This window comes from Phaseolus vulgaris, chromosome 1 (genome assembly GCF_000499845.2).
Source record: "Phaseolus vulgaris cultivar G19833 chromosome 1, P. vulgaris v2.0, whole genome shotgun sequence".
Taxonomy (NCBI): Eukaryota; Viridiplantae; Streptophyta; class Magnoliopsida; order Fabales; family Fabaceae; genus Phaseolus; species Phaseolus vulgaris.
The window spans coordinates 37,251,390-37,395,568 of record NC_023759.2 but is presented as its reverse complement, the minus strand read 5'-3'; the positions used below and the strand labels follow the sequence as shown (position 1 = coordinate 37,395,568).

Genomic DNA, 144,179 nt, shown 5'->3' with positions numbered 1-144,179 from the left:
CAAAAAGGGTAGAATTAGCCACACATGATGACTATTACAAGCAAGGAGAGCAAGAAAAGAATATCCAAGACGTTTTTCCTTGATGACCGCTTCTCTAATGTTTCTCACACCTTATATTCTTCCAATTGGGTTACAATTCACTTAATGGTGTTTCCCCCTCAATCTTGCACACTAGGATTGTGCCTCAAGGCCCCTATTTAACCTAAATTGTTTGGGCTTAAGTATATTCTCGCCTAAGCGAGATTGAGCTCGCTTGAGCGAGTAAAACGTCGAAATTGAGCAATGCTGCTGAAGCATTATCGCTCAAGCGAGAAAGGACTCGCTTAAGCGAGATGCTCAGTTGGGATTTTGTGATCTTGTGCGTACCGGGGCCTTCCAACTTTCCCTTCTTAGCTTATATTATTTTCCTTTTGCCCAATCATCTCCATTCTCCCATAAAATCCAGAAATTAACACAAAATTTGGGAATAAATCGTTCTTATTCAAATAAAAATAACAAAATATGTAAAAAGATATAAATTCATAAATTAGGGGTTATTTTATACTTATTTTAGCAATTAATATTAACAAATATATATTTTAATATGAAATATTACTGAAATTTGACACTTATCACCTTGCTAACATGCTTTGGATCCAATTTCTATTGCATGAGCTTCAGATCACTCTTCCTATGCCAAGACTGTATTATGATAATCTGAGTGTTGTTCAACTTGCTCAAATCTCATCATGCACTCTTGCTCTAAACATTTTGAATTGGACTTACACTTTTTTAGGGACCATATTCTTGCCAAGAGTCTGCTTCTCATTCACTTACCGTCTCAATTTCAGGTTGCATACGTCTTAACCAAGCCTATCTCTGGCTCATATTTTTTTCTTTAAAATGTAAACTTAGGGTGTTTGATAAACCTTCCCACCTAAGTTTAAGGGGGGTTGTTAACGAAAAGCATACTATGCCTGTTACATAGTGAATGCCTTTTTCTTTACCTGTGTCTGTATGTGCCAATTGATATAGAAATAATATTTCTCTTTCCTTTTCTGCATATTACCTTTCTTTTTCTCTCTGATTGTTCTGTTACTCTTTCAGATTCGTTCATCAGAATGTTGATTTCTTAATCATTAGCTATTTATTCTCAGGGTACATATTTTAGTGGCAATTCACTTTTAATCTTTCACACACTAATTTTTGTTTTCAATATATCTAAATGTTTATGCATCTTGATTTGTAATTCTCAAATTTTTAAATTCTCATTTATAGTGTTTGAGGTTTTGAATCATTTATTGTGTTTGAGGTTTGAGATTTGAACAATTTTTATTTTTTTTTTAAATTTAGGAACATTTTTATAGATATGGATACCATGTTTCTTGCTACTATTCTTCATTTGGTAGAAAGCTTCAAAAACATCATATTGTTAAAAAACCCTACATTTACATTCTAGATTAACAAGTGTTAATGTAAGTTATATCATGTTTTATATTAACTCTTAATACAAATAATGTAAAATATGAGACATTCATATTGATTATAATTTAGAGCTTATGTACAAATGAATTTTTTACATTAGTTATTAATGGAAGTAAAATATTTAAAATTATACGTGTAAAAAGTTTATTTATATTAGAACAATGTGAAAATAATAAAAACAAACTTATCTATAAAATGTTTGTCGACATAAATTAACACAAACAAATATACAATAATAGTGTGCATATATACATCCTCTCACGCGGTCTCTCTATACATAATTTTAAATTTAATTCAATTTTGATATGGGTAATACATTATTTTTAATCTCAATATAAAGATGATAATTATTTATGAAAAGAGGTATTCTCAAGTGTTATATATATATATTATTTCTATTTTTAAAATTATTCTTATTTAAAACGTCTCTTATATTTTATTATTTGACAATTATTTGACTTTCTAATTATACTTAAAGTTTTATGAGAGTTGGATGATTTAAGTAAAAACGGACTGAATAAGAATCTATTCAGAAGTCTGACTTTAAAATGTTTTAAAAAAAGCAAAGTAATTTTGATAAACCTAAATAAATTATATAAATATATTAAAGAAATTGACATAGAGAAGTGAGTGGATATGGCGGCAGCATTGAAAGGAGTCATGTTTATGCTCCGCCAGAATTGAATGACCGGCACAGGTGGCAGGATATAACAGGTTAAGCGTGTTTTATTTTGTTCGAAGAAAATAAATAAATTTAAACTTTTTAGGTAAGAGTGACTGATTGGATGAAGCTTTACACTTGTGCACCCAGTGGCACTCTCGTTATTTCACCAGATTGAAGAGGACAGTCAAGGCAACTCTCACTCATAATTATGACTCACTCCTCCAATAACAAAAAAATAAAAATAAAAATGTAAACTGGAGTCACCTTCCCCCATGTAGAGGGAGAGAGAGACATAGAAAATAAAATAAAATAAAATAAAAAAATAAAAAAAAGAATAATAAAGAAAATGAAAAGGGAGACGAAGTCTCTGCGAAAGAAGTTTGACCCTCTCCAAGTTAAGTTCCATCCCCTTTCCTCCTATGATGCTGCCAAACACGCGCTAAATTCATCACCATCATCGCCTTCTTCATTTCTTCATTCATCAAATTCGCAAAACCCTTTTCATAAATCACCCTCCTACCTTCTCTCTCTCTCTCAACCTAATTCCATTTCACTCAACCACGTTTTTTAATCTTTTTTGTTAATTCTCCTTTTCCTAAGCCTCCATTTGATTTCTTGTTTGGGAAGAAGGTTTGGTCTTCAGATCTGAGGAACCTCGTGGCCCCCGAAGATGGGTATCTGCTGCGCGAAGCCGTCCACGCAGGAAACGGAGAACAAGAAGGGAAAAAAGGGGAAAAAGGAGAACCCCTTCGCTATCGATTACGGGTTTAACAACACTGCCAACGCCAACGGCTCCAAGCTCACCGTTTTGAAGTCTCCCACAGGCCGTGAGATCGAGGCCCGTTACGAGCTGGGCCGCGAGCTGGGCCGGGGCGAGTTCGGCGTCACGTACCTCTGCACGGACAAGGAGAGCGGCGAGGAACTTGCCTGCAAGTCCATTTCCAAGAAGAAGCTGAGGACCGCCATCGACATCGAGGATGTCAGGAGAGAGGTTGAGATCATGCGCCACTTGCCGCAGCATCCCAACATCGTCACCTTAAAGGACACCTACGAGGACGACAATGCCGTTCATCTCGTTATGGAGCTTTGCGAAGGCGGAGAACTCTTTGATCGCATCGTCGCGCGTGGCCACTACACCGAACGCGCCGCCGCTGCCGTCACCAAAACTATCGTCGAAGTCGTTCAGGTTCGATCTGCTGCCTTGATCTGTTTTTTTTACTCTCAATTTTGACTTTTTGTTGGTAGGTTTGGGTTTGTGTTTTGTCGTGTGAAACGGAGAATTGAAATCTGGCCGTGGTAAAAAAAAGTTGGAATGGCTTTGGGTTTAGCGGGTGTCTCGAGATTGAGTTTGGTACTTGCTAAGCTACAACCGAGGGAGTGTTCGATTTACGTGGAAATTGATATGGTTATGATAGAAAACAAGTTGGAATTTTCCTGGTTAAGTTGGGGTTTTGAATTCGAGTTCTGGATTTACTACTTAGAACACGAACTTTGTTTCTTGTAATTGTTCTGGAAGATATGCGTGGTGTTGGAAAAGAAATGGAGCAAGATTATCTCTCAGAAGATACTAGAGTTTTTTTACCAAAAATTTAAGATGGAATTTCATAAATGGGGAGTGCTTTGTCGTGTTTGGGTTTGTGAGCTATTTTGTGAAGGTTGGGTGGTTGCTTTTTTTGCCAATAAATGGTTGTGTTATGAGCTAGGAATCGGGAACCTGGCAGTTGAAGTAATTTGTTTCGTTGTGCATTGTTGTTTTTCAGTTTGTGTGCTGTGGGGAGCCTTTACTCTTCTTTTTGTGCTTATGTGGAGGTTTGTTTGATGTTATGTTTCAGATGTGCCACAAGCATGGTGTGATGCATCGGGATCTTAAGCCGGAAAACTTTTTATTTGCAAATAAGAAGGAAACTGCAGCTCTGAAGACTATAGATTTTGGGTTGTCAGTGTTCTTTAAACCAGGTAATGCTTTTAGTTTGTGCATGAATTGCTTAATAATATTGACTTATTTTCTTTGTATTGCTGCAATGTTGCTTTTATTGATCTATCGTGCGCTGAAAATTTGCCATTTTTTGCCAGGGGAAAGATTTAATGAGATAGTTGGAAGTCCATATTACATGGCTCCTGAGGTATTGAAGCGGAATTATGGGCCAGAAGTAGATATCTGGAGTGCTGGAGTAATTCTATACATCTTACTTTGTGGTGTTCCACCATTTTGGGCAGGTTAGCTTTGTCTCGGTTTTTCAGAGACTGAGTTATTAAATTTTCCACTTTTAAGTTACTAAGAAGTTCATGCAACCAATGCTTATCGTGTACTATGCTATCTTCATACTTTTATAATAAAGAGAAATTGGTGGAAGAAAAATAAGTGGATGTTAAACATTATTATTGATTCATTTGCATGATTTTTCATGCAAGTATGAATGAGATGCATAGATGGCTAATTGCATTGATGGAAGGGGTATTATTCCCAGGAATTCATGGGCAACTTTCTCTGTTCTGGTGTGAATAAGGATGGTTCATTTGTATATAGTGTCTTTTTTACGTTTTATAATCTTCTCTGTATTTTATTTTTATGTTTGACATTAGAAGAGAGAGGATTTAAGAAACTTAATTGTTCATTCATTTCCCCCTTCACTTCGGTGCTATTTCTTTTCGTTATAATTTGTTGCCTTCTGTATCTGATTAGTTTGACTTTCTAAATTTTGTCTCTCTTCCTCTTTTTGTAAAATGAAGAAACTGAGCAAGGAGTTGCACAAGCAATCATACGATCTATTGTTGATTTCAAAAGGGACCCATGGCCTAAAGTTTCTGATAATGCGAAAGACCTTGTGAGGAAGATGCTAGATCCTGATCCAAGGCGGCGGCTAACTGCACAGGAAGTGATAGGTAACATGCAATTTATATAAATTCTTGAGAGATGAAGAAAAGTGTACACTGTTCATAAAATTTTCTGCTCAGCATAATGGATTATTTTTTTCCCTTTAAATTTTACAAAATTGTAATACGAGGATTATAACATTTCTTGTTCACTAAGTGCAGATCATCCGTGGTTACAAAATGCAAAGAAAGCTCCTAATGTTTCTTTAGGCGAAACTGTTAGAGCAAGGCTCAAGCAATTTTCTGTAATGAACAAGCTTAAGAAAAGGGCTTTAAGGGTAATGTTCTCACCAATATTTCAATACTTCTTTGGCAATCATCCCTGAATCGTTAATCTATATGACCTTTCTAATTCAGGATTACTCATTTTTCTCTTAATGGGTGATATTTTTCGCTAACAGGTGATCGCAGAGCACTTGACAGTAGAAGAAGCTGCTGGGCTAAAAGAGGGGTTCAAGCTTATGGATACAAATAACAGAGGCAAAATTAACATTGATGAACTACGAGTAGGGTTGCATAAATTAGGCCATCAAGTTCCTGATTCAGATGTCCAAATTCTTATGGAAGCTGTGAGTACTAATTTTTACTATATCGCCCTATATCTGGAACCTTTTCTCCAGAACTGATATTTAAAAAAGTACCTACTTTTTATAAGATCGAGGTCTTTTTTTGCGTATTTTCTTTTTAATATGCCAAACTAAATTGCAAACATCAATAGGTTATTGATTCTTTAACATGGTATGCTTTAGAATAATTCAGCCACAAGCAGGCATTCTTAATTCTTCCCAAGTGCCATATCCTTTCCTCCTAGAAAGAAACTTCGTAATTAAAAGTGCTACATCGTTGTTTAGTGTCTGTTAAATCATATTATAAAATACATGCCCTCAGAAGGTTGTCTTGTTCACTCCTAACATATGGGACTGTTTTTACAGGGTGATGTAGACAAGGATGGACACCTAGATTATGGAGAGTTTGTAGCTATCTCTGTTCATCTGAGAAAGATGGGAAATGATGAGCATCTTCGTAAAGCCTTCCAATTTTTTGATGAAAACCAAAGTGGGTATATTGAGATTGAAGAACTGCGTAACGCGTTATCTGATGAGGTTGAAACAAACAGTGAAGAAGTTACCAATGCAATTATGCATGATGTAGACACAGACAAGGTCAGTCCATTTTCACTTAGTAGATAAAATTTCTTTTTGGTTGATTTTTGTCTGGTTATAATTAAAAGGTCGAGCCTATTGACTTCACCTACATGGTGCTTTATTTAGAGTGTGATCTTAATAAAAAAATGTTATAATTAAAGTGCTTTATTTGGAACCTCCCATTGATGTTTTGGTGATGAAATTGCAGGATGGAAGGATAAGTTACGATGAATTTGCCACAATGATGAAGGCTGGGACAGATTGGAGAAAAGCATCAAGGCAGTACTCGCGAGAGAGGTTTGCGAGTCTGAGCCTGACTTTGATGAGGGACGGGTCATTGCATTTAAACAATGAAAAAAATGAGGGTAGATGACCACTTTAGAAATGCCAATTTTACTTTGGAAAGGAAAAGTGATAAAGAAGTCTTTTATTTTTATTTTTTTAATTTTAACTTCTCTTGATTGTAATTCTTTTCTCTGATACCCCATTTTTTGGGTGAAAAAAAGTTAGGATATTGGATCCAGTAGTGTTTGTGATTTGAATTACTTTGGTTTGTTGAGGTTGTGGTAGGAGACAGGAGAGGGGAGTGGAGTGGAGGTGAACATTGGACAATTTTTCATTTGTGGCTGTAAATATTTTAAAATTATCATGCTTTATATTTTATCTGCTAATTTTTACGCATACCCTGCCCCGTGAGGAATTATAAATTCATCACCAAATTCAATTATTCATAGATATTGAGGCTAATAATATCTATGAAATAAACATGTATTTTTTTTTTAAATCACTGAATAATCATTCGTGCGCATGTTTCAGTACCAATTCTGTCCATGTCACCATACGAAGTCAGTGAGAAAATTCATAGTTATAGAATTTGGCAAACAAAACCAGTCTGTGCATATTTAGATCTGAGCATGCAACCAATCAACCAATTTATGAGTCTTTCGTCAGAGTAACAGTTAAATTTGTGATGAATTTTTACATTATATGGGCAATGTAATGTAGAAAAGGGATTTGGATCATACATTATAACATAACTAATGTCGTATTAGACAGATACAGATGAAATCAATGATTCCATATATAAATAATTGTGAATCATACCGTGATTAGTTACACACTCAGTCTGTAATTGAAGTGTTCTTTCTTCTTGAGTTATGCTTAAGTTTAGGATACCTTTGGATAAAAAAGTTAAAGAAAAAATAAATTTATCCACAAATTAAAACTAACTTATTTAACAATAGCTATTGAAAATATTAATACGAAAAATCATCTCATATATAAGTTAATCTTAGTTTTATTTTTCTTCTAAAACTGAGAAGATTAGAACTAGGGCTTATCCTCGTATGTCTTTTATCCGTTCTTAGATCTAATGAAAGACGTGACATCTATTTTCTTAACAGGAATAAACATTTTCAATAAATAATAACTAAATAACTAAATGATTATATGAGCCTTATTTAGATCAACATTCACTGCAACATTTTCTATCTATAGTTACATTTATTTAAAATGTTACAATATATCAATTTTAATTACTATAGTAACATTTTTTTTACATAAATATCACTATTAATAAAATAAACATAGATTTTAATTACTATAGTAACAATTTTTATATAAATATCACTATAGACTAAATAAATAGTAACATTTTATAAATAAATATTATAATTAGTAAATTTAAACTAGAATTATTTAAAAAAAAATTAACTTAATCAAATTTTTAAATATTATACATAACTGTAATTCATAAAAATTATTTTCTCAATTTCAACTCTCTCACACTTGTTTTCCTTTGTCAATTTTAATCTTATTTTTTCTATGTCATTCTCGCTGATTCACTCTCAATATCAATCTCTCACGTTCCTCTTCCTCACTCAGTGCCATTCCTCTTCCTCACTCTCATAGTGTCTTTCCTCTTCCTCACGTTTCACTCTCTTCTACATGCTCCGTCTCCATCTTGCTTGTTCGCTCGGTCATATAGCTACTGCTGTGTGTGATTGTCATTGTCATTGCTATTTCTATGTGCGTTTCACTGTCTTGTTCTCTCGCTCAAACGGAGGTAAGATTTTTTCATTCTCTCATGTTCAACTTCAATTTGTTCTTGTTTTCATTCTCACTTTGCTTTTATTTTTTACATTTGAGTGTTCTTTTTAGTAGGTGACTATTGTTGTCTCATTTATTATGATTAATTTGTGTTTGATTTCCGTATTAAAATGCTGATAATTTTTGTTTAGGGTGATTCTCTCATTGATTTGATACAAAATGTGTTGATTCTGATTTGGTAGTGTTATGATAATATTAATTATTTTTATTTGATAGATCTACTTGTTCAACTTCACATCCTGTCCCACCACAAAGTGTAAATAAAACATATGTAGTTATTTAGTTTTTATTAGTTTCTTTTCTTCTAGTAATAATTGGAGATTTAAAATATTTTTCTTATTTGCATTATATAGATTTCTTGATGCAGTTAATCTCCAACTCCAACTCTTACTCAAGTGATAACCGTGGATCTCTATTTAGGATTATAACTGAAGGTATGTCTCAGAACATCATTGTTCCAACTGAGATGCATAACTTCTTCTCCATGTTTTTCCTATCTTTTTTAATGATTTTCAATATTAGGATATCTTTGTGGAAAACTAGAAATAACGTTGTTCATGAAAGATTATATGTAACATATAAGGATTGCATAGCCAAATATGAGAGTTATGTATGTGGAATATGAGAGTATGCCAAATATTAGCTTTATAAATATCTCTATTAATATGTAAAAATGTTAGTAAAAATCTTTAGAAATATTGACTATTCATTACATTGGATAAAATGTAAGGATGACAAAGTGGGGCGGGCCGACCCGCTGGTAAAAAACGCGGGGCGGGCTGACCTTTTCAACCCGTTAACCCGCATTAGCCCACGGCCCGCGCGGGCTAGCAGCGGGGCGGGCTGGCCCGCTAACCCGCAAGAAAAATAAAATTTCACTTAGCAGTAGCAGGGCAACATAATTACGTTTATGTTTGAAAAAGTGCATGACAGTTCTTCTAAGACGGCATCCAATGTTATTGAAATGGAAGAATGTCAATAATGTTTATGTTTAATGTTTTTGAATTAATGTTTATGTTTAATGTTTTGGAATTAGGTATTTTTAATGTTTTGGAAGTGGAAGAATAGTGATATTTGATATTTATCTTAATATTTAATGTTTTGATGCTTAACTATGTTTGAAAAGGAAGAAAAAAAAAATTTAAGTTTGATAGTAACAAATATATAGGTTTAATTTGACAATTTTTTAACAATTTTTTAAGAACAAAATATAAAAAAAAATTAATTAATTAAAATAAAAAAGAACGCGGGCCAACTCTTATGCGGGATGGTCAAGAATTCTAGCCCGCAATAACTTTGCGGGACGGACCAACCCAACCCGCATTTTTGCGGGTCAAGCGGGGCGGGGTAGCCCGCTTTGCCACCCCTAATAAAATGTTACTAAATCATATTAGTAACATTTTCTTTGATTTAGTAATTTTTTTTAAAGTTACTAATTATCATATATATATATATATAAATAATAGTGATTGTGTAGTATAATTTTGTAATTTTGTTAAAGCTTAGTTGATTCAACATTTGGAACAGCTTAAATAAAAAGAAATGGACTTGGTTAAATAAAAGAAAAGGTTTCCAATTTAGGATTTTCAGAAAGTATAAACTTCTCACTTAACATCCCATAAGTTAAAGTTTTCAATTCAAGGCTAACCATAAAATTGCTCTTTATGATTTCAGCATTATCAGTAAGGCTATATTATTTATTTCAATCTGAAAGTACCTGTACCTTAATAGTTATTTCAAATATTTATTTATCTTATTTCTTGGAAAAAGAATAGTGCAATAGTACTACTTTGTTTCTTTTTTAATATTGATTTCAGAAAAAAAATGTCATTTAAATTTTTTAAAAATATACTAAATATTATTGTTAATTATATCCTTAATCTTAAATAATTATATTTGTTTAATATATTTATCATGATAATTGTACGTTTGAGGTTCTGAATAACTAAGTCAAATGATGTGATATGATTGAATCGTTCTTTAGACGACTTACATGTAAAATTATTTTCTTATTGTTTAATGGGAGTTATGCCTCAATTCCAGATGAATAATGTGTGAATTAAGTTAATAAATTCCAATGAGACTTGGTAGTGTGGAAAGACACCTAAAAGACTCATTGATTGGTATGGATCGACTCATAAAAGATTGACCATGAAAGACTTAATAGTTCATCTTTTTGAAGACTTGGTGGTGCGGATCAATCCTGAAAGATTGACCCTTAGGAGATCGACCCTTAAGAGATCGATCTATGAAAAATCTCACTTAATTTCAACTATATTCGTGAAATAACAATCTACTAGAACCGAGATTCTGCCTAACAACACAACTCACTCCCAAAAATATAGCTAATCCATTTCGCCTGTTATATGGGATGTGATGATAGTTCCATTATTTAATGTCTGAATCGTCTATAAAAGCAACATTTAAAGTAAAATAGACATTGAATTTTTTATAATCATTTGTGTCTGGTTCACATATACATACACAAATATCATACACAAATATCATAGTACTCAGGATAAGTATCCAAAAGCACATTTGAACCAGAACAATAGTAAAGAAGGAAAATAAAGAATAAAATGAAGAGATAAATTAATCAATAAAATAGGTAAAAAGAAAAAAGAAAATCACATAACAATTTCAATAACAATTCCAAATTTTAATTTACAGGTTATAACCTTAAAAAGCACTTAGAAAAAAAATGGAGGTAACTTTACGAACGTTATAAGTAGTTCTTTTGTTTTTTTCAGGAAAAACGTCATTGCTTTCTATTCGCACCATAAATTTTCACTAAATACCCACTTTAATTCTTAAAGGATTGGTATTAATAAGTTTCTTCATATTTTTTTATGCAAATAATATTTTGAATAACTGTTTAAATGCGAGGTTATTGACTATTTGATGAAAATAAAGTTTACAATTTTAGATTTTATATCACCTTGTTTGATTTATGCTAATATGATAGAATTGTATGTAATGAAATTATGAAATAAATTATTTGGGCTTAATTTTTTTTAAAATATAAAATAATAAATTATTCAAAGACTCATTTGTATTTATCCAGTCTCATTTGAATACATACAATACTTTTAAAGTCACATAAAAATGAAAAAAATAAAATGACACCATGACATTTAAGTAATGAAGTGAGTTTTTTTAAGTAATGTCACAAAATTGTACTAAGAATAAGAGTTTGAGCCCATTACACATCTAGGCTTCGCTTGTCTTAAGTTGGACTCTTTCTTCCTGTACCTCCATAGGTTCTTCTGCCACCCCATACATAATGTGAAAATACCTTTTTAACCTTCTTGTGTCACCCCATAAAGTAGTTTTCGGATTATGTAATCCGGATACGCATTTGAAAAAAAATTTCCAGATTATATAATCTGAAAACTAATCATGCATCTGAAAAAAGGGTTCCGGATTATGTAATTCGGAAGCTAATTACGAATTTGAAAAAAGACTTCTGAATTACATAATCCGAAATATTATAGAGGGGTATTTTTGGAAATATAAAAATGTATGGAGGTGGAAGAAGAATATATGGAGGTGCAGGAAGAAACAGCCCTTAAGTTGACGTATGTGGCAAGAATCAACCTATTAATTACAGACACGCATATGCACGTTCCATAATACCTGGTAATCTTTATGATATTCTTTGCCAAACACTTTCAATTAGTTTTTAATCATTTTCATTAGTAAAAAATCTTGTCTAAATTAGTTAGTAATGTTTGTTAAACAAGTTTTCAAATAGTTTATAAATCTTTTTAAAAAAAAATGCTATTTTAAATAAGATTACGAAATGTATCAGTTTTTACCTTTTTAATATATTTAATTTTTATCCTTTATTAAATTCATTAATATTTTTACATAACATAGAGTTTTATTTCTTGTATTTCTATTTTTTTACATTATTTATTTTAACTATAGCTAGTAGAAAATTATTAGATAGAAACCATTTTTAGAGACAAAAAATAATTGATTACTATATTTACTAAATTATATATTATTTTATAGACTAAAAAATTATTGATATTTAAATTAATTTTTATATTTATAAACTAGTTTCTAAATTGATATATAATTAGTTAATTGGTATCTAATTAGATATCAATGTTTTAGCTATCAATTTTAGAAACTAAAGTAGTTGATAGTTAAAACCTTAGTATCTAATTAGATATCAATTTAAAAACAAATTTATAAATTTTATTAATAATAAAAATTATTTTAGATATCAATCATTTTTGTAGTCTGTAAAATATATATAATTTAGTCAATATAATGATTAATTAATTTTTATCTCTAAAATTAGTTTTTATTTAATAATTTTCTTTTACTGTATATACCACTTACATTAGTTATTATATTATGTTAACATTATATTTTGATATATTTTAATTATTACATTAATCAACATGAAATTTCCTTAAATATATGTTAATTTATTTATTTTAATTTGATTAAAAAAATAATTTAAAATATAATATGATTAATGATATAAATAAGATAATTGATATAAAAATTAAAAGATTTTGTGACTTTATAATTAATTTAAAAACTAAGACCTTAATTACCTTAAAGTATATTTTATAAACTAAATTAAAAACTATATAAAAGTCAAATTTACATTTACATTCATCATTTTATTTATTTATCAAATAATTGTAACAATTTCTGCTATTACAAGAGTTAAGTAACCTCGTACAAGATTAGGTTGTCATTTTCTTGTGGGTTCGTATGTATTCTTACAGTAGGTCAGAATATGTTTTCTTGTAGGTTCAAATGTCATTTTTTTGTACACTTTAAAGTGGATAGGAGAGTGTCAATGAAAAAAACTTTCATTCAAGTTAGATGAGATAATAATGTAATAATGAATAATACATACTTTGAAAATTTTACATATTTATATTATTTTAATGGGCTTTTACATGTATTGACCTTCATTGGGTACCAAATACAAGGTTAACCTTTGGTTAAGGGGTAACCCTATAATTATTTTGTTGAGTGTGTTGTCGTGGTATAAGATCAAGATTTACTTGGTTACTCAAGATTTTAAGAGTGTCTCTTAGTATAGAAAATCTTAGTTTATATACTTTATACTAACTCTCTAGACCGAAGGGTTTGGTAGATGAAGAGTCTAAGAAAAATTATTTTCATTTTTTTTATCAAGATCCTTTTGAACTTATCTGTAAATTAGTCCCTCAACCTTAAGAAATGTTAAGTGATAAAGAGTCTTGAAGTTGTAGGAAGGAAAATATACATTTCTTTGACCAAGATCCTCTCAACTTTATTTCTACACTAACCCTTTGATTCAAGAACTGACAAGTGATGAAGAGTCTTGAAGTGGTAGGAAAGAAAATTCTTATTTCTTTGACTAAGATTCTTTTGATCTCTCTGTAAATTGCTCCAATCTGTAGGAGTGATGAGTGGTGAAGAGTCATGGCGTTTAAGATTGTGTCTCTTAATATGGAAGTTCAAGTAATTATGACATTTTAGATTTAAGAAGTTGCTCATAGTATGAAAGGTTGCACAAATAGGCATTGAATTTGAATGTTTTGAAAGTTGAGGATAATTTTGACTTTTGGGATGATAAAAGATAAAAGTATATAAAAATGGGATGGGGTCGTGGTGGGTTCCTTTACTGTTTAAGAAGAGATTATGGTCATTCCTATTGCAAATGTGTCATTTATAATGTAATTATTTCTGGTGTTTTCTAAAAGTAGTGTTAAATGATCTTCAGGTAGGAAGTTGTGGTCAAACAAAGTAAGGTTGAGTTATTATGTGAGTATTTTGGCTAAAGATGTCAAGGTTAATTTTTCAAATTCTCATGCACTGTTGTCATCGAATAAATATAAGAACAAATTGCATTTAGGTAACCATAATATGAATGTCAAGATAATTAAAAAAAGAGGAAAAAAAAAGTAATTTACCACTTCGAAGTGACTATGACCGGGTATATTTGATTATTGGAAGATATGATTACATCCTAAACTAAAGAAAACCTATACCTATTTTCAAGTTACAATAAGAATACAAGAGAGGGAAAATAAAGATTAAAAACTTAACAAACACTAGCAAGAATATGCAAAAGAAGGTTGGCACAAGGAAGTCATAAAAGGTTAGAAGAGAATATTTGAAAATATTTCTCTAAATATTTTCTCAAATCTATTTGTAAATAAAAATGTAGAAAAGATATTTATTTGTGCTATCCTTGTTGGTATAGTTATATGTCTCTTTTAGTTTTCTTTTCTCTTAATCTTAGTTATTTGACATAATTTTGATTTTTTTTTTAAGAATACTTTCAAACAAGAATTGATCATTATTTTTCAAACACAAAAATTAAGTGTTCAAACTTTTATAAAGATAGTGTATAACCTTATCATGATATAAGAGATCTCAATTTATACAATTTACAATTTCCAAATATCAATTTTTTGCCATCAATTAACTTTTTTAACATCTTTAAGTAATTTCTAACTTTTGGTTACTTTTGACAATTGAAAGGTTACTTTTCCTTACAAACATAGAGGACCTCGAAAGCATAGAGTTAAAATTTAAAAGTGATAGCAATATTTAGAAGAATTTAGAAAAGGATGAACAACATGTTTAATAATTTTAAAGATATTTATATCAATTATATTGCTTTAATTGAAAGCTATGGTGTGGCTTTTGGTCGGTTTCTTCCTTCTTTTATCCTCTTTCCTAATTGAAGGACGGAGAAATTCACTAGATTTATACAAAAATTTATTTGTGTTTATTTTTTCAAAAAAAAATCCATTTCTAATAACATAAAATAAGAATATTTTTTTAACTCTTTCTTTAATCTGTTTCTTAAATAAGTTTTATATTTTTATTTTATAAATAATTATTTTAAATAAACTAGTATGTTATTACTTTTCAAGATTCGATCTTGATACAACGTGTTCTTTCTTTCTTAATTAGTCATTTTATGTCACATGCAAAATATTCCTTAGTGAATGTTGCAACTTGGTGCATGACTGTGCATAACTTACATTCATTGGCCATATTGATTGGTACATAGGGAGGTTATTTTTAGGCAAGGTCATGGTGTTTTAGTCAAAGCTTGAGGATGCAGTTGCTTCTAGTTCAGAAGAACGAGATAAAAATTCAACTTTCGATGATGTATTTTCCCAAGTCTTTGGAAAAGAGCGACATGAATATGTACAAACCTATGGAAAAGGGGTTGTGCCTTCATACTTGTGGGGATCAAAATCTCAAATTGAGATACAAAAATTAGTTGATGAAGTTCAAAAAAATGCCCAAGTTGAGCTTCAAAGGATAAAAGAAAAAATGCAAGAGGAGATGGAAGCCAAGCTAAAACAGCAAGTAGAAGCAATGAAAATTGATCTTTTAAACAACATCAAATCTGCTTTCACTCAATTGCAAAGTTGTATTCCAGGAGTAATGACCCAAGATCTACAAGAAGAAATTGTTGTTGAGGTATATAATTTAAATTTTACATTAAACTTATTATTGAATTAGATATTACACATTACATTTTGTTTACTTTAATGTAGAAACAAAGTCAGGCCACTCCTAGAAGCAAAAAGAGAAAAACAGAGAAAACTAACACGAAATTAGCTAAGGGGTGAACTTGTATAACATTTTTTCTTTATTTTGTTTTTATATTATTTATTAATTAATTTTGTTAATCTTGTTTTGGAATACATTCTACTATTTTATTATCCAGGAAATCAGAAGACCTTACAGTTGGAGTTGTCACACTTGAAAAAGATCTTAAGACACTCCAACATCCATCCATTGCCATTGAACTCTTCATGTAAATATAGTCATCTAAAATATGTTTCTAATTTTGTACTTTTGATTTATTGGTTACTAACAACCATTATTACAGGGAGGAATTTGAAAATAATTATAAAGAAATAAATGTTGATTCAGAGAATGTTAAAAGAGTAAGTGAAATTAAAAAAAATTGATATTTTAATTATTTGAAGTCATTGGTAATTAACATTTCTTTTGAAAAAATAGGTTCATAAAAAGGCTTTTAAAGCATGGAAGTGTATGACAAATGAAGTAAGTCTAAGTCTTTTTATTTTATTTTAAGTAATTTAATATTGATTGACTTAATTATGATATTTGAATCAGGAAAAAGAACTTTATTTCAATAGAGCAACCAGACTAAGAGGAAAACTACATTTCAGTACAGTAGAAGAAAAGTTATTATTGTAATTTATTATAAGATCATAGTTTTATATGTTTATTTTGTTTCATTATTGTTTTGTTAATGAACTCCATCTAACACAAGTATTGAAATCAGTGGTGTTCAAAAGAAACAGATTGGAAAAAGAGAACGTAAACCAAAGCTTCATTTTGATGGGACGAATTAAAGTTCATGATTAGGTAATCAGATTTTTTTTATATTCTTTATTATAGTTGATGATGGTTCCATCTATTTGTTTTCATAGTTTCTTCTTTCAATTTGATTTCTTCTTTACAATTGCTTTATTGGAATCAAACACCTCGAACAAATAGTTTTAGCATTTGATTGAGTGTGACATCATTGTATTTCATATGATTTTGAAAATATGAACAAACATGTGGCCACCTATAGCCTCCTGGAGTCACATTGCCCTTCCATGTGGAGGAAGTTACTGCAGCCACGGTTTGCTTGCCTCAGAAATATAACATTGTTGCTTCATTTACATTAATCATTCATTTAAGTGACAAATTAAAAGCATTGACAGGAATGACAAAACTTCCCTTTTTCTTGTTAGAACCTTTTTATGGTGCCATGCCTGCCTACTCACTCCTATTCACAGAATTTTCTTTAATTCAAGATTTGGTTATCATCATCATTCACACCATAGTTAAATAAGTAGAGAAAAAACAAAGATACATTCACTAAACTGTATACCAAATGTGTGCATTAAAGGATAGCAGAAATTATTAAAATGAAATTGGGATTCTAATTTGAAAATAACAGGAAAAAAATAATGTACAAGTTTTGGTTATAAGTTGAATGTAGTTAATATTTGGTATTATAATGTTTCTTATATTTTTGTAAGAAGGGTACATCTCTCACTTCTGTGTTGTGCAACTATTTGATTGATCACAGAGCACTATTTGATTAATTCCTGCCATGTCTTTAATACTGTGTGCATTTCTCAATCTATAATGTTTCTTATATTTTTGTAAGAAGGGTACATCTCTCACTTCTGTGTTGTGCAACTATTTGATTGATCACAGAGCACTATTTGATTGATTCATGCCATGTCTTTGATACTGTGTGCATTTCTCAATCTATGACCAGTGAAGGCCAATGAGGCATTCTTTGTTGTTCTTTTTTCTTAGTTTTTTGTTAGTATGACATTAAGAAAGACAGTGTACTTGTCAAGAACAGGAAGTGAGGATTCTCCTAATGCTCAAAACAAGCAACACAGTAAAAACAAATTACCCCTTTATTCTGCAAAAAAAAAAAAAAAACTACCGTCCACCTATACTCCCCCTATTAGTTGTTTTGACTATCAACACTTCATTTGTCTTTCTTAGGATTTGAGATGAGATAAACTGTTGACTAGTCACAAGCTATATTTGAAGTGTGTAATTTTAGATTTTTTGTCATTGTTTCTTTCTTGAATATCTAAATAACTTATAGTAAATGTCTGCACATGTATGTTATGAGTTTAGTTGGTTCAGAACTATTCTTGGTATTTATCCTGTATTGCATTGAATTCAGTTGATATTTTAATTTACCTCTGTTTTTCTTTCAAATTAGATATCTGCTGAATAATGTCACAAATCCAGTGTCACCAAATTTGATCCCATTGGTGAATGACTGTCATTGTCATTCCTATGAACTGATTGTGTGATTGTGAGACTCTAGTCTACATACTAGAAAGTTTATGTGTGCTAGATGATAAACAAAAGTGACATGTATTGACAAGATATTTCTAAATTCATTTTCAACGATTGAAAATCCATTGAAATTATTGGCGTTTGTGTTGATAGATTTTTATTACTAGCTTGTTTATAAAATAAAAACATCTAAACATAATTGACATCTTACAATCTAAATCTAAATTTAAGTAATTTGTATAATTTTCTAATAAAAAAATTTACTAAAGATTTTTATAATGTTACTTTTTTATTAAAAAAATATTACAAAAAAACATTTTTTAAATGTTACATCTTTATTAAAAAAAAGTTACTAAAAATTTTTAGTAATATTTTTATAATGTTATTTTTTTAAAAAAAATATATAACTAAAAAGATTTAGTAACATTTTTAAAATGTTACTTATTTATTAAAAAAAGTTACTAAAAATTTTTAGTAATATTTTTATAATGTTGCTGTTGTATTAAAAAACATTACTAAAAAGATTTAGTAACATTTTTAAAATGTCATCTTTTTAACAAAAAAATTTACTAAAAATAGTTAGAAACATTTTTATAATGTTACTTTCTTAAAAAAAATATTACTAAAATATTTAGCAACATTTTTAAAATATCACCTTTATATTAGAAAAAGTTACTAAAAACTTGTAGTAACATTTTTATAATGTTACTTTTTATTAAATAAATATTACTAAAAAGATTTAGTAATATTTTAAAAATGTTACCTTTTTATTAAATAAATGTTACTAAAAATATTTAGTGACATGTTTGTAAATGTATTTATTGAAATGTAAAAATGTTACTAAAAGTCTTTAGTTACATAGAATATTCGCTACATTTGATAAAATGTTACTAAATCTTATTAGTAACATTTTCTTTGATTTAGTAACATTTTTTTTATGTTACTAATTATTATATATGTAGTAGTGACATAACATAATCAGATTTTCTATATTGGATAGAAATATTGAACAAAGCGCAACTATAAAGAATGTCACAAATGTAGCTTGGTACGTGTCTTTGAGACACATGTTCTTTCAAAGGATTTTCATATTAGTACATTATTGTATAACATTCCTTTCTCCCTGGTTGATAGAATGCACTTCTTAAAGAAAATATGAAATACGAAAAATGATCTCCTTTTGAGAATCTTTTTTTCAAGTATTCTCAATGACTTTTAGCAACATCCACATTGACAACACTTTCATCAATTTGAGGTGTTATAATCCGTCTAATCCATGGAAGAACCTTATTAAACTACAAGAAAAACATAAAATAGAAACCAATTTTAGAGATAAAAAATAGTTAGTTGCTATAGTAACTAAATTAGAGACTATTTTAGAAACTAAAAAGAAATTGGTTTCTAATTAGTTTCTATTATTGTTAAATGGTTTCTAAATTGGTATCTAATTAGCTACCAAGGTTTTAACTACCAATTATTTAGTTTCTAAATTTGATAGCAAAAACCTTGGTTGCTAATTATATACCAATTTAGAAACCATTTAAAAATAATATAAATTAATTTAGAAACCAAAATTTTTTTAATCTCTAAAATGGTCTCTAATTTAGTCACTATAACAACTAATTATATTTTGTCTCTAAAAATTGATTTTTATTTCATAATTTTCTTGTAGTGTTATTACATATTTCTCAAGCTTGAAAAGAAGAATCATTATTACCTAGTTTAGAAAAAAATTCATCAATAAAGTTTAGTTTGTTTTGGAGAGAAAAATTCAAATTCATATTTAAGCTCTAAGTGTGGTAGTTTATTTCATTTGGGGATGGAGAAATAAGATTTAGTCCTAGATTCTCTATAATTGTAGGAACTAGGCATTGTTTAATTGTAGAAAATTCTAGAAATTGTTTCTGACAATAATGACTCCATTGATTTTTGAAAAAGATAACCGAGAAGGAATAAAGAACATGAATAGTTGTAGCAAAAGCAAAACATGTTTTAACCTGCATATCTTCTTGAAAATGATAACCCATTAAAAGTTAGAGTCTCACAATAAGAAGAAGTGTCTAGTAACGAAAGAAAGAAAGAACTCCAACAAAAAATTATGAAAAAAGGAAATGTAACCCAGATAAGAGAACGATTTTAACTTTTTGTTATTTAAAAAGGTAAAACATGATATCATTTCAAAATATTTCAACGCAGGCGATTATTGGCTCAATTCCCTATCTAGTACCATTTACATCTTTATTTCCCTATCTAGCACCCTTTTCTTTTTATTTCCCTATCTAGCACTCTTTTCTTTTTATTTTCCTATCTAGCACTCTTTTATTTTTTATTTCCCTATCTAGCACCATTTTAAAAATAAATAAATAAATAATAAATTATTATTTTTTTTAATAATTTTAATTTTGAATCATTAAAAAATAAATATTTTTAATGTTTAAAATAATTAGAAATATAATTAATGAATAAATAAATGAGTTTTTACAAAATAAAAAAAAAGTAATAAATTAAAAATGTTTAGTTTAAAATTATTTTTTTTAAAATGAAGAAAATAAAAAATTAAACTTTAAAACAACATAAAAGTTGAATCTATAAACATAAATTACTATTTATTTTGATTATTATTGATGATGTAATCATGTTAATTTCAAGTAAAAAATACAGGACATATTTATAAAAAAACCAAAGTCAATTAGTATTAATTAATAGTGGACACATAAATAATATTGAAGTGTTTACCTAAATGCAAAATTCTAAAAAAAACTAATACAAATATTACACTTAATGCTTAAAAATGAGAAGAAAAAAATACAAAAATAAATAAGTCTAGAAAATAAAAACAACAACAATAAAATAAGTGTAACATTTGTAAAAAAAAATAATTTTAAACTAAATATTTTTAATTTATTAATTTTTTATTTTTATTTTGTAAAAACTCATTTATTTATTCATTAATTATATTTATAATTATTTTAAACATTAAAAATATTTATTTTTTAATGCATTCAAAATTAAAATTATTAAAAAAATAATAATTTATTATTTATTTATTTATTTTTAAAATGGTGCTAGATAGGAAAATAAAAAATAAAAGAGTGCAAGATAGGAAAATAAAAAGAAAAGGGTGCTAGATAGGAAAATAAAAACAAAAGGGTGCTAGATAGGGAAATAAAGATGTAAATGGTGCTAGATAGGGAATTGAGCCGGCGATTATTACAGTGACTTATTTTAAATATTTTAAATTTGTCGAATGAATTTGATTGTATAATAATTTATTCTTTTTCTAGTAATTATTGAGTCATTGTCGATTTGTACAACTGTTAGTCACATTACCCAAAAGACAGTCACCACACAACACCCTTCCAAAGCATACCTTCCACCATTTTTTTATCTTTTAATTATCCTAATTGAAGAAGAAAAGGTTATACACGTATACTAAAAATTGTACCATATGGTATTAATTAAATTGGGCTTTATCATTACTTGCTAGGCAAACACAAGTCAAAGTAGCCAAGGATAGGGACCAAGCTAAATAGGTCAACCCAATTAACCCTCATACGTCGGATTAAGGAAATAAAATAATCTAAATATAGATTGTGATTTCGATCCCTTTTTGTCAATATATGAACAACCATCAATAATTGCAACTGATGTTACATCAATTATGGAATAGGTTAACGTCAAGGAAATTAATTAGTCGACAACAAAAGCATATGTGGAACTTGTTTTTGTTTTTCACGATAATAAAAGATTTTGATAAAAAAAAATAAAACAAAAACGTTGCGTAGTTTTGATGTGAAGGAATTTTAGAAGAATAAAAAATTAAGGGCTAATGTGATGTTTTGTATATAGGTGTTTAATTAATATGTTTCAAGTAGGTTTTCAGACTACTTAAGCTGAGTTGAGGTAACGATGGATAAATATATTTGTAATTAAAGACATTAGTTTTTAATTACCAAAGTAAAATTAGTTAATGACCTAATACGTTAGAGAAATTCTATGGAAGAAAAAAATAAATATTATAAATTTGAAATCAACATTATTTTTATACAGAGTAATAATTAATACTAAATATTTAATTAATATTGTCATGTTGATTGATATTATAGAATGTTTAATAGATAGGATAACTTGAGAGGTTTTAAGGTTTCTAAATAAAGAGTTTTCATTTCTTCAAGAATAAAACAATATTAGGTTTTACTTCAAATGCAAAGTAGATTAGGGAAATGTGGTTGAACTTTTCATGTTCTTGTGATATTTGCCATTTGTCCACTAGATCTCCAACTTATCTACGTAACTAACATTCACACATAACAAAATGACAAGTGCTACGAGTTGACGTTGCACTTTTTGAACCATGCAAACTAGATCTAGGGTTGTTGGCCAAGTTGCCATTTTTGTGCATTATGAAGGCTCAAATATTTAAAAAAATAAATTTATTTTTTAATTATAATATATTTTGAATATAAAAAAAATAAAATTAGTTTTAATGTTAATTTTCATCGCTAATATAGACAATGACTCATTAACATTATAATATAATTTTTTATATTGAAAGTCTTTTATCACAAAAAAAAATTAACTTATATTATCAAAGATTTATTTCATTGTATAAAATTTAAAATTTTAATTATAAACGAAAATCAATTTTACTTAAAAATATAAGAAAAAAACATATTTAATTTTATCTTTTTATAATATTAATTATCAGAACAAATAATGCATCATATAATATGTATATATTTTTAATAATATTTAGTTAGAAAACCAAGCCCCATTTATATCTTAGCATGATCAATTCCACTTAGAGATAAAATTGTTTATTACCGGACAAAATCATTATTAGACTTAATTAGACTTAATTACAGGAATATAATCACTATTAATGAGTCTATAATTAGACTTAATTATAGGAATATATTCACTATTAATGGGTCTATAATTAGTCTTAATTACAGATGTTATGTTAGAAAAAGAATCCGTACGGTTCTAATGCTATGGTTATATATATATATATATATGTATCATTGCTATAGATGAGAGACAGATTGGAATAAAACAGAAAATATTCTTTCATGGTATCAGAGCACAAAACTTTGATACCCGACAAACACAAAGCAAAGGCAACGGTGCACAACCATGGCAGATGCACCAGAAAAGAATAATGCCAACAAAGCAGAGCACGAAGGAGGAGGTGCTAAGAAGACCTACTCGCCATATGATCTCAACGCGAGTGACAATCCCGGAAACATAATCACGCAAGTCCAATTGCGCAGAGAAAATTACGACGAATGGGCAAGAGCAGTAAAGATCTCGCTTCGTGCCCGGAGAAAATGGGGCTTCATTGATGAAACACATATCCAACCAGAGGATGAGGCACCGACCTTGAAGATTGGTGGACCGTGCAGTCCATGATTGTCTCTTGGATTCTAAACACCATTGAACCAAGCTTACGATCCACAGTAGCATATGCTGAGACTGCACATAACTTGTGGAAGACATTAAAGAAAGATTCTCGGTCGTGAATGGACCTAGAATTCAACAACTAAGGTCGGACTTGTCAAGATGCAAGCAGGAGGGAATGGTGGTGACAACTTACTTTGGAAAATTGAAGGTCCTTTGGGATGAGCTTGCTAACAGTGACAAAATTCCATCTTGTACGTGTGGTGGATGCAAGTGTGGGATTGGTGCTCAGTTGGAAAAACGAAGGGAGGAGGAGAAGGTTCATCAACCCCTTATGGGGTTGGATGACGCAAGCTATGGGACAGTAAGATCAAACATTCTGGCCTCAGACCCATTGCCGTCTCTGAACCGCGTATATGCTATGTTGGTACAAGAAGAAAGAGTGAGAATGATGGCCAAATCAACGGAAGAAAGGGGGTTGGTCGTGGGTCTCGCGATGCAGGCCAACTACAAAGAAAAAGGGCGTGGAGATATGGTAGAAAAATTAATGACGTGCAGTCATTGCGGTAAAAATGGTCACGACATGAAGGGATGCTTCCAATTGATCGGATATCCCGAATGGTGGGGTGACAGACCAAAAAGTGAAGGCAAATGGAACGGCAGGGGACGCCAAGGGATGCGAAACAAAGGTAACCCGACACGTGCAAATGTGGCACACGCTAGTGGAAGCAACAGTCAAGCCAACAATGACAACAAGAAACTTGAGATGGCAGGTCTAACCAATGAACAATGGAAGGTACTGGTTGATATGATCAGCAAACAAAAATCAAATGAATCAGAGAAAATGACTGGTAAGAGCATTTGGGATTTGTGGATTATTGACAGTGGGGCATCAAACCATATGACCGAGTCACTGGAAAATTTGAGTGAAAAGGAAACTATACAAGGGTGCCCCGTAGGGTTACCCGATGGTGAACGTGTTCTAGCTTGCGAACAGGGAACAGTGACTCTTGAAGAAGGACTTGAATTGAAAAATGTTTTTATGTTCCCAAATTAAAATGCAATTTACTTTCAGTACCTCAATTGACGGATGAAGAAAATTGTGTTGTAACATTCACTGATAAATTGTGTATTATACAGGACCGCACTTCGAGGACGCTGATTGGAGCAGGTGAACGGAAAGATGGGCTTTATTGGTATCGTGGGGGTACGGAAGACTCAAGCATGTCATGTCAAGATGGAAAATCAACTAGCACTTTGGCACCAAAGATTAGGACATCCGTCATTTAAGATTGTGCAAATGCTTCCTGATATAAGTGGGAAATGTACTCGTGATGAGTTGAATAAAGTTTGTGAAGTTTGTGAAAAATCGAAACAAACGAGAGATAAGTTTTTCTTAAGTGCGCATCAAGCTTTGAATATTTTTGATTTAATTCATTGTGACTTATGGGGTCCTTATAAAACTCCTTCATCCTGTGGTGCTTCATATTTTTTGACAATTGTGGATGATTGTTCACGGGCAGTTTGGATCTATTTGTTAAAAGAAAAAACAGAGGTATCAGTGACTTTGAAAAAAAATTTCACACTCGTTGAGAGGCAATACAACAAATGTGTTAAAATGGTTCGCTCTGACAATGGAACCGAATTCATGTGTCTAAAACAATATTTCATTCAACAAGGTATCCTTCACCAAACTTCCTGTGTCGGGACCCCGCAACAAAATGGACGCGTCGAACGCAAGCATCAGCATATTCTGAATGTTGCTCGGTCATTACGGTTTCAAGGCAATCTTCCCATTAAATTTTGGGGGGAATGCGTTTTGCCTGCAGGCTACTTAATCAATCTCACATCATCCTCCATTCTAAAAGGAAAAACCCCTTATGAAGTGATCCATGGATGTGTACCCAGTTACGCGCACTTACGAGTATTTGGTTCATTATGTTATGCTCATAATCAAAATAGACAGCGGGATAAATTTGATAGTCGTAGCCGAAAATGTGTGTTTGTCGGGTATCCATATGGCCAAAAAGGATGGAAATTATTTGATTTGGAAACAGAAACTTTCTTTGTCTCTCGTGATGTACATTTTTTCGAAAATAAATTTCCATATTTTGAAGCCAAAAAGATGGACACTGCACCACCATTGCAAAACCCAATTATTGCCAACTCTTTAGAAACTGGAACGGACCCACATTTTCTTCATGAAGTTGCCTCCTCAAACCTAGATGAATGCATCGTCAACCAACCCATTGCATCTCCCATCCCAGCCAAGGAGGATGCTACCCTCACAGATGACTCCGACCACACTATCAACGACTCCGATCCGTGTATAGAAGCCTCGACGCTACCCGCGGATCCACCGTCGCGTCCGACGGAGACGGCGCCGTCGGTTTCTTCACCACCGCTGACGGCCGCGGTTCCCCTTGGGCGAGGGCATCGCGCGAAGCTGCCTTCCGTACGGTTATGCGATTTTGTCGCAGCCACCACGATACCGTCAAGCCCCTCTGTTCCGTCACCTCCTTCAACAGAATCCTCAGGTGTTTCGTATCCTATACATGATTTTGTGAATTGTGATTCCTTTTCTAAACATCATCAAAGTTTTCTTGCCTCTTTACACCCCGAGCAGGAACCCCTGTTCTTTTCTCAAGCGGTCCGAGAACCCCGGTGGCGTGATGCTATGGCACAGGAGATTCATGCTCTCGAACTCAATGACACCTGGAAACTCACCGCTCTCCCTCCTGGAAAGAAGGCACTTGGGTGTAAATGGATCTACAAAATCAAATACAACTCGGATGGAACAATTGAAAGATTCAAGGCTCGATTGGTAATTCTTGGCAATCATCAAGTGGAGGGTTTGGATTACAACGAGACGTTTTCTCCTGTCGTAAAGACGGTAACCATTCGCACAACTCTAGCAGTAGCAGCCGCAAAAGATTGGGAGCTTCATCAGATGGACGTTCACAATGCGTTTCTCCATGGTGATCTTGATGATGAGGTTTATATGAAACTCCCTCCTGGCTTCCAAGAATCTCAACCAGGGGCAGTGTGCAAGCTTCAAAAGTCTCTATATGGCCTCCGACAGGCCCCCAGGTGTTGGTTTGCTAAACTATCTTCTTCTCTCACTCGTTACGGCTTCCAACAATCCCCGAAGGATCATTCCCTGTTTAGTGGATTAAAGACATTCTCGCTTCTCTACATGTTCCTCATCCTGACCCAATTCGTCTTTATTGTGATAGTCAAGCAGCACTTCACATTGCTAAAAACCCGGTCTTCCACGAACGCACCAAACACATTGAAGTTGACTGCCACCTTGTTCGAGATGAAATCATTCACAAGCGCCTTCTTCCATCCTATGTGCCCACACATACACAACTAGCTGACCTTTTCACCAAAGCTCTTGGTGCTAAAAAGTTTGGAGCCATCTTGATCAAGTTGGGCATTCAAGACTTACATGCTCCAACTTGAGGGGATATTACCGGACAAAATCATTATTAGACTTAATTAGACTTAATTACATGAATATAATCACTATTAATGAGTCTATAATTAGACTTAATTATAGGAATATAATCACTATTAATGAGTCTATAATTAGTCTTAATTACAAATGTTATGTTAGAAAAAGAATCTGTACGGTTCTGTACGGTTATAATGCTATGGTTATATATATGTATCATTATAGATGAGAGACAGATTGGAATAAAACAGAAAATATTCTTTCATTGTTTGATATGAAAAATATATTTAGAAACAAATTTACCTATATATCTCTAATTATAGTTTTTTTTTTTTAGTTTGCCAAGGTAGAGAAGACATTGAACAACTGATCTCATTTTACTATTTCCTTATATTTTCTACTTTTACTTTTAAATTATAAAATGTGAAACTAAAATTGAATACGTTAATAATATCAAATATAAGCAAGGTTTAATGTGAAATTATATTTAGTGACACTAGGAGACAGCGAGTTGAAATAGTTTTTAAAAAATATTAAAATATAAATTACCATTTTGAAATATGTAACAGTTTAAAAAGTTTACTGTGAGTAAAATAGTCACGGTATATAGTATGCTTATATATTAAGATGTACTACAATATACAGATAGAATACTTATTGCATATTAAAATTGGTGTAAAATCTAACAAACTGTCATATCATATGTGGGAACTTAAGCAAATATACGAGATCTCGGTCACTTTTTTTGTATGATTGAGATTAGAAAGTAATATTATCTTTAACAAATATTTCATTTTAAACAAAATTATACATTGTATTATAGCTTTTTGTATTTTAAATATTTAAATATAAAAAAACTATTATTATTTTGCCAAAATGAAAACTAAATAATGACGTTACTTTTGGCCTAAAAAAGCTGTCGATTATATCAAGTTGTTCCCAATGGGTGAACAAGGCATGCGAATATTTTGGGAGCTTCAATCACCAATCACAAATAAGAATAATACAATGTATTTGTCAATCAGATTGGAAGAACTTATTTTATATATTCACAATAAATAGAAAAGTGTAATCTTGATAAACATTAAACAATAAATAAAATAGGCATAAAATAATCACCAATGTTTTCGGTAATAAATATAATATTTCAAAGGTTTGATTAACTTCTTGCTGAAATTCGTGATAAATCTGATTCTGGTTGCTAAATTAGAAATATTTTTCTCACTAAATTAAAAAATATACATTTTATTAATAATTAAATTTAAAGAAGTCAAAGTAGTTTTAAAAGAAAGATTTGACTATCTTAGGCTTAGTATTTTTGGAGACACTAAAGTGATAATTTTCTATTTTTAAAGATCAAATTATTTTGAAAATTGAAAAAAAAAAATCAAAACCAAACTAAAATTTAGAAAACAAAACATAATCAAAACTCTTAAAAATAATCTAACCATTAAATTAAAACAAAAGATTCTACAGTGGCGGTGCGTAGCAATCATTTCTATTTATTCCAATAATAAAGGAGGTCTTTATCGCCAAAAAATTTAAAAATTATATATATACATTTTTTTAAAATATTAATAAATGTTTTTTTTTTAATTCTTTTGAAGATCCAGTAAGATAATAATAGATGTTTTTGATAATTGGTGATGAATAAACAGAATTCTGAGATTGAATCCTGATAGTGGTAGCAGTTCAATTTCCAAGATGTTCTTAATTTGACTCAACTTTGCCACTACTTTATTTACTGCTATTTTAACTTACCCAATAGTTTTGCGTGCCATTTCCTTTTTTCCCTTTGGATACCCAAATTAGCTCTTACCAATAATTGCCTTGGGATTTGTACTTTGTAAATTATTCAAATTTAATTTATATTAAATCAAACTCTTTTGGGAAAAAAAAATTACTTTTATTTTTGTTCATATTAAACGGATCGGATAATATTTTTTTATCGTTATACACAGTTACATTGGTCTAAGATTAGATGATCACACATATATAATTCCATAACAATAAGATCGTATTAATAAATTTTGAACATATTTTTATATTTAAGATTGGGTCTAATATCCTCATTTTCCAATTTACTCTTTTATTATTTCTAATTACAAAATTATTTATTAAAATTTCACGTTAAAGTACTTATAACATTTTTTAATAGGTAAAAAGTATTACTACAAAACTTAAATAAGAATTACGTAACTTTTAATTTTGAAAAAAGCAATAGCAGTAGTTACAAATATGGTAAGAGACATTAGAATGACAAAAAAACTATAATTCAAAGTTTAATAGCAAGAGATATTAACATAAGATTTTCCATATAACAATAAAATGGAGGAGATTAAATAAAATGGAGTAGATTAAAGACTGATAAAAGGAGTCAAAATTAAGAATATTTGGTGCGAAGAGCCAAACATTATACAAGAAGAGCTCGAGAAATCTTTCAGTAATTGATCTACCAAACTTGCAGAGGTAAATGTAAGGTTAGATAACATAGATTTTCTATCACTAAAAACTGAAAGTTTAATCAATAAAAATAAATTAAATTAAATGAAGCATTTTAAGGATGTCTGAATCTTATACACACAAAAAATAAAAACAAATCAGCTAGCATCTAACAACATTTGCAAGTTCCCCTACTAAAGTCACACTGACTTGTTACCCCAACTTTTGTTCACTTTCTGAAAAAATATTCTCACATCTCTTTAGAACTAACCCCTTTAGTACTAAAAATGAAGATAATGTCATGTTAACAAGCAGATTCTTAAAATAAGAAATCGGGAATGCAAGAGTAGAAAAACCCCTATCCAAATTATTCAATTTCATTTTCATAAAGTTTGCAGGAAACCACTAAATTAGATGTGCTCGATATCATTAAAAAGATTTATTCTTACGAAGTAACATGTTCTTTATAGTACCTATATTCAAGGTAGATAACCCTCAAGGGTTAGACAATTATATTATAGACAATATCACTAGTGAGAAGCGTATATAAGATCATATTTAAAATTCTATCAAAATAGGTTGGAGAGGTTATACACAAAATCATGAACCAAAAATAATTTTTATCGAGGACAATGGTCTATATAAGATCATATTTAGGATGTGTTTGTTTTCACCGATGAAAAGTTAAAGAGTGAAGAAAGGTGAAGAAAGTCCAAAAAAGAAGTATAAAATTACGAAAAATGAGATGAATTTCATTGTCAGACTTTTTTCTTTCAATTGTGAAGAAACTTGTTTTTATGCGGAGAAACTTGATTTTTAACACGGTTAAACCATAACGTATGTAAAATAAATATAATAATATATATTCTTTTATTTTAAAATAATAAATATTACATTCATAATAAAATACATTTAATATTTTATTAATATATGTTTAATGTTAAATAAATAAAAAGTAAATTAAAATTTTGATCATTTATTTAATATACTTTATTTTGAAAAATATTATTTTATTTATTTATTAAGGTTTTATAATATTTTTTATTAATTTAATTTTTTAATCTTAATTTAAAATTTCAAAATTTACAATTCAATTACATCTATCACATCATTCACAAACTTTCTTAAATTTTCTCTTCACTTTCCACTCTCTTTCCCTTAATCCAAACAACCTCACTTTCCTTTCAAATCTATCCTTTTCCACCCCCTCAAATCTATCATGTAATCCAAACAAAGGGGATTTTGATCATGATGGAGTTATTTTTTTTGCTTTTTACCAAAACGGGGTCTATTTTAAAAAAATTACAAATTTAGGCAAGTCGTGTCAATTTGACACGACTTCATATGCACAAATCGTCCCAATTAGACACGACTCTGTCATGTCATACTGAAATCGTGTCAACTTGCCACGACTGCCCTGTCATACTGAAGTCGTGCCAACTTGGCACGACTTCTGCCACATCATATATTTTATTTTTTTTAAATTTTATTGTTTATATATTGGGTAGTAAGTTATGTAATGTTAAAAATTAATTTGATACATAATTTTCTAAGAGTTGTTAGTTTTAAGGAACAAAAAATTGTATAATCGTGTATGGATCATGTTTGGATAATCAACTTATTCAAACTTTGAGTCATTAACTCCTGAGGACATTGTCACCGGACATGGTTTCCCACTAGCCAAAAAGTATATTTTGATATTTAATGTCTCATGTATGCAAATTTTTTTATATTTTGATATTTAATGGCGCCGGACATGATCCATACACGATTATCCAATTTTTTGTTCCTTAAAACTAACACTCTTAGAAAGTTATGTATCAAATTAATTTTTAATATTACATAACTTACTACCCAATATATAAACAATAAAATTTAATATATATATATATAAATATATGACGTGGCAGAAGTAGTGTCAAGTTGGTACGACTTCAGTATGACATGGCAGAAGTCGTGTCAAGTTGGCACGACTTCAGTATAACAGGGCAGAAGTCGTGCCAATTTGGCACGACTTTAGTATGACATGGCAGAGTCGTGTCAAATTGGAACGATTTGTGCATATGAAGTCGTGCTGAATTGGCACGACTTGCCTATATTTGTAACTTTTTTTAAACTGACCCCATTTTGGTAAAAAGCAAAAAAAATAACCCCATCATGATAAAAAAACCCCAAACAAAGCATTAAGGTCCTAGCAAATATGTTAAAGAGAGTTATACATAAGATCATCGGCTAAAGCAATCAACTTTTGTCGAGGACATGAGCCTCCTAGATGATGTTTTAGTTGTCAATAAATTAAAGGATGAAGTTAGGACCAAAAGAAAAAATTGTGATATTGTAAAAATTTATTTTGAGAAAGCTTATGACTTTGTTTACTGAGAATTCCTTTATTATATGATGGAAAAAATGGGTTTGAGTTAAACATGGATCAGATGGATAAGTGGGAAACAAATATGAAAACCAAAGGGTGAAAGTGGTCTAGGGGTAAAGAACCTAAAATTATTCCATATATATAGCATTGTTGAGAAAATTGAAGTGAATACTTGATACAAAAAAACTAAGGAATATGAAAAGATGTACTAGAATCAAAATATGGATCATGGAGAAATTTTAAGATTAGGAATGATAATATGATGGATTTATGGTGGTGAAGGGATATAAGAAATAGATGCAAGGAGAAAACACAAGATAATTGGTTTGATAGTAATATATCTTAAAAAATAAGAATAGGTAGTACTATAAATTTTTGGGAAGATAGATGGATATGAGAGTTACTTTTGAGAGAAATGGTGCCTAGAATGTACAACAACTCTCGCCAAAAGGAACCTATTTAGGGGAAATTGATATATGGATTGTGAAGTATTGGTAATGGAAATTAACTTGGAGAAAAGAATGATTCAAATGTGAACAAACACAATTTGATGTGAGAGTTAGAAGATATCAACATATAAAGTTATAGAGGACAAATGGGTGTGGAACAACAATGAAACACAAAAATACACAATGAAATCAACTTATAAAAAACTCCAAACTCGAATCAGTGAGGAGGATTGCAAGTTATATGCTTTGTTCCGTAAAATATACACCTTCTATCAACACATCAACTTGCATGGATAGTGTTATTTAATAGAGTAACAACACTGGAACTTGCACAACAATGGAGTAGGAGTCCATTGTGTGTCATGTGTGGATCCAATGTAGAATTTGCAAGTCACATGCTGCAAGGTAACAACAAAGGTTTGGAACTCATGTCATAATTGGGTTAAAGTTAGTACAATGCAACATAAAGGAAGCCAAAAATCACCTCAATTAGTTTGAGTTACAATGCCTAAATAACAAAGTGAATAGGATCTGAAGATGCATCTAGGTTGCAACTATTTGGAGCACATGGAGTCAAAGAAATAATATTATTTTTAGGGAGTGTAAGCTAGATGTTGAGGAGATCTTCTTTCTTGTGTAAATAAAAACATGAAATTTGATTACCAATAAGAATAAAAAACAAATTTCTCTTACTTAGATTGGCGTCTCAATCCTATTAAATGTGTAAGTCACTTTAGTTATTTTGCTAGTCAAGACTTAGACAAGGATCCATGAGGAACTTTAAACTATCAAGAAGGAAGATTATTACTCATCACAAAATAAATCATGGTCATTGCAAATATAGAAACGATCATTAATTAACTGGCTACAAAGGTTGTTGAAGGTGGTAACGTCGAATACATAAAAGACTATATTGTCTCATACAAAAGAGGAACTTGTATCTTGATACTGTTGGAATTTGACTTATTCTTTAAACATAAAAGAACTAGCTTACCCCAATATATGTTCTTCTCCATATTGTTATGTATTTAACTAGTTGAAGCTAGATATTACCATTACAACTACTGTTTTGTAGGTGAAGATACTTGATTGTAAAACCTCTTATTCTGATTATTTAGAATATCCTACAAATCTTAATCCTCTCCTCGTTAGACAAATATGGACATACCTAATTTTAAGTCTTGGGTCAACCTCACTTGAATTTGTTTTGGATTGATCACATTAAAGTGTGATCCATCTAATCCGTATATCTATTAACAATAACTAATTTTTAAGATGACAAAATGACCACTTCTTTTCTAACTATAAGGACAATATGAAAATTGAAAAAGTAACAATATTTATTTAACCAAACCACAATATTCGTTTAATCAAATCACAAGAGTCTGCGAGTTAAAAATGTAATATTATTTTTCTATCATATTCTAGAATGTGCAAAATTTATACTTTTGTTATATTTTCTAAGTTTCAAATTTTTTTCATAAAGAAATTATATTAACCTTTTATTTGTATGAACATATTTTTATTTTTAATTTGAATAACTTTAGACATAAAAAGGATTAGATCATTTCCGAATCTTTTTATAATTTTTATTATTATTAATAAAAAATAAATATCGTTAATAATATTATATAAGTAATGTTTGTGTTGAGAAAGTAATATTATATATAGATAAATTCTACTATTTTATTATATCAGCATTTAATAAAATAATCATTATTAAATCATTTCAAGTTTCAATGTTTATCACCTTTATGACTCACTCCATAATATATGCAAAAAAAGAAGTTATTTGACCATAGGTAGGTTGAAGATTAATTTTAACAAGTTAAATAGTTCCCTCTTGCAGAAAAAACTATTGTGATTTTTGCCATAATAATACATGCAATGATTGATATTTTCTTGACAAAAGCTATTGTATTTTTCCTCAAAGAATTGACGTATTTATCTCAGTTATTTAGATAAACTCAATGTTCCAAGAATCCAGCTTCAACACATCACAATCACATGTGTCCACGTAATCATCGACGTCTTTTTGGGCCGCCATTATCATCACAAAGATCTTCCTTCTTTCTACCTCAAGTCACAATCACGTCACCACGTCTGGGATCCAACGCCTCACAGCACTCCACGTGTCAGAATCAGAACGCACACCAAGCCTCCCCACGCTATAAAAGCCAACTTCCTTTGTGTTCATTCAATATCTCGCACCAAAATTTGAGAAGCTAGTGATCAATCTTCAGCCCTGTGCTGAGTGTGTTTCTCCGTTCCCCCACCTTCTTCCATTGGAGGACCTTCTCCTCCAGGAATATATAGGATTACATTTTCTCTCTTCTCGAAATTTTTAAGCTAATTTATCCTTCATTTTCACCTTCTCGTCACGGTAACTTGGTGAGTTCGTTTTTTCGTTGTGTAGTAGTAATTTACGTGGAGGAGATTTATGAAATCTTGCTTTGGAAATTAAGATTCTTTTACCATTACGGAAGAGACCAAGTACCACGTCGGCATCACGCTAGATCTCTCTAGCTAGTTTCTTTTTAAAGTTGTCTTTTTTCGTTGACAAAATTGCCCTCTTGTCTTGCGGAAACTACAGGGTTAATCAGTACCCCAGATGATTTCTGATGTTATTTTCTTTTGTTGCGACTCATCTTTCTAAAAAGGAAGAAAAAGAAACCGCACCCATTAATTATAAGATTTTATTTCAGTTGAGATTTGGTTTTGGGTCTTAATATGTTCTAACTTCTCCTTGGTGTTTTATATTTTGTCGATTTTCAAACCAATAGTGAGACCAGAGTTGGGAAGAACTATACTAAACGACAAAAGAAAGGAAAGGACTATACTTTTGTAGGTTCATTTTAGAGTTCGATTGTTAATTTTCTTCTAATTTTTTGGGGTATAGGTTAAAAAGATGATGATGCTAAAGACAACTTCAACGCAGTTCCCTACGTGGATTCCTCCTTTGGGTGAACCACGTCGCAATCTATCTAACGTGTGCTTAACCTTTAGAATCCATCACCATCATCATAACCCCCTAGGTCTATATATATTACTAAACTCCTGATAATATATAGAAAACATCGGTTTCTGTAGTGTTTTGTAGCTTTCAGAGTCCTAATCATTCATTGAATGATTTGTAAATTTCATTAAGACGCAGTGAATTTTAATCTTAATAATGTAATAACTTCTCTGTTGTTTGGTTTGATCATACAGCGGTGAAGTGTTCGAAAATGACTGTCACACCTAAGATCTTGGTTAACGATAGGAAATTGGTTGTTCATGGCAAGACCATATTAACCGGAGTACCGGACAACATTGTGCTGACTCCAGGATCTGGAAGTGGCCTTGTGACTGGTGCTTTTGTTGGTGCTACAGCTTCCCACAGCAAAAGTCTCCATGTGTTTTCAATGGGTGTCTTAGAGTAAGTTCTTCTTGCTTTTCCACGCTCGCATGTAGTCTACCATATCCATCATGTTCGATTTTCAATTTATCATAGAAAATAACGAAATTGTTATAATTTAGAATCCTAAGTATTTGAATGATGGTCAATATAATTTGCTCAAGTTTATAATCGTAGAAAATTTGAATGTAGCAAGTTAAACTGGATCGTATATGGTGTGTTTGGGTCTGTAACCATGAGTATAGGCTTTGACACTTGATGAATTGGTGTTTTCTAGTTTCTCATTTCTGATATAATCTTGGAATAGGGAGCTCCGGTTCCTATGCTGCTTTCGGTTCAAGTTATGGTGGATGACTCAGAGAATGGGAACTTGTGGGAGGGATGTTCCTCTGGAGACACAGTTCATGCTAATTGAGAGCAAAGAGAGTGAAGTAGATGGAGAGAATTCTCCAACCATCTACACTGTCTTTCTTCCTCTTCTCGAAGGTCCATTCCGAGCTGTTCTTCAGGGCAATGAGAAGAACGAGATAGAGATTTGCCTCGAGAGTGGTGAGTAACTCTTGGCCATGAAACATGGTTTGGTGGTGAAGGCTACATGGAAGTCTTCCGTTGTGTCATATCATAAAATAATTTAGTGCCATAGCTGCTGTTAATTCAGTTCCTTCCCTTCCCTTCAGCAATACTTTTAAGGGGTGGAGCTGTCTTTTGTGGATTGAATTGAGCTGGATAAACTTCTCGATGAATCAATCAATTGAATCAAACAAACGGAGTTTATAGCTTTGGTCCTTTGGAGAAAATATATATATAGCATGGCGTCCCAAAGAACCGAAACGACCCTTTTCTTTTTGGTATGTGGTATGGTTTTGCAGGGGATAACGCTGTCGAGACTGATCAAGGCCTTCACCTAGTCTACATGCATGCTGGGACCAACCCCTTTGAAGTCATCAATCAAGCAGTCAAGTAAGGCACCCCCTGTTTGTGTTTTCCTTCTAAATTCATAAAAGAAAATGTTATCTGCTGCCTTGTTTGCACTATGGAAAATTTTATTTTTCAGCTGGTGAACATTAGAATCAGTATGTTGACAATTTTATTTTACTGATTCCTTTTTTCTCTTCTTTCTAGGGCTGTGGAAAAACACATGCAAACTTTTCTTCACCGTGAGAAGAAAAAGGTTAGACCCTCTTCCTCGCCGCACACTGATGGCTCTAGCTATTATGCTATGCCAAGTTAATACGTAACGGATCTTTGTAACCTTTTATTGTTGGTTTTATGCAGTTGCCATCTTTTCTTGACTGGTTTGGCTGGTGCACATGGGATGCTTTCTATACTGATGTCACAGCTGAGGGTGTTGAGGATGGTCTGAAAAGGTAATTACTGAGAGAAATTGAGTACATGTTTCTGATAACTGAAGAAGAGATGAATTTTGAAGATGTTTAACACTGAAACTTGTTCAATATGATTGCAGTCTATCTGAGGGAGCTACACCACCACGGTTCCTCATCATAGATGATGGCTGGCAACAGATTGAAAGTAAACAAAAGGATCTTGACTGTGTTGTACAAGAAGGGGCACAGTAAGATTTCTCTGTTTCTGTAATTACTAATTAGTGATATTTTGCTAAGTTCAATAGCTATCTGAATTATGAATTATAGTACTCATGTTCAAGAGAATACTAATTATTGTTTTTGTAATTTATCTGATTAAATCACTTAAAACTATGATGATGGCAGGTTTGCTACTAGGTTGACTGGTATTAAAGAGAATACTAAATTTCAGAAGAAAACACCCAGCAATGAGCAGACATCAGGTCTTAAGCATTTAGTAGATGGAGTAAAGCAGCATCACAACGTGAAGTATGATTGATCTTAGATCCTTTACTCCTTTTTAATAAAGAATTGTTGTCCAAGTAGCTTGCCTAATTAAGTTCCTGAATTATTGACTGGTTCCTCTGTTGATGAGCAGAAATGTTTATGTATGGCATGCACTTGCTGGTTATTGGGGTGGAGTTAAGCCCGCAGCAACTGGCATGGAGCATTATGACACAGCCTTGGCCTATCCAGTGCAGTCACCAGGTGTCCTAGGAAACCAACCAGACATTGTCATGGACAGCTTGGCCGTACATGGCCTTGGCCTAGTGCACCCAAAGAAGGTTTTCAATTTCTACAATGAGCTCCATGCTTACTTGGCTTCATGTGGAGTGGATGGAGTGAAGGTTGATGTGCAGAACATTATTGAGACCCTTGGTGCTGGACATGGTGGAAGAGTCTCTCTTACACGAAGCTATCATCACGCTCTCGAGGCTTCCATTGCTCGTAACTTTACTGACAATGGATGCATTGCTTGCATGTGTCACAACACTGATGGCCTTTATAGTTCCAAGCAGACTGCTGTTGTGAGAGCCTCTGATGATTTCTACCCTCGTGATCCCGCTTCCCACACCATCCATATTTCATCTGTTGCATACAACTCGCTTTTCCTTGGAGAGTTCATGCAACCTGATTGGGACATGTTTCATGTGAGTAGAATAGTGCATTCATCTCAATTTATATTTTACTCTGTGCCTTTTTTTTCCTTTGGAAAATTTCAAGAGCTATAAATATTCTTGTTAACAAAAGGATCTTTGTAATTTCAGAGTTTACACCCTGCAGCAGAATATCATGCTGCAGCTCGTGCAATTGGTGGATGTCCAATTTATGTTAGGTATAATAATGATGTTCATTCATTGCACATCTTTTCATTACATGAAATTGGCACAATTGTAATGCATTTCTTTTTTATTTATGATGTTTTACTAGTGACAAGCCAGGCCACCACAATTTTGATCTTCTTAAGAAGCTGATTCTTCCCGATGGTTCGGTTCTCCGAGCACAGTTACCAGGCAGGCCAACTCGTGATTCTCTCTTTGTTGATCCAGCCAGAGATGGGACTAGGTTTGTTTATTTACCTCTTTATTCTTTTATAAAACTATGTTCCATAAACATAAATTGGTGACTCATTTAGTTACAATTTTCAGCTTGCTCAAAATCTGGAACATGAACAAATGCTCTGGAGTTGTTGGTGTATTTAACTGCCAAGGTGCTGGGTGGTGCAAGATAGAGAAGAAAACTCGCATCCATGATACATCTCCCGGCACACTCACTGGCTCTGTCTGTGCCTTTGATGTTGACCCTATCACACAAGTAGCAGGTGCTGAATGGCTTGGAGAGACAATTGTTTACGCTTATAGATCAGGTACCACTATTAATTTACTTTGTGGCAATCACTTACCATTTGTTTTAATATATAGAAGAGGATGTGTAATAGAAGATTGAAGTTTAATTTAGTGAATGAAAATCTTGTTAAATAACCCTCTCCTAATTTCAGGTGGGGTGATTCGGCTACCAAAGGGGGTTTCAGTTCCGGTGACACTAAAAGTTCTTGAGTTTGAACTTTTCCATTTCTGTTCAATCCATGTGAGGATCCACTATTAGCTAATATGATAGTTCACTGAGTTTTACATTTTCTGGCTGACTTTGATGTATGCTTAACTACTAGTGTTTTATTGAACAGGACATAGCACCAAGTATTTCATTTGCAGCAATAGGGCTACTGGATATGTTCAACACTGGAGGAGCTGTGGAGCTGGTTGAAATTCACAGAGCCTCTAACAACAAACCAGAACTGTTTGATGGTGAGGTGTTGTCAGAATTAACCTCTTCTCTGAGTCCTAACCGAGCAGCAACCGCAACTATTTCTCTTAAAGTCAGGGGAACAGGCAGATTTGGAGTTTACTCCTCTCAACGCCCACTGAAGTGTGTAGTAGGTGGCAATGAAACCGACTTCAGCTTTGACTCGGAGACTGGGTTGGCAACCTTCTCCATCCCAGTTCCTCAAAAGGAGATGTACAGATGGGCAATAGAGATCCAAGTTTGAGTCTTTTTTGAAGACCCATTTGATGAAATGCTGTGTCAGGAAAAGGGTGTTCTTGTAGTTAGCATTGGCACACTGAGGGAATTGTTGGGGTCATGGGGTGGTGAAATACCAAAATGAGTTGATCTTAAGAACTAAAATGTTGTTGTAGGGAATGTCTTTTCTGGTGGTAACTTAGGCATGTAGTTGAGGGAGAGAGGAATAAATTATGGTGTCAATCCAAGGATGTCCAATGTTTGTTTCTCTGAATAAAAAGTTCCCATTTTTCCTTTGAAATATCTCCTCAATTTACTTGGTAGTTTAATGGGAATAGTGAAGAAATATATTTGAATCTTTAGATTCAAAACATGTCTAGAGAGAATTTGGTGGTAGTCTAAGTAAAATGAAATAATTGCTAACAAATATCAGTCTCTAACTGTGTTCTGCGATCACTGTAAATCTAATTGTGTTCTACGATCAATGTAAATGGATTACTTTTTTACTTCAAAATAATTTTTACAAGACACTACTTTATAACTGTAATTTGATGAATGTAATTTTAAAAGGGATCTATTTTAATAAAAAAAACCATGATTTAATAAATGTAATTTTAAATTTGATCTATTTCTCTTTCTAGTTATTTCTCTTTAATCTGATACAAGATATCAAATACTAGAACCTTAAATACTAAAACCTTAAAAAATATTAATATTTTTCTAGGTTTTCAACATATAAAATACCAAAACCTTAAAAAGTATGAATATTGTTCAACGATTTTGCCTAAGGATATGGAGCATTCAGCTTTGGTTGCACAATTATGTAAATACTATTTGTTGTCTTTGCGTACACAAAATATAGAATTGAATTCACTAAAACAATACGCAACAAATATGAAGAAGCACGCTAATTGAAAACGACCATCTAATCAAACTTTGTGAACACACCATCACCTTCAACTAATTCTTATCTTATGTTGCCAAAAAAAATGTTAAGATAGTTCAGTAACAAATACTTTCAACATTTTAGACAAACTTGTTTAGAGTTTTCAACAAATTCAAATATTTGAATTTCAACTCCCTTTCATCTTTATCTTTTATTTATTCAAATATTTTATTTGGATAATATAATTTAAATTTATTAAATTTTAATTCCCTTATTTAAATAATTTTTTTTATCATTAAATATAAAATTATATTTGTGATGTTAATTGAAAAACAATTCTTATAGATATTGACAAAAAAAAGTTGTATAACTGATATTAAAAAAAAATCTTATTAACTTTTATTAAGAGAAGAAATCTCGCAACACCTGATTTAGAAATAATTTTTGCTTATATTAATAAAGAAATAATTCTAACAATACGAATTAAAAAATAACTTCTATCAACCATAACAAAAAAATTTTAAAAAAAATATTGATATTAATAAAAAAAAATTGATTGACATCAATAAAAAAATGATATTGTCATTTTCCTTGAGAAATTCTTTCAAAATTTTATATCCAAACAACTTTTTTTATCATAAAATATTTTAAATTCTATAAAAATAAATTATCCTCTAAAAGTTACTCATGTAAAAGCACTATCAGGTTTTGGAAGGTTACTTTATGAAAACTTCTAAACAAAAGTGTAAAAAAAGAAATTTGACTCTGTAAATTTTTTCAAATCCATTTATTCAAATTTTCAAATTCTCATCCAGTTATTCAAATTTTTATTTTTAATTATATAAATCAATTTTAATTTTAACAACTTTTTCTTCTTATTTTTAGTAAGAACTCGTCCAAAGAGTATATCTATTATGCCAAAAGACGTCAATAAAGTTCCCCCACAGACACGAGGCCCAATATATTCATAGATATTTGGGTGGGAATGAAACTCCACGTAAGCCCTTTAGACTATTTTTACTTTAGGCTTTACAAAAACACTAATTATTGATTTTTTTAAAGACTAAATACGAAAATGAAATTATTAATTATAATTAGTCGATTGATGATATTAAAAGTGTTGTTTCTTTTTATTAAAACATTGGTTCCTCGTCTTAATACGATTCCCTTTCTTATGGATGATTACTATATTTATCTTGTTAGTTCATCATTTAATCTTTTGATTAATGAAAATGATAAATCAATTAACAATGGAAATTATATTAAATGGATTCATTTTATAATTGATTAAGTAAATAAATGTTAATTGAAAATATATTTTCTCATTAATAGTGTTTTTTCTTATACAATTTGCATTAAGTAATTTTCAACACAATTAAACTACAATGGGATTATAGTCATGCCATACGAAAGGATTGATATCAAGAAATTTATGGTAAAAATAACTTAAACTTGTACTGGATAAAGATACTAGCTTCCCTCACACAATAAAAATGTCACTTGATGGAAGGAGAAACAAAGTTACCAAGTCATCTTACAATTGAAAAAAAAAAGAAAATAATATAATAATGTCATCACTAGGTGACACTACAAGAAAATCATGAAATAGAAACAATTTTTAGAGACCAAAATAATTAGTTACAATAGGAACTAAATTAGAGACCATTTTAGAAACTATATAAAAAATTAGTTTATATTATTGTTAAATAGTTTCTAAATTGGTATCTAATTAGTAACCATGGTTTTAACTACCAATTTAGAAACTATTTAACAATAATAGAAACTAATTTAGAAACCAATTTTTTTTTAGTTTCTAAAATGGTCTCTAATTTAGTTACTATTGCAACTAATTATTTTGGTCTCTAAAAATTGGTTTCTATTTCATGATTTTCTTGTAGTGTGATGAAGTTTTAGGAGAAGTCTTTGGAGAAAAGTTAAAAGTTTGGTATATAACTTTGAAGAATAAACAATATGCTATGCAAATGCATGGAGATGACATATTGATAAGTTATCAAGTTGTTCTTTTTCTAAGTTCTTTGTCAGTAGCTTATGATAATTTTCTTGACACAATAATTTTAAATAGAAGTTTACTGTCCATGGAGGAAGTATAAATAACTTTACAATCTTTGGAATTGGAAAAGAAAATTGCCAATTCATATGAAGGTGTCAATTAGGTGAAATTCGGATATAGAAAGAAGAATGGAAGAAAGGAAAATAAGCTTCCAAAGAAGACGGCCTAACTTAACAAAAATAAGTACAACAAATGTCATAATTGTCAAAGAGAAGATCATTGGAAGATAAATTTCCTAAAACTCAAGAAATTCAAAGTAGACACTTTAGAGTTTGGTAGATTAGTCATAACCTTAGAAGAATCAGATGGTAGAAATGTTATTTTTTCTCTTCTAATGTTAATGACAATGCCTAGATTCTTGATTCAACAAGTTCTTTCCACATGACCCCAAACAAAGATTTGTTTATCTCGTTTAAAGAGATTAACGATGACAAAGTTGTAATGGAAACTAATGATGCATGTAACATAGTTGGAAAATGTACAATGCAATTAAAATTACTAAAGGTGTTGAAAGAACATTAATTGATGTAAGGTAATTTCTTGATCTCCATAAAAATTTAATTTCATTAAGCATTTTAGACTTTCTTGGTTGGACATACCAAGTTGAAAGTGCAGTGTTAGAAGTTTCTAGAGGTACCTTAATAATAATGAAGAGTAGGTTAAAGAATGGTTCTTATCTCCTTAAATGAAATACAATGGTAGGTGTAACCACAATATCTTTTATTTCATATGTTGACCAAACTCATTTATCGCTTATGACATTATATCATATGAGCAAACATGAAATGAATGAGATTTATAAAAGGGGGTTTTCTTGGTGGACATCAAATTGGTTAGCTAGAATTTATAAACACATTGTGTTTATGGAAAGTTATGTAAGGTAAAATTTAGCACTAGAATTCATAGAACATGGGAGACTCTTTGCCATATCCATTTTATCATGTAGGGCTCATCATTTATTCCATCCCATGGTGGAGGAAGGTATTAACTTTCATTCATGAATATTCTTAAAAGGTTTGGATCTATGCTTTAAAACACGAAAATTATGTAATTATCATGTTCAAGCAATGGAAATCACAAGTGGATAAAAAAACAAAAAAAATGTCAAACAACTTAAGACAAATAATATGTTAGAACTTTTTAGCGATGAAATTAATGAGTTATGTGAAAATGAAGATATAACTCGTCATAGAGCTATTAGTTAATACACCACAACAAAATGTTGTAGCATAACAAATTAACAAAAATGTTGTTTGAGAAAGTTTCGAGATTATCGAAGAAGAAAAACATTTAAAATGATGGAAGCCTCAAGGAGAAGGGACAAGCTTCACACATCGAAAGAGGTTCGATAAAAAGAGCATATTAGTTTTCTTAGGTTTTTTTTTCTTTTTTTCTTTGTAATTCTTTCCTTTTTCCTTCTCATAGAAGGATAAAGTCTTTTGGGTTGATTCTCTTGTGACTTCACAATGAATTTGAGGTTTCTGTTGAATAAAGTTTTATTCTTAAATTCTCTATAGCATTTTATGTTGGACATTATGATCCTTTTAAATTATGGTTTTTATTATGGAATTAATTTTTAACGCTTGTTGAGAATTCAATTATTTTCTTTAATATGAGTCCTTTGGTTAGTTTGCTTGATTTATGAGGTGGAAGATAAACATCTCATGAGTAGATGCTTGGAGATGAGCGAGATATGAATAGGTCAGTAGACACTTGTTTTGATTATAAGATTATGTTGAATTTGATTAGTGTTTGTTTGATTAAGTTTGACATCTGTGTGAGAATTGAAAGAGTGAAAATCTTAAAATAATCAATGATGAATTCATCACTGAATGAACTTGAGAGTCAATTTGATTTCTTTATTATTTTGTAATCATCTACCTTAATTTGTATAACAATCTCAACCCTCATTTTATATTTACTGTTATTTTTAACCCTTATCGCTGGCAGATAAGTTTTGAACACAAGTTTGATAGATTTTTTTTTTTAAATTCGTTGGGAGATGACTTGAAGTCATTTGACCATATCTATACTATCATCTCTTTGGTGTTAGTCAGTTTAGCACTGTGTTATATGGTCTCCATTAAAATTATTTTAATTTGATTGCTAAACGACAATTATTAACAATCTTTCTTTATGGAAATTTTGAGGAAAGTATTTACATGTTATAACTAAAAAGGTTTATCATCTCTGAAAAATCAAATATAATGAAGGACTCTAAGTAATCACCTAGACAAGGGTATAAACTATTTAACTCATTTATGACTAACATTGGGTATATAAGAAGTGCATATGATAATTGTCTTTATCATAAGAAATTTGTATATTTACTTATGTCTTCATGTTAAGGATGTGATAATTGTATGCAACTCAATAAATAAGATAAGTAAGACAAAGACGCAACTAAGTGATGAAAAATTTGGGTTTATAAAAAATAATCCTTGGCATGGAGATCATTCGAGAACGAAAAGCTAAAAAGTTGTGTTCATATCAAAAGAGCTATATTAAAAAAGTTGTTGAGAGATTTGAAATTCACAATATACTAGTTAGTGCACCTTTTGCAACCCGTTTCAATTTATTTGGAAAGATGTTATCTCAAACAAAAGGGGACTCCCAGAAAAGAGAGGTGAGTCACAAGAACTTCTTAAGTACCAAGTATTTCCTAGTCAGAGTGTTCCTTAGATAGTCTTCACAAAAGACCCTTCAAGTAACTTCCAAAACAATTTTCACATTATATTAAAAGTGTGTGTGCATAGATGCAAATGAACCTACTAAACCAAAGGAAGGTTTAAAGAATACTAAGAAAGGCACTCTCCTAATATGACAAAGACCTAAAAAGAAACAACAATTAAAGAAAGGAAACAATAGACGATATTAAAAGCAATTAAATGCAAGTGAAAATAAATAGGTGTTTCCTAATAGAAGTGCAACTGACACTTAGAGCCAATTGACACTTATAGTCTAAAACAGGTTAACTAACCAAAGTACGATGTTATTTCCAAAAGGAATTTTTCCAAAAATCAAATGCACAAAATAAAAGAACCTCAAAGTTTTGTGGTATAACCAATGCAAACTCTTCAATATTCTTGATCTTTGGTGCAAACTTTGATGTGTATTTGATTGCCAATCGGTCTAGTCTTGTTTGAGTCTCTACTTCTCCTTTGATATCACTCTAAAAGTTGCAAGAAAGCCTAAAAACGGTAGCTAAAAAGTTGCCTCAACCTTTTCCAAGGATGTTCACACTTTTCTCCAAGATTTCAAAAAATAAAATGAAGAAAAGATAAAATTTGTAAAGGTTAAAACAAATGGGATTCATATGTATACAAGACTTAGATGAAAGAAATGACAAACAAAAATTAAGGTACAAGAAAAATAGATGGCACAACAAAAGGAACCTATCGAAGGCTCTAGAATGGATTAAAAACCAAAAACAAACTAGTTTTGCCACTGGCAGCAAAGCTTTCCATATTTATGTAAAATGTTTTTGATAGAATTTGGTTCTAAAATATTAACTAGTTATAGGTAACATCTCAAACATCACACTCTCAAAATTTCAAGTCAAACAGATCACTGGATTATTTTAACAAATCAAACATTGAGAGAAAAAAATCTCGCTCAAACCCAGATTTCAACAATGAACGTCTTGGCTTCTCAGATTTATCATAATTTTTTTGTTTGGAATTAGGACATTTATTTTTTACCCATTATCAATGACATATTGAACTTTTCAGATACAAAATTTCAATTGATTTGGACAAGTATTTTGATCACAATAAATTTTCCAATAAAGAGCAATGTTACACACTTTTGGCAACAATTGCGTAAATGGAATGAACTAATGATCAAATACCACACAAGAACTCAAAGATTGTAAATTCAAAAGGCTTATACAATTTTCATGAAATTTTTTCAAAACAATTGGTGTGCATTTCTAAGAAACATTTCAACAAACACTATGGGTAAACTACTCAACATAGAGTTTTGAGACAATTGAAACAAAAACTAAACAATACTAAAGATAAAACAAGATTAGAAACATAAACCCTCACCTAATTGCATACACAAATGAATCAAAACTTCTAAAACACACAAGCAAAAAATCCAAAAGTGAACCAAAATGAATTTCAACAAAATTCTTTAGGAGTTTTGTAGAGGAATCAACAAGGAACACAATGAAACAACAAAACTTGAACTCTGATAACTCTAAACAATTAAAACTCAAATGAATCATACCACATTCAAGAAGAACATGAAGAACACACACATATGGTTCAAATATTACAAAAACAAAACAAAACAAAACAAAATAAAGAACTTATCTTTTTCTTTTCTTTTTTATGAAGAAATTGAAGCTCTGATTACCAACTGATGGAGTTCTCCCTCTCCTTCCTTAAGTTCTTCGGTTGTAGATTGTTTGAATGATGGGAGAAGACATGACAGAAGAAGATTTCAATGAAAATGGGTAAGAATATGAATGGGTTTGGAGAATGATGCCAGGAAAGAGGTTAGGCCAACCTCCTAGCTTTTTCTAAGGCTTCTACACTTAGAGAGTGAGAGCAAAAAGAAAAGTGAGACTTGAGAGAAATTTTGAAAACCATTTAGGTAGAAATTCATTACTCAATTCAAGTCTCTCTTTTTTTACTATAGAATAGTTCTTTATTTATAGAGCCAAAAGTGACTAATGGAACTTAAAAACTCTCCATTCATGGAAAGATGTGGCTCCAAAAAACTCCTCATTCAAGATGTGACAAATGGCATTAGGAAGAGAGGAGGAAAGTAGGAGGTGTCTCATTGCTCCATGTGGAAGAAGAATAGTCACTTTGGGAAAAGGAAGGAAAAGGTTCCATGTAGGTGTTCATGTGGTGCCAATGTGGATGCCAAGTATACTTTCCTTGAAGCTCTTCAATTCTAATCTAAAAATTGGCCCAAATACAAGGCCAAAAAAAGTCTAATACAAAATTTTAAAGACTGAATTAGAACATCTTGATTACTCTATACAAATTTACAAGGCTTCAGAAAGAGAATCTTCTAAAAAAGAACCTTCTATTCAACATTTTTTCTCTGTTGAGCCTGATGATTTTAGTTGGTTGGAATGATCCTCCATCACTTCTAATATTTCTAATTTATTCATTATTTTTTCTAATTTAAAAAATTAAACACACAATTTATAATGTAAGAATAATAATATATAAAGTAATTTAGAATTAATTTACGAAAATAATATGATACAATAAGGAGCAAGCATATGCTAATTGAAAATATATTTGTACTTCTAAAGGACATACACAATACCTGCTACTACTGGTTGAATGATTGAATCTTCTCCCTCGGTTGTGCTTTCCTTCCTCTCATTCTTATTGCGTTCGGGTTTCAGCTATCGGTCAATAGTACACCTATAAAGGTTCTCCGACGCTAAAATGAGTATTTGATATTTAAGTATAGTTAATATAATAATAAAAATGTACCTTACTTTTGTATATATAACATGTTTATTTATAGAGTTTGTAATGAACTCTATCATTGTGTGTCATATTTAATGTGTATCATAATAAAAATAGAATTACCTTATTTATAACATATATCTTATATTGACTAGTCATATGACCTTTGATACCAAATGTTACTAGTTCGTCTAACCTGACTGGTACAATATCTAATCAAACTTTGTGAACTATCAAACTTCAACTTTCTTACCTTAGTTATGTTGCCAAAGAAATGGTAAATAAGGTGGTTGTGTTATCTTGTGCTCCATACTTTGTTTATCTTGTGCTCCATACTTTGTTTTCTATAAAAAAAAACATAAAACCCATGATTACCATCTCATGCATCTCTCTAGAACTAACCGTGGAATTCTGAAGCCAAATTAAGGGCAACCAACAAAATTCCTTCATGTACAATGCCCTATTGTCCAAATAAATTGTTATCTCTTTTATAGAGGTACCTACTTTAGGATTTTATATAAATCTAATTATTAATATATTGTAAATAATAAATATATAGAATCTATGTAATTATTAATTATAGTTTGTCAATGGATAATATCAAAAGCAAAGCTTTTTTGGTCAAACCGCAGGTCTCTCATCTTAATATATGATTCTCTTTCTTAGTACTAATTACATTGTTTACCTTATTGATTTGTGAAAAGGATATCTATTAACACACCATATCAACGATTTGACTCTTTTCTAAAATGCATCTCATTATAAAATAATTTACAAAATCTCACCTAAAATTAGTAACTTATATACAAAAGTTATATTAATTACTTAACTCTATCATTGATATTTTTTTTATCAGACTGTTAAAATTACGTTGTTGATTATAAGAGAAAACGTTAAACAAAAACATTTAATAATTTAATAATATTTTTTGCATATAAAAACTTCAAAGATAATAATTTTGTGTAGCTAAAATCTTCAAAGATATTTGTATACCTAAAAGCTTCAAATTTATTATTTAAGTATTATTATAATTTTAGTTATTTAGTTACAATAATAGTTCATTAAATTAAAAATATATATTATGAGCTTTGTTGTTATTTAAAAAAAATATAATGTAAAAATATTTATAAATGGTGCGAGGTAAATTCAAGAATAGAGAAAGAAAGGTCATCCTCAAATCGAATTCGATCCTGATACTACGAATTAGAAAAAACCTTAAACTCAACTCTTTTCTAAAAGTAACACTAAAAAAAATCATCAAATAAAAACCCATTTTTAGATACTGAAATAATCAGTTGCAATAGTAACTAAATTAGAGACCATTTTAGAAACTAAAAAAAAAATAGTTTCTAAATTAGTTTATATTATTGTAAAATAATTTTTAAATTGGTATCTAATTAGCAATCAAGGTTTTAACTACCAATTATTTAGATTCTAAATTTGGTAGCAAAAACCTTGGTTGCTAATTAGATACCAATTTAGAAACCATTTAACAATAATATAAATTAATTTAGAAACCAAACATTTATTTAGTCTTTAAAATGGTCTCTAATTTAGTCACTATAGCAACTAATTATTTTTTATATTTATGTATAAATTTAGTTAACATGCTTAATTCCTTAATAAGTTGGTTACTTGTTGAATAATTCTTACTAACTAAGGTTAATAACCACATGAAGGAGGTAAATCAATGTTGGTGGAATATAAGCTTTTTAATCACAGCTAGAAGGGCAACTCTGGCGCAGTTAGCAAGGGTATTTAGTTTGTTGAGTGAAAGTGTATGAAATGAGTGATAGTGTATAAAACCATTTACCTTTGTCCAAACATATATGGAGGGTTTTCAAGGGATTATTTAGGTATATTATTTGACACTTTTTATTTATTTATTTTTCTCTTGTATACACTTTTCTTTTTATTTAGATTGGAACACCTCAAGTGTTCTTTTTTAGAAAAAATAGTAATTAAATCTTATCATGTCATAGTTGTTTACCATAATGAAAATTAACCATTTTTTTGCTTATACTTCTATTTGTTGAATAGCAGAGAGATGGAGTTTGAGGGAAGTCTAGCATTTCATCATGGCAAGAATATAGTGACAAAAGCTAAGAAAACTTTTAGCCACAATTAGTTAATGCTAAGTTTCAAAATGAAATGTCTTCTACTCCAAAACCATCTACACCCATCTTCTTAAGCATTTTACGACAACTAAAGCTGTTTTATGATAACAATGCTAACAAATATACCCTTGCAAGAAGGAAACCCTAGATCACACGTTTGAGGTACATGCGTGGCTCAAAAACCCATATTCCTCCTTGTGACAAGTGTTATTGTGTTTGATTGCATACTTCACAATCATCACTGCATGCTATTTTTTTTTTTAATCAGCAATAATCACTACATGCTACTTGATACATCCACTACATATATAAGTGTCTTAATTATATGGTGATTATTTTCTAAAACGGCTTAATTAATTAAACTTCTCATAAATTGAGTCTTTATAAATTTGGTTGTTTATAGAGAATTTCAAATTTTTATATTTTTCAATTAAGTTTATATTTTTTTTTGTTAATTGAGTGAACTGATAGTTATTTTGTTGCATCATTTTGTGTATTTGTTTTTTCTATATTAAAAAATGTGAGATTTTCTAGTTAATATAAATGATATTGTGGTTAATATTAAACAAGTAATTTTTATTGTTTTAACTGAAAATGAATTAAATAATGAGATTGTCGTATTTTGGGATGACTTCCACATCATCATCTATAATGACTAAAGGATAGTCGACATCAACAATATTGATGTAGATGACAATAAAAATTCATTTTTATCTAATATGTTTTCAATGAAAGTAATAAAATTTCTTATTATTTTAATTAATCGAAATATCATTCATAAAACTTCATATTTATTGATGAATGATGAAGTAAGATTTATTTTTAATTCAGAAAGAATAATAAAATTAAAGCGAAGCATTTAAAAGATATTTCAACTCATATAAAAAATACTTAAACCCTATACCTATTACATCCTTGCATAGTCCTTCCTTCCATTTCAAAAGAGAAATTGCATTAGAACACAAATTTTGTGTCCTGTAAGGAATAAAGCTAGAAGAAGTCCTGCTATATTCCCATCCCACATCTTTTAACAATGATACATTCAAAGACATATATAAATTGTAACAACAACTAAACCAAACTCAAAGACTTCAATATGATTAAACTATAATTGTATTTTATCAGAAAGTGACTTCAATAAGATAATAGTCATGTCACTAATGAAAAAAATTAATGACAAATATTTAATTAAAAATATATAAAAAATTTAGTAGACAAAAATTTAGTAAATTTTTTATTAAAATATCTAAAAACATATTAAACTTAAAAAAATAAATATTAACTCTAATTAATGTCATGATCAAGTACTTGTATCCAATGCCGATGGTGTAAATGTTATCTACTTCAGAATTAAAAGAATAATAATGCATAAAAGATTGAAGCTCACGCAACCATGTTAACAATTTAAAACCCAAAATGATTAGCAGGAGAAAATATACTGGAATATTTAAGCATTTCAATGCGAGTACTCATTATGTTTTCTTTTAATACGCAATGTGTGGGGTGTGCGATATGCATGCATTTATTTTCAACATGGGGCAAGCCTCTCATGAATGATGAATTACTAGGTTTTCGTAATTCTTATGAATTTTCCAAAATATGGACGTTAAAATCTGCTAAAGCTATTGAAGGAGCTAAAGGAGGGTGTTAGATATTTCCTTTAATAGAGGGGAAGAACTACGAAATTGTGGTAGAAATTAAAAAAAAAACTAATATTTCAGGAGAAAATAACTATTTTTTAAATATAAAAGCTATTTCCGTATAACTTCAATTTAAGACTTTTTCTAGTAATCTAATCATTTTCAGCTAGAATCCAAAGAACTTATCAGATTATAAAGTTTTCAGATATGTCTTCATTTTTTTTTACAAATTTATAGGCGTTGTATACATATATATATATATATATATATTTCCCTTGGTATTATTATAGCCACTTATTAACAGAAGAAAATGCAGGAAAAAAAATAGTCTTTTTTCAAGCTTTTCTGATACCCATTAATTAGTGTGATGATAGAAATTATAAAAAGAGTAAAAATAAACTTTGAATTAGTGTTGTCTCGAGATCTGCTAAAATTAAGTAGCGAAGCACAAATCGAAATATATAATTGCTCAACACTTTGATTTATATTGAAGAATATTTAGATTTTTAGGGCATAAAAACATATAATATATTAATGTGAAACTCGTACGTGAATATTTTGATGGAAGTATGGAGCAAAAGTCAAGGTTCCCTCTGAATCTGGTATATATCCTTCCATAGAGTTATGTAACATCAACATATTTTTTTCCTTAATATTTTTTTTAATTTCTTTGTCTATAAATACACAAGTCTCTCAACCCATTCTCATCAAACAACAGTCCCAAACCTTTCAAAGAGTAATATATCTATTTTCTGAGAAAATACACAAAGGGAAAAACAAAGAATAATGGCCCTCCTTAAACACCTCCTCCTCTCTCTCCCCATTTTCATCATTTCTTTTGTTTTTTGTCATGCCACCTTGCAAGAGGACCCACTTACCAGTATATATGTTCATCATTCACCTTCCACTGATAATGGTGGGACATTATTCAAGAACTTCAACAAGCAAAGCATAAATCTTTTGAGCTTAAACAGGTTGGAGAAGCGTAGCTCCCTTAGAAAGGTTAATGTCAATGATTATGGAGCTGAGGGGAGTGGTGATACTGATGACTCAGAGGTTCACTATGTCCAAAACTAAGTTTTTCTTCTTTTCTTTTAGCTTCCACTGTGTCTATTAGTTTGGTTTTTCATAATTGCAAAAATGACATTATTATTTTTCTAACTGTATGTGGGATATATTTCAGGCTTTCAAGAAGGCTTGGGATGTGGTATGTTCTTCTGGGGAAGCAATTCTTGTGGTGCCTGAGGAGAATTATCTTCTCAAACCAATCAGATTCTCTGGCCCTTGCAAACCTAACATTGAAGTGCAGGTTACTTACACTGGAAATTACGCTAGTGATTAATTATTCCTCCTTTTTTATGCTTCATCTTTAATGCAAAAATTGATTAGTTAATCAATATCTATCTATATCAGTGACCTCTGTGAATAACCATGAACTATTGATGTAAATTTTCAGATTTCTGGAACCCTTGAAGCATCAGATGATCCATCAGATTACAAGGAAGACAGCAGTCACTGGCTTGTGTTTGAGAATATTAAGAAACTGTTTGTTTATGGTGGTGGAACCATCGATGGAAACGGCAAGATATGGTGGAAAAACTCATGCAAAAGGAACAAAAAGCGAGTAAGATATTAAGTTTAATATTATTTTATTCAGTTATTATATAACAATACTATATATATGCGTCCGTGTGTTAATATTATATTCAAATGATGACTGATTTATATATATTTTTCTGCTTTCTTTTGCAGCCATGCAAGGATGCTCCAACGGTATGTGTAGCTTTGTCAAAGATCAAGGAAAATGGATTGAAATTAACATGAATCATATAAATATATACTTTGTTAGATAAAATAACAATGATTTTATTATCTGTGTTTTTAGGCTCTGACTTTCGATAATTGTGAGGACTTGATAGTTGAGAACCTGAACATAGAAAATGCTCAACAAATGCACGTTTCATTCCAAGACTCCGAGAATGTTAAGGTTTCTGGCCTTAACGTGATTGCACCAGAGGATAGCCCAAACACCGATGGGATTCATGTCACAAATACGCAAAACATCCAAATCTCAGATTCTGTCATAGGAACTGGTATCTCATAAAAACATCCAGATACTACTATTTCATTTGAGAAATTGTTTTCATTTTTACTTTCATATAAAAAAAGTGTTATCTTATTTTTTATAATTTTTCTTAAAAAATATATAAAGTAAGAAGTAAAATAAACATTTTACTAACTAAAAAAAATGGCAAATGTTTATTATTCTCAAACCAAAAGGTGGTAAAACATTAAATGTCTAACCATAATAGACCATTTCACACTGAATGTTGAGTGTAAAATTTTGTATCTATCTTTTCTATAGATATACATATTATAAGTATAAATAAGGCCTGCATCTACTTAATAGATGCAAAAGTTTTTTCTCATAAATTCATGTTTTATTAAGTATCATATATTGATTTCAGGTGATGATTGCATATCTATTGTACATGGATCTAAAAATGTAGAAGCTACAAATATTACATGTGGACCTGGTCATGGTATCAGGTAATTAACATCACAGCAGTAACAAATATCTGTTAAAAACATTCCATATGTTATTTTGTATTAATTATTTTATGCGAATTTTACTTGCAATGCTGTTGTTTCAGTATTGGAAGCTTAGGGGCCGGAAAATCCAAGGAAATTGTTTCAGGAATATTAGTGAATGGAGCCAAGATTTTTGGAACCAAAAATGGAGTTAGAATCAAGACATGGCAGGTAAATAATTTGAAAATTAATTTTGAATTTGTATATGTGCTAAAGAAGAAATTCAAATTTTTTTGGGTCTACTCTATATGTAGGGAGGTTCAGGAAGTGCTAGTGACATCCAATTTCAGAACATTGAGATGGAGAATGTGACCAATCCCATAATAATAAATCAGAATTACTGTGACAAGAAGAAAAAACCATGCAAAAAACGGGTAAACATAAACAACCCTTTTGCTATTAGTGGACGAAATTAACAAATACCACTACCAATGATTATATATAGCTTTTGCAGAAATCCGCTATTCAAATCAAGAATGTGTTGTACCAGAACATAACTGGTACAAGTTCTTCTGATATAGCTGTGAAGTTTGACTGCAGTGAGAAGTTTCCGTGCCAAGAGATAAAATTGCAGAACATAGACCTTAAGTGCGAAGACGGAGATGATGCTGAGGCTTGGTGTAACAATGTTGAATTATCTTACTTAGGACACGTTAAGCCTCGTTGCAATTCAGAAAACATTTTTACCACCTTTTGGAAATACTTTTCATGGTATATATGAATCATATACAACACGAACAATATATACATATATATATGTGGCATCGATTAATTAATTGATTTGTAGCCAATAATGTGATTCTTTGAACAATGATTGTGATAAGTGCAGATATTGCTATTATTTGACATATCACATGTCTATGCAATAAAATTCAATTATTAATTTGATCACGTACGTAGCTTCCAAAATTATGTAAGAGTGTCTGTATCTGTTCAATCTCTGCCCATTTCCGAACTGATTTACACCTATGCTCTTGTACAAAACTAACGCATTTACCAAGTTTATGCAAAATTCTGGAAACTGCATGTCAAATTATGAGTATAATGTGTAGTAAATTAGGCGTTAAAATAAACAAAATTAAGTAATCATTGTCCATAAGGACTATCCGTGATGTATTGTGCAAGTCTCCCAGGATACAACATGAACTTTTCTGTAATTTCCGAAAATCAGAACTAGGAAGTTACTCTTAAAAGAGTAATACCAAATAGAACCCAGAAAGATTGTAATAATAAAGTTATGAGGAGAGAGAAAGTGAAAGGTGAAAATTGGAGAAAGGAATATGAAGATACACGGTGGTGCTATGAAGAAGGTGAAATGAGAGATGTATTTCTGAATAAGGTGAACCCTTGTTAATATAGGGGAAAAATGTAACAGCCTCAAACGGTCACAACCCATGTTCCAGCAATCATTGGTGGCACTACTCCAGGTTCCACCTGCACAACTTTTTCAACCTTCAAAAATCCAGTAATGTGGAGGCGCGCAACTTCCAAGTCGTACGGCACGATCCAAGGAGGTGGGGATGACAACTTTTACTTTTGAAACTTGGAGTCACTATCAGCTTCACTCTCCTTTTGAGATTTTCTCCAACGGAGACATTGAAAGATTATGGTTTATGCTCATCTTTGTTTTTCGGTTTTTTATTTTACAAAACTGATTCTTATTACAATATTAGCAAATCCCCACGTCAATTAACATCTTTGTTTTTATTTTTTATATTATTGTATACATTTCTCCTCGAGATGTAATCATTTTTTAGTATTAATTTAATTTATTATAAAATATTTAGTAAATTATTTAGTACGTTATTTTTACATCATTTTTAAAACTGTAAAAACTCTATGACATATAGAATTCTGTAAATTGGACACAATGAATTAGTGAATTTATTTTTGTCTTCATTATACCACACTAAATAGGGTTCGAAAACCAGAAGAGTGAGTAGATTTCTCGTGACACATAATAATTATGTTACCCTAAAGGAGATGGATTTAGGGGGAAAAGTGGTAGAATGTAGAGTTCAGAAAATGAGAATAGAAAGTTTCGGAAAAAAAACTATAACACGGATAAGAGGCTGTCAAATTAGAAAATTAAACATTTTCTTCTATGAAAGCAATATAGCGTAGCTTTTAATGTTAAACTAATACTTCGTCAGTCCTATACAGTTTAAAGTTCTTTTATAAACAAAAATAAATGACATTTTATTTTTAATAACCTCATGTTTTTTTATTTTTGTTATAAAAGATTGAAACATATTTGAAGTCTTTCTTAATTCAATTATTTTTTACTAATAAAAAAATAAATTATCTTACTAATTTTTTATGGAAACTGAGAGAGTAATTAATTTGAGTATAATTTAGACAAAACAATATATTTTATTAAAATGTAAAAAAATCAGTCAATTTTAGAACTTTTTTTATGAGACTAACAAAATTCCTCTAGAATGGTCACATTATATCGATCTAAGCATTTCAATTTCGAATTTAGATTCCAACGAGTTAGCCTAACAGTATGTATATATATTATTTTAAATTAAAATATTTAATAAATCACTACAACAAAATTATGAAATAGAAACCAATTTTAGAGAAAAAAAATAATTAGTTGCTATAGTGACTAAATTAGAGACCATTTTATGGATTAAATAATTTTTTTTTATCTAATTAGCAACCGAGGTTTTTGCTACCAAATTTAGAATATAAATAATTGGTAGTTAAAACATTGATTGCTAATTAGATACCAATTTAAAAACTATTTAACAATAATAGAAACTAATTTAGAAACTAATATTTTTTTAAATGGTCTCTAATTTTGTTACTATTACAACTAATTATTTTGGTATCTAAAAATTGATGATTTCTATTAGATAATTTTCTTGTAGTGAATGATTTTTATGTAGATTTTTTGGGGGATTTCATTTACACAGAATTTATTCATGTGTGTTTGTTCCAAAAATATCTAAATTACTTTTTTATATTTTTTATTGAACATTTTTATTAATTTCGAAATATGAAATTTGGAGACTTTTTGAGTTATAAAATCTATAAATTAAAATTTGTTTTCATTTATATTTTAAATTGTATAATCTTAAATATAATTTTTCTTTTGAGAGGTTAGTTTTCTGTTCATTTTACTCGGTTCGACAGGTCTAGATTCTTTTTCTTGTTCTTGTTTTGGTCTTTGGTTTTCTTCTTTAAGAGGCACAATTTTTCTTTGATGTGGAGTCGTTTAGTGTTTTTTGTTTTACATGATGCTATTTCATGAAACACTAGGAGTTTTTTTGCTTTGTGTTTGATAGGTTTGTTTTTACAGTAGGATGCTTAGAAATGTTGTTCGGATTCCTTCATGTATAAGGGTTGTAACACCTCTTTGTGTTCTTTTTATATTTATATTTATTTTTATTTGCTGATTAAAAAAATCTTAAATACAAAACTTGTCTTCCAAATTTGCAATTTGAAATATAACAAAATTTGTATTTTAGATTTCACATTCCAATATGAAAATTTTGTATTCTGTATTGTATAATCCATAATATAAATTTGTATTTCAGATTGTAAAATTCATAGATGCTTTTGATTTTTTTTAATCAGCAATAATAGATATTTTTTATAGTTTGGGGGTGTAGGAAAAAATCCCAATTTTGCAACATATGTGTTCTAAATTTGAAAATATCCATCGTTGTTCTAGTTTAAAGTTTTTCTACATTTTACTATTTAAAAAAAAATTAGATTATTGCACCATTCAAAATTATTTTTTACATAAAAAAAACTTTTCAAAATTAAGTAATCCTAAAGTTATTTTTATTTCTTGAATAATTTAAAAGTCATTTTTTTCATAAGGAAACTTTAAGATTATATAATGTTTTTACTTTCTTTCAAATTATACATTATTGAAGTCATTTTATTTTATTTTTTTTGCATGAAACAAGTTTACAAATTCTAAAAATTGTTTTTTAGTAAAAAAACATTTGAATTATGTAATTTATGAGTGTTTTTCAGATTGCATAATCAATTTTTTCATATAAAAAAACTTTTGAATTATGGAATCCATAAATAATTTTCAGATTGCACGGTTTAAAGTGATTGTTAAGAATTAAAAAGACTTCCATAAGAATGTAATGTGATATGTTGATCTCTTTTAAATAGAGAAAGTGTTAGAAGACACTATCAAAGGAGAGACTACAATAGAGATGATAAAAGACCAATGATGATAGAAAGAGATGAAAAAAAACTAATGATATTTGTGTCTTTGACACACCACATGAAAGTGTAGGAGGAAATTATGGGGTGCAGGACGAAATACTTCATCTTATTATTGTAGGGGTCATATGCAATTTCGTGTCCATCAAACCCAAATTCTTTATGACTTCATCTCTAATAACTAAAAAATTGTCGGTGTTAGTTACTATAAGTATCAGATTTCAGAAAAAACAATTATTTTCTCATTTTTTTTATTCTTTATTCTCTATGCATTCGTTACAGATTATTTTTATCTATTATAGTTATCCTTTATCGTAAAAAAATTTAGATAACAAAATTTATTCATGTAGCCTTTTGAGAGAAATTTGAAGAGGCTTAAATAAGAATAGTTTTTTTATGATTTTGGAGAGATTTGTGGAAAAAAAAAACGGAATTATTTTAATTGACTCAATAATTAGAAATTGAATTTTTGAATATACAGTTATGTTAAGTATTTGGAAAGAATATTGTACCACCCACACTAATTATAGATAACTCAAATATGGTTGCTGACCTAAACAAAAACTCAAATATGGTTGTCTCTTATGAATAACCCATGTAATGTATAAAAAAAAAAAAAAAAAAAAAAAAAAACTCTTTGTATTTTGTTTCTTAGTGCTAATAGTTTGTATAAAGAATAGGAAGAATAAAAATATTCTACCCAAGTATTTGAAAATAAAAAATAAAGTTACGTTTTTATAATTAAAAAATATAAAATAACTTTTTAAATCAAAGTAGTGAAGGAATAACGTACACATTTTTTTATTTTATTTTTTATCATCCTATTATCAAAATTTTGTATACAAACTGTGATAAGTTTGTGTTTTAACTTTAACTATTGACATAACAACATTATACATAAATTTAGTTGATATATTGTCCGTTTTAGAATTCGGAGTTCTAGTATATTTAAATTGTTTTTTATCTTTAACTCTTAAGTGATGCATGACTATTCAACGGATAATAACAAATTTTTTAATTGATGACTAAGAGAATGATTGTTTATCGTTGGAACCACTTTTCCATTTTGTTAGAGAGCGAAGATTCGGCTTTGGGACCTCGTCGATCCCCACCCAAGTCTTTTTTTAATGACAAAACCTTAACAAAATTTCAAATTTTAATGACACTCTCAAAATAATACCTTAAATGTGATGGTTAAGCTAATAATATTGTCTCAACGGACTTAAATTTGGATCAGTTTCAAATTCAAAGTATCTTATTCTAAACTCAAAAAGAACATACTAAAATTTTTCTAATAAAGATTTGATAAAAAAAAACTAATCAATGCCTTGAATTGAGTGCTATAATTTTTTGTTTGAGTTTAAAAAAAAATAAAAGAAATAGAAACACACGTTGTAAAGTTCAGAAACCAGATTACTTTTTTTTCTTTCGGTGTAAGGATTAAAGTGATTGCTTTTTCCCCCTCTTTATTTATTACAAAGACTGGTTATATACTAATAATTTAATATTGAGTCTATATTGTTATAGTGATAAAATATACCACCATAATTTTGTTGTTATATTTTGTTTTAATGGTGGTATAAAAATTGATATAATACCAATAAATTATGATGGCTTGATTTGTAACTTAATTAATGATGTTACTAATTTAATCATTATTCAAAGTTTATTCGTGGTTATGTAAGGTGTGAAAGGTGAAGTATTTCTGTTTGTGTCTGTCTATTTACTTGATCGAAAAAATATTTGTGTTTATTTCTACAAATTGACAAAGATTTGCAAACGGAGAAATGGGCTAATTGCTTGAAATGTGTTCTTTACATATAAGTAAAGAAATTTCACAAAAGAAAGGACATTTATTTTTCTTACTTTGCTCACAGTTTATTTTTTAATTTTTAAAAGATAACCAAATCTTAAAAATAAAAAGATAAATAAATTTACATAATTTTCAATTTAAAAAAATAAATTTATGAATATAAAATTATAAATATTTTATTATATGTATCTATAATAAAAATAAATATTTTTTACATCAAATATTTTAATTAACTAAAATCTACACAAAAATATCTTATATTTTATTATTTAAACATTTTTAAAGATAATAATGAATTTGTAAACTTACAATTTACATATTTTAAAAAAATTAAAAATTTTCTTACAATCATCCTATCACTCATAAACGTCAATAAACTTTTCTCAAAATTCACTCTAACATACCTTAATCTAAACAATTCCACTTTCTTTACCCTTTCTTCTTAAATCACTTCAAATTCAGTATTTCAAATCCTCTCATCAATCCAAACACAACCTTCATTGCAGAAAAAGTGGAACTTACTTAAAAAAAAAGCATCTTCCTTTTAATCATCTAACTTAGTATCTAATGAGATAAAGTTTAATTGTATTTGTGCAAAATAAGTTAAGAAGTTAAGATGAGTTACATAGAAAAGTTTAGTTCTCAGAATAAATTACAAAACTGTCCCTTTTAATTAGTTGGTGTAGCAACGGTAAGATTCAAATGGGGGAATGAAAGAAAGGTTGGAAACTCTGTTTGGCTTTTTAATGGCATGGTGCAACGGCATGAACAACTTTTGCTTTGTACTATTGAATAGCAACTTCTTGCCATGATGCTGGTGGCATCTTTAAACACACATTTCGTATTCTATGCCAAAAGTAAAGTCTAAGGGGCCAAAGTAGTAATCACCTGAAGATTTCTGAGACAAATTAAACCTTGTCATCATAACTGTCTCCACTAACTTTCTGATAAACAATGGTGTCATATTTGAAAAATAAATCTCTTGTAATGCTGAAAAACAGTAGTGTCCTTCTTTAGAACAATCACTTCAACCAACTTTCAAAAGGGACTTGAATGGACTGAACAACCGAATTTCACAAAGACCAATTTTCAGATTTAATTTGGTTGATTAAAAACTTAAAATATGCGCTACTTTATTTTCCTCTTCAAGTATCACTAGCATGAGACATCTCTGCAAATATTGGAACATGTTTTTTTTGAAGAAACTGAAATATGATCTTTTACTGGAACAATGGTGTTTAAAGAAGAAGAAATGAATGAGCAACAAAATAAAACCAAAACAGAAAGCCCAATAGAACAACTAGGTGAATCTAACATGAATATAAGGTCTGCAACTGACACAATGCTACTCTATACATCAGTTAAAGCTATGTAACTTTTCCCCAACATTTGTATCACTTGGCTAGCCAAAGCAAAGCATTTATCAGCTTCTATACTGACCTACAATGTTTGTGTTAGAATAGAATGCATCTGATAAGAGCCTTTCTGATTCATTTACTTGCATCCCCTGCTGGTGCTGGCTTTGGTTCTTCTGGTGGAGGTGGGAGCCCTCCATCAATGCAACTTCTACACTTCTTTTCAACCCAACCTTCTATGTCGTTCTCCCCATTGCCCCCTAAGTGCCTTCCACCACACAGTCTAGCAATCATTCCTGCAATGACACCCACTATTGTGATCACTGCTATGACCACCACCAGTGTTTCAATTGACCTATGAGAATAACGGTTTGGTTCCACCACTTTGGGTGGTGTCTCAACAAAGGGCTGCATTTCACTCCCCATCCTGAACAAAATGATTCTGCTCAACTCAACTCCAACACAACCCTGAATATAAATGAACTCTCGATTGGCCTAGTTGAAAAGGGTGAGCCTATAATGGCATATATTTATTGCAAGTTAAGAAATATAAGAAAAATGGGGAAATGAGACAGCACAAAGTTGGATTCTGGTTTCTGAATATTAAGCATAGAGTGCAGAGTAATAGTGTCAAAGTGAGTGGGGTATCATTAACTACAACTGATAAGTGAGAAAATGTTGTAGCTATAATATAGGATTCCAATGGTTATGAATACAAGTTATTTTTGTCTTTGGTCCTTTCATGTTATTATGTTGCATTTCTTTTTTGTTGGTCTGCTTTATTTGACTGATTTCCTTGTAAAATAAAAGAAGGTGTGACTTTTGAGGTGCAAAACATAGATGAAGGCCAAAAGCTTCTGACTCCACATTAACTCATTAATAATATATGGTTTGAAAGGGGACTTGTAGGTTGTCAGAGAGGGGTATTGGATTCAATGGATTGCGTTGCAATTTGCAACCTCACCCTCAAATTATTTGATTTCTCTTCCCTAGTTTGTCCTTTGTGATGTCACATGTTAATGTTGAATCTGTTAGTCTGTGACCACCCAAAGAACCTGGTGATTTTGTTTGTTTTTGGTCTTGAAATTTTCCCTAGGGTTTTGCTGACTACTTACCTTGTCTCTTATATGTCTTAAGCAATTTGAGAGTTATGAGCTCTGCATTCCCCTCTGTACCTCAAATTGGGTGGTTTGTCAAGTTGTAGAAACTTTAATGAGTACGATCACCTCACCTGAGCATTGAAGACTCTCATCAGACACATCTGCCACCTCTGGAGCTTAGACCATGGACCATCGTAATTTGCTTGAATCAGATATATTACTCCTAGTATCAAGATGAGGAACCACAAATTTTTCTTCCAAAAAAATCTCATTTTCCATTTCTGTTTTTGGGTAAATTCAGTTACGTTTTTGCAAGGGATATGGTAGATATTTGTATGTGCATTTATGACCCATATGACTACGATTACCTCTAAAATCATTCATGAAGCTTATTTAGTGGTATTTTTGAAATTTTTTGAACTAAAGCAACCGTTATCATATCCTAGTTTATACTAAGGTTTAGGCAGGGTTTTTATAAAGGATGGTTGTTTCTTGATCTAGCTTCTCGCTTAACATTGTTATCAGTATGTCCTACTCATAGTTTCATCGATCTCACTGCTATTGTGGTGCACTCTTCCTTTTTTCACTTCAAAATCTAATTTGGTTTATTTCTTATTTTTTATTTTTATTTTTTTTAAAGATTATTTTGCATTGGGGGTTATTTTTAATTATATTAGCGATTTTGAATTATATTTTGATATTTTATTTGTTGTATTAGTAAATTCTTTTAACACATTAGTATTAGGTTCAAGAATATCTAGTCTCCCCAAGTTCACATTTTATGTTATGTCACCAAAATTTCAATATATATATATATATATATATATATAAACTTTAAATTATAAATTTTAAAATAATTATTTAATTCATAAACTTGTTGTAGGTACAGTTGGCTCTAAAAGTGGGGTTGAATGAAGCTTTAATTTTTTTCAACAAATGAAATAGTATTGTTGAAAAGACTACCTAGCGGGTTGTCCAATAAATCGTCTAGAAGAGACGTTCTCGTAGGATCTTCTAACAAATCATATATGAGTATGAATTAAAAAATAAGCAACAACAAGAGTAATCGAGATATCAACACAAGGGCTTATCCTGATTCATCAAACCTTGGGCTCCATCCAGTCCTTTAAGCAACTACAGAAGAATTTTCACTAGTCAATGAACACTTTTAAAAAAAGTTCATACGAATATAACTTCACAAAGTGAAGGATTATAATGGTCTCGCACTCAACTTGGAAAACTAAAAGTTCTTATAACACTACAACTATCAATATGTTCAGGAAGATCACATTATATATTTTTGTTGTTATTTTTCCCTCACTCTTCCCTTCAGTCTCTTTGTAAATCTTTTGATTTTATTCTCTACTACATGATTTTGTTAAGATCATATTTTCGTCTTCAAAGAGGTCACTATATTGCATAATGTGACTCTCCTCTTAATGTGGTCAAAGTCATGGTGGAGAAAGTTCGCATTGTGAAGCTACAATTCTTGTGCCAACAGACGATGGCACAAACATTTCAAACTTTTATAACCTGACTTAGGTACTTTGTTAGAGTTTTTTAAGGCCTCCCGATAAATGAAATTTTTGTTTATTTTGTAGTAACATCATCGAATATATAGTCCTCAAAGAAAGAAACAACTTGTATATATGAATAATCCTATGGTCACATTGTTAAAGAATGTTATGGTTATGGGTACAAACCCAATGAATGTTCCATGAGACCCTACTGTAATTTTCAGGAATAATGACATCCCATAATATATACATATGTTAGATATGTTAGAGGTTAAGAAAAACTACCAAGAGCAAACATATCAATCATTCAATTACAAATAATGTAAGTCTCCTAAACATTATATTTAATTTTAGATTTTAAAACTAATACATTGACTATGCTATAAATGATTATGTATTAATGAGGGGAAACATCATGTGTATGGATTCATGGATCCCTAACTCATTAATTCATTGAGAAACATAAAAGTAAAATTCAGACATATATCATCAACAGTTGGGTTATAGTGGGGAATAAGATATACTTTGCATCATATATTTCAAAATAGGTGAATTTTTTAAGTAATAATGTATTATTGTACTAATATTTATTTTCAATGCAGGCATCATCAGCAACTACTTGTGATATTCCTGACTAATCACATTATTGCATGATTTTTCTCATTGCATAAGAAATTACCTACATATATAAGATAAATAGTATATTGATAATTAACATTAATTTATATACTTAAAGTAATTAAATGTATACCAACCAATGTTTTTTTCGTTATTAGTGTCTACTCTGGAAATAACATTTTGAATGGCATATCAAGTGCAAAATCCTAAAAGCTAACATGGTTGTGCTTTAAGATTATTGATTTGCTGATATTTGTCAATTAAATGTGTTAAGTAGGTGGTATTGAATTGTTGAATTGTTATGTAATAAACAAAATGGAGGGTGTGAGTGGGACAACTATTGTATAAGTCAGTATTGAAAGATGTTAGGATAAGGTAATTATGCTTAATTAATTCATTATTAAACAAATTATGTTTACTTTATGGACTAATAAGTTATTATATGTTGCAATATTTCATGGATGTCCTGCTATTTGAATCTAAATACATTAATTATCATATATCAACACAAAAAACCAATATTTATAAATTTCTACTATACATTAGACTAGATGATATTAAAATAGTTTTTTTTACTGTTGTTTCTAATTTTACTTTTAATATATGGCTTTTTATGTTTTAAAATTTATGACATTATATTATATGTTGATTTATGTTTCCATGTTATATTGTTGATTTTAGTTAGTTATGCAAAAAAAAATTGATACACACAAGTTTGTTTTTTTATTGAGGTAAAGAGTAAGAAAAAAAACTAAGAAAATAGGATACTACAATGGATATATATTATGAAGACACCTTTTAGTTACTTGGGGGTGACGGTAGGCGAGAATTTGTGTTTTTTGGGAATGGATGCTCAATAAGATATGGAGTAGGTTGAGCTCTTGGAAAGGGAAATCCCTCTCTTTGGCGGACAGGTTATACCTTTTCAAATCGGTTCTTACATCCATACCGCTTTTCTACGTCTCCTTATTTTGTATGCCGACAACTGTGGTGAAGGAAGTGAAAAGGCTACAAAAAAAATTTTTTTGGGATTGGGGCTTAGAGAACAGGAAAATTGCTTGGGTGGCGTGGGATAAGGTTTGTGAGTCGAATGACAAAGGTGGATTAGGGGTTATTGATTTAAGAAAATTTAACTTGGCTCTCCTAGAAAAATGGATTTGGAGACTTAAGTCTGAAAAAAAACAGTTTATGGAAGGATATTCTAGACTCTAAGTATGGTGGGTGGAGGGGGTTAAGGTCTCAAGGTCAGAATTGTAAGGAATTGCTTTGGTGGAGGGACATTGGGAAGGTTTGAAATTTAGAGGAATGGGGTAATGACTTTGAAGACAAAGGTTGGTGGGAAGTAGGGGATGGAAAAGAAATTAGGTTATGGGAAGATAAGTGGGTGGACAATGTGCCTTTATTGCATAAATTCCCTAGGCTTTTTTCAATATCTTTAGATACTGGTCGCACTCTTTCACAAGTTGGGGTTTGGAACAATAATAGTTGGTCGTGGAAACTGAGGTGGAGAAGGAATCTCTTTGTGTGGGAATCTAGTATGGTTGATCTTTCTTTGCAGGTGTCGGATAACAAGAGAGGGTGAAAATAAGACCGATAAATGGCTCTGGAGGGATGTTGATTCTACAGACTCCTCCATGAAGGAAACCTATAATATTCTCACGGGGGAGGAGTTTGTAGTTGTTGAGGAACCTTTCGCGGAACTCTGGACATTAAAGACTTTACCTTCAACGCAATTTACGGCTTGGAGGGTGTTATGAAATGCGATTGCAACTAAGGACAGTCTCTTGAGACGTGGTATACCTTTGGTGTTTGTTCGATGTCCCTTGTGTGGTGTGGAAGAAGAGTCGGTAAGACATTTATTTTTTGAATGTTCGGTAAGACATTTTTCTAGTTATGTTCTCTTCTCGCAGGATCGGTTATTGTCTTTGGCAATTAGTTATGGCATAGGTCAAACTGTTGGTAAAAACCTTATTTAGTTGTTGAATTTTGTGTCTGTTCTGAGGGTGTGTTTCACTAGTGGGTTGATATAATTGGGGATTCTTCTGTATCTTGTTCTGATATGTGATTTTGGGTAATGTCGTGTAAGGTCTGGTGGATCCTTACCTGGTTGGGTGCAAGGATACTTGTTTTGTTTTTTTTTAATAAGGGTTGGGCACCCCTGAAGTACCTCCTTTTGTTTTATTTATTCTTTGTTGATAAAAAAAACAATGGATATAATCATAATTTTGACAATATGTTTACCTACAAAGTTGATTTTGAACAAACTCGTTGTTGAATTAGTATAGTAATTAACAATTTATTAACATAGTATCACTTGCGATAATGGTTTTGTGAAAAATCATCATCATATATACAACTTATGAAAATGATGTTTAATAAGAATTATTGTTATAAATGTACATACAGCAATAATTCTAAAACCGTTATCAAAATATGCTTAAATTATCATTAAAAACATATTTTCTAATAATAATGGTTGATTTAAACAGTATATTGGTTCTCGAAAATTTATTTACTATAATTATGGAACTTGGTAGAGTTTGGAATAGAAATGAAAGATATTTAACTTATACATAAATGATTCTCCTCTTGATTGTTCTTTTGGTGTACTCATTTGTTTCTCAATTTTACCCTTTTATTTCTCACTTTGTAAAAAGCAGATGTTAATTTTAAATTTTAAATGTGGAGCAGTTTATTAAACGTGGAACAGTTTGTACGACGTGGAGCAGTCTTTTCCCATATATTCAGCTCTCTTAAAAATCATAGTTGTTATCCCTTCTTATCATTTGGTTTCTTATTCTTTCTTTGCAAAAAAAAAAAAGAATGAATACCAGCAGATGACTCAATCTGTGACTATGACCTTTGTCCATAGCATTTCGATCTGGATGGAGATGTGAACAAAGAGCAAAAGAACTTATTCTTCTTCACTCCAATTACATCCTTATTCACGGATCACCTATTATTCTCATCACAAATGTGTCATTGAACTTTCTCCAAATTCCCCAATAGAATTTTGAGTATAGGATTTCTTACGCAATCTTTCTCGCATGAGGTGGGAAAGAGGTTCCTTGTGTTGTGGGGAAAACGACTATTACGAAATATTGGGTCTTCGCAACTTAGTAACATGTTGTTTGTCATGCCTTTCACAACTAGACCTTTAAAGTCATTGTTTGAGGGTGATGCTCACACTCTTTTCTTGACAAGTTCACTCTTTTTCCTCTTTATCAAATTGATCATTCTTTCATTTTATTTTATTTTATTTTATTCGTTTCATTAAATTAAGAATTATTAATAAATATAAAATATTGAATGTTTTTTTTTATTGTTGTATGTTGTAGTAATATTATAACTTTAAAAATGTTAGTATCTTCATGATTTCATACTCGACTTCGATGTCTTATTTGAAACTACATTACTTTCTCCTAAGTATCATGAATAAATTTTTCGACTTAATATGCATTTCGTTTCCCTGTTTTTTTTCTTTTCTCTCTAATTAATTCTTTTAATTGCAGTGATAATAATTTAGAGAATGAAGTTTGACAGTGTGGACGTTGAAAGCAGAACTCATGACAAGTCCAGCACACTCGAAAGTTAAAGCATTACATGATAATTTTGATTAATCTATCTATAATCTAATACTACTTTAGTTTAGACAAAACAAGAACTTTCAGATGGCAGAATTTAACACACTTGTCGGTGATCTCTCTTGCACCACCATCTGAAGGAGGCAACTCCCCAACCCTCACAATTTCTCTCTCTGTTGATCCTATTCCATCTTCAAATAGGATATTTTTCTTTTTTAATTTATGGTCACTCTTTTGTTGAAAGCTATGAAGCTCGGATACGGTGATTGCAAGTCGGACACGTATCGGATATGGACACTCGACAGATGCGCGGATGACACAGTGTCGGATGACTTGAGCTGGACCGGACACGGCGCAAGTAATGGACCTCGCAGGAAAAAGGAAAATGGAGAAGTTGAAAGTGAAAATGAAGAAGGAACCGAGAAGAAGAAGGGTTTCTAAGAAATTTTTTTAAAATGAAGAGTACATACTATACTATAGGTATGTATTGTGAAGTGTGAAATTATGAAATGCATTTTTTTATGACAATGACTTGTCTTTTCGAAATACATTCATTTATTAAATTATTATTACTTTCACTCTAACACTAATTGTGTTGTGTCTCTCCATTTTAAATTTAATATTATTATTTTTTAACTTAAATTTAAATACAATTTATTATATAATTATATAATATTCTGTATATTTTTATAATTTAAATATTATATTTTTATTTTACTTTATTTTTAAATTTCAAACATAAAATAATTTTTTATAATTTAAATTAATTTTTAAATAGTAATAATATTTTAAATATTAAAAGAAATAATATATTTTAAATCACAATATTTTATATTTATGGTTATGAAAATATAACCACTTAATGATAAATATTTGTATGATTATATAAATATGTAAATATGTAACTATAACCAGATAAATATTCGTATGATTATGTAAATATAATCCTTAAATATAAATATTTGTATAATTATGTAAATATAACCACTTAATGATAAATATTTATGGTTATGTAAATATAACCACGTAATGATAAATAATTTTATGATTATATAAATATGACTAGATATATATTTGTATGATTATGTAAATATATAAAAAGAAATAAGATGATACCTAAGAGGACAGAGGATCTAGTATTTATCCATAGTAATATTTGTCTTCTCTCAACAAATTTCTCAAAGAAGAAAAAACTGAATTGTGGGATATTACAGATGATTTTTCATTGGATGAAAATGAAATTTTTGAGATTGCTAATTTATCTCTTGATGAACTAGAATTAGAACCGGTATTTTTCAAAGAGGAAGAACAAATATAAAATTCAAACATTATAATTTAAATATATTTATCTTTTTGTTAGATTTTTTTATAAATGTATTTTTTAACCTTTTCAGATTAGAGGGAGTATATTAATATATATATATATATATATATCGTGTCCCGTGTCCTATATTTTTTAATTTAATCGTATTTTTGTGTCTGTATCCGTGTCGTGTCCGTGTCCGTGTCCGTATCCATGCCTGATAGGTTGAAAGTGATAACTTTAATTTTTTATCTTTAATATTTAATAAATATATTATTTTCGTACAGTCATTTTTTTAATATTTGAAATTATGTTGTTTTTAGTAGTTGTTTAGTTTTATCCATTGAATTAAATAATTTCATTACTTGCTCTGTCTTTAATATTAAAAAAAAATATGTTATTCAAATCAAATTTGTTAAAGTGTTGTGGTTTAAGTTCTAATTTTTAGGTTTTAAAACAAGTTTGTTTACATTGATCTAAAAATATTTAGTAATTTGTGGAATAAACAAGATATTTATTTTATATAATATAGGATCTGAATAAACACAATTGAACCAACTCCGTTTTTATGAGATTTATTTAGTCCAAATTATGAGAAAAATCTAAACCTTTATAAAGTAATAAAAAACATTTATTCATAATCTGTTTATTTTCGAATTTCATTTAAACCAATGGGTATTTAACTATGAGTGTTTTCATATCTTAGTTATTCCTCTATATCTTAGTAATGTTTTCTAGCCTTGAAGTAGGTGTCATTGGACAATATCATTATAAAACTACGTTGAATTTGGGTATGTTGAATTTCGGTTGAATGTTGAATTTCGGTTGAAAGGGATGATTCACAATTATAAGAAAATAAATTCTATGTTGAACTTTTATAAATGATTGGGTGGATTGCTAAGTGATTTATATTGGATAGAAGATTAAGAAAATATGTAAAGAGATTTGAGCTTCTCCTATATTTGTATTATGTTGAAAGGTTATGGAAATTATACCTTATTATTATTGTGATTTAAGACTAAAATAATTTTTAATTTTTTTAAATGTAGAGACATAAAAGGTAATTATACCTTATTATTATTGTGATCTTATAGTTAGATTACAGTAAAATTATTTTGTTAACATTATTGAAATGTTTTGTATTTAATGATATATTTCAAGGTTAATTTAAAATTATAATGCTTAAATAATAAAATATTATAATTAATATAATTATAAGCGTGTGTGGAAAAGAAAGATAAATAATTTAAAAATTTTAAATTCACTTTAATAAAAAAAATCTTATAACGTATTTATTTAACTTAAAAAATTAATAATTTATAATATATATATATATATATGTTTATATATAATTATATTTATAAATATTAAAAATTTGGAAAAATATACTTTAAATATTATAAATAATTTCGAATATCTCTTTCATTAGTAATTATATTTATAAATATTAATATTTATATAATATGTTAATATAATTATTTGTACAGAACAATTATGTTGAACTTTATATATTTATAATCAATTATTTTTAAAATACAATTTATTTTTAAAATAATATTTTTATTTTACTCCACTTTTTTCATTAGGTTTATCATAAAAATAACATAAAAGTAAATATAAAATAGTATTATGGTTGAAAATCCACATGGTGAGTTTGAGTAAGGAGAGTTTTCGTTAATGATTAAATAAAAGAAGCTAGTTAATTTGTAATGCGTATCTATTTATATATATTTTTATTATAAATTTATATGTATCTCTTACCTAATATATAATAATAAAAAATATTGAGAATTTAATAAAAAGTATTATTTAAATGTTAAAACATGTATCATAAATTTATATATATTTGTTATCTAATATATAATAATAATAAAAAATGTGAATACACATATTCAGAAATTCTTGTATTCCTGCTAATTAGTATAAAATAAATAAATATTTATTTCAATTCATAAAAAAATACATAATGATGGAGTCATTTGATAAATAATAACACCAATTTATGATATTGGATTGATCTTAAAAGTGATACTAAATTAGTCTCAACGTGATATTGTTGTCATATTGAAAAAACTACTATACTGTGATTCTGTGGTCTTACTGAAAAATTACTATACGGTTTTCATGAATATAAACCAAACTTATACAATATAATTATAAATAACATTTTCTTAACATAAGAAAATGGAAATTTAAACTTACTTTTCTTCATAAATAATATTATCATTTTCTGTAATTTTAAAATAAATACACATAGCTTATACGTTTAATAAAATGATACTCACTTTTTCATTCTATTTTAATAAATATTTGTATCAATAACAAATTATAAAATACAAATTTATTTTAAAGATAAAAAATAATTAGTTATATTGACTAATCATATACTATTTTAGATTCTATAAATATTATTATTGGTATCTATAGTATTGGTAGCTACATTATATACTAATTTAAAAATAATTTATTAAAAAATATTGTATCGATCAACACTGGATGAACCATGTAGGGCGATGACACATTTAAGATTTTTTTGATCATGATGGGGTTATTTTTGTTGATTTTTACCAAAATGGGGTCCGTTTAAAAAAAATTACAAATTTAGACAAGTCGTGCCAATTCGACACGACTTCAAATGCACAAGTCGTTCCAATTTGACACGACTCTGCCATGTCATACTGAAGTTGTGCCAACTTGGCACGACTTTTGCCCTGTCATACTGAAGTCGTGTCAACTTGGCACGACTTCTGTCATGTCATACTAAAGTCGTGTCAACTTGGCACGACTTCTGCCACGTCATATTTTTTATTTATTTTTTTAATTTTATTGTTTATATATTGGGTAGTAAGTTATGTAATTTTAAAAATTAATTTGATACATAACTTTCTAAGAGGGTTAGTTTTAAGGAACAAAAAATTGGATAATCGTGTATGGATCATGTCCGACGCCATTAAATATCAAAATATCAAAAAAATTTGCATACATGAGACATTAAATATCAAAATATACTTTTTGGCTAGTGGGGAACCATGTATGGCGGCAATGTCCTAAGGAGTTAATGACTAAAAATTTGAATAAGTTGATTATCCAAACATGATCCATACATGATTATCCAATTTTTTGTTCCTTAAAACTAACACTCTTAAAAAATTATGTATCAAATTAGTTTTTAACATAACATAACTTACTATATATAAACAATAAAAATAATATATATATATATATATATATATATATATGACGTGGCAAAAGTCGTGCCAAGTTTGCACGACTTCAGTATGACATGGCATAAGTCGTGCCAAGTTGACACGACTTCAGTATGACAGGACATAAGTCATGCCAAGTTGGCACGACTTCAGTATGACATGACAAAAGTCGTGTCTAATTGGGACAACTTGTGCATATGAAGTCGTGTCAAATTGACACGACTTGTCTAAATTTGTAATTTTTTTTAAATGGACCTCATTTTGATAAAAAGCAAAAAAAATAACCCCATCATGGTCAAAATCCCGTAAGTATTCACTTGATCGTCGGAGTACCTTTTGTAGGTCAACCCTGACCGAGTACCAGCAAACTAAAAAAGGAGACTTAGGGTGAGGAGCAAGAGAGCGATTGAACGACCAACACATCATCGATTATACAACCAGTCTTAGGTACTATCTAGGTTCACTTTGTCTATAAAAATACAAATATAAACTACTTTAAATATAAATAATTTTTTTAATTTTTAAAATATATCTAATTTAGTCAATATAATAATTATTTTTTTTATCTTTAAATTTTGTTTTTATTTAATAATTTTTTATAATATATTATGTTTGTAATAAATACCTTTTTTATATTTTTAATAAAATAACATTAGCATCCCTTATTTTATTTAAAATAAAAATAAAAAGTCATAAAAATTTAAATAAAAAAATGAAGTACAAAATATATAAAAAAAATAGAATGATTTAATTATAAGAAAATTGTTCTCATAAGATTTTCTTAAATATGGGTATAGTTCATCTAAGGTAGATTCTTTGTTGAAACAAAGTCTTTAATAAGAAAGACGGTCCTCAAACAAAACAATTTGGGAACTTTAGTTTCAAATTATACACTAGTGTTTCTTGTGCTATTAAAGGTAACTATAATACTTCTAATTTATTATTTTTCTATATAGGTGTATCAAACTTATATGTAAATATAAGAATAACTTAATAAATTTAAAAATATATTTTTATAATTATTTATTTATACTGATATAATATTTATAAAAAAACATGATTTTTTTTTTTATAATTTTATAAGACAATCTTTTTTTTTACATTTTTTTATAAAAGCTCGTGTTAAAAGAAAATCTTATTTTAACTTTAATAATATTTTTCATATATAATAATTCAAATTTATTATTAAAATAAGGCAATCTTATTTTCATTTTTTCTTTGTAAAAAATATTTATTTTTATATTTAAAAGACTTTGTTTTTAATTTTTAAAATTATATTTTAAAGTAAATAAAGGAAGTGAATGTGTCTTTATTAAAATATAAAAGGAGTAATATTGTTTATTGAAAACATAAGGATGATAAATGCATATTTAAAAAAGAGAGGATTATTCATTTTGCCTTATTTGTTATGCTTGGAGGAATTTAATTACTTTTCAGCAACCACTCTTTTTACTCATATCTAATCAACTATGAAGCTCAGACACTCCTCTTACATGGCGTGTCGGTATCGGATACACGTATCGGATACCGACACTCATAGAACACGTATTCGTGAAGTGTTCAATTCAAAACAATATTTGTTAGTTTTCTGACAATTCTAGCACGGTTCTAACATAATTTTAAAAATGAAAAATACATTAATTTTCTAAAAACTCAAATTTATTGTATAAATTTTTATTATGATTATAAAAATATGAAACAAATCCTTTTGAACCAATTGTGAAAAATATCTTTATACTAAAAAAAATATCTGGAACATATTTGTGCACATAAATCTTTATTGTCAATTTATATAATTCATAATTATATAATATATAGATTTGTGTCCCCGTATCCTACATTTTAGATATTATACATATCTCCGTGTCCATGTTCATGTCAGTATTAATATAAGTGTCTTTGCTACATAGTTCTTGTAGTTTCTTTTTTATCGTCTTTTGAAATATCTCTTTTAGGTAAAATAAAACGTTAAAAGACATGTTTATAACACTTCCCTAATACGAATAAAAATTTAATAAAAAAATCTCTGAAAATTTATTTTTTAAACGAATTAAGCATACTTTAGGAAAAAAAAGCTTAACCATTGAGTATTTAGATTAATTGACATAAGTTTATTCAAGAGAGAGGAAAAAATCAAAATGTATCAAACACTCCTATAAAAGATTATTTTAGAAAATATTTGTTTATATAAATTTTAATTATAAAAATCAAGTATTTACAAATATAGATTAGTTCAAAGTTCAGACTTGTAAGTTTTTAGTTAACATTGACGTGACGAGTGAAAAGCGCAAACCTTAGTTAATCAAGAAATTAAAATAGTTAATATTATTTCTAATTATATTTTATTATTAGATTATGTTAGATTAGATAATCATTCCCTCCTTTTCCTGGATTTCTGGTTACTTCTGTCATCTCTTTCTTTCCACGCTATATCCTTGCAGTTAAAAAAAAATCTCTCTAAAAATTCATATTTGATTTTTAATTTCTGAAGGGGAAGAGAGAGAGGGAGAGAATTCGTTTTCTCTCCTCTGCATTGGGTAAAGCTTAATTCCGATATGGGGACTCCGGAATTCCCAAATCTCGGCAAGCATTGTTCTGTTTCCGATTGCAGGCAGCTTGATTTCTTGCCCTTCACATGCGATCGCTGTAATCAGGTTCATCAATTCTCTCTTTTCGTTTTTTCTATTATAAATTCACATGCTTATACTCTACCTATTTATACATTTACATGATTGCATTGATTAATTTATATTTTAGTGATCTTACCTGTCAAAGGTCATTAAATTGACATTCAAAGTCAAATTTGCCACCAATGGTTGCAGTGATGGTGGAATTTTGTTTTTTTTTAAACATAATTTCAGTTTCAAATCTTGCACATGAAGAAAGGAAACATAATAACGGTGTTTCTAATGCTGGATTCTGTATAGAAATTTATTATATCATTGATAAAGTTGATTTTGTTTTGTATCAGGACTGGATGAATAAAATAAAATAAAGAAACTGGTAGAATTGTGGATTTCTATTTTTCTGGTTTACAATTAACTTAATTGCTTAATTACACTTTTGACTTCCTCTGTTCATCTTCTCAATTTTTATGAATTTCTCTCTTTATTTTGTGTGTCTATTTGATCCTATTACTGTGTTGTTGAGTAAAGGCATTGATTAGGAGATTGAAAAAAATGCAATTAAACTTTTATCAATTGATGAAGTCTTCCATTGAGTTAACCATGTATACACAATTTCTTGCAGATATATTGTTTGGAACACAGAGGTTATATTGAACACAAGTGCACAAAGCCCAACAAAGAAGATGTCACAGTTGTCATATGTCCTCTTTGTGCCAAAGGAGTTCGCCTCATTCCAGATCAAGATCCCAACATAACTTGGGACCATCATGTTAACATTGATTGTGACCCATCAAATTATGAAAAAGTGACAAAGAAGAGAAAATGCCCTGCCCCTGGATGCAGAGAGGTGTTGGTATTCTCCAACACAATCAAATGCAGGGATTGCTTGGAAGACCATTGTTTGAAGCACCGGTTTGGTTCTGATCACAAATGTTCCGGTCCCAAAAAGTTGGAGACAAGTTTTTCATTCATGGGTTTTTTTAATACGACTAAACAAGAGGAGACAAAGCCCAATTTAACTTCAACAGCATCATCTAACTGGACTTCAAGCTTTCTCCACGTGGCTTCTAATATTCGTGCCTCAGCTGAAGCGAGCATGTCAAAATTTAACCAAGTTTGGCTGTCAGCTAGAGATGGTGTGGGACAAAGCAATGGCAGTGGAAATAGAAATGATGATCAAGGGGAGCATTGCCCTCAATGTGGTGTAAAGTTTTCCTCTAAGACTTCTTTGGTGGATCATGTGCAAAAAGTTCATGAAAGCAATGGGAAACAATTAGGGGTTAAGAAGATTGATGCATGCCCCAAGTGTAGTAGAGGGTTTGTAGATCCAGTGTCCCTTGCGGAGCATGTTGAGAGGGATCATGGTGGTGGTTGTGGAGCTTAGCAAATTCAATTTTTTTTAATAGATTTTCTTTTTATACCAGTGGTTCAATCATCATTTTGTCCTGTTTTACAGCAGAAGAAGAATGTGAATACTAATTTGAAGATGAGGCTGATTTGTTCCCAATGGTCCTGTAATTATGTCATTATTTAATGACTAGATCACTGTCATTTCTTCAAACATTCTTCCTTCATGTTTAGAATCAATCCAATGGCTTGATTTCGGGCGGTTTCCTGATTACTTATTCTGCTAGAATTTACAACCTTCCATTAATTAGCGAGCTTAATTCAAATCAAATTATTTTTAAATGTATAAAACTCTGATATATTACTGACTGAAAACTAGTTTGATTTTCATAAGAGAATATGAAATCTTGTTTTCTAATTTCCGTATCTGAAAAATCCTTATTATGGTCAACTTTCGGTCTCTTATCCTATTTTTTTATAAATAATTAAAGATATTTTAACTATTACTACTCTTAATTACAATAACACAAGTTTTTCCTCACTAATGAGAGTAGACTTCACAATATTATTGAATTTATTTAAACATAAAATTATCAAAATATTAGTTATCATCATATTAGTTTCTCTCAATATTTTTTAATGAAAACATTTCATGTTTGGTATTTTAATAAAGAGAAAAGTTTGGTTGATATTGTGAGTAGAAAATAATATACATTTGACACTATTTATAATAATATTTTTAAATTAAAAAATAAAATAAAATAAATAAGTATTAATAATAATATTTTAAATTAAAAATAAAATAAAAATAAATAAATATTAATTTATTAAAGTGTGAAAAATATGTTTTTATGTTGAGGGTGTTAAGGTTTATTATTACAAATGAGAGTTCATTTCAGTGTATGAATATATTAGACAATAGATTAAATTATTATAAAAAGTTTAATTTAGTTTTTTGACTTTTAAAACTATTGCAATGTTATCATTTTCTTAATAATAAAATAATCAAATTAAACTATAGTTCAAATTGGTATTTCATGCTTGTTCTTGATAATAGAAATAAGAGTAAATTAATCTTATATATATATATATATATATATATATATATATATATATATATATATATATATATGAGGTGTGAGAAACGAAACCTCCCTTTTTAACTTTCTGTTTGGATGTGCATGTACGATTTAGGATGTACTTTAGCAGTTGCTGGATGTGTAATTGTCGTGTGGAATAATCACAATAACTTATTTTCCCTACAGTGTGGTACCTTTTCAAAATTTAACAACCTTTTTGCAATAAAAAGATTTCACATAGGTAGATTAAATCAAGAAATGATCGTACAAAAATTCAATTAGGCATATAAAGGACAATAAGAGAAGTTGCTCTACCATCTTCGCCTCTTCCATATTTTTATACACACAACTTCATATCTTTATTAATTTATTTGAAAATTCTAAATCAAAATATACTATATTTATAATTTTTTAAATTTTATCTTAAACAATATGTGTCATCACGAAAGTAATATATAATACTAATATATACATACATATATATATATATATACTATGTCACTTTATTAAATGGGATACTAAGATAAAATTATTTAATATATGCTCTGGAGAAGTGTTTGATTTTTTTTTTCTTTTTAATTTGAAGCAAATGTTTTATTACGGTTAAGATTTCAATTAAAAATTAAAAATTAAAAAAAGAGAAGTTAAAATGTCATAAATTTTTAATTAATTATATATGTATCTCTTTTTTTCCTAAATTTAAAATCCAAACCTTCTATGTCTAAATAGTCAAAACATGGAAGCAAATTTTTTTAGCTACTTTAGCCAAACTTTGTTAAACCACGCACAAGACTTAATTAAGTTTTCAAAATAGTTAATAAATGTTAACATAAAAATTAGTATTTGAGATTTTTTAAAATATAATAATTTTATTTTAGAAATTAGAAAGTATAAGTAAAATTTAAGATAAATTAAAAAAATAAGGTGAAAAAGTAAAATTTAAGATAAATTAAAAATATAATCAATTAGTATTTGACAAGAAATAAAAATATTAATTAAAAAGTTTTTAAATAATAATTAATTTAGAAATAAATAATTTATAATTTTGTTATATTATCTAGGATGGTAAAACGGGTTGGATTTGCATAACCTGGCTTTCAGTCTACCATCAATTTAGGGTGGTTAATTTCAGTCTATACTCCTCCTCATCCACCTAATTTTTTAATATTATATATAAATATTAAAATTAGTTTAGCAAAATAAAAATACTATACTTTAAAATATTATAACTTTTGTATTGTGTTTGTTTGAAACAAAATTATAGTTTATATGACGAATAATTATTAATTAAGTTTTATTATTGATTTTAATTGAATGTAAAAATAGGAATACTCAATTTATCCCAGTATAAACATAAATTAACCAAGATTTAGAAAATATTGAAACGATTAAATATGCTTTAAAATATATATTACAAAAATAGTAGGTCAAATTATTAGTGGACTTTCTCCTATCTGTTACTTAATTATAAATTATTGGAAAGTGAAAGATTTATTCACAGTTTAATAATTATAGACAAATAAAGTAACAGTGAAATGATGACATGTATTGAAAAAAAAATGAAGATAAAAAGAGAATCGAAAATGATTAGACATTTGTTTGTTTAAATAGAAGGAAAGGCCAGTATTTGTGAAGGGAGGGAATTTGCAAATGAATGAATAAATGGGATAAATAGAAGATTGTATAGGAAGAGGAAGAGGAGGGAAATGGGTCCCTCACAAACCGTTACATCAACCTGCAATTTTCCTTTCCTCCTCATTGCAATCCATGTTTCCTCCCACACCACCATTAACATAATTTTTTAACATCACATTCTCTCCTCATAGATCATACATACATACATATCCAACATAAACACTTCAACATTTTTCCATGTTTCAAGGGATTCTCCACCCTCCTCCTCCTCTTTCACATTCTCGTACCTTTCCCTCCTTAATTTTTACGTTATTTACCTCCAATGTTTTCTCACCTTTTTCTCATCAAATTCTGATGTTACATTAATTTTTCCTTTTCAGGTCCACATTGATCCATCACCTTCAAAATTTACTACATATGTAGGCTTGCTGTTGAATTTAAGGGACACCCTTTTCAGATTTTAGCCTTTCTTTCCCTTATTCACGTTCAGAATCTGATTTTTTGTGGAAGGGAAAGAAGGCAAGGCAAAATTCTAAACCAAACTTGTTAAAGTTTGTAACTTTTTTAATTATTTAATTGGGTTTTGGTTTGGTATTGAAAAAATGAGTAAAAAGGTCTCTGGTGTTATTTCCCGCCAAGTTTTGCCTGTTTGTGGCAATCTTTGTTTCTTCTGCCCTTCTCTGAGGGCAAGGTCAAGACAACCTGTTAAGAGGTATAAGAAGCTCATTGCTGATATTTTCCCTCGTAATCAGGTTTGTTATTTCTATTTTTTTTTTTCACTTAATTCACCCTTTTCTCTTTGGTTCCATGTCTCTCTATTCATTACATATTGTCATTGCAAGACTAGTTCCTTGTCCAATCCATATATATTTTCTATTGCATGTTTAGATACGTGTCTCGTCAGAAACAACAAATAGTTGTTCATACACTTTTTCTTGTTGCTGTGAAAATCCCACTAGAGCACATTGAACATGCAAATAAATAGTTTAATGTTCAATTAAGGTAGTTAAGTAGGCTAGTGAGGTTGAAGGTAAGTAAACATTCCTATTTAAGCAATTAAATATGTAAAACAATGCAAACTTGGTGTATAAACAAGATCATGATTACATGTTAATTAATGGCCTTAGTTTAATCGACTTATTCATTCCTTTTGTTTGTATTTGTCTCACTAAATACACTTACGATATTGATTTTACTTTTGTTTCATTTATGAGTTGATAGGAGGACGGAGCAAATGATAGGCAAATAGGAAAACTATGTGATTATGCTGCCAGAAATCCTTTACGCATCCCAAAGGTATGCAGCCTTTAAACAAAATGTTCATACAAGTTTAAATGTATTTTTATCATATATCTTGCATACATTGATTCTTGTATATGTTCACTGAAGTTATATGATTGATCAGATTATGCAAGCCCTTGAGCAAAGGTGTTACAGGGAGTTAAGAAACGAGAATATCCGTTCAGCCAAAATAGTCATGTGCATTTACAAGAAGTTTTTATTTTCTTGTAAAGAGCAAATGTGAGTCCATATTTATATTTTCTTCACGCTAGATGGATTTATACATGTCTGTTAGAATGTATTAGAAGTTTTTGGTACTTGGAATCAATTCATAGTAATCTTTTGAATTGATGATAATCTTTAACAAATTGTTCTTAGAATTACAAAGTGTCTATTGAGAAATTTTGAACTAATTTCTAAGAGAGTTCTGTTTTCTTCTTGCTTTTGGTAATCTTTGCTTAACCTTTGGAAGTTATGAGATTTTAAAACAGGTTGTGAACTTTTTGTTGTTGTTGGCAGGCCATTGTTTGCGAATAGCTTGCTAAGTATTATTCACACGCTACTAGATCAATCGCGTCAAGATGAAATGAGAATTATAGGATGTCAAATTTTGTTTGATTTTGTAAATAATCAGGTTGGTTTTTATTGTTTCTTCTACAATTACAAATCTTAATTAAGTTTCAATAATTTGAAAATTATAATTCAATTTTTATTTCTTGATAACCTTCAGACTTTTGACTAGAAAATATGTATACTTTTGCAGAGTGATGGAAGTTACCTATTCAACTTAGAAGCTGTTATCCCGAAACTTTGTCAATTAGCCCAAGAAACAGGAGATGATGAAAGGGCCAGGATGAGTCGTTCAACTGGTTTGAAAGCACTTTCAGCAATGGTATTTGTTTAATAAATTCCACCATCCCACATGTTAAGAACCCTAATATTATATATAACAACTATCCAACCATTGTTTTTATTATTAACTCTTTTATCCAGTAATTTAATTAAATGTCTTAATTTAATTTTTTATCATTAAAATATCAATGTTGTCTTTTCAAAAGTTAAACTATCTTATTACCTTTAGGAGCACCAACATTGCTCTTGTTATCTTTTTCATTAGTGTTTTTTTTTTCTCTCTAACATTTTCATCCACCTTTTTATAATGGGGGCAGTTGCAATTTTGCTTTATAACTATTGCACATTTCAACTAAGTTCATGTTATCTGTCTATTTTAACTTCAATGATTCAATAGTTGCTTTAACTTTACCTTAGTTCTAAGTTAATTCCTAATGTAGATCTAAATTTTTTTTTTCATTTTTTAAAATAAAGGGTAGTAGATTCACAGTAGTGTTTTATTTTTTTACATTTTTCATTATCATTAAAAGTTCCTATATAACCTAAGTCTCATATTATGACTTGAATTTACTGTGATAAGTATATGCTTCTTTTGCGGTTCACTTTTTTGAGCCTACATACTTAGACTTTATGTGAAGATGTTGGAATGGAATTGATTATTGATTTTCTTCAGTATTTCCTTTTTTTGAGTAATTTTGTCTCCTTTCTTCAAATTTACTATAATTTATATACATACTCTTTTGAACTAAATGACTATTTTGCTTTATAGGTTCGATTTATGGGTGAAAATTCTCACATGTCAGTTGAATTTGATAATGTAAGTAAATTTTTTACTTTTCAATCTTTTGAATACTTAGTTTTGTAATATTTTTGTTATAGTGATGTCTTTTGCGGATGCACGAGCAAACTTTAGTCACTATACTTCTTCTGTCCAAGAATTGTGAATCAAAATGATTCTTTTGGATGTATGCAGATAATTTTGTAAACATTATCAATTAATGCATGTAAGTGTAGTCATCTTATGCAAAATCACACTAGTGTAAATCTTTGTAAGATAATTTTTTTTTTTCAATGTAGATCGTTTGTGTTGTCTTGGAAAATTATGAAGTTCCGAAGAACAACTTAGCAAATGTTAGTCACGAGGAAGAAAGTGTGGAAAATATGTGGGTCCAAGATGGGATGAGCAATGAGGATCAAAGCTCGCCTTTGCTTGATGTGAAAACGAGAAATCCTCCATGGAGAAAAGTTGTTAACGAAAAAGGCGAAATGATTGTAGCAATGTAATTATTTTTACGAATAGTAAATATTTGAAATAAATGTATGTTATCTTCTACTTATCTCATTGCCTTAACATTCATAATTCACACAGGGAAGATGACAAGAATCCATCTTTTTGGTCTGGGGTTTGTCTACATAATATGGCCAACTTAACCAGAGAGGGAACCACTATACGTCGTGTAATGGAATCTATATTTCGCTACTTCGATAGTGGAAACTTATGGTCGATCGATGATGGCCTTGCCATTTCTGTTTTAAAGGATATATTATTTTTGATGGATGATTCAGGTTACTTATTTCACAATACACTTCTCTGTATCATATAATACTTTGTTAATTGTTACTACCCTTTTTGTTTTCTCTTTCATTTTTTCTTCATCTTGTTGCAGAGAAAAACACACATGTTTTGCTATCAATGTTGATTAAGCATTTGGATCATAAAGCTGTCCTTAAAGAACCACATATGCAACTTGACATTGTCGAGGTCACCACTTCACTTTCCCAATATGCAAAGGTCCAACCTTCTATATCAATAATTGGTGCAGTGAGTGATATGATGAGACATTTGCGAAAGTGCATACATTGCTCTCTAGATGAGTCAAAGTTGGCCCCTGATGAAATAGCCTGGAATAAGAAATTCAGAAGAGTTGTGGATAAGTGCCTTGTAAAGTTGTCAAATAAGGTACACCAATTTTTCCACAGTTTTCATTCAAGTTTATACTTAAGCTTTACAGAATAAGTGAACCAAAAGTGGTTTGAATGAATGATTAATATGCTGGTTTTTTGTTGTCACTAAAATTTGGTGAAGTTGTAATATATCTAGTTGTCACACAGTATACACTTATCATAAAGGTAAAGGAAGATATATAACCTTCTTCTACTCATAAATAGGTTGGAGAAGCAGACCCAATTCTTGATGTTATGGCTGTGATGTTAGAGAACATCTCAACTATGACATCAAACTCTAGAACCACAGTCCATGCTGTAAATCGAACTGCTCAAATTGTAGCCTCCTTACCAAATGTATCATATCAGAATAAGGTAAGTAGTGGATATTTGTGGTGTTGTTCTTTCTTCTGTGATTCATTGCTTTGATTTTTATGGATAAATTTGATAATAAAACCATGATTTCCATCCCAGGCATTCCCTGAGACCTTGTTTCATCACTTGCTCCTGGTTATGGTCCATCCAGATCATGAAACACGAGCAGTAGCTCACCGTATATTTTCTGTCATTCTTGTTCCAACCACTGTATTTCCTCATCCAAGCTTGTCTATTTCTGATCGTAAGCCATCGAGTGTTCCACGAACTCTCTCTCGAACACTCTCTGTTTTCTCTTCTTCAGCTGTCTTATTTGAGAAGTTAAGACTGGAGAAACGTTCGTCAAGTGAAAAATTAATTCAATTTAAAGAAAATATTCCTGGAGAGATTGAATCAACTAATAGCAATGGTGGGATTGTTAACAAGTTAAAGTCAATGCATAATCGGGTGTCTAGCGTGAATAATCCTCCCCTACTATTGGAAGTGGATGAAATTGCTGCAAAACATGATGATAAAAACTCGGTGAGTCTCACATTGATTAGTTTTGACTAATGATTTTGATTTTAGTCTAATTCAACTAATTGGAAACATCTAATCCTCACTTTTCCAATATTCTTATATGGGTGCATATAAACACCCACTCTAACCATTATGTGTTTTTCTTACATTATCTTGATGTTATCATGGTTAACAATATTGATCAATTTTTCACTTCTATCTAGGTGTTTCCTGCTCTTAGGCTGAATAGGCTTAAGATAAGTCGATTATTATCATCTATTTGGGTACAATCTATATCTCCTGGAAACATGCCTGCAAATTATGAAGCAATTGCTCATTCATACACTTTGATCTTGCTTGTTTCAAGAGAAAAGGTGATAACTAGATTCATGATTATATTCTTTAATGGTATATAATCGTAAAATAATTTACTTTTTTAAGGGATCCTCTTTGTATGATGTTTAGTGCTTTTTTTCTCCTTTATTCATGAAAATATGTATTTTTACAGAATTATTACATTATTATTTGTGATTGATATTGAAGCTTTTGAATGTTTCGATCCTTAAAACACATTAAAAAAGAGGAAAAACGGATAGAAATATATCTATGAAAGAAGAATTTGGAATAGACAAGTAGTTTATGAGTTAATGGAACTAGGTTAGTTGTAACTGTTATATTGGTTGTACTATTTTCTTTTACTCTTGGGTTATAAATGTTCCAAGGGTTAGTTATTGTGTTAATCTAAGTTCCTATTGTGACCTACATCTTTGATGTAATATCATGAATTAGTTTTATGTTGTACTATACTTTATTCATCTATTGTTTATAAATATTTATACGTCCACAACAACAGTAATGTGATGTTTATTTTTCATATTATACTTGTCAATGTATTATGGAATGTTAAGGTCCATCGTGTAATCTAAAGTCGTAATATTCACCCAAAGATCTAATATGTATGTTAGCATTGCCTTAAGATCCTAATGTAAAAGTGAAGGAATGCTCAAGGTTGTTTATAATATTTTCTTTCTTTCCTTTTAAGGAATGGGACTTTCTTTTCCTTTAAAATAATTTTCCAAAACTTCTTTGCATTTTGCAGAATTCTTTTCACGAGGTACTAGTTCGAAGTTTTCAACTTGCTTTTTCTTTATGGAATATTTCTCTAAAAGAAGGTGAGTTATGGATTATAATTAAATTTGGTAGAGAATCCAATCTGACGCAAATGTGACATGATTGAGTTTTTCATGCGTCCTTTAATAGTATTAGTGGACATTGCATATCAAACAAATCCTATTTTGATATTGGAAAATAAAATCATTCTTCTTTTCTATTACTCAGACTATATATTATACTCACTTATCATTTAGTAGTTCAAAAGACCTTAGTAGTATTTTTTCTGCATAATATTAATTAAGTGGTTTTGTGCTTCTAATGGACATTAGCCACCAATTTGTACACTATAAAAAGCCTTGGAAATTGTAGTTTGGTGAGGAGAATTCCAAAATAAAGTAGCATATGATCATTTTAAACAACCATTTTATAAGAGAACAAACACATTTCCATTGGGAATGGGTGCAAAATGAGAACAGGAAAGAAAAAACTTTTGTTGTTGGAATATTAGTCCTTAGCTCTTAATTCCTACTTTATATTGTAGGGACACTACCACCATCTCGTCGAAGATCACTCTTTACTCTTGCTACTTCAATGATTGTGTTTTCTTCAAAAGAATACAACATTGACCGTCTTGTCCAAAGTGCTAGAAAAGTACTTTTGGAGAGAAAGGTAGTGTCCATATAAAGGTTTCCTGCATCTTATGCTTTGTAATTTGTAAATGTTTTCATCATATAATGATATAACCTTTAATGTTTTCATCATCTGGATTCAGGTTGATCCGTACCTTGAATTAATTGAAGATTATAATAAGTTGCAAGTTGTCAACTTTGCACCTGACAATCTAAACATCATGTATGGATCTAAAGAAGATGATGATAGAGCCACACAAACGCTTTCAGAGTTATTGGGTTATATTAACGAAACACGGGAAATCTTTGCTTCTGAAATCATTAAGTGCTTAGAGAATTTTGCAAAAGTAAACTTTTACTTGTGTGTTCAGGATTGTCAATAGATAAAAATAGTTGTATTTCTAGACATCTATCTTGACCCTTTTATCATTTTTGCAGGCTGAATTATCTTCAATTAAGGAACAACTGTTGGAAGAATTTGCACCAGATGCCATGTGTGAACTTGGATCTCAATTGAAAATGAATATGGCTACAATGGTGACTTAAATTGGCTTTTTTTTAGTTAATAAACTTATGTGCCTTCCTGATTATGATTAACAACTAATTTCAAAACTTATAGGATGCTTCAATGGCTTCAAATGCTGATGACGACCTCATTTTTGAACCATTTGAAAATCAAACTAAACATAGTCGTGATTTATCCCCAGAACCCCCTAGTCTTCTAAGTGCTAATCAACTTTTAGACCTAGTATGTGTCCCTTCTATATTGTTGTACATTTTTGTGTTCTTTGGATTGTGTTTTAAGTTCTCTTCCTGCTAGGAAGATAGGAGACGAAACCTTCAATAGTTCTCTAGGTCCATCTCCCTAGCAGGAACAAGTTCTATCAATTACACATAAAAATTAACATTACACTTTGAATGTAGGCTTTTGAGACACCTAATCCAGCAGGGAGGATTTCTGTATGTAATGCATATAACATGCCATACAATGATATGGCTGATAAGTGTGAGGTACTTTTGATGGAAAAGCAGAAGATGTCTAGATTGATGAGTGCCCAACAAAAGCAAGATAATTTAGTGGACTCTCTTTTGTTGAATCAAGATAATGAAATGAAAAATATGGATGTCTCTAACCAAGTGGATTTTCAAAAGGTAATTCCTCCCTGTAAAAGTTCATACTTACATTATCTGTTCAATAAATACAAATTTACATTTTGTATGGATGTGCATAAAAATGTATAGTTTCAAATTAAAAAGCTTGGAACAGTGAATAGGCCTACTCTGCATTATTTGAAATGAGTATCTAATTAAGTTATATAAAATGCAGGTGGGCATTCCTCCCTTTGATGATAATGTTTGTGTGGATCTATACCAACCAACTTCTGGTCCTCTTCCAGTGTTTGCAAATGAATATGAAAATCACCCTTTCAAACTTCCAGTAGCAAGTCCCTATGATAACTTTCTAAAAGCTGCTGGTTGTTGATCTCGTAGTTATACTATATTAGTACAAGGTAGTTAAAAATTCATAATGGATCACAAAGGAAACATTTTTAAGGACTTTAATTTCAGTGATGCACAAGGCCAAAATATATCAAGAAATATTAGTATTGTTGTTCTGACCATATGTTAAATTTTAATATTTGATTATGTATAACTTTCTTTATTAATTGGTATGCGATCCACTTAGGCTTTATACCAAGTAGTCCTTGTAAAATGTAAAGTATAATTTCAGTCTGCATTTTATTTTGGCTATGATGTAATGTTTACCATTAGATTGGATAAACTTATTCATAAGCATATTTAGAATTAGAAAAAAGTTATATACATTAGTTTTAGTTTAGGAAGATGTCTTATTTTACTATTTTAAAAACATTTATAAAGAAGTTTCCTCCAGACAAATATTTATAAAAAACAATTAATAGAATATACATAACTTTTTTTTTGTTTGATTATGATTGAAGTAAATATTTCCACCATGATATCGTGCTTAAAAAAGTTAATTGCAAGGAAGGATATTGCAACAATTTGATCTAGAATTGTAGTAGAAAAAGTTATGTTAATAAAATTGCAAAGATTAAGTTTAGTTAATTTTGGTTGGAAACCAAATTATAGATTGAAATTACTAAGATAGAGAAAATTAATTGTTTATAATTTTTTTATCGACAAAAAATGAATGGATAAAATGGTGCACTTGGGGTGCTGCAATCCATATACAAAAGAGGATAATGTCTCTATGATTGAATTGTTTGTCATTGTGGTAACACTAGTGAGAATTGTGTATAAAGGGAACTAATTTATATCATTCTTGTAAGCCTTACCTTAAAAATCACAAATTATGCAAAATTGTCTATGTTGAAAATCTTACATTGATTAGGAATATGATCATATTATAATATATAAGTCACACATAATCCTAATTTTACAAATTGATTATGTGAGGTTGAGTCAAATATAAATTAATTTGTTCCATCTCCATACTTCATACTTTGGGGTTAAATTGACTAATACAATATATGAATTCTTAGAAGATTGGGGGATTGAGAAAAAAATCATTTCATTAACTTTTGATAATACTTCAACAAATGGTACAATGAAATAATATTGAAAGAAGAACTTAGGAATAATAATAATGGTTGATTATGGGGTGAGGACACTACAAGAAAATCATGAAATAGAAACCAATTTTTAGAGACAAAAAATAATAAATTTGGTAGCAAAAACTTTGATTGCTAATTAAACACCAATTTAGAAATCATTTAACAATAATAGAAACTAATTTAGAAACCAAAATTTTTTTAGTCTCTAAAATGATCTACAATTTAGTCACTGTAACAACTAATTATTTTTTGTTTCTAAAAATTAGTTTATATTTCATGATTTTCTTGTAGTGAGATTTTTTTTTCACATCTTAAACTTTATTGTTCAAAAGGAAAAATTAGAGAAACCATAAGTATATATTAAATTATCAAAGGACACAAATGAATGTTTTTAACGTCTCTTAATAAAATGGGTGGTATGAACACAAAACTTAGTTTGCCTTTAAGTGTCCCTACTAAGAGAAACTTTAGTTTTTCTATGCTTAAAAAGTGCACTTGCATAACACTTTTAATAATCTTGCATTTGAATATGTGAATCATGTAGTTTGTCCTACAAGTGTACAATGCACAATACAAAATATATGTGAGAATTTGTGAATCCATTATATTTAATCATAGAGTTACCTTCCATCTAACATCAATTTTGTATTTAACAAGTGTGAGAAATTCAATGTTGGTTGGTACAAAATGCTAACCATGAATGAAGAGAAAATTAGGAAAATAATTTTTGAAATGAAAATAAAATTTGATAAATATTAGAGTGATTGGAGTGAGTATAACTTGGAATAATTCTTTATCCTCGATAAGTTACCATTTTTAAGTTTTAGTATTCAAAGATTGGTTTTAAGAAAGAAACAATTACAAAAAGGTGACAAGACTCTCCATTACTTAGTGAAAATCAATAACATCATAATGTATTTTTGTTAATATAACTTTATATTTCTCATTCATACAATTTAAATTGTTTTTTTCTCATTAAATTTTTTTATTTTTGTGTGGAAATAATATAAGAGTCCATCTACTTAGAAAATGATAATCAATCACAAGATGAAAACTCTCTATTGGATACTTATTGATATGAGAAAAAACTTTCTTTGGCATTTAATCCAAATCTTGATTTTTGCATTATTGAAAGGAGAATCTAGTAAGGTCTCCATATTTCACATTATTGACATGTGACATTTTAAGTATTCAAAATTACAATAGTAGCATTTAATTAATTAGCTTTTAATATGAATTCTCATGTTTTCAATCAATACCACATTTGTCTTATTCCAAATAATATGCAATAGTTGATCTGTACCAAATATTGGTTTCTTAGATTTGAAACAAGTTTTTTTAATGTGAAGTTATGTGGATGCAAGGTTAAAGGGACATACGTATAAAGCGGGTTTAGAATTTTTTTTAAGCTTCCAAAAGGTATTTTTTGAATTTTCAATTTTTTATGGCATTCTAAAAACATTTTCTAAAAAAGTAATATTTTAAAAATACAAAATTAATAAATCTGGAAGGTATATATATAAAATATCAATTGACGTGGAAAATAGAATTTGGGCGACAGAATAATGGGCCGAGAGTGGGTAAAGTAGCCCAGCCCATATATGTACTGAATGCAGAAAGTAAAGGAGAAGCATTCCTGTTTTCTTCTTCCATTTCGTTCTTTCGGTCAATAGATCTCAAGCTTCAGGTACGAACCCTAGACCTCTTCTCTAAGCCTTTTTGATTTCATGCCTCGCATGATTTTATCTCATATGTCCTTTTTCCAGTTTAATTTTTGCGCTTCTTTATTCTCTTCACTGGGTGGATTAACTGAAAATTTAATAGACTCCAATTAGGTGCGGATGTAACTTTTTTTTTTCCGACTTTTAATTTTTTATTAATTGATTCAACCAATTCATTTTATGATTAGGGATGTCTTGGTTTTACCAAATTTTTACATTTTTTTTGTGCAAATTTGATTCCAATTCCAAAATTTCGCCTTAAATTCGCCTAATCTTCTGTAAACTGGTTTTTGTGACAATGCCTTACCTTTGCTTCCCTTTCTATGCTCAGTGATTCCAATGAAGAAACTTGTTTGGTTTATTGTGATGGATTTTATCGTGTAAAATACATCAAATCATAATGTCTTTTTTCATAATCGCCCAACCTGTAGGCTTATTAAGATTTTTCGATGCTGGATAGGTGTTAGAATGTTTCCACATGCAATATAGGGGTTTTGATCTGACAACTTTCGGTTGATGTATCATTCCATATGATTTGACTCCTCATGGTTTCTGTTTTCTTCAGTTTGTTATGTTAATCTATTCAATAATCCCCTGAAGCTAGCATTTTGGATTTATTTATATTTATTATTATGGGTTGTTATCTAATATCCTCGAGTCTTGAGTTGTTCGTTTGTTATGTTAATCTATACAATAATCTCCTTAAGCTAAGATTTTGTATTTGTTTATATTTGTTATTGAGGGTTGTAATCTAATATCACTAGTCTCGAGTTGTTAGGTTGTTTAGCGTTTAACCAGCATGTAGTTTTTGTCAAAGGGATTTCCATTGCTATGTTCGCTAGTTTGTAAGATTTTAGGAATGCAGTTGCTTTACCTCTCTAACCAACACGGTTTCATGCTTTTTTGGTGGTTCAGTGTGAAATTCCACCTTATTTTTGCAATTTTATTGTGTCATACCATTTGTTTAATTGGATAGGAATGGTGTCTCTGCCATTCATATTGCCGTTTTCTTTCTCTCTTTGAATTTTGACTTTTTTATTCTTTTGTTTGTTAGCGTAGTCTGCAGTCATGTCAGGCAAGTATATTGTTTCTGCTATTCTTGGATCATTTGGAATTGCATGGGTTTGTGATTATTATGTTTCAGAAAAAAAGATATTTGGAGGTAAGTAGTGTCTTCCACCTGAAACAATTTTCTTTGTGGCTGTTTTCTTACAGTATGTAACTGCTAACTGATTTCCTCAGGTAGTACCCCTGGCACTATTACAAACAAAGAGTGGGAGGAAGAGACTGACAAAAAATTGCAGGCATGGCCTCGCACGGCTGGTGCACCGGTTGTCATGAACCCCATAAGTCGCCAAAATTTCGTTGTGAAGTCTCGCTCTGAGTGATAATTTTTTGTTCATGAATTTTGAGTTAATTGGTTCCCCTTGGTCATGGGATATGTTTCCATAAACGATGGTCATGTTTGAGGTAAAACTCTTGCAGTTCAATTAGTATCTCTATGTTTTAACATGTGTATGTTTAGTTGCTCAATAAAAGGTTATTTAAACAAAAAGGATTGGTTAATACACATTCTTGTATTCAAGTTCTGTCTATTCACCTTGGTATGAATGTGAATCAATTAGCAGAGTGTGCTAAAAATTATTACTAGTGGCATATGGTGCTTTTAGGCAATGTCTTGCAGTTCCCTTGCTGTAAAATTACAAGTGCGGTGTTGAACTTATAGTACTTGATTGAAATTTTCCATGTGCGGGAAATGTTAATTGATTGGTTTGCATCATGGCTTATTCTCAGTGATTTGTGAATCTCTCGTCAAATCCGAGTGAGGGTTCTATGAGAGCAAGTTTTAGCTTTAGAATACTAACTACTCTTCAGCGGTAAAACAACACGTACAAATTTTGTGGGGAAACAAAATTTCTGATTAACTTAAATTTCTATTCTTTTTGCTGGCTTTAGAATTTAAAGTGTTGGTTTGATTTGTTGTGATGTTATAGACTGTGTTTGGGAGGAAAGAAATTGGGTGACAGAAATATAGATGTTTACTTTAGGAAAAATAGGACAGGGTAGAATTAATAGTATAGCAAATATTTTTTTCTTTGAAAACTGATGAGGAAAAGTAGTACCTGATTAGGAATATTCGGGATTGGTATATAAGGTTTTATAAGGTTCTCAAACATCAGGCTTCAGGTAAATTTGTGAAAATTTTAGTTGACTATAATTGTAACTTGTAACAGTAAAAATTGAAATATATTCAAAGATATACAACTAAACATAATTAAGCAGAATATAAGTAGTGCAACAATCCAAATTGACAAGTAAATATTAAGTATAAATGTAACTTAACATTTTTACCCAAGGGCTGTGAAAATAAAAATTGTTTTGACAAAAAGTTTATTACACTCCGTTTAGCTCTTGCTTTATTTTATAGTTTGACAAATGAAGTAAACGAAAAAAATTGCTGAAAATCAATATTATCACATAACTCAAATTTGAGAAAAAAGTCACAATAATTAATGATTAACAAATTTTAATACTATAAACCTTATTTATGCTACTATTTTAAAACTATATTTTTTTAAAATCTAAACATCATATTTAATAAAATATAATCTTAGGACACGTTAAGAAAATAATTTTTTTATAATATAAAAACAAGAATATTAAATAAATTTAACTACTATTCTTAATTAGTATCAAAGTAATTAATTTTACTCATAATTTAAGTCCGAATGTATATAACATAAGTTTACTCGAATTCCATATTCACGCTTGGGCATACACAACACACGTGCAATGCAAAAATCATGTCACTTTGTATCAAATGCCATCGTGCTTCTGGGTGGACATGCGTAGGATATAGGAAGAATGGAAACCAAACATGCCGTTAAAGTTTTTACTTTAAATAAATTTGAAGTGTTGATTTTTACTTTAAATAAATTTGAAGTGTTGATTTTTACTTTAAATAAATTTGAAGTGTTAGACTTTTACTTTAAATATCCAATAAACCCTTTTTCCAAATTAAATACCTAATATATTATAAATTTTTGGTTTAAGTTCATGAAATAGTATTAATGTGTTTTATTTTTATTATTGTATTGACTCTTTTAATGGATTTCTTATTTTTTTTTTAATATTTTTCTTTCAATTTACTTTTTTTATCATAATAATTTATACATTTTTCATATTTTATTAATTATAGGTAATAAAACCACACATATTTTATTTAAAATCAAATTAAGAGACAGCCACACAAATATAGTCGTAAATTAGTTTTTTGAATCAAGCTTCTTTCAATATACAAATGAAAACCAAAACCTGTTTATTATCTAAACCAAAGGAAGTAGATATGTCACAGAAGAAAGCGACCATAGCAGAAAGAGGACATATACGTTAAGATTATTAATCATGTAATAAGTACTTTTGAAACTCATATACTAAAAAACGGATATTATGAGGTCAGATTATGTAACACATCAGAAATTATTTTTTAAACTTGTGTCATCCTAATTTCCATGTAAAAAGAAGCTGAGACTAATTTGGAACTGAGGTATTACCATTCCTTAAACAAGAACAATGTTATTGATATAATATATGATGTTGTGTACTTAGTCAAAATATAGTTTTCATGTCATAAGTTAATTACCACAGATATGGCAGTTTCATAGTTTCCTTGATAGAATAATGCAATGTGGTATATAACTACAAAGCTGTTAATTTAATGGACACGAAATTATCTTCCTTTAGTTATCTTTCGAGTAAGTTTCTTATGTCGAGAAATATTATTTATAGCAATATTTTGGCGAATGAAAGGTTTTGTGGTGTATGTCAAAGTGCTAAAACACTTCCAGTAGGAGGTACTGCATGCATCATGCATGTGGACAATTCAGATGTAGAGTCTGTGATCTCAATAAAAATAAACTAAAGCTTTTCAGTTTCAATGGGAACAGATTGATTGATAGGTGCATACATCTCCCAAATGAGTAAATAGAATACGAAAACTGTGGACTAGCTTATATGCAAGAGAAACTGATATATCTTTTTCCAAAGTCTCTTGCATTTATCCTCCCCCAACCTAACCACTGTGTCCAACTCAAATAGATAAGCTAGCTGTCCTTTACAACTAACCCTTTGGACAACCTAGAAAGGTGAAGTTCTATCAATGCCTGAATTTACTTTCACACACCAGCTTCACCACCTGAAGTAACTCCTCATACAAGTCTACTATTTAATGTTGTTGTATAACTCATCAGTTCCTCTGTATCCATGAGAGTTTGCATACATCAAATCTTCAACACAGAATAGAATACTTGAGTGGCTTGCTGTTCTCAGTTTTGTTTTATCTCTCGCAGCATTTCCACTACATTCTTCATTTTCGGTCGTTTGGCTGGTGTGTTGTCCGTGCACAGCAAGGCAACCTTCAAAGCAGCAAGCATTTCTTTCCTCCAACCAAAAGAAACTGTGCTAAGCCTGGCATCCAATATCTGCTCTGGAGTTTCCCCTCTCACTGGAGCACTGTGAACCCATTTCACCAAATCTACACCTTCACCAAAATCCTCATCAACTGGTAATCTAGTTGTGAGGATCTCCAACAGAACAACACCGTAGCTATAAACATTTCCTGGTGCTGTTACTTGCATAGTATATGCATATTCTGCATTGTAGAAAAAATGTAAAATGAAGCATGCTAAACACAACAAAAGTAGAGTTTAATTTGTATGTAATGACTGTATACAAAAATTAACCTCATCAACCAATATAATCATTAACATGATCTTTAATGTAATATTGTAAAATTAATTAACTAGCCATACATGATTATGTGTAAAGAGATGATAATGCAAAGACTATTTACTGTAAAAGTAAATAGGATGAATAGATGGAGAATTGCATGCCAGAAAGTAGCATACCTGGTGGTATGTAACCAAAGGAACCAGCAACTGCACTAATACTTGCAGTGCCTTTGGTTGGATCCAGAAGTTTTGAAATCTCTATCTCCCCAACTAACGGCTTGAAATTTGCATCCAAGAGAACATTGCCTGAAGAAATGTCAAGATGGATGATTGCCACATGATGAAGGAAAGCCAAACCTTCTGCCACACCAATGGCAATGGACAGTCTAGAAGGCCAGTCAGGTTGATATTCAGGTTTCCGGGTAGATTCATGAAGAAGCTGAACCAATGTTCCATTGGGAAAATAATGATGCAAGAGAAGAGCAACATCTTCATAAATGACATAGCCAATGGGACGCACAAGATTATCATGACAAACTTTGCTCAGTCTTTCAAGTTCTCTAATCATTTTGTTCTGATGGTGGATTATTGTCTTGTCTACAGACTTCAATCTCCTAACAGATAAGACCACCCCAGAAGGCATGATTGCCTTGTAAACTGTGCTGAAAGTTCCGCCGCTGAGCTTATTTGAGTCTTTCAGAGTTGCTTTAACGACAGCATCAAGGTCTACCGCTTGTTTGAGATTATCAACAAAAACAGTTCCTGCAATTATAGTTGGGTTGTCATTGGTGCTATCATCAACAATTCCAGCATCTTTGGCTACTTTTTCTTGCCTCTCTCTGATCATAAACAGCAAGACAACTATAGTTACTGACATAAAAACAGCCAAACCAGAACCAATTACAGCTAGTATGATTCTGTAAGAAACCCGATGATGGTAAGCCTTGTGATCATCATAAAGGGTTCCACATGAAGGGTTCAGAGGCTCTCCACAAAGCCCTTTGTTGCCCAAAAAACTTGAACTAGGACTCTTTTGGAATGGTACAAATGTTGGCACCAAGCCTCCTAGCAGATTATTTGAGAAGTTCACCTCTATCAAACTCAACATTCCCTTAAGTTCAGGTGGGATATTACCTGATAGCCGATTGTTTGAAACATCCAGTGAAACAAGTTTGTCCAGTTTTCCCAATTCAGGGGGCAGAAGTCCATGAAGATGATTGAAGCTCAAATTTAAAGCTATCTGCAAGTTCCTAATGCGCCCAATCTCAGGAGGAATAGTTCCAGTCAAAATATTACTGCCCAATTGTAATTCAAGAAGTTTTGCACAATTACCAATTTCATGGGGGATCTCTCCTCTTATGAAATTCTGATCCAACAGCAAGTACTGCAACCGGGTGATATTGCAGATTTCATTTGGTATTGTCCCATTGAATCTGTTGTTGCTAATATCAAGCTTGTTAAGATTTTTGCAACTCAGAATTGATATTGGAATATCGCCAAATAGGCTATTTCCAGAAAGAATTAATTCCTGAAGATTCATAAGTTGTCCGAAGTCTTGCGGAATTGTTCCAGTAAATCCATTTGAAGCCAAATTCAAGAGGGTAAGATTAGAACACTGAGAAAATTCTGACACAACCTCACCAGAAAGATTATTATTGTCAGCTTCAAAGTAGGTTAGGCTAGTAAGATTTCCAATGGTCTTAGGAATTGTACCTACTAGATGGTTGAATCCAATTCGAACGCTGGAAAGGGCTTTGCAATTCCCAATTTCCTTAGGCAGTTCGCCACTAAAATTATTCTGGGTGAGAACCAGAACTTCCAGCTTCCCTGGAACGAAAATGGTAGCTGGTATTGAACCTTCAAGCTGGTTAGAGTGCAAGTTAAGTATTTGAAGCTCAGAAATTGAGCCTAGATCATCAGGAATCCTGCCATCTAAACGGTTCTCATAAGCAGTGAAAAGCCTCAGATTAGTTAAATTTCCCACCCAGGAAGGTATAAGACCACTCAAATGGTTACTAGAAATTTGAAAATCTTGCAATTTCTCTAAGCCCTGAAGTTCCATTGGTATTTCTCCCACAAGCACATTATTGGAAAGGTTCAATGATTTGAGGTTTCTGAGACCACCCAACTGAGGTGGAATTGAACCCTGGAACTTATTTGAAGACAAATCTAAAACTTCAAGATCAGATAAATTTCCAAAAGCACGTGGAATCAATCCATCAAAGTTATTATTTGAAAGATCAAGCCGCTTCAATGCTTTGAGCTCAGACATTAAAGTTACATTACCTCGAAGATTCCGGTGAGACAGATCCAAGCTCTCCACCAATGAGTGGTTACCACAGTTGACACCTTGCCAACTGCAGTAATCTGAGTTGTTGGCATCCCCCCATCCAGGGACTCTAAGCTCTTGGTTGATGGCCTGTAATACAGCTTGCTCCTGAAGCTCAGCACCAACAAGCTCAAAACATGACAGACACCAAGCTAGGAGAATGTGTAACAAGCATAGAGCTTCCATCACTGTACAACCTTCTCTGCTGAAGTGAAGTGTAAGTGTTTCCACTTCACTAGACAATGTTTTCCTCCAAGAGCCAAAATTGTTATCAAAACTCTACCAAACAGCATTAACAACTTTTTCCTCTTGTTCTTTTCACCATAAAAGTCCACCTTTCCTTCACAATGAGCTTTCCCTTTTCTTAAACGTGACGATTTGGAACCAAGTATCCCCTTTGTGTCTCTTGCTCAGCGAGCTGCTGCTGCTTGCACCGCTTCAAGGAAAAAAAAAAAACCTTTAGAAGCTTTCACCAGCCCTGAAATGCAGTAAATAACCCCAGAAGCATATCAACATCTAGGAGAAAACCCGATTGAGATTTGAGCAAAAAAAGAGAGAAAGCTTTCACTTTCAGTAAATGGAAAACAAGGATAAATAAAAAGAGACAAAAGGGGAAGCATTATGAACCGTGGGTTGCATATGAAACATTGCCATACTTGGTAGCAGAAGAAAACATGAACTGCAGAGATAACAGAGAAAGTGACTACAGCGATGCAGAGGAAAACGTCTTGAATCTTGAGTGAACAGTGAGTGATGAAATGGGAGAAGGAGCTAAGAGAGGAAGAGTTCAATGCTTTTATCGCAGGGTTCACGGACCAGGTGTTTTCTTATGTCTCAGAGAGAGAGAGATGGGAATGAAATTCTTTGCCATGTAGATGTAGGCATCACGAGAAATGGGCAGTCATCACTGAATGAAAGCTGCATAAAACTCCTGTCTCATTGCATGTGGGGCACACTTCAACACAGCGTTTTCTGTTTGGGACGGAGCAAAATTCATTGGGCGCCATCAATTCTCATCCTCAAAAATCAAATTTTTATTTTCTAATCTTCTACTTTGCATTCGTGAAAAACCAAAAGAAAATAAAAAAAAAAGTTACCCCAAACGAAATCTAAATCGGAAAATGCATTTCTCATTGATAAAATAAAGTTTAGTCCTCCCTTCACTCTGCATGATATTGATATTATATACCGAACAAAAGTTGGTTCAGTAGCAGTAGAAAATCAAACTCACATTGTTTAATAATGTGTCCTTAATTTTCCCTGACATTTCATTAGTTTTTGTAAGTAAACTATAAATATCCATATAAGTGTAGTTTAAGTCATAAAGTCCTCAATGCTTCAACAGTTTTTGCATTGCCAAATTTTTAAACTTGTTTTATGGGTAAGAAAATGTGGATACTAACTAAATACAGAAAATGATAGACAGTTTATGTGTTTTCAGACTTGTGAATCTGTGCAGTGTTTAATTTGTTGTTACATATTTAAAGTAAATCAGAAAATGCAAAGCAGAGATGGTGGAGGGATGTCAGATCCTAGCAAATGTTTTGTTGGTCATACAAGGAAGGGAAAGGGACCCGGATGGAAATTAATTTGCTGTGCCCTATTGTTTCTTCCAAAAATTATCATGGATTTGAGAAGACAATAAAGTTGTGCTGCAAATATCACAATACTTAATCCTAGGATTCCCTCCATGTAGGCTTATTTTATATAGGGAATGAGACTTACCTTTTTCAGAATACATTTCAATTTATTTTGTTCAATGAATACACCCAAACAATGTTTACAGAGGTTCTGTATTTCTGGGAGATGTCTCTCTTTTTTACCTGGGCCCCTATTTATTGCCCCATTCACGTTTCTTACTTTCACCTACATCATCAAAATTTTCTTCTTGCCTACATTTCTAGCATTCATGAATCCAGTCTCTTCAATCATGAAAGGGAGATATTAACAAGTATGCATGATAAAAGGGTTTCGGTGTATGTTAAATCAGAAAGATATTTAGTAACATTCGGTTTATATCTCAGTTATAGTACACCATGTAGCTTGAATGAAGCCACAGTGATTCCATCACCATTCACCAAGTTGCAGTGTCAATTATAAGGTACTTGGATGTGTTCTGAACTTCTCTCTCACTTATATGTGAAACTTCTAATCCTGTTAATTCAAAGCATTCAAACTTCCAAGTCTAAATATAACATAGAATGTCAATTATAAGGTATTTAGATTCATTTGCTACCTAAACTTTTATTTGTTGAGATGGCACAAGCATGATTGAGCAATCAAACTGTCCAGTTAGTCTTTCTTATGGTGCTTGATTTCTACCTTCACCTTCGTGATAATATCAGAATCTTATTTTTGTTCTTGAAGACAACACTGAACACAACTCTAATACTTATTGGAATCAATGCAATATTGCCATGGGAAAGCCAAATCTCTTGAATGGAGTGAGTAAAATGACATGGTTGTAGTGTGAGACAAACCATATGCGTGCCAACAAGTGGCATAATTCTATGTTATACATTAATTCTGTGTGTGATTTTTAAATGGCAGATTCCAGAATCACATTAACTAGGTACAACATTAATTACAATTCATGCTTAAAAAAATCACTAGTGTCAAAAAGCATACTACTTTAGAAAGCATATTTTGTCCTTTAATTGTTCTCTCTATGTCATCATTGCCATCATTAATTACTACTACACAACTCACCACTGTATACTTTACATACAAGGTTATTTTATACATATACAGTGTTTCTTTTAATCTCTCTGACCTTTTTGTTTTATTTCTTTAGCTTTATCATTTGATATTATATACCGTATTTTTCACTCTTTCTTTGTATCTTTATCTTTCTTTTCACTCCTGCGTCCAAAAATTAGGATGTACATGTATGATTTTTCATTGCATTATAATATAACAGACAAAAGTTTTGAAGAAAGTCAATATCAATGAACATCTTGTAGACCATGTGTCTGCAAAGAAAGCGGAGAAAGGGGAAAGTGTTACTGTTTTCTCTTGCAAAGCATGATAACGACGAACGATCTCATTCACCAGATGTTACAGGCTTAGATTTGAATTTCAACAAAGGCATGGCAAAAACGAGAAAAGGGAAATAATGGAATTATATTAAAATCTCAGATAATTTGACCAATTCATCCGTTTAATATTAGTGTAGTTAATAGTTTAACATAATATATTAGTTAAAATGTAATCTTTAAAATGTAAGACACATCAACACGAATCTATATATTATATAACTATGAATTATATTAATTGATAATTAATTTTATAGAAACAATTATGTCTGAGTTTGTTTTTTTGGCAGAAAAATGTTTATCATTACCGGTTCAAAAAAAGTTGTTCCTTATTTTTATAATCATAATAAAAATTTACACAATAAATTTAAGTTTTTAAAAAATTAATATTTTTTATATAGTTAGTATATATATTTTTTTAAATTATGTTAAAAATGTACATAAAATTGTTAGAAATCCAAAAAATATATTTTTAAATATATTTTGAATTAAACATTTTATAAAATAGATGTGTATGCGTTTTGTATGTGTGTAAGTGTACAATATGTATGTTTGCGGACACAATATTAAAAAAATGTGTCCGAGCGTGAATGTGTTTTCTGACGCATAATAAACACAGCATTGTTCTATTTTTAACCACATGAAATATTGGATTGATAGGATAAAATTTTCTGTTTGTGAATTTTGCTTTAAATGGTAATTTGTCATGAGCATTGGAAAGAAGTAGGAAGTGAGAATTTGAAAATGAGTGAAGTGATAAAAAAAAAGTGTGGAAAAAATGAATTATTTGATATGGTGAGTAGGGCAAAGCAATGGGGAAGGGTGTAGAGGCATCTTGCAGACAGGTAGGTCCAAATCATGTCCATATGACAGTAAGGTGGCCACCACTATACATTATCATATCAAAAGAAACTTTAAAACAATGTTGCAAAATTCATATTCTTCCTTGACAAACTTTCCCTCTACATTAACTTTCGTTTACTAAAGCCAAGGACAACATCATGGATGTCCTAAAACATTTTTTTTAACAAAATAAAATCATTACTTTTCATTTTTTGGCCCTAAAGTACTTTTTCCATTTAGGTAGCCGAAATCCCTCCAAGATTTCTTCCAATTTTCACAAGTTAAATAATGTGTTGTTCTTATTATAGTTTTATAATGTTATGGGTCAGAAATATATGTCTAGAGTTCAACATGATGAATTCATCTTTTAAGGATGTTAAAAGATTTTTTTTTTCAAATGAATGAATATTTTCTAATCAAATTGCATTTTTAATTGATAAAATTACCTCCAAACAGGGGTGGATTAGTTTTGTGGGACCTGCTTATAAGAAATCCATTTTTAAAAAAAAAAAATTATAATTAAGCCTCATTCATGAAACCCATACCCCCTTTGATTTAACATATTTATAAAGTCTCTTTGCCAAAACTAGCTAGCAAATAATAAGCTAGTTTCAGACCTATAAGTTAACTGTTAATATATATAAGTTCCAAGTTCATAAAATAATTTATTAAATTAGAAACGTTTAATATATTAATTTATTAATGTAAAATGAAATAAAATAATATAATTACATACATTTTATTTTATTGTATAAATGAAATTTGTGTTTCTAAACAAAAAAAATATTATTATACAATTATAATTTCATATATTTATTAAAATAATCAAATTCTTATTAAGTTTTTAATATTTTTATTTATTTTTTAAATTTTTTATATGCTTTTTTTTATTTGGTGAAGTTATTTTATTTAAAAAGTGAGATGATATAACGAGTATTAATAAATTCAAGTTTTTTTTTTAATTTAAATTATTGTTACATTATTTTTGTTACAATTTTATTGTGTGTAATTTTCACACATTGTGATGTAATGAAAATATTTATTACTTTAATTTGTAATGCTATATTTGTTTTTAATTTGAACTGCACGAAAACTAAAAAATAATCCAAGAAATATTTAAAAATAATGCAATAATTAATTATCTTAATAGAATTGAGATATGTAATAATAGATAAAAGAATTTAAGGATAATAAAAAATGTATTAAAATATAAAAAATGAACTAAATAACCAGCTACAATATAGCTGAAGTGACTTATAAGACTTATAAAAGCTCATAAAATAAGTTAGTTTGATGTACTTACCAAACATTTTAGTGTTGATGAAACTAGTTTACAAGCTAGTGAAATAACCTAGAATGTGACTTATCAACCTTACCAAACACAGTCTTAGTCCATAAGTTTGGGGAGTTGTCTGAAACCTAATCCCAAAAATGTGCTTCTCTCTTACTGTCATCTTTCATCTATCTTCCTTCTCTTTGCGATGTGCTTTAACCCTAACTCATCCATTCATCTTCTCTCTTAATGTGTTGCTACAAAGACTCACCATGAAGATGTAATTACAGTTATTGTATATGCTGCCTTGAATGAAGTCGCCATTGCAAAAAGAAAAGAGTGGTTGCTATTGTACAATTGGATTCGAATGATGACTGCATCACCATAAAAACTAGTAATTTCTGTTATTCAACAAGAGAACTGATACATTCACAATCCTCCATCATATTATAACTGGAATAATAAATACTTTTTTTACTGAAATATGGATTCCACTTAAAAGATGAAACAATTTTGTAATTATAAACTGGTATTTTTTATTATACAGTTATTAAAGTAACATTTTCTATTTAATAAATTCTCTACATGTTATTATTTGAGCTTCGAAACCAGTTTGTTTATCCACATGATTTTGTGAACCAAATATGAATAACCAATTAGTGCATGATTAAGAATGACTTTGGTGTAAATAATCTTTTTAATTGTCAATCATATCAATGTATCACTGTAGCTTGAAAAAGGATAAATAAGAGTATCATATTCCTAGAGAAATAACCAATATTTGAAATAAGAATAAAATAAATAGAACTAAATAAGTAATTTACATGAGATTGCAAATAACTTAAACTTCCATCATCTATTCTTCCATTATAATTTCTGATATTACTTTATAACAGTATGTAAAGTCTAAGTATTCCTGATATATTGAACAATCCACATACAATTAAATCTGATTAACACTTTTATTCGTCCATTGATCTTAAAATTTAGAAAATGCACTTTTGACTCCCAATGATTCGTTGAAATTACTCTCATCCACTTATAGCACTTAGACCATACTAGTCATGCAACTCTGCACGTGCAAAAGAGGTGAGACGTGATTTCCTCTTCTTTCCCACTCAGACAACAAATGTAGTTATCCATTCTGATCCCTCTTCTTGCCAAATTCGATTTAGACAAAATTTTGTCCTCCAGAACCCTCCAAACTATAACAAGAGCTGATGGTTCAACCTTAATCTTACAAGGATATTAAAACTTAGTGTATGCCTCCAATAACTCATACTTATATTGTCCAGCTTACCCTTCCCTACCATCAAACATAAAATATAATTAATATCATTTTATGAAAAAAAAAATGAAAAAAAATCTAAAATTAAGTTAACTACTTTATTCATTATTATATAAAGACTATCCACGTCACTAACTTAATTTATTATTATACTAAACACTAAGCTTACATTCACTAAAAAAAATCATGAAATAAAAACCAATTTTTAAAAACAAAAAATAATTAGTTGCTATATTGACTAAATAAAAGACTATTTTAGAGACTAAAAACAAATTTGATTTCTAAGTTAGTTTCTATTATTGTTAAATGGTTTCTAAATTGATATCTAATTAGTAACCAAGTTTTTGCTACCAAATTTAGAATCTAAATAATTGGTAGTTAAAACATTGGTAGCTAATTAGATACCAATGTAGAAACTATTAAACAATAATAAAAACTAATTTAGAAATCAAATTTTTTTAGTCTTTAAAATAATCTCTAATTTAGTCATTATAATAACTAATTATTATTATTTTTTTCTAAAAATTGGTTTCTATTTCATGATTTTCTTGTAGTGATTATACCATCCTTGAGAATAATGTTTTGTCAAGCCAAATCTTATTAATAAAAGTTGTATGAATTACCCATAAAACAATTGGCAACATTCACTACATATACGTAATGTTAGTAAAAACTATGACATTCAATAAACTTTCAATTATAACAGGTAAGCTACTTCGCCTTAAAATCCCTTACCGTTTTTTTTCAGAGCTATTTTTTTGTCAAATGAAACAATGTGTTTTGTTATACTATACCCTTAACCATTTATTGTGGATTAGGTAGAGATAGGGAATATAAGACCTTTATTTATTGTAAAGAAGTTAAAAACTTTTTAATATCCGACAGTGTAATACTGTATTTTATATTATATTATAATATAAAAAAATATTTATTTTTTAAGTTGTAATATGAAGCCTTGTCAAAAATATAAACACCTATAGTATAACACCCCTCATTCCACTTTTTCTTCTCTTCATGAATAAATCAATATTCGTTATTTTTTGAAGTGATGGTAGTTTATTGCTTCTAGCATTTGCTAAACAATTATGGACTGCCATATAAAGCCTAAAGTGTGGTTTCAATATAGATTGAAAATTGTATCAGTGAAATGATACTTTGTGTTAACAAAAAATATAGTAGTTCCATTGAGTCGCACTACGCACTTCCTTTGTCTTATTTTATTGAATTGATTTGATGAATAAGTAAGAGTTGAGTGTGTAAAGTGGAGTAGTTTGTAGTTATTTAATAGGTGAAAAGGGAAGCTTTATGAAGAAAAGTCATAAAACAAAATTAAAATGCGGAAAGCAAATTAATGGTATGATTATGGGTAAAACGGGTGCAATAATGAGAGTCTTATAATATAGATTGGAAAGAAAGAGGGTATTGAAATGGTATGATATGATGCATTGATCATAAGTAGAAGAAGAAAATGAATGAAATCCATCCAATTCCAACCACAGCATGCACACACTCTCTCAAAACCTAATCCATTTTTTTTTCTTGACTTTCCAAAGACATGACTCCACTTCCCCCACCTTCTACCAATTGCATGTGCATGGATGATGGGAGTGAGAGAAAGTGATTTGGGTGATTAGGATCCATATGAGCCCCAACATTGAAAAGCAATGAAAAAGCATATGGGATTTCACTGTAGAATCTGTAGTGATTGAGAGGAGGGTCTCCCTTTAGTAGACATGCATCATGAACTTTGTATCATTTCTTGTCTCACCTCCCTACCTCATCAAAACCACTTTCTCTGTCTCCCTCACCTAAGCTTTCCCATTTGGATTTTTCTTAGCTTCCTCTCCCCACCTGTTACCTTTGCTTATGTGATTTACTGCAAACCATTCATGGATTTTCTAAAACTAAACAAATGTCCTATAAACATATGTTTGGAAAAATGGCTGGTGAGCTTGGAGTTATTATCTTCAAAGGTGCTCAAAATTTAATCTAAACGTTTAACTGTTGCAGAAATTATGAAAACCAACTAAACCTTAAACTACACTTTTTTTTTAAAAATATATTTTATTGTTAGGAAAATTAGTTTTTGTCCCTAATCTAAACTTTAAATATAGTGAAATGAATCATTATGTTAAAAAAAATCTGTAAATAAAAGACAATTTTTGAATAATAAATAATTAGTTAACTAAATTATATATTATTTTAGAGATAAAAAATATTGGTATTTAAATTATTTTTTATTAATAAAATTTATAAATTAATTTTTAAATTAGTATCTAATTAGTTACTTAGGTTTTATCTACCCACTTTAGAATCTAAATTAATTGGTATCTAAAACTCTGGTAGCTAATTAGATACCAATTTAGAAACTATTTTATAAATTTTATTAATAATAAAAACTACTATACCAATAATTTTTCTAGTATTTAATTTAGTCAATATAGTGACTAATTGTATTTTCTCTCTAAATTACTTTTTATTTAATGATTTTCTTGTAGGGTTACCAACGTTTTTTAGTTACGTAATAATTTTTTAGGGTAGACTGTATTATAATATTATAACATCCACACTGGACATCTGTTTGCCACTTAAAAAACCTAACAATGACACATTTTAATAATAATTTCCTTACTGCAAATACTTATAGGTCTAAAGTTCAGAATAAAAACGAAAGTCAAGTTTACGTGAAAGTATAGGGAAAAAAAACATATTTAACCTTATTTTTTACTAATTTCTCTTTTATGTACCATGTAAAACGTTATCTTAATTAATGATTTCATTTTGATAATGATAACATGGGATTTTATATGTTGAGATATACCTTTTAATCATGTTAAATTTGAGTTTATGCCATTAAAAATGCATAGCTATAATTTGATTATGAATGGTTTGAAATCAACAAATAATGAACTATGTATTAACTTCTTATCAATTAAAACTAGGTGAGAAGTTATATCTTTGAGTTCTTTTAGATTTATGAAACAAATGTTGTGTCATTAAATTGCCACTACCGGACATATTCAACATATATATGGTGTAAAATTTATTTATGGTATAGTTGTTAACGTGAATCAGATTGAACTAATAATTTTATTAAAAATGTTAGATGCATTTTTCTACCAACATTATATGTAAAGACTGTTTGATGTTTGTTGTTATATAGGATCAACGACCATAATTAATTGTGCAGTTTTGTCATAGTATTTGGTGTGATATGAAGGTGAAGAGGAACATATTTTGCAAAGTGCTTAAACCTTTTAAGAGGATATTGTCTCTTAATTAATGTAATTTACTGTAATTAGACCACTTTTAAAAATTTAAAACTCTCTAATAAGATAACTAAGTTGTCACATTAGATTAATCCAACTAAATGGTCCAACAATCTCAAAGGCCTAATACAAAAACATCTCGACAACTATCACTTTCAAACCTAAATTAGAAGTAGTTTACATGCATAAATTTTAAAAACTTAAGAGTAACATTTTTGGAATCTAAAATAGTATGAATACGTCAAGAAAATGAAGTTAAAATGTTACCTCATACAACCTAAATCCTACACACACCCTATTCTTACATAGGATAAGGTAGGATCAATAATTTACAACTCAGAGTAAACTAATTATGTGTTAGTTTCCGATTTGTCCCATCACTATGCCCATTGGAGAGAAAGAAGAAAGTATATTTTTACAAAAGTGCTTTTGCTGGATATTTGTGAGTCCTAATTTCACAATTTATTTTTCTCAAAAATATATTTTGAAAAATACACCCTTTCTTTTTCTCAAAAAATCTTCTATACGGTTAACCTGGACTCAACCTAGGCTTCTTCAGGTACCTCCATAGCGACAGCTTCTTCCTGCAACTCAATGATTTCTCCAAGCACCTCATAAATTTTTAAAATACCAAAACTGTTCTTCAGTAAAAAAAATAAAAATGAAAGTTTTATTTTATATTTTGTCCACTAGTGAAAAAGAAGGTGTTTGCAGTGGTGGTAGGATGCAGTGTCACGGTTGTGGCGTTTGAGGTCATGTTTGAGGTGGTGTAGTGTGGTAGTGGTAACTATCGTACATAATATAAAATAAAAAACACAAAAACCAAAACCAATGCTATGGATTATTTAATCCAAAGCATAAAAAATGCAACTTCCAGATTACGCAATGTGAAACTTAATTGGATAAACCTACCAGATTACATAATCTGGAACCCTAACTAAAATGCTGATAATACTGAATTACGTAATCTGAAACTTATTAAACACTAAACTTTATCGGATTACATAATCCGTAACTAGTTGAAAACCTAACATCTACCAGATTATGTAATCTAAAACCTAACTAAAAACTCATCGGATTACATAATCCAGAGCCTAATTAAAAAACAACCGGATTATGTAATCCATAACCTAACTTAAAATTCACCGGATTACATAATCCGGTATTTGTGCGAATGGTTACTGAACTACATTGTGTCTTCTACCACATTTCACTTCAAAATTAAAAGCAATAAAATTACTAATCTGTAAATGAAGATGGCAGTGGAAAATGAGAGCTTTAGAAGGAATGGAAGCTTTGAAAGATGGAGAACTTTGAGAAAATGAGAATTTGAAAGAAGGAGAAAGGTTAAAGGAGATGGGAGATGGATGGGGGTGTGTGGTGCTGAAAGTGAAGAAGAAAAAGAGAGAAAGTGAAAGTAGGTTAAATTAAATTAGGTTAAAGTAACTTTTTTTTTTTACTGAAAGTTATAATAGTAAATGTTCTTTTAGTATGGATGTGCCAAAAAAGCCATGGATGTGTAGGAAAAAGCTGTCCTCCATAGCTTATCGGATACTTCATAGATCAAGCAAAATAATCTTTTTATCCTTGAAATATACATTCTAGATTCCATAATATGAAAATGTATTTTTTTTTATTTACATCTCTTAGTTTATAAAATTCAAATTATACAATTTAAAATAATTTTTTAAGAGATTATATTCTGAACTATAGAATCCGAAAGATATTTTAAAATCTGAAAATATATTTTTCAGATTCTGTAATATAATTTTTTTTACAAATTATCCATTTCTAAATAAAAATATTAATAAAATAAATGATATTTTTAGTATTTTAAAAAATTTGAGATGTCATAATAAACCATGGAGAAATGACGGAGTTGGAGAAAGAAACAACCGTCAGCCTATCCTCCAAGATTGGCCCAGACCTAAGAGGTAATTGCTCCTTTATATTTTCTACTCTCCAAAGTTTTTTTAAAGATTTTAATTAAATTATATGATTTTTTTAATTGTTTAATCTAAAAGTTGAAAAAAAATAGGTATTTCATTTTATATTTTATAATTTTGAAGTGAAAAATTTAATTTTTCGGATTGTAAATTGATAATTTATTTTGAATCGTGCAAAATTTACAATTCAAAATTATTTTCTCACTTTTAGATTGAATTTTTTCTTTTTTTAATTGTAAAATCTGAAAATATATTTTAAATTATGTAATCTAAAATTAATTTTTTACTTTCAAATTGCACAATTCAAAAATATATTTTAAATTATTCTGTTTGAAATTTTTATATTGTATAATTTAAAAAGTATATTTTAGATTAAATAATTTAAAATTAAGTTTTTTTCTTTTTTGGAAAATTCTCTGTATATTTTTGTCCAAACCACCTTCTCCAATCTTAAACATATACTGAAATCATATGCCACATCTGTTGTTCTTTCAACTTGAAAATTATAAAATTTTGCTCTCTTTGTAGAATTCTTTTGTCCTCTTAAGCAGTGCCTAGTTGAGGGATTTTGGTGTTCCATTTACCACCTCATTTATTTCTCCTTGCTGCATGCTTGCATCTAATGCAGAAAAACACAAAATTATTAATTAAAAGAAATACACAAATTGTAAGAGATATAAACTACAAAAGACAAAATGGGTATTTAAAAATAAACAGGGTGTAGAAGGAAAATACAGAGCTGCAGAAAGTAAATTGTTACAAGCCTTACTGCCTTTTTTAAATGTTGTTTCAAAATAATATGTAGCCAATTTCTTCATACACCATATCAATTTCAACTTACACCCTATCATCTTTCAAATTTTCCAAAATTATTTTCTATTATGGATTTAAAAATTCAGAATTCAAAAGTAAAAATCTTGTTTTAGAAAAGGAAATCCAAAATGCAAAAAATACAATTTGAAAAAAAAAATGGAACACAAAATTATCGAAAAAGAACTTTCAGGATTCAAAAATACACTACAAGAAAATCATGAAATAGAAACCAATTTTTAGAGACCAAAATAATTAGTTGCAATAGTAACTAAATTAGAGACCATTTTAAAAATTAAAACAAAAATTGGTTTCTAAATTAGTTTCTATTATTGTTAAATAGTTTCTAAATTGGTATCTAATTAGCAACCAATGTTTTAGATACCAAATTTAGAAACTAAATAATTGGTAGTTAAAACCTTAGTTGCTAATTAGATACCAATTTAGAAACTATTTAACAATAATAGAAACTCATTTAGAAACCAATTTTTGTTTTAGTTTCTAAAATAGTCTCTAATTTAGTTACTATTGTAACTAATTATTTTGGTCTCCAAAAATTGGTTTCTATTTCATGATTTTCTTGTAGTGGTATTATGGAAATTGAAATCTAGAAAAAAACTCTGAAAATACATTTCAGAAAAGAATTTTCTGGATTCAAAAATTGAAAAAATTGTTTTGAAAATCTAAATTCAGAAATGTATTATAGAAAAGAGGTTCCAGAAGTATTTTTTTTATCTACAACCTTCCCTTCTTTCATTTAAGACCATTTTTGTTATACCATAAGGATATTTTTATCATTTTAATGGCAGATTGGGTGCAGTTGAAATTGATATGAGATGATGTATGGAGAATTTACTTTGTCTGTATATTATTTTGAAGATTTTATTTTCCACACATTGTTAGTCTTTAAATGTTACATTATTAATCAACTAAAAATTATAAAAATTAGGATAGAAATACCTTTTATTGATAGTAATTGTAAACACGAATAAATTTTTGCGTGTGAAATTTATAATTTGATGTTGTTGGTTGCTTAAATTTACTTTTGGTCATTAAACTTTCGTAAATTACAAATCTAATCCTCAAAATTTTCAAAATTAAATAGTTCTAATATAGTATTAATATGTTGTCCAATTTTTTAACCGAAAATATTGAGGTGGTCGTCAATGATAACAATTATTTTGTTATCAATCAAATAATATATCAATGCGGGATAAAAATGACTTATTTTAAAAAATGGGCAGCCTTAGGTTTTGACTAAGTCAAACCCGCATTCTAGGCTTGTCTTTCTAGAAACTAGGTCAAATTGTCTTTCTAAAGGGTTAAGAATAAACTAAAATGATACCTACACCCCTATTATGCTAAAAGCACCTTATTATAACCTATCTTTGCTATTTGGACCCCTAAAGTGAGCCCAAATTATTTACAAACATATTCTATTTTTTTTAAGAAGACCAAAAGGAAGAACTTCTGATATTCAGGTTTATAACTTCTTCTTTTGCTGATTCTTTCTCGAGGCTTGGTGGAGCCTGACTTTGTATCTTGAGATGACTGACCCTTTCGAGAAGTGCTTGTTGTGTCCTTAGTTATTTGTCGGTTTGTATCATGCTCCCCAGGTTCGAAAGAATTCATCCTCGAATTTAGAACTCATGTACATAACATAATGAGTTTGTTCACATGATTTGTATATGGTAGGTGTGAAGCAAACTTATGTTCATTAAGCTTAGGGAGATTACATGGTTGAATTCTTGCTACAGGCCATGTTTGGAAAGAATATTTGGGGATGAAATGATTTTAGGAGAATCCTATTAGAAGGTGATAACCTTTAGGAGGTTTTTGAATATCATCCCTAAACTTCTTAATCAAATATGTCAAGTATTTAGAATGTTTAGGTAATGAAAAAGACAAGGAAGAAAAACACCTTTGAGGTGAAGTGATGATACCCGTGTTATCTTGTCCTTCGTTTTCTCTTTCATTTTCACTTTTGGTTTTTGTTTTAATTTGGGCTTGATGTTCCTCTTTTAGCTTTGGGGTTCTTTTATTTGGACAATTGGCAGCTATGTGCCCAAACCCTAAACATTTAAAATATTTTGTGCTTGAAGGTTTAGTGGGTGACTTAGGGGTAGAGGTAGAAGGTTTGTCTTTAAAAACTTTATAGGAAGAAGTGGTTTCTTTTGAAAAATTGGAAGGAGAAGTTGTTGTAGAAATGTTATGATTATGCTTCCCTGAAGATTTGTAGAAAAGCCATGATGATGAGTAGTTTTGAAAGTTGTTTTCATCAAAATATGTGATTCTACCTTGATGGCTAGGTGAACCAACTTCTTTAAAGAAGAGTACTCATATAATTCTACAACATCTTTAATTTCTCTCCTTAAACCACTCATAAACCTAGTGATCTTTGACTCTTCACTATCATGCATATTTATCTTAGTCAAAGTTGTTTCTAGATCTTTAAGATATTCGTCTACTGTCCAAGGTCCTTGATGAAGTTGTTGGAGCTTCAACAAGAGTTCCTTCTTATAAGGAGGAGGAACAAACCGCGCACGCATACATGCTTTCAAATCATACCAAGAGACCACGACTGACCTCTTGTTTAGCCCAATGTTCATTACAGTTTGTTGCCACCATTGGATGACATAGTCTAAAAAAACTAGGGAAGCTAACCTAACCTTTTGGTCCTCGGTGACCTTATACACATTAAAGAGATGTTCAACTTTAGCTTCCCATTCTAAATACAAAGTAGGGTCATTGGACCCACTAAAACTAGGTAACTTTACAAAATCAAAAGAGTGTTGTGGTTGTTGTTGGTGTTGATGGTGCCGTTTGTCAAAATTGTGCACTCTCCTATCATGTTTTTGACTTCCATAATGCATGGAATGTCTAGTTGTTCTTGTCGGCTCCCATCTCCTTTCTTGAGTTTGACTTGTTTGAGCTTCTTCTAGTCTTTGCAATCTTTTCACTAGTTGGCTTATTTCCTCTTCTTTGTGGACCATTCGCTTCTTGACCTCCACAAGTTCTCCCAAAAGGTGGGCTTTGTGATGTGATTGCGGTTTTGAAGATTCAGATAAAGACAAATGACCCATAATGTTTGCACAAGGAATTAAACAATTAGTGAAAAAGAAGTTAGAATACACTCTCTTAAGTTTGTGTCACTTTTGGTGAAAAGAAATCAAGAGGAGAACACTCAAAGCACTCAAAAAGAATTTTATCCTCTTAAAAAGGTCTATCTTGGTGTTGAAAATTTCTTAAGTGAAAGATGACAAAGCCAAACACAATTGATCTCAAAGAACCACAACAAAACTTAAGAAATTTGAAAAGACAATCAAGAAAAGCTCAAAACAAGAAAGCTAAACCAAATTTTGTGAAAAGAGATTATGACAAAACTTGTAAAGGAAGACAAGCAAGAAAAAGGCACACAAAAAGACTCTAAGATACTTACTAAACTTTTAACAATGAAACTTTCTTTAGAAAATTGTCAAAGCAAAAGGATAAAAATTCCACAATGTTGAAGTCAATTTGCCAATCAAGATGAACCCAAAATTTTGAAAATGTTGCTCTTTGAAAGATTGGAATAATTTTTTTTTTGGTGCAAATTCCCTTTTCTCTTCTCTTTTTTTTTTATACTTGTTATTGGATTATGAGAATGAAATGTCCATAGTTTTGACCATGCATATTTTCATATAACTCCAAATTTCACAAAAAGTTTGGGATTCAAAATAATTGATCACTTGAAATCTTTTGTTTGGAACTTAAATCTGCTTCTACTAAAACAAGTTTCTAATTACTTATAAACTTTCACAATTAAAAGCATGTAAATAGAGGAAAAAATATAAGGACTCCTAGAACACTAAAGAACATATGACTCAAGGCAAAGAGGCAATAACAAAAGAAGAGATAAAGGAACATTCAAAAAGTGAAACAATGCTATTGAATAAGGTAAAAGCCGAATTTAAAAGTAAGAAAGTAAAGGGCTGAAATTAAAAGTGCTTGAAAGTAAAGACAAGAATTTAAAGGTAGTTGAATGTAAAGACAAGGAATTAAAGATGGAAGAAAGTAAAGTGCCAATCAACTCTAAGCAAGATAAGCTCAAAAATCAAAGCTCCGAATACCACATGATGTGAGTTGATTTTAAATGTTTTCTTTATGGTGACACTTTTACTTAAGGTTGGGAGTTTAACAATTATGAGTGAGGACCTAAGGAAGATTCCTACTGGACACGAACTTAACCAAGTGGTTAAGTAAGTGTGAAGGTGCACTTTGTTGAAAATGGTTGCTGCCCCTTCAAGACATGTGCTTGATGAAGCCATTTGTGTAAGTTTCACTTGTATTTACTTTTGCTTTAAGAATGTCTTGGGTATAGTTTAGAGGTTGTTTTGAGTAGGCTTTTTGCTAGGTAACTCACCTCTTAACCCCTAACCATGTGAGAAGAGCAAGCACAGGTTTTCTGAAACTGTTTTTCACATGTTTTGCAAAAATATCCTTACTGCATAAAAAATGAATTTGTTCTTTTCTAAATGAATATATTATTTTCTTAAGCTGGTGCTTTGATTAAGTGTTTTTGAAAACCATGGTTTGTGCATCATGTATTTTAACTAAATCTTCAATCCATCAAAACGACTGTGTTTTACTTGTTAAGAAATTTCTGTTATCGTTTTGAAAATAAATTTGTTCATCTGTAAATGAATGAATTCTTTTTAATATGGTGCCATGTTTACCTTAAAAGGCTTTTTTCGTTTTATCCTTGCACCAGGGTGTTTGACTAAGTCTCCTTCACATAACAGATTCTCTAACTGCTTTTGAAAATAAATCTGTTCATTTTATTTTCAATCTGTTCTTTTTATAACAACTTTAACTGTTTTTTGAAAATCTATTATAAGTTGTTTTTCTATAAAAGGAGAGCTTGTTTATGCGTTTAAAGGTTAATCATACAATTGAGAAAACAAGTTTTACAACAGAGAAATAAGGATTTTCAGAGGATTAGCATGTGTTCTTGAAAGATTTTCCAAATCACAAAGTGTGCTTGTTCTTGGTTGGTTCTAAGGCTTGGTTAGAGGTGCTGCTACTGTGTGAGAAATCTGTTCTACTGGTCTAAGGCAGATTTCTGCATCCTCTATCAGGTGTATTCGTTTCATATTTCATTACTTGTAAACGTGTGGTTGTAAACTCTTCTTGATATAGTTTCTTGAAGAGTTGTGTGTGCTAAAATAGTGTTTTTCAGCAAGGTTTGTCATGTTCTTGTAGGGTTCAAGAACAATGGTGTTTGTAATTGTTTGAATTATGATTTAGTAAATTTCACCTTGGATTAGGTGAAGACTGGATGTAGCTCATAGGAGTGAACCAGTATAATTGCTTGTGTTCTTTCTCTCTTAATCTTTGCACTCAATAACTACTGAATAAACTAAGCTGTCAAGAAATAAATATGTTCAATTGTAATTGAATTTGTTCTTTCTGGGCACTAATATACCGTTCTTGATTTTCTAAAGAACTTCTGCATAAATCTATATGTGGTGAAACATAAGTGAATTTCATGCTCTGTGAAGGTTAATTCAATCTGTCAAGTATTTTTAAAAAAAACAAGTATTGACTTTGTATTCAAAGGTTGTGATTGACTGCTGAAGCTCACTGTTTTAATTCTGCAAAAATCAATTTGAACTTTGCCTATAGATCATCTAATTCAATCTTAAAATCAAAGTTTATTCAACTGGGATAAACTTCTTAAAGTACGTAAACAATATAAAAATAAATCTGTTCATTGCGAAATAAATTGATTTATTTTCTGTGTACTGTGACAAAATCTGATTCTGTGCGAAACTTTTAAAAGGTCAATTCACCTCCCCTCTTGAACTTTGACACTATTGAACCCAACAATTGGTATCAAGAGCTAGGACTTGTATTTTAATCAAGTTTGTTTTCAATAATGTCTGAGTTTAATGTGCTTTTTGTTGAGGGATCTTCTGTCAGTAGACCCCCTATGTTCAATGGAATGAATTATGCCTTTTGGAAAATTAGAATGAAAATTTTCATGGAATCTATTGACTTGTTTATTTGGGAGGCTGTGGTCCATGGACCCTATGTGCCAATGCAGGTTGTCAAGGATGAAGAAGTGGCAAAGCCAAGATTTGAATGGAATGAGACTGAAAGGAAGAAGGCTCAATATGATCTTGTAGCCAAGAACATCATAACTTCATCATTAACAATTGATGAGTTCTTCAAGATATCCCAATGCAGTCCAGCTAAGGAGATGTGGGAGGTCTTGGAAGTTACTCATGAAGGTACTGAAGATGTGAAGAGATTAAGGAAACATTCTCTCATCCAAGAATATGAATTGTTTAGAATGCAACCTGAGGAGAGCATTGCTGATGTGCAGAAAAGGTTCACTCATATTGTGAATCACCTTACTGGATTGGGAAAGGAATTTGACAGAGAGGAACTCAACATAAAAGTGATGAAGTGCCTTGACAGAAGTTGGCAACCTAAGGTGACTGCCATATCAAAAAGTCGTGATCCGTCAAAGCTGTCAACTGCTGCACTCTTTGGGAAATTAATGGAGCATGAGCTGGAGCTCAAGAGACTCAAAGAGCAAGAAACAGTGGAAAGAAAACCCAAGAGACTTGCACTGAGAGCAAGTGAACAGAGATCAATGAGGAAAAAGAAGATGCTGAACATGATGAAACAATCAACTTACTTACAAAGAGGTTCAACAGATTCCTGAAGAAGAAAAGCAGAGATAGGAACCAACAAAAAAGAAGGTATCCTAAACCTAATGAATCAAATTCCTCTAACTACACTTGCTTTGGCTGTGGTAAAACAAGGCACATCAAAATGGATTGTCCAAACAATCAATCAAAGGATAAATCTACCAGCAATAAGGTTGAAAGGAGAAAGGGGAGAAAAGCTTACATTTCGTGGGAAGAGAATGAAGTATCTTTAATCAACAGCTCTTCAACTGAGAGTGAGGAAAACAATCTGTGCTTCATGGTGAAAGATGAAGGGTCAATCTCTGATTCAGTAAGTGAATTCTCTATGGAATCTGATAACTATGATCAATTGCTTGCTGCTTTCAAAGAAACACATGATGAAGCAAATATACTAGCTGTAATATGCAGTAAGTTGCAAAAGATAAATAATGTGCTTGCACCTAAAGTAAAAACACTTGAGGAAAACACTTGAGGAAGAACTAACATGCTTGCATGCCTCTATTAAAACCTGTGAAAACTACAAAAAATTGGAAAAACAAGTGCACTATTTGCTAAAAACCCTTTCCAATTTCACTAAGGGAAGAGAGAATATTGAGTCTCTCCTTGGTTCACAAAATGCTGTTTTCAACAAGAATGGTATTGGTTATAACCTTGGAAATGTAACCAATGTCAAAAAGCTTTCAAGTTTTTTTGTTCCAGCAAAATAAGGTTTCTCAGCTTTTAACAGTGGCAAAAAGGCATCTCATGTTACCTGTTTTTACTGCATGAAATCTGGTCATACCTCTAGGTCATGCATTGCTAGAAAACATCTTGTTCCTAAGAATTTAGCAAAATGGCTACCAAAGGAAAGATTTTAATCTGTGCTGGATCCTATACTGAAAAGGGTACCATTTGTATCATCTTTGCTCTATTTTGCAGAAAGGCAGCAAGAGAAATCAATGGTACTTGGACAGTGGCTGTTCCAAACATATGACTGGAGATCTGACAAAATTCACTAGCTTGAAGCTCAAGGCAGAGGGATATGTTACCTATGGTGATAATAACCGTGGAAGAATTCTGGGCAGAGGCACTGTTGGAACAAGGAATTCAACCACTATTGAGAATATGCTTTATGTAGAAGGACTCAAGCATAGCCTTCTCAGTATCAACCAACTATGTGACAAAGGATACACGGTGAACTTCAAGTCAAATGGCTGCACAATCTCAAATAACTCCTCTGGTAAGGTGTTGTTTACTAGTAAGAGAGTGAATAACATATATCTCTTGGATATTATGGAAACTAATTTTTCAAATGAGTGTTTACTGTCTAGAAGTGATGAGTCTTGGCTGTGGCACAGGAGGTTAGCTCACATACACACCAATCACTTAAATAAATTGAAATCTAAAGATCTTGTTTCTGGTTGACCTAACATTAAATTTCAGGATAACAGGCTTTGTGATGCTTGTGTGAAAGGTAAACAAATCAGATCCTCTTTCAATTCAAAGGACATTGTTTCCACTAAAAATCCATTGGATTGCATTGAACTTATTTGGACCCTCTGGAGTTGCTAGCTTGGCTGGAAATTTGTATGCTTTGGTTGTTGTGGATGACTACTCTAGATTTACATGGACTCTATTTCTTGCACATAAAAATGATGCTTACAATGCCTTTAAGAAATTAGCAAAGGTTTTACATAATGAAAATAGTTGTTGTATAAAATCAATTCGAAGTGATCATGGGGGAGAGTTTCAAAATGCTAGATTTGAGAGGTTTTGTGAGAAACATGGGATATCACATAGCTTTTCAGCCCCTAGGACTCTCCAACAAAACGGTGTAGTTGAAAGGAAAAACAGATAATTAGAGGAACTAGCTAGAACTATGTTAAATGAATCTAAGCTTCCTAAGTATTTTTGGGCAGATGCAGTCTATACTGCAACTTATGTGTTAAACATAACCTTAATTAGCCCATTCTTAAGAAAACTCCATATGAATTGTATAAGGGCAGGAAACCTAGTGTGAGTCACCTTAGAGTGTTTGGGTGTAAATGCTTTGTATTGAATAATGGCAAAAAGAATTTAGGTAAGTTTGATGCTAAATCTGATGAAGGTGTTCACATTGGTTATGCTTTGAATGGTCATGCATATAGAGTCTTCAATAAAAGACTGCTCATAGTAGAAGAATCAATGCATGTTGTATTTGATGAAGCTGATCATAGCATATCTAAAACTGCTGCAGATGACCTTGAATGTGATGAATTTAAATTTGTTTTAAATCAAAATGAATCGATTCATACTGATACTGCTGACTCACATGCTATCCAAGAACCAACTGTTTCTGTAGGTTTGCCAAAAGAATGGAAAACCCCAAGAGACCTAACCCTTGATAATGTCATTGGGAACATTGAGAAGGGAGTATCAACTAGGAAATCCCTGGATAACTTCTGTGAAACAATGGCATTTGTATCTCAAGTGGAGCCCAAAAATCTGAATGAAGCTCTCAAGGACAGTAACTGGATTCTGGCCATGCAAGAGGAACTAAATCAATTTGCTCTGAATGAAGTTTGGACTCTTGTTCCTAGAATACCTGAAATGAATATCATTGGAACAAAATGGGTATTCAGAAACAAGATGGATGAGCATGGGGTGATTACCAGAAATAAGGCTAGGCTAGTGGCTAAAAGGTATAATCAAGAAGAAGGAATAGACTATGATGAGACATATGCACCAGTGGCTCGGCTAAAAGCTGTTAGATTGCTACTTTCCTTCTCCTGCATCAAAGGATTCAAGCTATTCCAAATGGATGTGAAGGGTGCCTTCTTGAATGGTTATATAAATGAGGAGGTATTTGTTTCACAGCCACCAGGTTTTGAAGACCATCAGCATCCAGGACATGTGTACAAACTCAAAAAGGCTCTCTATGGGCTTAAGTAAGCTCCTAGGCAATGGTACGAGAGGCTAAGTGATTTTCTTATCTCACAAGGCTATGACAGAGGCACATCAGATAAGACTCTGTTCATTAAGAAGAAAGGAGATGACACAATTCTAGTACAAGTCTATATGGATGACATCATTTTTGAATCAAACAATGGATAATTGTGTGAAAATTTTGTGGAAATCATGAAGAGTGAGTTTGAAATATCAATGATGGGTGAGTTGAACTATTTTCTAGGCTTGCAGGTCAAACAACTCAAGGAAGGTATATTCTTGAATCAAGCCAAGTATTGCAAGGATCTGCTGAGAAAATTTGAAATGGACAAGTGCAAACCAATCAGCACACCCTTCTCAACTAGTTGTCACTTGGATCATGATGAAGCTGGAATTCCTGTTGATGAAACTAAATACAGAGGACTCATAGGATCACTACTGTATCTCACTGCCAGCAGGCCTGACATAATGTTTGCAGTGTGCATGTGTGCTCGGTTTCAATCTGCTCCTAAAGAATCACACTTCAATGCTGCCAAAAGGATTATGAAATATTTGCAAGGAACTAGAGAAGTTGGCTTGTGGTATCTAGGTAACATTTCATTGAGTTTGACTGGCTATTATGATCCAGACTTTGCAGGTTACAAAATTGACAAGAAGAGCACCAGTGGTACCTGTCACTTGCTTGGATCAAGCTTGATCTCATGGCAATGCAAAAAACATGCATGTGTTGCTCTTTCCATTGCTGAAGCAGAGTACATTGCACCAGGGAGTTGCTGTGCTCAAACCATATGACTAAGACAACAATTAAATGAATTTGGTATCTTACTTAACCATTTACCTTTGCTGTGTGATAACACAAGTGCCATCAACTTAACCAAAAATCCTGTCATGCATTCAAGAACCAAACACATTGAAATTAGGCATCACTTTCTCAGGGAACACATATCAAATGGAACATGTGAGATTAAGTTCATTGGTACAGATTTACAACTTGCAGATTTGTTTACAAAACCATTGGCTAAAGATAGGTTTATTTTTCTGTTGAATGAATTGGGAATTATAAATGTCAATTGTGCCTCACAGTAAAAAATTAAATCTGTTTATTTGTAATTGAATGTGTTTATTTTTGGTACTGATATGCTTTGATGACTAGGAAAGAGAAAGTTTGATCTTTGACTGATTGACTGACTTAGTGGGTATTAACCACTGTACCTTTGACGATTTTGGTCATGGTTATGTAACCGATTTGATGCATTGGCTGCTCAATTAAGGTGTGATATGTGTGCATCGTGACCCCAAATATTTGTTGCACCTTTTCAAGATTCTCTGCACAATTTCAGAAAATAAAATCCTCGTGCATATCTGTTCTTAACTGCTCCATCAACCCATTCATTTTTCAATATAAATATGTGTGAAATTGCTACCCATATTGGTTGCCTGTACTCGTTGCTCACCATTTAAATCACAAGAAAAATTCTGGTTCAACCATGGCTTCCTCTTCAAGACAAAAAAAGAAAAACCAGGATAGGCAAAGCACCTTTCAAGGAGTTCTAGAAAGCTGGTTTGCTGGAGATGAAGAAGGAATCAATGCCTACATTCACGAGATGAGCAGAAAACAGATCAATATACCCAAGGTGCTGGATTTCAACTGGCTAAAATCTGAAAAATTGGCTGATACAAGGTCTGCACTGAAGCATCAGAAACTGAAAAAGCTGTTGGAATTAACTAGTAATGTATACCCTGACTTGGTTAAGGTGTTTTACACAAATCTAAATTTGGATGGAAAGAATATTGTATCCTATGTGAAAGGGATCAAAATGAAGGTCACCAGTGAAGTCTGAAATTCAGTGGCTGGAATCAAATATTTTGGTCTAAAGGTTGGAAAAGGGAACACAAGTGGGATTCAGGAGTTCAACAAAATCCAATATTACAGAAGCTGTATGAGGAACCCTGCCCAGAGTATAAGTAGATTCCATGCAGGTAATCTGAGCCTAACTCCACGTCTAGTTGCCTACATCATTGCATGGCAGCTCATCCCTAGAGCTGCAAATCATGTTGTTCTACATGAAGAGAATTTAATCCTTTTATACTGCATCATGAATCTGATCAAGGTTAACTGGGTGTTTATCATCAATGAGCATATGCTGAAATCCAAAAGATTAACTGATTATCGCTTTCCTTATGCTATACTTGTTTCAAAATTGATTGACTACTTTGGCATTGACACTTCTAATGAGCGAAATGAAACCATCAAAGCTGTAAGTGAGATTGATAACTCAACTCTCACAAAAATGGGGTTTCACAAAGTGGAGGACAACTGGGTGTTTCTCAAAGGCAAGAATTCTCAAGAAGAACATGAAGCCTCAAACCTCAACAATGAAGATGGAGATGAGGTTGTCCCCATGGAAGATGACACTGTTTAAGCTGCAGAACACTCTTGCTATGTTATCCATCACTCCTACGGGCAAGAGCCATCTGCTGATCATGCTGGAAGTCAAAGGATAAGTTCTCCATCTGTAGAAGTCAGAGGAGATTCACCTGCTCCCCAATTAATGCATGAAGAGGCTGCTGCAACTCATCAAAATGCTATTGTTGCCTATCCAACTCCAGAATATAGAGGTGAACCCTTATCCATGTTTGAGAGGCAGTTTCTGTATCGCCTTGATGCCATGACAGCAAAACAGAGGGCATACTTTGAGACAACTCAAGCAAGGTTTCAGCATGTTGATGATCAAATTGAAGGAGTTCAATTACAGCTTGCAGAGTTATACTACAAAGATTAGGAGTATCTTGCTTTCCATGCTTTCCTTTGATTAGTTTATATTTATGTAATGATTGAACAATTTGTATTTGTTTCTGGACTGGTTGTGTTATCTTTCTGTTTTTATCTTTCTCTATGCTTAAATGTTGTTTGATAAATCCAAAGGGGGAGAAAAATAGCTCACCATGCTAGGTGAAACAGGAAGTTACATTCTGCACCTTAAAACTGACTCATGTTATGCATTGTTTCAACTTTCTGGTTTGGTATTTGGTGCAGTACAGGTTCTTAAAGCAACAGAGCTCTGAGGATTTGTCTCCATCAAACAGGGGGAGATTGTTGAAGATGGTTGTTGCCCCTTCAAGACATGTGTTTCATGAAGCCATTTGTTTAAATTTCACTTGTATTTACTTTTGCTTTAAGAATGTCTTAGGTATAGTTTAGAGGTTGTTTTGAGTAGGCTTTTTGCTAGGTAACTCACCTCTTAATCCCTACCATGTGAGAAGAGCAAGCACAGGTTTTCTGAAACTGTTTTTCACATGTTTTGCAAAAATATCCTTACTGCATAAAAAATGAATCTGTTCTTTTCTAAATGAATAAAATCTTTTCTTAAGCTGGTGCTTTGATTAAGTGTTTTTGAAAACCATGGTTTGTGCATCAAATATTTTAACTAAATCTTCAAACCATCAAAATGACTGTGTTTTACTTGTTAAGAAGTTTCTGTTATCGTTTTGAAAATAAATTTGTTCATTTGTAAATGAATGGGTTCTTTTTAGTCTGGTGCCATGTTTACCTTAAAAGGCTTTTTTCGTTTTATCCTTGCACCAGGGTGTTTGACTAAGTCTCCTTCACATAACAAATTCTCTAACTGCTTTTGAAAATAAATCTGTTCATTTTATTTTCAATCTGTTCACATAACAACTTTAACTATTTTTTGAAAATCTGTTATAAGTTGTTTTTCTATAAAAGGAGAGCTTGTTTCTGCGTTTAAAGGTTAATTATACAATTGAGAAAACAAGTTTTACGACAGAGAAATAAGGATTTTCAGAGGATTAGCATGTGTTATTGAAAGATTTTCCAAATCACAAAGTGTGCTTGTTCTTGGTTGGTTCTAAGGCTTGGTTAGAGGTGCTGCTACTGTGTGAGAAATCTGTTCTACTGGTCTAAGGCAGATTTCTGCATCCTCTATCAGGTGTATTCGTTTCATATTTTATTCCTTGTAAAAGTGTGGTTGTAAACTCTTCTTGATAGGGTTTCCTGAAGAGTTGTGTGTGCTGGAATAGTGTTTTTTTAGCAAGGTTTGTCATGTTCTTGTAGGGTTCAAGAAAAGTGGTGTTTGTAATTGTTTGAATTGTGATTTAGTAAATTTCACCTTGAATTAGGTGAAGACTGGATGTGGCTCATAGGAGTGAACTAGTATAATTGCTTGTGTTCTTTCTCTCTTAATCTCTGCACTCAATAACTGCTGAATAAACTAAACTGTCAAGAAATAAATCTGTTCAATTGTAATTGAATTTGTTCTTTCTGGGCACTAATATACTGTTCTTGATTTTTCGAAGAACTTCTGCATAAATCTATATGTGGTGAAACATCAGTGAATTTCATGCTCTATGAAGGTTAATTCAATATGTCAAGTATTTTTAAAAAAAACGAGTATTGACTTTGTATTCAAAGGTTGTGATTGACTACTGAAGCTCACTGTTTTAATTCTGAAAAAATCAATTTGAACTTTGCCTGCAGATCATCTAATTCAATCTTAAAATCAAAGTTTATTCAACTGGGATAAACATCTTAAAGTACATAAACAATATAAAAATAAATCTTTTCATTGCTAAATAAATTGATTTATTTTCTGTGTACTGTGACAAAATCTGATTCTGTGCGAAACTTTTAAAAGGTCAATTAACCCCCCGTCTTGAGCTTTGACACTATTGAACCCGACACACTTCACAGAGGCAAATATGAAAAACAAGATATGGTGAGAATGGGATGCAATTGCAGAATAGAAAAAAAGGGCACAAGGTAACATCAATGGTGGACATGGCCTCCCAAATGATGCACCATACTCATGTTTATGAGTGAAACCCAAGAACAACAAATAAGAGAACTAAGAGGCAAAGACATAAAATGGATTGGAGAAAGTGGAAGGAAATGGAATGAGAAAACTTATGGTGGTGGGTGAGAAATGTCACACCACTTAGAGGGTGGTTTTGCTCTAAGATGAGTGTGTTGACCACCACTTGAGAGCTTACCAATCACTTAAGATAAGACCTCAAACCTAAGAGGACACAAGCTTCACTAACACCTTACATAATTTGTGCAGAGTAACTTTACTTCTCAAATTCAACATGTAAAATACAATGGGTAGGCCTCCTATTTATAGGTGATGGATTTTGCAAAACAAGCAAGAGGGGTAGGATGAGAAAAGAGAAAAAATGGACAGCCTTAGGTTTTGACTAAGTCAAACCCGCATCCTAGGCTTGTCCTTTTAGAAACTAGGTCAAATTACTTTCCTAAAAGGCTAGGAACAAACTAAAATGATACCTACACCCCCTATTATGCTAAAGACACCTTATTCTAGCTTATTTTTGCTATTTGGACCCCTAAAGTGAGCCCAAATTATTTACAAACATATTCTATTTTTTTTAAGAAGACCAAAAGGAAGAACTTCTGATATTCGGGTTTATAGCTTATTCTTTCTCGAGGCTTGGTGGGGCCTGACTTTGTATCTTGAGATGACTGACCCTTTTGAGAAGTGCTTGTTGTGTCTTTAGTTATCTGTCGATTTATATCATGATTATTACATACGGACTATTGTTCCTGGGTATTACATACTGACTGGTGTTCGTGGATATTACATACGGATTGTTGTTACCCACGGGCTCATACTTCATAGTTAAATTACCTACGTCAATATTACATATGAATTTCTTTCCGTGAAAAATTCTTAGATAATGTTGATTTACCCTAAAGACTTGGTCCATAGGTAAATCAGTTTTTTTTGTAGTGATATGAGGAGAAAAAAAATAGGATTGTTATATTTAATGTTTATTATTAGGTAAAATTATTTTCATATCAACTTTATTTCTATTTGTAAGAATTTAAAAATTATTTGAATCTGACTTATATGTTACCACAAAACTTAATATAAATTACTTGTTGAGTCAATTTTTTCAAGAGAGAAAGAGAAAAGAAAGGAAGAATAAAATAAGAGAAAACATTTTGAAAATAAGATAGTGCACACAAAGCAACTTTTTTTTTTAATTAAAAAGAGAAGCGGTTGCTTCAACCCTTTAAAAGATGTAAAAGAAACCATCTTAAACAGTGTAACGAGCAAGAAAGAGTGGAGCGAATGAGTGAGTGATGAACAAAGGAGAATGAAACGAGCAAGTGAGTGCGAATGAAGAATAGTGTGAAACAGAGAATGAAATATCAAGTTATTTCTGAGTATATTTGAAATTTTACTATGTTTCTTAATTAAAATTCCTAACAAAAATTTCAATTTTGTTTAATTCCAAGGTTTCTTTTATACAAGACCATTTGATATAAATTACATTAATAAGAATAATATAAGCTCATTCTATAAGAGAATAACAAAACAGTTAACTAAGTAATAAACCAGCAATCAAATAACTTACGAATAAGCACTTAAGCTACATAAAACAAACTTTGTAGACAAACGACTGCATGTCAACCAAGCTAATTAAATAACATTAAGACGTATTAACCCTTCTAAATTAATCCCTGCAAATATATTATGAAGATATTTTACAAAATTTTAGTTTAAAATTTATTATAATATCTTTTAATTATGTCAAATTAGATAGATATTAACATGCTCTCCATTATATTTTAACTCCGGCAAAAGATATGTTCTTATGCGGAAGAAAAATTATTTAACTCTTGCATTTGGTTTTTATTGAGTCTAAAAATTTTGTAAGCAATTTTTTTCCCCAGTTTTTTTTCCCTCTTTCTGAGTGTGGAAGATGACATGTTGTGACTTGGAAGAAAAATATCTAATACTTCGTAGTCATCTTTTTTGACGATTAAAACAAAAAAACTTCGTAGTGTCGCAAGTGGCATTGGTTATTGAGTAGGTCTGGAATCTATTTGGAAACACTTTCCCAACAACCAAGTTGACTTAGAAACACTGTTCTGCCTTCCCATCTCATCCTCTCCTCTGCTGTTTCCATTTCAGACAACTATGGCCGAATATTTTCTCTTCAGCATCGCAGAGTCACTCATAGCAAAACTTGCTTCTCATGCTTTTCAAGAAGCTTCTCGATTGGTGGGTTTATATGACAATCTTCGAGACCTTACAAAGACTCTCTCTTTAGTCAAGGCTGTGCTGTTAGATGCTCAGCAAAAGCAGGAGCACAACCATCAGCTCCGCGAATGGCTCACTCAGCTCAAAATTGTCTTCTCCGATGCCGAAGATCTTTTGGATGAATTTGAGTGCCAAACACTGCGAAATAAAGTGGTCAAAGCTCATGGTAGCACCAAAGACAAGGTAAGTCACTTCTTCTCAACCTCTAATCCACTTCTCTTTCGTTACCAAATGGCTCAACAAATTAAAGATATCAGCAACAGACTAGACAAGGTTGCAGCTGATAGGCATAAATTTAGTCTTCAAATAATTGATGTTGACACACGTGTTGTTCATCGGAGAGATATGACACACTCCCGTGTTAATGATTCGGATGTGATAGGAAGGAAACACGATAAAGAAAAGATCATAGAGCTTTTGATGCCGCAGAATTCTAATGATGATGATGATACAAGTCTTTTCGTTATCCCCATTGTGGGTATTGGAGGCTTGGGAAAGACTACGCTTGCAAAGTTTGTGTTCAATGACAGCAGGATCCAGGAGTGTTTTCCAATGAAGATGTGGGTGTGTGTTTCTGATGACTTTGACATTAAACAACTCATTATCAAAATCATCAATTCTGCCAATGATCAAGATGCTCCTCCTCACCAACAGAATTTGAACATGTTGGATCTTGAGCAATTGCAAAATCAACTGAAAAACAAACTTTCCTCTCAAAATTTCTTACTCGTCTTAGACGATGTATGGAACGAAGACCGTGTTAAATGGGTGGAGCTGAGAAATTTAATCCAAAGTGCAGCAGGAAGTAAAATCCTTGTGACCACACGTAGTCATTCAATTGCTTCCATGATGGGCACAGTTACCTCTCACATTTTAGAAGGTCTTTCTGAAGAGGATTCATTGTCTCTTTTTGTCAAGTGGGCATTTAAAGAAGGAGAAGAGGAAAATCATCCTCACTTAGTAAATATTGGGAGAGAAATTGTGAAAAAATGCAGAGGGGTTCCATTGGCAGTGAGAACATTAGGGAGTTTACTATTCTCGAAATTTGAGGCCAGTGAATGGGAATATGTGAGTGAGAATGAAATTTGGAATTTGCCTCAGAAAAAGGATGACATTTTACCTGCCCTTAAATTAAGTTATGATCTCATGCCGTCCTATTTGAGACAATGTTTTGTAATGCTTTCTCTTTACCCAAAGGACTATCAATTCAATACTTATCAAATAACTTCACTTTGGGGGGCACTTGGACTCATTGCAGTACCAAAAAAGAAAAGAACCCTTGAAGATGTGGCCAATCAATATTTGCATGAACTTCTGTCAAGATCTTTTCTTCAAGATTTTACAAACTTTGGCACTGTTTATGGTTTTAGAATACATGATTTGGTGCATGATCTCGCTCTGTTTGTTGCAAGGAAAGAGTGTTTACACGTAAGTTCCAACATTCAAAATATTCCAGATAATGTCCGTCATGTGTCTTTTGCTGAAAGCAGTTTGTTTAGCAATTTATACAACAAAAAATCAGTAGGTGTGAGAACCATAGTTTTTCCAAATGGTACAGAAGGAACCAACGGTGAAGTTTTAATAAATACTTGTGTGTCAAAGTTCAAATATTTGCGAGTTTTGGATTTATGGGCTTCGAGAATGGAGACTTTGCCCCGTACCATTGGTAAGTTGAAACATTTGAGATGTTTGAACATTAGCCAAAATATCAACATTAAGAGACTCCCGGAGTCTATTTGCAAGCTGCAAAGTCTGCAAGTGTTGAGGCTTGGCAGATGCCTGCAGCTGGAAGCAATGCCCAAAGGATTAAGAAAATTGATTAGTCTCCGTGAGTTGGAGTTCAGTACAAAGCAATCTATTTTGCCTGACAATGACATTGCTAGTCTGGGCGATCTTGCAAATCTATGTATTGAATCAAGCCCTAATTTGGAGTCTATATTCGGAGGTGTGCAATTCCCTGTTCTTAAAGGATTGACTGTTATTGACTGTCAGAGTCTAAAGTCTTTTCGGCTGGATGGTAATTTTTTTCCTGAATTAGAAACATTGGGTGTTTAATCCTGCGATAATTTGGACTTGGAACTGTGGAAGGGCAACCACTTCGAAGAACAAAGCCACAAGCTAAAGTTAAAAACTGTTTTATTTTCAAATTTATCACAGCTGGTGGCCTTGCCTAAATGGCTTCAAGAAGCTGCCAACTCCTTACAGTGCTTGATAATTACAGATTGTGATAATATTGAAACACTTCCAGATTGGTTAACAACTATGACTAACCTGAAAACACTTTCTATAAAGTCTTGTCCAAATTTGATATCTCTCCCAGATAACATCCATTACCTTACTGCACTTGAAACTTTGATGATTCAAGGTTGTCCTGACTTATGTGAAAAATATCAACCCCATGTTGAAGAGTTTTGGCCCAAAATATCACACATAAAAAACATTTACATTGATGAACCAGAAGAGCCTGAGAAAAATTAGAGGAAGACGAAGAGGAATGCATGAAGGAGACAACTAAGCAGGGAAGTCCTATGTTCATTGTTTTTGTTTATTTTTTTTCCTGGAAGTATTTTTCTTAATGAAGACTTTGCATTTGATAGTTATCTTAGTATGTGTTTGACTTTCTTTTCACATGGAATTGCATTGGATCATTTGTTTGATTATACATATTTTATTACCCACTCTTTTGTGTGTCAAAATACATTTTAGTTTTTGACATCTTAATTTAGAAGCTCCATCGCAGTTGTGTAAAAGGAAGAATATAAATCTTTTTATTCCAAATTCATAATTATATATAATTTTTATCTAAATATAATTTTAAACTATTAACAATTATAACAGCACTACATTATTAAAAAAAAAGGTTGTAACACTATCACCTTTTAAAATTTCAATATTGTAAAGGTCTGGATTATTTTATATTAAATTATTTAGTAGAAACATTACTTTTATTATTATTATTATTATATTTATTTAAATTTTTTAATTCAATTGTAAATTAACATAACATTTTCCTTAAAAAAATAAAAAAAAGACTTTAAATTCACACTTTAAAAGAATTAATAAATTTGAAATATCAAACCATAATCTATCAATATATTTCCATTTCAAATAATTAATGCATAATGTAGTTCAGGTTTTAATGTGATGAACTGTTGTTTTCAGTGTATAAGAAATATTTCCTTCAAATTGACTACCTCCATTTTGACTTATTAAATATAACATATTTTATAACAATTCTTTTTCGTTTTCTATGTTGGTTCAAAATAATGTTTAAATAGTTGTCATAATAAATATCACTTACTATGTCCCTTCCAAATAAAATTATGGACATGTTACTTATTGTCAAAGGTATGTATGTTATAACACATTTCTTAATTACTAATATAGAAAGTAGGATTTATTAGGACGATTATTTCATTAACGGATATAGTACTCGTGGAAAGAAATTCTTGAATCTAAATACGGAGGCTGGAGAAATTTGCAAGAACAAAGGAGTAATGCTAAGGATTCCAGTTAATGGAGAGACTTGAAGGGGGTTTGGGGATGGAGGATTGGGGTAAATCCTTTGAGAATTGTTGCGAGTGGAGAGTGGGAGACGGAAAGGATATTTTGTTTTGGAAAGATGTTTGGGTGTGCAATGAAGATCTGAAAAGTAAATTCCCAAGATTGTTCTCTTTGTGTGGTAATAAAGAAGGTAGTTTACAGTCTTGTGGGGAGTGGGTTAATGATAGATGGGAGTGGAAGTTAATTTGGAGGAGAGGTCTGTTTGATCGGGAAATATACCAGGAAGTCCAGCTGTTACAAGAAGTGCATGGAAAGACCCCTATCATGAATTCTATAGATAGTCGAGTTTGGAAGGCTGGTAAGGATAGTGGTTTCTCGGTAAAATCTGCCTATGCTCTTTTAAGAGGTCCTGTGGAGGGAAAAAAGTGAGTTTGTCTTCCTCTGGAAGACTACTGCTAACTTGGAGAGGCGTGGGGTTTTGGTGGATACTAGTTTTTGCAGGATGGCTGTGGAGTCGACAAAACACATGTTTTTTGATTGCAGGATTGTCTGGTTAGTCTGGAATCAGTGTTATACATGGTTAGGGATTGCGTCGGTTGACCATGTTGTCCCAACAACTCACTTCTTGCATTTTAATTTGCTAAATGCTCCTGTCCAGGTTAATGTAGTCTGGAATTGTGTTTGGATTGTTGTAGTTAGTGAATTATGGAAGCACAGGAATAAACATATATTCCAAGGAGGGGTGATCGATCCTTCGGAAGTGTTCACTTTGGCACAATTAAAGGCTTGGTCTTGGGTAACTTCTAAAACTGTTTCTGCTAGTTTTACTTACTCTGAGTGGTGCATTGATCCTAGAGCTTGTATGTTTTCAATAAAGTGAACTTTTATAAGAGTTACTCCTTCGGTTGGGTTGTTTGTTGTTCTAAGCTTCTGTGGTTCTTTTTGCTCCTTGTTGTGGGTGCAAAGAGATTGTATTGGGTTTGGTTTTGAGTCTATTTGGGTTTGTACGAGTTAGATTTGATTTTGTACAGGTTAGTTTTGATATGAGCTAGTTTTTTAAATTGTTTTTAGTGGTAGATCTGTTTGTCTCCCTCTATTTGCTGGTTTGGGAGACCAGAGAAATTGTTTCATTTTTTAGGTATGTATAAGGGTTGAACCACCTTAAGTGGTTCCTGTTATTCAATCTTGATAAAAAAAAAACTCGTTCCTTTTTATCTTGATTTTAATCGTAATTGGCATAATTTTATTAATTTCAAGTATTTTTTGTTTTAGTGATTTTTCTTTCTGAATAGCACTATAACAGACGTGCATATAATAATTTGCAATTCCTAAACAAGCTTGTTCCTATCAAACTAAATACTATTATCCAATCGCACAAATGATATTATTCTTAACTTAATTCAAACTTAAAAATGTATTGAAGTGGTAAACACGAATTAACTATATAAACCGTAGCAATATTCATATAAAGATAAACATATAAGGTACATTTATATAAAACTATAGAAAAGTACAAGCTATGAACAATACTTTAAAAAAAACATGCTCTATGTTCTTGAGTGTTTTCTATTACTTATGTGAGAATGGGTTACTCAATATTTGTATATTCAAAATTTTATTGAATCAATAAAATTCTTTTATATATTCACATTTAATTACATTCTATATTATCTTCTTCCAAGAGTTAACAATGTTAATGAATATAATTGTGCACATGTACTTTATATATCACAATTAAATAATACTAAAGCAAATAAGTTACATCAATGTTTTCTAGTTTCTTCTTATACGTGAAACCCTTGCAATCTCATATGAACTTTCATGACTCTATAAAAAATATATATTATTTCTCTCAGTGTAAAGTGTAAAGAGGGTAGCAAAAGTACATTCTCCATCAATCTGGAGTATAACTTCTTTTTAACTCTTTGATGATACACTTGATCTGAGTCCCATTACGATGTAATTTACTAACGTATCATAACGGAGCACCAAATAAGTATTGGATGCCCATCCCTTTCTACTAGCATGAACATGTCATAGATGCTCCTGTAAGAAAAACTAGATTGTACACCACCAACAACGGGTGAATTGATGTTTTAAAAACTGTTACTAAACCTTAAACAAAATTAGAGCCATGTTTAAAAAATTAAACATGAATTAAAATTTTTGAAATATTTTTTTTTAAATCATGTTTACAAATTTAAGATATGCATAAAATAATATTAAGTAAAGAATGTAGTAAAAAGTAATATATTATATGACAATGTGTGTATATGTGTTGTAAATACAAAGTATCGTAAAAGGGGAAAAACAAAGTATTACGAATGCAACTGATATTTGATACTCGTCTCCTTTTTTTTGGCTAGTTCTAGATCTACGTCTCTGATCCTGATCCTGCAACATAAGTCCTTGAACGCTGTTTTCTGGAAACAATAATCCACACTCATATGTTGGATCTCCTTTGCAAGTCTCGAACAGATTATGGATTCCTCCTTCTACTCCGTAATAGCCCTTGTGATGGGGACCATTCAAGTCACCATATACAAGAATAAAGACAGAAGAATTATCTATATAAATAGTAGAATAGTCATGTATCCAACTTGTATTTTGAACTAGTTTTAAGTGTACTTTGTAAATAAATCAAAGACACTCTAGAAATTCTCACTTGTCATTCAAGCAAGGGTCTATAGAGCATCTTAAGAGGACCTACATGACACTTCCTTAAGCCACTAAACCTCACCATAGTTAAGCTTGCTTAACTAGAGTTATGGTAGCTTAAGGAGCAAGCTACCTTCATCTGCTTCATCTATAATAGTTCAAATGAACACCATGTATTCAAATTTGCATTAATTGAATTAAGTATTCAAAATTGAAACTCATTCTCTCCCAAATCTCCCTCTGCTAGAGAACCTTCTAGGCCGAGTGAAAACCCTAGAAAGTTGACCTCACCTCTTTTTAGCTCCTAGCACCTAAATCACTCTAAAACCTCACCAATTGACTCTCAATCTCGGTACAAACCTTCAACCATTCGCTGCCACTCCATGAATTTTCCAATCCATCTCCTTGGGTTGCATTAGATGGATCAAAGCACACCAAGATCCAATTTTTTTTTTCTGTTTTAGCTTGAGTTCCTCTCGGTTTTCCACCTTGTTTTTGCATGTTCAAGTTTTCATTGATTTCTATAGTTTATAATCATCTTCCACCATTTACAAATCATTTCCACCGATTAAAACAACAAATCTATCATTTATTTTCATTGAGACATTCATCAAACACTTTCCTGTTAGTTTCATTACACAACCTCCATTTTTCTTCATTGATTTAAATGCTCTTGTTGTTTTCGGCAGGTTCGGGTTGTCTCTCCCGGGAGATCTCTGCACGGGCGACCCCTTCTTCCCTTGGAGGTTGAGTGGTAACAGCGATCACTCCTCTCTTCGTCTTGAGGTTATTTTCGTAACACTTCTTAGCCTCTTTCTGATCAGACTTGATGGTGATCACCGTACCCTCAAGGGAAGGCAGCTTCATCTTCATGTGCCTCGTAGAGGCCACCGCTCCAATCATGTTCAAAGCAGGCCTGCCCAAAAGTATATTATAGGCTGATGGAGCGTTAACAACGAGGTACCTGATGTTTATAGTACGCGAGGTTGTGCCATCCGTGAAGGTCATCCTCAGCTTTATGTGTCCACGCACCTCCACCTGGTCTCCAGCGAAATCATACAAGCAACCGGTATAAGGCCTTAGCTGGTCGGGAGACAACTGTAACTTGTTGAAGGTCGACCAAAACATCACATCGGTCGAACTTCCCTGGTCCACGAGGACGCGATGCACCCTCCTCTTTGTCGTTAGTACTGAAATCACCACTTGATGGTTGTCGTGTGGGACGAAGTCCTGGCGATCGGCCTTGGTGAAGACGAGGTCGAGATCGGGAGTATTATTTGCCTCATGCACCTCTACTACCATCACCTCTAGCGCGTACTTCTTCCGCTAGGAGGCTGTGCATCTTCCTCTTGAGAATCCTCCAAAGATGGTGTTGATTTCACCATGAATGGGCACCTCGTGCCCCTAATCTACTCCTGCGACTCCTGGATGTAGTCCTTTAAGAAGCCGTTTTTCACTAGCTCGTCCAATTGGTGTGCCAGGGCCAAGAAATGTGTATGTGGTGGCCATATGTTTGGTGAAATTCACACCAAGTGTTCTTGTTGAGCCCCATCTTTTTGTTTGTCTTCGGGGCATCTTCAAACTTGAAATTCATACTGTTACTAAACCTTAAACAAAATTAGAGCCATGTTGAAAAAATTAAACATGAATTAAAGTTTATGAAATATTTTTTTTTTAAATCATGTTTACAAATTTAAGATATGCATAAAATAATATTAAGTAAAGAATGTAGTAAAAAGTAATATATTATATGACAATGTGTGTGTATATGTGTTGTAAATACAAAGTATCGCAAAAGGGGAAAAACAGAGTATCACGAATGCAACTGATATTTGATACTCGTCTCCTTTTTTTCGGCCAGTTCTAGATCTACTTTTCAAGAGGATCCTCATACACACTTGACTACTTTTTATGAATTGGTGGGAACTATGAGTTTCCAGACAGGTGATCTTAAGAATGTATACATGCATTTGTTTCCTTTTTCTTTGGCAGGGAAAGCAAAGGAGTGGCTTATATCTCATCCTAATCAGAGTTTAACTAAATGGAAGAATGTGGAGGAAATTTTTTTGCAAAGATTTTTCCCAATCTCTCGTTACATCAATGCTAAGTCTGAAATGTCTATGTTCAGACAAGGAGTAGAGGAGTCTTTCTGTGAGACATGGGAGAGATTCAAGAGGATGCTGAGAAAATGCCCAAACCATGGGTTTGAAGATATTGCTCAACTGAGCATATTTATTAATAGTCTAAGATCAAATACAAAGATGCTCCTAGATGCCGTGGCTGGTGGCACAATGATGGCTGTTGATGCAGACCAAGCAACGAGGATTATAGAAGCTTTGGCAACAACTGACTATCAAGCTCAACATGATAGACAAAATCATAAAAAAAGAGGAGTAGTGGAGTTAAACACTGCAGATGCATTGCTAGCTTAAAACAAAATTTTGACACAACAACTTGAGCAACTGACCGCACAGATGACCCAATTACCCCAAAAGTTGCATGCTGTTCAATCACTCCAAAGTCAGAATGTACCCCTCAGGTGTGATTTTTGTGGAAGTGATAATCCTAATGGTCATTGTTCTTATCAGAACAACGCATATGAAGCTGAGGTGAATTATATGGGCAATCAAGGAAGGCAAGGCGGTTTTTCCAACAATTATCCTCAAGGTTGGAAAAATAATCAAAATCAGAATTTTGGATGGAAGCAAGACTATAATTCATCCAACAAGAAATGGCCTTTCCAACAGCAGCATCAATCGAATTCTCCATCTATTCCTGACAGGATGAATAAAGTGGAAGATGTTTTGTCAAAGATTGTGAGTACATAGGAAAATAGTATGGCTTTGATTAGGAGCATGGAAACTCAGATAGGACAACTAGCTAAACAAATGTCACAACTCACACAAACTGTAGAAGGGAAAATTGGCCAATTCTCAGCTAACACTACCACCAACCCCAATGAGCATTGCAATAACATCACTACTGAGGGTGATGAGAAAAACAGAGAAGAAAATGGTGAGATGTTGAAGGTTGAAAAAGAAAAGGGAAAAAATAAGGAAGAGGGAGAAAATTGTGAAATTGTAGAAATCGCAAAAGAAATATTCCGCAGGAACATAAAAAAAAGAAAAGGAAGGATTATTTTCTAACAATTTGATTCCAAAAAATTATTTTGCAGGATGGCCAGAGAAAAAGACATATTTTGATGAAGTTAGAATGAAGATATGCTGTTTTAAAAATAAATATGGAGAGAAGGAAGCAGGGAGCAGTTTCTCGAAAACTTTGCCAAAGAAATTCAGGGATCCAAGGAGTTTTACTATTTTTGTGTCAATTGGCAATTTATTTGTGTATAATGCTTTATTGGACTTAGGGTCAAGTGTAAATTTGATGCCATTATCCATGTTAAGACAGATAGGTAACTTGGAGGTTAAACCCACCAAGATGCAGTTACAATTGCCTGGCAGAACGGTGAAGTATCCCTATGGTGTGGTTGAAGATGTCCTTATGCAAATAGACAAATTCATATTTTCGGTGGATTTTGTTATCCTGGACATGAAAGAAGATGAGGAGGTCCCTTTGATTCTCGGCAAACCTTTCATGAAAACTGCTAAAGTCATAGTTGATGTTGACAAGGGAGAACTTCTTGTAAGGTCTGATGATGAAGAGGTAAAATTTAATCTTTTTAATGATGTAACCAAGTGTACTGCAGATGAGACTGGGAAACAAGAGGAAATTCCAAGAAATAGTGAAAAGATGAAGAGTTCAAAGCCAAAGGAGAAAGTTATACGTCATGAAAAGTTAGAGGCAAAAGGAGACAATTAAGGAAAGCCAGTGAAAGGAAAGGAGTATCGTCCAGGACAACCTATCATGCTCAACGTAGGCAGGGGTAGAGGAAGGAAGAAAACGAGAAAATTATGGGTCTTCAAGGAATTGAAGATGGATGGAAAAATTGAAGTCGAAGAGCCATATTCAAGACGGACAAAAGTGATAACAAAAGCACGGGTATGCTCAACGCAGGTAGGGGTAGAGGAAGGAAGGAAACGAGAAAATTATGGGTCTTCAAGGAATTGAAGATGGACGGAAAAATTGAAGTTGAAGAGCCATATTCAAGATGGACAAAAGTGATAACAAAAGCACGGGTGGAACAAGATAAATATCCTCCTTGATAACAAACTTTCGTCAAGCTATATGACGCTAAACGAGCACTTACTGGGAGGCAACCTAGTCCACATTTTAGTTTTATGTTGTTACCTTTGTTTATTTTATTTTTCAAAAAAAAAAAATCTTTTATGCCTCCTAATCATTTTGCAGGTTATGTATTTTGACCTGGGGACAAGTTTTATTATTCAGGGGGCAGATCCAACAAATGAAGCAAGACTGTAGATAAATATTTTAACAAAAAGTTGGATGACTTCTTAAGAAGAGAGGATTGAGCAAAAATACAGTTTTATCTTTCTAATTCTCTTTTCTTTTCAGTTATTTGAATTTTGTCTTATTTTATTTTTCAGTTATTTTGTTTTCTGTTTATTTGCTTATTTGTTTAGTTTGTTTTTATTGCTTATTTTGAATAAATTTCCTGTTTTGTTAGTTTGTTAGTTTTAAGTCTTGAATTATCTTTCTTGAATAAATTTTAGTTTTAATTTGTTTGTTTTCTAGTTTATTTTTTTTCAAATAAAAAAGAACTAGAATATTAATTTTGAATTGTGGAAAAAAGAATTTGTGATTAAATATTAAATAGTGAGATGAATTAGACACAAGTTAGAAAAGAAAATATGATTGAATCCCTATTCAAATGTAGTTAAAATTATGATACATGAAAATTTAACAGGATGATTGATTAGGACAGATAATGACAAGACAAAAAGGAATGAGACCATTTAAACCAAGTGAGTGTGTGAACCTTAAACAATTTTGAGAGTTTTACTGATGAATTGACATTTGTGGTTGCTTAATTTTTATTTTTGTTGCATCATAAAAGAGCTTGAAGATGATTGAGGTATTTGTTTGTGTTAATTAAGAGCCAGGGCCAAAAAGCCAACCTTTATATTAGAATTCCATTCTTTTTATATCCCCTTTGGGCCAAGAAATTTTTGTTAATATTGCACCTTAACATTTAATGATATATTTTCCTACCCTTTAACACGTTTAAGGAAGGAGAACATATACATATAGAAAAGAGAATGGTTGGTTATGATTATGAAAGCTCAAAAAGTTGAAAATAGGAATAATTTTTTCCTGTTATTAAAAAAAAGAGAAATAGAAGAAGAAAAAGAAGTAGAAAAGAAAAAAAAATCATCATGAAAATCATGAAAAGTTAGAAAGAAAATGAGGAAAAAAGTCATCGAAAGAAAGTGGTGATTAGATAACATATATGTTCTCTATAATTGAATTGTAGGTATGTTCTTCTTCTTTAAGATGTGCATTTTGTTATCTAAGAAAAAACAATATTTTTTGGAAGCCCAGCCTCATTACAACCCTGGAAAAGACCTCAAGATTCATGTTTCTAATATGTTTGTGATTTGAAGATGAAATGAAAAGCAACCATGATTTGTTATGATTCAATGAAAATAGAGAGAAACACTTACCTGTGAGGCATATGAAAAGATATTCCTGGATGAATTGTCATTTGTTTGTTTTGATTTGATCTTGGAAGTTGATTGTGTCTATATTTTTATATATTTGAATTTGGAAGCACCATAAGTTTCTAATTTGATCTGTTGTTTAATGAATTAAGTTGTTTGATATTTAAATTTAAATATATTCATTTATTTTGCTTGAGGACAAGCAATATTCTAAGTTGGGGAGAGTGATAAGTGCCTAATTTCAGTAATATTTCATATTAAAATATAGGCACTTATGAGGATTTATTGCTAATTTACATATAAAATAATCCCTAATTTATGAATTTATACCTTTTTATATTTTTTATGATCTCTATTTGAATAAGAGTATTTTATTCCCAAATTTGGTGTTAATTGCATATTTCTAAGGAAGATTGGAGATTTGGATTAAAGATGAATGATTTGAGCTAAAAAGATAAAGATGGAAGGTCCCAGAATGGAAAAAGATGCAAAGAAAGATTGAGTCTTTTTTATGTTTTATCATTTAGCCCATTAGCGCGACACAGGAAGCAACCTAACCCTAGAAAACTAGGATAAATAGAGGCTAGAGGCTCAACTCTAGTGTGCCAGATTAAGAGGAAAACACCATAGAGTGATTTGTAACCCAATTGGGAGAATGGAAGGTGCTAGAAGTATGCGTGGCTAATTCTACCCTTTGGGATTGAGAGTAATCTGCTCAAACTCTTATGTATTGAGGAGATATCTTATATATTAATATTCAGTTCTTGATTGATTATTGGTATTGTTGTTTTACTTTTAATTTTCCGTGACAAATTGAGAATCTTAAATCTGACCGAGATGTATTTTTAGGGTTCTGACCTAAACAACAATACTTAACATATTGGAGTGCTAGGAATGGACTAGAAATGTTAATTGCTATTAACATCTGAGCTTCGTTCTAAGTTGTTCTTATAATTATGCGAGGGATCGATAGTTAGGGAACATTCTTAAGGATTTTATATGCGAGGAATCGATATAAATGATTTTTATACGGGCATCAATTTCAATAAAAAAACTTAGTATTGACATGATAATCAAAATACATCAGAGTGAGAGAGATGAAACTTAATCCCTATTTTTCCAACTTGAAGCAACCAACTCTTTGTCTGTTTTCTTATTGATTATCGCCAACACAACCACTTTGAATACACTTTTAATTGTTTTGTTTTATATTTAGCGATTATTGTACTTCATAATTCACTGTTCCTCATGGGATCGATATCCGTCCTTAGGGACAATTATTACTTTTGACAAAGCGGTGCACTTGCCGTAAAAAGTCATCAACTACCTGAACCCCAAACATGTTCAAGAACTCTTTTAAGGACTCTCCCTGGTACTAGATTCGCGGGGGAGCCCTGTTAATGAGGTATTGTTCCCTTAACAACATTGCGAACTGGTCGAAGGTGGTGATGTGTTCATTAGGGAGGCTAACGAACCATTCCAACGTCGCGCTGCCAACGTGCTCATCAGTAGCTTGCAGTACACAACGTCAGATCCCCCTGTGAGCATCATCTGGGTGTGGAACGCCGTGAGGTGAGCCTCTGGGTCCTCTACACCTGTGAAGGTGACTTTCGGGCCTAGAGACATGGTTGGCAACGCAGTATCCATAGTCACCTGAGAGAACGACATGGGGCGTGCCCTAAGTGGTATGGGTGGGGCACGCTCATCCACCGCGCGCTCCGCTGCTTGTTGCAAATCTCTGTGCAGTTCCTCATTGGTTCTACGCAGTTCTTCATTGTCCGCCTGTGACGCGGCTATTTCAACCCTAGATGCCGCTACCGCCTCTTGGAGGGCGAGCATGGTCTCCATGAGTTGTTGCATGGTGACGTTGTCCCCTCCAGGGGGCACGACACCCGTGACCACAACAAATCCTTGCCTTGTACTCCTCATATCGTTGGTAAAACCTCTTAACACGATTGCGAGTGGGACCTTGTTTTATCGGGCCCCACGGTGGGTGCCAAATGTTCTCGCCGGTTGACTCGCTTCGCTGGTTGACTCGAATGGCAGCCTTTGGCCCTCCTATCTCCGCCTGAGAATCGAACTTCCTTGGTTGAAGAATCTCTCACCTGCAAAGACAAAGGGCGCCTTGACGGCCATTTGCACTCCAACGCTCAAGTCAGTATTATGGAAAAGAAACACTAAGTGTATAAAGTAGTTTCAGTCTTAGAAACTGTGTACCTTACTAGGTTCTTAGCACCCTTTATATAGGTTGAAACTAGGGTTTACCTTTGTTCTGTTACCCATGTCTAGGATTCCTTGGAGAATGTACCTGCGTCGCTATTACTCAATCTTAGTGTAATCTGGTACATGAAACTTCCCTTAACTGGAGTGCAAAGACTAACAGAATGGCCGCCTGGGTACCAACTTGTGCACCTAATCTCTAGGGTCATCTGTTCTGTGAGTGCCCTAAGTGTTCACGTGCCATGCATGCAGCTTTCTTTGGAAACCCTAACCCTAATGGGCCTTAGTGCCTCCAAGGACTGTTTACTCGTGTCGCGCCTGAATGCGCTATACACACCACTTGCATGGATCCTTCGTATCTTAGGGCTTCTTCCCATCACTAATGATTTAACTGGTAACTAGTGTAATTCTAGGGCCCACCTTACGTGGCCCAATATAACTGTTTCAGACCCCGATGTCTGATCTTTTTCCCTATTAGCGAGGTCTAACATTGATTTTCAACATCGGGATCATCCGAGGACTGGTCGGTACACATACCGTACCAATATTCTTATAAAGATAAACATATAAGAAGGTCAAAAATGTAACATTTTCATGTACATTTATATAAAACTACAGAAAACTTTAAGCTATGAACAATACTTAAACAAATATATGCTCTATGCTCTTAAGTGTTTTTATTACTTCATTCTTATGTGAGAATGAGTTACTCAATATTTGTATATTCAAAATTTTATTGAATGAATAAAATTTGAAATTCACATTAATTATTTAAGATATTTGAGTTTATTCTATACTGCTAATGAATATAATTGTGTACATTTATTTCATTACATAATATCCACGTTCATGACTCTGGATTGATTGATGTAAGCGCAACAAATTAAATTTAAATAATAATACTGTACTTTATATATCACAATGGAATAGTAGTAATGTAAATAACTTATATAAATCTTTTCTACCTTCTCTTCTTATACGTGAAACCCTGTCAACCTCATATGAGCTTCCATTCCTCTATAAAGAATATAAATTAAATTTATTAGTATTATATTTATTAGTATTGAAAGGTGTTGAATGGAGATTAAACAAAGCGAGAATGAAAAAGAAAAAAAAAATGTTGCAAATTTGTTTACTAAGTCACTTCCAACTGGTAAGTTTGAATTCTTAAGACAAAAGTTGGGGAGAGTTTGCACGTTAAAAATCAAGGAGAAGAGTTAGATGTTGTGTTTTTTAACTCCACATAAATGTACATAAGTGTATGTGATATTTTATTCTTCTGTTTGTTAATTAATATTGCCAAGTAACTATTTATAAAAACATTTAAAATTCAGTTATTACAAATATTATATAAATGTAAGATAATGTATATGAAATGAATGACATTATTAATCAGTAATAATAGGTACACGGCTGTGGAAAAGTTGCAGAAGCCTCAGAGGCTAAGTTCATAGAATATTGAATCTACAAATACAAATAATTTGTAATAGTTAAAGGGAACAGAAGCAAAGGCTAAAAGTTGGATCCTGAAACCAAAGGGACTATGGAGAATACACCTTCAAGACTAAAACAATCAATGTAAGTTTGATTCATCTCCTTCCTTGTATGTATAAAAAAAACCATGTTAAGGGCTCCTGTCAATGAATTTATGGTATTTTGCAGACTTCAAATTCAAAGATAAAAATAGCTAAGGCAACAACAGAGTTACATATACCTTCCTGAATGCTTATTATTTTAGTTCAAAAGAAAAATATCGAGAGTAACAAAGTAGCATATCACTTTTATTACCAAATATGTTAGTGCTATAACATCATTATGTAGTTTGCTGAAGAGGTGCTTCAAAAAAGTCCAACTTAAATCATGGTTATGGATGGTTATGGATGAAGCATAAGGTACAAAGGTTTAATTACTCTTTCGTGGACTGGATCTTGAACCCTACCTTGTATCAAGAGTTATAAGTAATGGGAACCAGGAAAGTGGGGTGGCTCCTTGTCTACAGCAGGGATATGAAGACCTAGAGTTCTGGATCCCTGGACGGTCCTTTTTCTAAGAAGATTCTGTGTTATAGTACAACCATATCCCCTTGAGAATGTAATATTGGCGCTCTAGTGAGGGGTTCAGGGAGGCGAGGTGATTGAAATAGAGCAAGGGGTAGGATTTCGTGTGGTTGCTTATGGTACAACACCTTGCCTTCTGTAATGGCCATCATAGGCCAAATGCTGATGCTAGTTGGCCTTTTTGAAGCACCTCTTCAGCAAACTACATAATGATGTTATAGCACTAATATATTTGGTAAAAAAAGTGATATGCTACTTTGTTACTCTCGATATTTTTCTTTTGAACTAAAATAATAAGCATTCATGAAGGTATATATGTAACTGTGCGATTGCCTTAGCTATTTTTATCTTTGAATTTGAAGTCTGCAAAATACCATAAATTCATTGACAGGAGCCCTTAACATGGTTTTTTTTATACATACAAGGAAGGAGATGAATCAAACTTACATTGATTGTTTTAGTCTTGAAGGTGTATTCTCCATAGTCCCTTTGGTTTCAGGATCCAACTTTTAGCCTTTGCTTCTGTTCCCTTTAACTATTACAAATTATTTGTATTTGTAGATTCTATTACAAATTAGCCTGGTGTATTCACAGATACCGTGCCAACAGCTGGAAATTTCGAGTGGTAAACACCACTGGTATACTCTGCCAATCTGGATGTTGTGTGGGGTGATGTGGGTCTGCAGGTGTGACTGAGGTTTGGGCTGGATTACTGGTGTACGTGGCTTTGCTGGGTTGGCTGCTGCATGGCCAACTTTGAATTGCTGTTAAACTACTACTGTGAGGATTGGGTAGGACATGTTGTTTTGGGATGCTCTAACGGGGCTGGGAGTTGGAGTGGAGGTGTTCCTTGTGGTGTAGGTAACTAAGTGGAGCAGTTGAACAAAGGACTGTTGGGGCTGTTATGTGTGCTGGCATTCGGTCCTGGAGCTGTGAAGACCGACAAAATGACAGTGATCAGGTGTGTGCCTTTATGCAGGGTGTCTATAGGGACATCATCTACCCAAAGGCAATCCAGCAGTATGGTAATTCCAGCAACGCACCTCTGCTGGTTTTATGCAGCCCAAGTTCATTGCGGCAATCATATATAGTATGAGTTGTATTATTATAAATGATTTATCCTTAACTCTAGTTATGTCAGGTGTAGTAACTGTATAAGGTTGGGACACTCTTTAAGTGTTCCTTTTTATTCTAATAATTCATTGTTGATAAAAAAAAATCATTATATATAGTTTACCATTCTAATTATATTGTTCCTACAAACTACATCAATAATTTCTAACACCCTAAAATATCATAAACGAAAAAGAATATAAAAAA

General features: G+C 31.1%; 8 protein-coding genes and 2 pseudogenes across 17 annotated transcripts; 8 read left to right on the top strand and 2 right to left on the bottom strand.

Moving 5' to 3' along the window:
* Positions 1-2,360: 2,360 nt before the first annotated feature.
* Positions 2,361-6,828, top strand: LOC137814070 (calcium-dependent protein kinase 32-like). The gene is made up of 8 exons (XM_068616614.1): positions 2,361-3,314; positions 3,961-4,084; positions 4,202-4,345; positions 4,859-5,011; positions 5,165-5,280; positions 5,404-5,571; positions 5,935-6,165; positions 6,356-6,828. Exons 1-8 carry the CDS (start codon positions 2,799-2,801, stop codon positions 6,518-6,520), a joined length of 1,617 nt encoding a protein of 538 aa, XP_068472715.1. The 5' UTR covers positions 2,361-2,798; the 3' UTR covers positions 6,521-6,828.
* An 8,462-nt stretch (positions 6,829-15,290) lies between these two features.
* Positions 15,291-17,231, top strand: LOC137816168 (uncharacterized). The gene is made up of 3 exons (XM_068619249.1): positions 15,291-15,717; positions 15,795-15,865; positions 15,968-17,231. The coding sequence occupies exons 1-3, from the start codon at positions 15,568-15,570 to the stop codon at positions 16,059-16,061; spliced, it is 315 nt and encodes a 104-aa protein (XP_068475350.1). The 5' UTR covers positions 15,291-15,567; the 3' UTR covers positions 16,062-17,231.
* Positions 17,232-34,299: 17,068 nt separating this feature from the next.
* On the top strand, positions 34,300-39,794 carry LOC137814069 (probable galactinol--sucrose galactosyltransferase 2). 4 transcript variants are annotated; one of them, XM_068616611.1, is made up of 14 exons: positions 34,300-34,603; positions 35,423-35,630; positions 35,917-36,158; positions 36,479-36,569; positions 36,732-36,780; positions 36,885-36,976; positions 37,075-37,182; positions 37,340-37,462; positions 37,572-38,124; positions 38,242-38,309; positions 38,405-38,539; positions 38,623-38,840; positions 38,973-39,061; positions 39,159-39,794. In XM_068616611.1, exons 2-14 carry the CDS (start codon positions 35,440-35,442, stop codon positions 39,519-39,521), a joined length of 2,322 nt encoding a protein of 773 aa, XP_068472712.1. In that variant the 5' UTR covers positions 34,300-34,603; positions 35,423-35,439; the 3' UTR covers positions 39,522-39,794. The 4 variants fall into 4 exon arrangements, with proteins under 4 accessions (XP_068472712.1, XP_068472713.1, XP_068472711.1 ...); XM_068616612.1 differs by having other exon boundaries at positions 34,412-34,603; positions 36,287-36,569; XM_068616610.1 differs by having other exon boundaries at positions 34,415-35,247.
* A 12,556-nt stretch (positions 39,795-52,350) lies between these two features.
* Positions 52,351-55,131, top strand: LOC137814068 (polygalacturonase-like). Of its 2 annotated transcripts, none has more exons than XM_068616608.1 (9): positions 52,351-52,704; positions 52,832-52,957; positions 53,105-53,272; positions 53,401-53,421; positions 53,534-53,741; positions 54,117-54,198; positions 54,303-54,411; positions 54,495-54,614; positions 54,686-55,131. In XM_068616608.1, the coding sequence occupies exons 1-9, from the start codon at positions 52,435-52,437 to the stop codon at positions 54,959-54,961; spliced, it is 1,380 nt and encodes a 459-aa protein (XP_068472709.1). In that variant the 5' UTR covers positions 52,351-52,434; the 3' UTR covers positions 54,962-55,131. The 2 variants fall into 2 exon arrangements, with proteins under 2 accessions (XP_068472709.1, XP_068472710.1); XM_068616609.1 differs by having other exon boundaries at positions 52,352-52,704; positions 54,695-55,131.
* Positions 55,132-75,293: 20,162 nt separating this feature from the next.
* LOC137816167 (zinc finger AN1 and C2H2 domain-containing stress-associated protein 13-like) lies at positions 75,294-77,181 on the top strand. The gene is made up of 2 exons (XM_068619248.1): positions 75,294-75,587; positions 76,183-77,181. The coding sequence occupies exons 1-2, from the start codon at positions 75,489-75,491 to the stop codon at positions 76,942-76,944; spliced, it is 861 nt and encodes a 286-aa protein (XP_068475349.1). The 5' UTR covers positions 75,294-75,488; the 3' UTR covers positions 76,945-77,181.
* Positions 77,182-79,617: 2,436 nt separating this feature from the next.
* LOC137814067 (protein SEMI-ROLLED LEAF 2) lies at positions 79,618-88,210 on the top strand. Of its 2 annotated transcripts, XM_068616606.1 has the most exons (20): positions 79,618-79,904; positions 80,002-80,373; positions 80,843-80,917; positions 81,027-81,142; positions 81,422-81,536; positions 81,666-81,794; positions 82,524-82,571; positions 82,832-83,034; positions 83,124-83,320; positions 83,422-83,714; positions 83,924-84,073; positions 84,173-84,595; positions 84,796-84,945; positions 85,671-85,743; positions 86,226-86,353; positions 86,457-86,660; positions 86,752-86,850; positions 86,933-87,061; positions 87,238-87,465; positions 87,641-88,210. In XM_068616606.1, the coding sequence occupies exons 2-20, from the start codon at positions 80,224-80,226 to the stop codon at positions 87,794-87,796; spliced, it is 3,066 nt and encodes a 1,021-aa protein (XP_068472707.1). In that variant the 5' UTR covers positions 79,618-79,904; positions 80,002-80,223; the 3' UTR covers positions 87,797-88,210. The 2 variants fall into 2 exon arrangements, with proteins under 2 accessions (XP_068472707.1, XP_068472708.1); XM_068616607.1 differs by lacking the exon at positions 86,933-87,061 and having other exon boundaries at positions 79,620-79,904.
* Positions 88,211-90,468: 2,258 nt separating this feature from the next.
* On the top strand, positions 90,469-92,281 carry LOC137814066 (uncharacterized). 2 transcript variants are annotated; one of them, XM_068616603.1, is made up of 3 exons: positions 90,469-90,597; positions 91,691-91,793; positions 91,874-92,281. In XM_068616603.1, the coding sequence occupies exons 2-3, from the start codon at positions 91,700-91,702 to the stop codon at positions 92,017-92,019; spliced, it is 240 nt and encodes a 79-aa protein (XP_068472704.1). In that variant the 5' UTR covers positions 90,469-90,597; positions 91,691-91,699; the 3' UTR covers positions 92,020-92,281. The 2 variants fall into 2 exon arrangements, with proteins under 2 accessions (XP_068472704.1, XP_068472705.1); XM_068616604.1 differs by having other exon boundaries at positions 90,471-90,597; positions 91,686-91,793.
* Positions 92,282-94,535: 2,254 nt separating this feature from the next.
* Positions 94,536-98,849, bottom strand: LOC137814064 (leucine-rich repeat receptor-like tyrosine-protein kinase PXC3). Of its 4 annotated transcripts, none has more exons than XM_068616600.1 (3): positions 98,347-98,849; positions 95,539-98,126; positions 94,536-95,282 (listed from the first exon to the last, which is right to left on the bottom strand). In XM_068616600.1, the coding sequence occupies exons 2-3, from the start codon at positions 97,874-97,876 to the stop codon at positions 94,957-94,959; spliced, it is 2,664 nt and encodes an 887-aa protein (XP_068472701.1). In that variant the 5' UTR covers positions 97,877-98,126; positions 98,347-98,849; the 3' UTR covers positions 94,536-94,956. The 4 variants fall into 4 exon arrangements, with proteins under 4 accessions (XP_068472701.1, XP_068472700.1, XP_068472702.1 ...); XM_068616599.1 differs by having other exon boundaries at positions 95,539-98,168; positions 98,347-98,845; XM_068616601.1 differs by having other exon boundaries at positions 95,539-98,168; positions 98,318-98,678.
* Positions 98,850-126,573: 27,724 nt separating this feature from the next.
* LOC137814063 (putative disease resistance protein RGA1) lies at positions 126,574-129,519 on the top strand (annotated as a pseudogene).
* Positions 129,520-135,103: 5,584 nt separating this feature from the next.
* On the bottom strand, positions 135,104-135,209 carry LOC137816793 (small nucleolar RNA R71; annotated as a pseudogene).
* Between the last annotated feature and the right edge of the window lie 8,970 nt (positions 135,210-144,179).

Coding starts and splice junctions, on each gene's coding strand:
- LOC137814070 (XM_068616614.1), top strand. CDS start 2,799: ATGGGTATCTGCTGCGCGAAGCCGTCCACGCAGGAAACGGAGAACAAG. Junction 3,315..3,960: donor CTATCGTCGAAGTCGTTCAG/GTTCGATCTGCT, acceptor GTTATGTTTCAG/ATGTGCCACAAGCATGGTGT. Junction 5,572..5,934: donor TCCAAATTCTTATGGAAGCT/GTGAGTACTAAT, acceptor CTGTTTTTACAG/GGTGATGTAGACAAGGATGG.
- LOC137816168 (XM_068619249.1), top strand. CDS start 15,568: ATGCAAGAGGAGATGGAAGCCAAGCTAAAACAGCAAGTAGAAGCAATG. Junction 15,718..15,794: donor AAGAAGAAATTGTTGTTGAG/GTATATAATTTA, acceptor ACTTTAATGTAG/AAACAAAGTCAGGCCACTCC. Junction 15,866..15,967: donor AACACGAAATTAGCTAAGGG/GTGAACTTGTAT, acceptor TTTATTATCCAG/GAAATCAGAAGACCTTACAG.
- LOC137814069 (XM_068616610.1), top strand. CDS start 35,121: ATGATGATGCTAAAGACAACTTCAACGCAGTTCCCTACGTGGATTCCT. Junction 35,631..35,916: donor TTTTCAATGGGTGTCTTAGA/GTAAGTTCTTCT, acceptor ATCTTGGAATAG/GGAGCTCCGGTTCCTATGCT. Junction 36,781..36,884: donor TTCACCGTGAGAAGAAAAAG/GTTAGACCCTCT, acceptor GGTTTTATGCAG/TTGCCATCTTTTCTTGACTG.
- LOC137814068 (XM_068616608.1), top strand. CDS start 52,435: ATGGCCCTCCTTAAACACCTCCTCCTCTCTCTCCCCATTTTCATCATT. Junction 54,412..54,494: donor TTAGAATCAAGACATGGCAG/GTAAATAATTTG, acceptor CTCTATATGTAG/GGAGGTTCAGGAAGTGCTAG. Junction 54,615..54,685: donor AAAAACCATGCAAAAAACGG/GTAAACATAAAC, acceptor GATTATATATAG/CTTTTGCAGAAATCCGCTAT.
- LOC137816167 (XM_068619248.1), top strand. CDS start 75,489: ATGGGGACTCCGGAATTCCCAAATCTCGGCAAGCATTGTTCTGTTTCC. Junction 75,588..76,182: donor CATGCGATCGCTGTAATCAG/GTTCATCAATTC, acceptor AATTTCTTGCAG/ATATATTGTTTGGAACACAG.
- LOC137814067 (XM_068616606.1), top strand. CDS start 80,224: ATGAGTAAAAAGGTCTCTGGTGTTATTTCCCGCCAAGTTTTGCCTGTT. Junction 84,074..84,172: donor ATGTATCATATCAGAATAAG/GTAAGTAGTGGA, acceptor TTTCCATCCCAG/GCATTCCCTGAGACCTTGTT. Junction 87,466..87,640: donor ACCAAGTGGATTTTCAAAAG/GTAATTCCTCCC, acceptor TATAAAATGCAG/GTGGGCATTCCTCCCTTTGA.
- LOC137814066 (XM_068616603.1), top strand. CDS start 91,700: ATGTCAGGCAAGTATATTGTTTCTGCTATTCTTGGATCATTTGGAATT. Junction 91,794..91,873: donor AGAAAAAAAGATATTTGGAG/GTAAGTAGTGTC, acceptor TGATTTCCTCAG/GTAGTACCCCTGGCACTATT.
- LOC137814064 (XM_068616600.1), bottom strand. CDS start 97,876: ATGGAAGCTCTATGCTTGTTACACATTCTCCTAGCTTGGTGTCTGTCA. Junction 95,283..95,538: donor CTTTGGTTACATACCACCAG/GTATGCTACTTT, acceptor TCTACAATGCAG/AATATGCATATACTATGCAA.